The sequence below is a fragment of the Erythrolamprus reginae genome, chromosome 5, assembly GCF_031021105.1.
Source record: "Erythrolamprus reginae isolate rEryReg1 chromosome 5, rEryReg1.hap1, whole genome shotgun sequence".
Taxonomy (NCBI): Eukaryota; Metazoa; Chordata; class Lepidosauria; order Squamata; family Dipsadidae; genus Erythrolamprus; species Erythrolamprus reginae.
The window spans coordinates 64,100,159-64,244,337 of record NC_091954.1 but is presented as its reverse complement, the minus strand read 5'-3'; the positions used below and the strand labels follow the sequence as shown (position 1 = coordinate 64,244,337).

The following is a 144,179-nucleotide window of genomic DNA, read 5'->3' as shown; positions in this document are numbered from 1 at the left end:
TTGCATTTGTACCATTACTGTAAGCTAAGAAAAAAGAATGTAGTGCATCACTTTCTGGGTGACCCTCGTAAACAATATTGTTTGCATGCCCAATGATATATCTGAGGTAGTTGTTACTTATTAGCTTTCTATGTCAACTTTCATTTATGCTTCAAAGTGCCTTACGTAGGAGGCCCTCCTGCAGGTTAATCCTTACAAGAACCATACTTTGAAATAGGTTGGGATGAAATATAGAGAGTATATCCACATTGTCAGATTCCCCATTGCAAGTATGGGGCACTAACCATTTCTGGAGCATAGGATGCCACTTTCATTCTATTCTATTCACTTTTAGTCCACCATAAATGTGTTTTTCTGCTCTGACACAAGAGATGTGATGGCTGATAGTATTACTTTTAGCTTGCCTGCATTGTGACTACTTTGCAAAAGCAGGAAGGTACTCTAACTTGCCTAACATGTAAGATATCATGAAAGCTAGTAAAAATATTAATTAAAATAATTAAATTTATATTTTAAAATAATAAAAATGAAAGCTAGTAAAAATATTAATTTTCACTATGTTGGTTTTTTGTTTTAAATAAATTTATCTGTTGCTGTTTCATCATTTCCCAATTTTCAAGTTTCATTCTGTAAACCCCCTCCGCTTGACATCAATAAAACTTTAAAAAAAGAAAACCAGTACAAACATAAACAGATCAGTGGGGGGGGGGGGGAATTAAAAAAGAAAAAAAAATATTTATTTATTTATTCATTTATTTATTCATTCATTCATTCATTAAATTTGCATGCCGCCCCTCTCTGCAGACTCGGGACGGCTCAGAGCAACAGAAAACAATATATAAGACAAATTCAATAATTAAGAAGCTAAAAATCCATAATTTAAAAAACATGCACACAACATGCCATACATAAACAGTATAGGCCTGGGGAAGTTATCTCAGTTCCCCCATGCCTGACGACAGAGGTGGGTTTTAAGGAGTGACCTCTATCATGTTTCGTATCAGTGACATTTAACATGTCGGGTAATTACTATAATCATGAATTTCCAATAGCCACAGTGGGTCTTACAGAGCCAAACTGGGAAAATGCAACATAGCATGCTTTATTTGAAAACTGTTTGTTGTGCAAATGAAAATATTGGTAAAAAAAATCACAGAGAAACAGAAAAGGGAGCTTATGGAAAAATTAGATATTCAGAATACTAAAAAGTTAAGATATTTAGGAATACATTTAACAGCAAGATGTATAACAATTAAGGGAGATAATTACTATAAATTGAAAAGACAAATTGAAACAGATTTGGAGAGATGGAAGAATCTACAATTATAATTAATGAGAAGAATAGCAATAACTAAGATGAATATACTATTGAGATTTTTGTTTCTATTTCAAACAATACCCATTAAAATAGAGAAAAAATATTTTGAAAATCTTAATAAAATAATAGTAAAATTTATATGGCAAGGGAAAAAAGTGGGAATTAATATAAAAATGTTATAAGATGCAAGAATCGGGAGGATTTGGACTTCTAGCCTGGGAATTATACTATCAGGCAGCAATATTATCATGGAGGAAAGAATGGATTGTATTAAGAAATACAAGGTTATTGACATTAGCAAATGAAAAAGGACAAAATAAGCTGAGAGCATGATGCTGAACTGCACTGTTAAAAACGGCCTCATCAGCAAGTTACAAAATAATCCTAGGTTTTAGTCAGAGGTAGCACCATACTGGCCATACAGTAAGGTCAATTTCTTCCAGCAAGACTTGTTACAGAATACCACTACATATTGTATTGATATTTTTTTCCACCAAATAATAATAGGTAGATCTGAATGAAGATATATTTGTTCACATGATCATGGTGATGCTACAAAGATTGTAAATGCAAAAAATGACCATAAGTCATTTAGTTACAACAGTGGCTGTTGTAACTAAATGAACTATTGTAAGTCAAGGACAGTAGCCAATTGAATAGAAAGAACCCACCTCTGTCATCAAGCATGGGGGAACTGAGACATCTCCCCCTGCCTATGTAGTTTTAGTGCATGATATGACTGTATGTATGTCTTTTTTATATTGGGGTTCCTTGTTTTTAGATTTTTTAAATGTACAATGGCTATTTTAGATTTAAAATTATTAGATTTGTCAATACATATTGTTCTTTATCACTGTTGTGAGCCGCCCCGAGTCTGCGGAGAGGGGCGGCATACAAATCTAATAAACAATAATAATAATAATAATAATAATAATAATAATAATAATAATAATAACTGATATGACTACCTCTGTTGTGCATCTGAAAATAGCAGGTAACCTTAGAAAAAGAAATGCTAGTAGGTAAAACTAATGGATATGGTGTCTCTCTTCCAACGTTTTTCAAGCAAATTCCATTTCCGCCATCTGAGATAGCTTTACTGTAGCCCCAGCCTTGATGATAAGGTAGAGCTGCAATATAATCCTAAGAATTTCTGGTTGCATTATCTGATGTGAAATCTAATAATGGTCTTTGTTTAAATCCAAAGAGACTTGTTCTATTCATGGTAGATCACAGTCAACTTGATGACAAATATGAGGTTCAAGTACAAGGCATGACGTTGTTGAGTTCCCTGCCATTGCTCTTTTTGGTGAGTTTCAATTTTTGTATAGTAATATTACATTCCCTCGGGGGAGGGGGGGGAGTAAAGAATGGACCAAAAGAGTTAGCAAGAACTTCATGTGTGGGAGAAGAGGGGAAAAATACCATACAAAACTGAGGTGTCAATTTATGAAACTGGCTATGGAGTTATCAAGCTAAGAACATGAATCAGAAAAGATTGCAAATGTGGACTAGGCTGGGAAATAATAGCCAAAGGGCTGAGCAAGGCAGCAAGTAACAGCTTGCTGCTTTCGTGAGAAGTACTAACTAGACAGAGTTTCTGTTGCTCAGGATTCAGAGGCTCTGATTGCTTTCCTTTGAAACAGGAAGCCAGCGAAGAAGTCTCAAGAAGTAAAAAGTACTATCTATCTATCTATCTATCTATCTATCTATCTATCTATCTATCTATCTATCTATCTATCTATCAATCTATCTTTCTTTCTATCAATCAATCAATCAATCTTTCTTTCTATCTATCTATCTATCTATCTATCTATCTATCTATCTATCTATCTATCTATCTATCTATCTATCTATCTATTTGATTTGTATGCCACACCTCTCTGTAGACTCGGGGCGGCTAACAACAATGATAAAAACAGCATGTAATAATCCAATCCAATACTAAAATAACTAAAAAAAACCCTTATTATAAAAACCAAACATACACGCAGACATACCATGGGTAAATTGTAAAGGCCTAGGGGGAAAGAATATCTTAGTTCCCCCATACCTGACGGCAGAGGTGGGTTTTAAGAAGTTTACGGAAGGTGAGGAGGGTGGGGGCAATTCTAATCTCTGAGGGGAGTTGGTTCCAAAGGGCCGGGGCCACCACAGAGAAGGCTCTTCCCCTGGGTCCCGCCAAACGACATTGTTTGACGGGACCCGGAAAAGGCCCACTTTGTGGGACCTAACTGGTCGCTGGGATTCGTGCAGCAGAAGGCGGTCCCTGAGATATGATTGGGAATGATTCCTATATGTCTTAGGAAGGGTCTCCACTGAACTCAATAGGATTTATTTATTTATTTATTTATTTATTTAGATTTATTTCTGAGAAGAATCCATGGTCAATGTTAAGTCCAGAGAATCTTAATTTCTAGAATTAATTAGCTATTAATTTATTTATTTAGGTACAAATCAAAGGGCACAATTTAGGACATCACAGCATTTGAGCCGGGGTGGCACAGCAGGTAGAGTGCTGTACTGCAGGCCACTGAAGCTGACTTGTAGATCCGAAGGTCAGCAGTTCAAATCTCATCACCGGCTCAAGGTTGACTCAGCCTTCCATCCTTCTGAGGTGGGTAAAATGAGGACCCGGATTGTGGGGGCAATAGCCTAGCTCTGTTAAAAAAGTGCTATTGCTAACATGTTGTAAGCTGCCCTGAGTCTAAGGAGAAAGGCGGCATATAAATCGAATAAATAAATAAATAAATTTGAATGATCAATATATCAAGATGTAAATCAATTGAATATACATTATTGGATTTTGAAAAATAAAACATTAAAAAGTAAATAAAACATACCAAATTACCAGCATTACTTGTGAGACCGCCTGCTGCCACAGGAATTCTAGCGACCGGTTAGGTCCCACAGAGTTGGCCTTCTCCAGGTCCCCGTCAACTAGACAATGTTGTTTGGTGGGACCTGTGGGGGCCCCGGCCCTCTGGAATCAGCTCCCCCAGAGATTCGTACTGCCCCCCCCCCTCGTCACCTTTGATAAGAGTCTTAAGATTCATTTATGTCATCAGGTTTGGGCCGATTAGATCTTAGCCCCTGGCCAACGAATGATTGTATGATTGCTGTATGAATGGCTGGAAATGATTTTTAATACAATTAGGGATTTTAGATAACCATTAGTTTTAATTTAATTGGATTAATTTTATTGTAATTTACTGTTTTTCATAAGTTGTGAGCTGCCCCCAGTCTTTGGAGAGGGGCGTCATAGAAATCCAATAAATAAAATAATAAACTACCGTAGTTTCCTGAAGTGGCTGACTCAAACTGCTCAAAATGCTTATTTCTGCTGGGAAAATTGCTAGGTCTATTCCCAAGAAGCTACTTCTCATTAGAGTTTATATCTGGAAAAATATCGAGGCTGTGAAATGTTTGTAGACCAACCTGCCTTGCCTAAGAATATCTGCAACTATTATGCTCTCTGATGTGTTTCTTTCTATTGTACATAGATTCTGATGAGAAAAAGCACAGGCCTTTTTTGGGATATAGTCAAAGAGATGAAAATAAGAATCTCTCTTAATGTCTAGTTCCAAACGACATGTTTTTTCTCTCTACTGAGCTTCTTTTTATCATATACAATTTTCTAGAGAATGTCCAAGCATTAAAAAGAAAAAAGTATTTATGCTTAATTTGTATTCGTATTTGTATTTATTAGATTTGTATGCTGCCTCTCTCCGAAGACTCGGCACGGCTAACAACAATATAAAAAGACAATGTAAACAAATCTAATATTAAAAAACAATCTAAAAAACCCCAATTTAAAGAAACCACTCATACATACAAGCATACCATGTATAAATTCTATAAGCCTAGGGGGAAGGGAAATTTCAATTCCCCCATGCCTGACAACAGAGGTGGGTTTTAAGCAGCTTACGAAAGGTGAGGAGGGTGGGGGCAACTCTGATATCTGGGGGGAGCTGGTTCCAGAGGGTCGGGGCCGCCACAGAGAAAGCTCTTCTCCTGGGTCCTGCCAAACGACATTGCTTAGTAGTCGACGGGACCCGGAGAAGGCCAACTCTGTGGGACCTAACTGGTTGCTGGGATTCGTGCGGCAGAAGGGACTCCCGGAGATGAAGGGCTTTATAGGTCATAACCAACACTTTGAATTGTGACCGGAAATTGATCGGCAACCAATGCAGACTGTGGAGTGTTGGTGTAACATGGGCATACCTTGGGAGTCAATGAGTCAAAGAACTGGCAGTTTGCTTTGAAGGAGCAAGATGTGCATAATGTGTATACAAACTTAGAGACACAATGCAAAATAGTTGTTTTATGAGAAGAAGATTTTTAAAAAATCTTCACCTGTTGCTGTAAAGAAGTTACCCTTGGGTGAACACTGCACCAATGATTTCCCACCACTTGGAAGGGACAGATGGATCGTAAGCAAAAACAGTGAGGGCGAATCTTTTTGGTTCGCGTGCCAAAAGTGAGTGTGTGGCTGTGCTAGCATGCGCACATGTGCCCACACCCCTTCCCTCGCCCATGCATGCGCAACCCCCCATGACACAGCCCCCACTCATGTACCCTCTGTCCCCATGCAGGCGCACAGGCCTCACTGAAGCCTGGGACGTGAAAAAACAGCCAAACAGGTAAACTGGAAGTTCGGAAAAATGAACTTCCGGTTTGCCCATTGTGCTGTTTTTTGCACTCCGGGACTTCAGGAAGCTTCCCTGAACCCTCCGCAATGCAAAATAACTGCACAATGAACAAACCGGAAGTGTATTTTCGAACTTCCTGTTTGTCCGTTGGGTGGGGTTTTTGTACTCCGGGATTTCAGGGAAGGTTCCCTGAAGTGTCCAGAGGGCAAAATGTATTTATTTTATTTTTTATGTATTTGATTTTTTTTATGCTGCCCTTCTCCTTAGACTCAGGGGGCTTACAACATGTTAGCAATAGCACTTTTTAAAAAACAGAGCCAGCATATTGCGCCCACAATCCGGGTCCTCATTTGACCCACCTTGGAAGGATGGAAGGCTGAGTCTACCTTGAGCCGGTGATGAGATTTGAACTGCTGGCCTACAGATCTACAGTCAGCTTTAATGGCCTGCAGTTCTGCACTCTACTTGCTGCACCACATCAGCTCTTCAGTGGCCTTTCCCCAGGCCGAAAATCAGCTGGCCAGTGCACGCCTGCAAGCTGGAGAGGACATAGGGCAATGTCTCGCGTGCCCTCCGATATGGCATAGGTTCGCCATCACTAGGCATAGATCATTAAAATGAGATGGGAATAGAAAAACAAGTTAAGAACCTGATGAGATCAACAGTATTTGTTGTTCTTATATGAACATATGCAAACCTTCAGGATATATTAATCTATACCAGACTTGGGCAAAATGTCTATATGTGACCGGCCCGCGGAGGTCGGTCCAAGTTTTCTAGATAAGAACTAGGTGTTCAAGATTTAATATATAATTATATATATTATATATTATATAATATACTGTATAATATATAACATAACATAACACAATATATAATTGAAATGAATGAGACTCAGACAGGAGTACAAGATGGTTCCGTTTATTCAGCTCTCTCGAAAGTGACTTCAGCAAGGAACGCATCTGAGCTGTCAGTGTCAGAACAGCCCTTTTATACCTTTAAGGCTCGCGCCTAAAAGAAACGGCCGTGCGTCTTAGCCAATCAGACGCGGCCAAGGTTTATTCATAGTTTAAACAGTATTTACAAGGTCTTTTCTTTTACAGAGTTTTACATTGGTTATATACAGACTTAACACCCCTCCCTCATTAGTTCAGCCAAACTGTCAATCAGTGAGCCAAGTGACGTAGTCCTCCAATCGATTGGGCCGGCGTGACGTGCGCTCAGACCTGCGCAGATCATTACCGGCTGGTATGTCTATGGTGGAGGTTGGCTCGTCGTTGTCTCCTGTCCGCGGCTGGGCCCAAGTTGGGGCTCTGGCCTGCGGAGACAAGTATGCTGATGGCGCACCGTGCCCAGAAGAGGAGGAAGGCTCGGCGTCGCTGGAGGAAGCATCAGGCCGTGGTAAGTCCTTTTGTAATTCCAAAAGTTCGAGTTGCGAATTAATGTCTGCTTGGGGGGAAGAATTTCCGTTAGCGGCCGGCTCTTCATTTGGTGTTATGCGCCCCCTTAAATGATCGATGTGCCGCCTCCATGTGCGGCCATCCTCCAACTGTACCACATAAGATTTTGGGGCTGTTTGTTGCATTATTTTTCCTTTCAGCCAACTCAACCCCCCGTCAAAATTTCTAGCAAAAACAAGTTGCCCTAGGTACATATTTCTTTCAGGTGCTGTACATGTTTCATTATTTACATTTTGAGTACAATAACGAGGGTGCAACCTGTCCAGGGGGGACCTTATTTTTCGACCCATTAAAATTTCTGCTGGGCTTTTGTTTGTGATGGAATTTGGGGTGATATGCTGCATTAATAAAAATTGATCTAATTTGTGTTGTATTTCCCCTGGGCCTGCCCTGCGCAAGGCTTCTTTGGCCACACGTACATAACGTTCTGCAAGGCCATTAACCCATGGCGAGTAAGGGGATGTGAGTGCGTGTCTGACCCCTAAGTTGCTTAAAAAGCACTCAAATTGTCTGGCAGTTAATTGTGGCCCGTTATCTGAAACTAGGATGTCTGGGCACCCATGTGTGGCAAACAAATGGTATAATGCTTTAATGGTGGCACAAGTAGTAATGTTTTGCATAGCAATGATTTCCACCCATCTGGAGAACGCGTCTACCACAATTAAAAAGTTTTGGGTTCCAATAGGCCCTGCGAAGTCAATATGAATGCGGGACCATGGCCCAGTGGGTCTTTCCCATTCCAGAGGTGTTGTTTTCGGGGGATTGGGCCGTGACTCCTGGCAAGGGTCACAGTTTGCTACCCATTGCTCAATGTCCCTATCTAAACCTGGCCACCACAAATAGCCCCTGGCCAACCCTTTCATTCTGACAATGCCTGGGTGGCCTGCATGCAACATACTTAGTACCTTCTGTTTTAAGGTATTGGGAATGACCACCCTGTCACCCCATAACACGCATCCCTTCAAGTAGGATAATTCCAACCTTTTAGATTTAAATTCAGACAGCCCAGTTTCCTCAGAGTCTCCCAGCCATCCTTTTTGAATACAATTGATTAATTTTAACAATAGTAAATCCTTCTTAGTGTGCTCAGCCACCTCTTTGGCAGTGGTCAGGCAGTTTTCCTCAAGGTCAATTAGTAAGACATCCTCTGTGGGGGTTGGATCTGAGACTAACTCGGGCATGGGGCATCTACTTAACCCGTCAGCATGATTTATTGATTTCCCCCCCTTATGTGTTAGATGGTATTGGTATCCTGACAGGAAAAGGGCCCATCTTATTAATCTAGGGGACATGAAGGGAGGAGTTGGTTTATTGGCAGCTAGAAGACCAAGCAGGGGTTTGTGATCTGTTATTAGTTCAAAACTCCTCCCACAGAGATAATAATGGAATTTCTTAACGCTAGAGACTAGGGCCAATGCCTCTTTGTCTAATTGGCTGTAGTTTCTCTCTGCCATGGACAATGTTTTAGAAAAGAAGGCGATGGGGGCCTCTGTATTGTTTGGCATTATGTGAGCTAATACCCCGCCAACCCCATACGCCGAAGCATCGCACGTGAGCCTTATTGGCAAAGTTGAGCTATATTGAACCACTACGCTTTTAGAGGTCAATAACTGTTTTATTTTATGAAAAGCTTCGCGCTCCATTGTGCCCCAGGTCCAGGGAACTCCCTTCTGCAGCAGTCGGTGTAGTGGTTCTGCTGCCGTTGCCTTCTGTTTAAGGAAGACAGAATAAAAATTAAGGAGGCCCAGAAATGCTTGGAGTTCTGTCTTATTATTTGGCTCGGGTGCTTTGGTTATGGCCTCTAGTTTGTCTGCTGTGGGGTGTATTCCCTCACTGTCTATTCTATAGCCCAGAAATTCTATGCTACTTGCTCCCCACACACACTTGTCTGGTTTTACTTTTAACCCCTTAGCTTGCAGTCTAGCCAATACTTCTCTGATGCGCATGTTTAATTCTGCTTGGTTTTTTCCTGATATAAATATATCGTCAAAATATGGGGAGGTTCCTTTTATACCTGCCAATAATCGTTCCATGAAACTTTGGAAAATGCCTGGGGCGGTACTGACCCCGAATTGCAGGCGGGTGCACCTAAAAGCACCCCTATGGGTCACTATGGTCTGGGCCAGGGATGTGGCCTCATCGACCGGAAGCTGTTGGTATGCCTGTGCCAGGTCGATTTTCGAAAATACTCTCCCTTCCCCCAAAGAATGAAGCAATTGTTGGACCACTGGGATCGGGTATGGATGGTGTTGAAGGGCCTTATTGATAGTGGCTTTGTAGTCTGCACAGACCCTTAAGGAGCCATCAGGTTTAACTGGGGTGACAATGGGGGTTTCCCATGGCGCTTGTTCTACAGGGACTAAGATGCCCTGGGCAATCAATTTGTCCAATTGGATGTCTAGTTTAGGCAATAGTGGTAGGGGTACCCTGCGAGGCTTAAGTCTGACTGGGGGTACCTTGGGATCTAGAGAGAAGGAGATAGGGGCCCCATTATATGTGCCCAAAGTAGGGCTGAAAACCTCAGGAAATTCTTGGATAAAGTTAGGAATATCAGGTTCAGCATTTACATGACAAAGACCCAGTATTTCAATTCCCAAAGGAGACATCCATGTTAACCCCAGGAGGGAGTGTTTGGCTCCCTCAACCACAATCAGAGGAAGAAAATATTCACAATTTTTAAATTTCACAGGCACATCTACTTTCCCCAAAACAGGTATGACATTACCTTGAAAATCCCTTATTATTAAAGTTGAGTTAACAAAATCAGTTTTAAGAAAATTTGGCATATACATTTTGAATTTGTCCCAAGGCATAATAGAATGCTTAGAGCCTGTATCTAATTCTAGGTTACAAGGTTTGTTATTTAAAAGTAGTGAGATGATAATCTTGTTCCCTCCTTTAGCAGTTGCGCAATTTACGTAAGTTTGTGGTTTACCTCGTGCGTAGTCACGGTTAGCGGTAGAGTCGTTTCTGCGATTGAAGCCTCTGGAAAATTTGTTGTCTCGCGGTTGTTGTGCCTGGTTGTTGAAACGTTGTTGGCGGGGTGTAGAGAAGGACTCCTCTGGAAGGGGCGCTCTGCAAGCCTCGGCGATGTGCCCGCGTCGATTGCAGCGGCGGCAAATGGCGTCCCTGAAGGGGCAACGCTGTCGTGGGTGATTTCCTCGGCAACCGGGGCATGGGTTGGAGGGGCGTTGGTATCTGGGTTGTCTGGCTTGCTCGGAAGGCAGCAGGAGACAGGTGTCGTCGTCCGTGGCAGCTGGGCTGAGGTCATCTGTGGTTTCGGCGCGGGAAACAGCAACGGAGACTTTGGAGACGGTGTCTTTCTTTTCGTGCTCCTTGAGTTCTTTGGCGGCCGCGTCAGCTACTTCGGCTGTTTGAGCCAGCTTGATGACTGACTGAAGCGTTGGGTCGTCCTCTGTTAGGATTTTGTTCCGGACGGTCGCATTCTTCATCCCAAAGATCAGAGCGTCTGTGAGGCGAGCTTCTGGGCTGTCAAATTTGCACTTTGACAGCACCGTGCGAAGTCTCGTGGCGAATTGATTGATTGTCTCAGACTCACGCTGGGTCATCCTGGAAAATTGATGTCTGTAGACTACGGCAGGCTTCGTTGGTTTGAAGTGGTTTGCCAGTCTTGCTTGGAGGTCATCCCACGGAACGGATTTAGCTGGAAGCGGGTCGGTAAGCGTTTGGACGAGGTCAAAAATCTCAGTCCCGCAATAGTTCAAGAAGATCGCCCGCTTCCTGTCGTCTTCAGCTTCTCCCATTCCTGCCGCTTCTAGGAAGATTTCAAATTTCGCCATGTAGGCGTCCCAAGACGACTTCTCGGGGTCGAAGTAGTCGGGAGCCCGGCCGATCTGGAGGTGATTCATGCTTGACTCGTGGATTCTTCGTTCTCTCGTCGCCAGTGAAATGAATGAGACTCAGACAGGAGTACAAGATGGTTCCGTTTATTCAGCTCTCTCGAAAGTGACTTCAGCAAGGAACGCATCTGAGCTGTCAGTGTCAGAACAGCCCTTTTATACCTTTAAGGCTCGCGCCTAAAAGAAACGGCCGTGCGTCTTAGCCAATCAGACGCGGCCAAGGTTTATTCATAGTTTAAACAGTATTTACAAGGTCTTTTCTTTTACAGAGTTTTACATTGGTTATATACAGACTTAACAATAATAATATTTTATAATTTATAATTATAATATAATTAACTCGGTTCTACCCAATAATATACAGTATTGAGTAGAACTGAGTTAATTATATTAGTCTGGCCCTCTAAAACCATCCCAATTTCTCATGTGGCCCTATGGCAAAATTAATTGCCCACCCCTGATCTATACCATTGATTAAGAGCCATCATTAGAAAGTCAGAGTAACATTTTTTTAAAAAAATCCCCAATTTCTTGTTTTTCTAGAATTTTTTTTCTAGATGAATGGATATAGCAAACAGTTCTATTATTCCCAAATCTCTTTGTCCTTGAATCAACCTGTTACAATATTCTTCCATGTGCTTTTCTTCAATCCAAATCTATCTTATTTCTCCTCGAGCTCCTTTCAGTATTTCAATATCTATTGATTTTAATTGCTACTTTGTACTTTGCATTTCTACCATGATGGATCCTCTTTCCAAGCGTTAAGTTAAAATTTCTTAGTTGTAGCTGGGCGCCACATTATGTTTCCCCAAAACCCCCTCTTGTGTTGTAGCATCCCCAAATGAACCAAGGAAGTAAAATGAAGCCATGCTGATATTGATCAGAAAATGCTATACATTAAACATTGATGGTCTGGTTATTTATTTATTAGATTTATATGGCCACTCGTCTTGCAAATGCCACTCTATACAATACAAAGAAAACAGCAAATGCATATAAACTTACAATGGTCACTAAGATCAAATGCAACAAACCCTCAGCAGTAGCAATAACATCTCATGTTATCTAACCTTTCAGCTTCCGGGCCTTAAAGCACATCTATATCTCTGTTGTAAGGAAAGTCCATCTGGTTCAGTTCCAAGCTAGGAGAAAAATGCTAAAAACAACATGAAGGCTGATTGGAAAGAAAGTTTAATGATGCTTAATTATACAGGGGTCATAGCTGGCTCTATAGGCAAAAGAGGAAATGCAAATCCTAAGTATTTGAGCTAATATGGTCAACCCCTGGATTATTGTTTCTGTGACTTTGAGATTTAGACTGCTCTGGGGGGTTGTGTGTGTGTGGAATGAAAGGGCTTGTGTTCTGAAAGGGTGTCGAGCAATTCCTATTGTGGCTATTGGCTTTCATCCTGTGTTGGATCTTGGGTAAGGGTTGGATCTTGGGTAAGGATTTTGCTTTCTAATCCCGCAGAGCTTTGAAATATCCTGTCTTGGATGGATTACCAAATCTGCATTTCTAAACATTGGGTTCCTCAGTTTCTGCTTGGGGGCAGGGAGACTGGGGCTGATTTCTGTCTTTAAGAGCATGTTTCTCCATTTCTCCTTTAGGGAAGTATAATATTCCGTCCTTTTAGTATTTCCCAAAATATTTCATTCTTCTAGGAGTGGGGGGAGGCTTCCTATACCCCCGTACCTCTAGTGTGGCTGGGCTAGGACCAATTTAATCTTCTGGATCTCATTTAAAGCAGCTCCACATAGATTACATTACAGTAATCCACTTGGTGGGTAACTAAGATGTGAATATGAGCAGTGCCTCATATTCCACAAAGGAGTACAACTGGTGCACAAAACAAAGTTAGGCAAAAGCCCTCTTTACCACAATTACCATATGCTTTTCAAACAGAAGCTTTGAGTTCAGGGGAACCCCTGTATGGTGCACTGGTTCTTTTGGGGATAGTGCAAATTCATCCAAAATCAAAAGTAGGAAAACATTAAATCCAGTGAGCCCAAAACTTCTATTTTTTCTAGGGTTGAGCTAAAGTTTCTTCTTCCTCAACCAATCTCAAAACATTAAGACAGAACCTCCTTGGCATCATTTGGTTGATTCGGGAGATTTAAAGCTGTCTTATTACCAGTATATTGATGATGTCTTACCCTCGGCCAATGACTCCGTTAGATGTTAAATAGAAATTGAGAGAGTGTGTAGAATCCTTAAGTACTCCACAGAAAAGGGACTGTAGGTTGGGTCTCTTTTCCCAAGAGGAAGGAAAGCATCAGAAGACAGAGAAGAATCAACTCAGAACTCCACCTCCCATTCCTAGCAGCCAAAGCCAGTTCAGATGATTATTATGACTCACAGCATTAAAAATCAACGAAAGGTCAATGGGAGCCCATCCTTATTCACATGTATGACCAATGCCATTTTAGTCCTGGTCTGAAGCCCAACTAAACAGCTGTCCCCCCGAAATCTCTGAAACTTCAGTGGTTCTACTTTTTAAGTACAGTGTTCCCTCGATTTTCGCGGGTTCGAACTTCGCGAAAAGTCTATACCACGGTTTTTCAAAAATATTAATTAAAAAGTACTTCGCAGTTTTTTCCCCTATACCATGGTTTTTCCCACCTGATGACATCATGTCATCGCCAAACTTTTGTCCTCCTTTAATAAATATTTTTTTAAAATAAACTTTAATAAATAAACATGGTGATTAATAATCTAAATGGTTGCTAAGGAAATGGGAAATTGTAATTTAGGGGTTTAAAGTGTTAAGGGATGGCTTGTGATACTGTTCATAGCCAAAAATAATGTATTTACTTCCGCATCTCTACTTTGCGGAAATTCAACTTTCGCGGACGGTCTCGGAACGCATCCCCCACGAAAGTCGAGGGAACACTGTAATCCTCCTTTAAAAGGGAAGATTGGAGAAGAGACCAAAGTTATCCAAAGCAGACGGACCTAGCAATTTCTTCTTGAGGAGAGGATAACACTAATCTCCCTTATTATAATATCTTGTAAATGTTAGCCATCTAAGTTGTTATAGGCTTAACTTTACTTCTCATTTTTAACATAGCCAATGGGATAGATTACTTAAGCATGCTGTATTTCTAAACAAATTCTAGTACTACTGTTCGAAAATGAGAAGTTTCCTTGTTTTTGTAAGAGATATTTTGTGAAAAGCAAAAAAGAGGGTCAATGAGAAACCAGTAACAGGTAGAATCCACCATATAAAATTCTATAAATAACATAAAACAATTGCTGAATAAGGGATTAGTTGGAGAGCATTTCCCACTCTAAGAAATATAAGGTTTCCCCACCTATCCCGACTTTAAATAGTGCTGTTTACTAATCACGGCGTAAATTTTGCTATTTATATGATACTGCTGTATATTTAACTCTGTTTATTGCCTTAAAATATTATGCAGTTACAGCTCAGTTATGAATTTTACAACTTTTGCATGTGTACTATCATCCACATAATTGCTGAAAAGATTGAGTGCTATTCCAGTGATTTCAATAGAATGCCCTGAATCACCATCACCAAACTCATTTCATTTGTTATTGTCTTTTGTGTGCAGATTTTCATTCAACTGTCTGGCTTCTTTTGACTTCACCTTGAATTGTAGTTGCAAATAACCTGAAAATCAGGGCAGACAAATAGGCAGAGAATAGACTAAATGCAACCATATTTTGCATCAGCATAAATGTGATAGTTTTCTGACTGCCTGGTTCTTTTCTTAATTACAGTATCTAGATTTCTACATCCCTCCATTGTAGATAGGCTCTGAGAACTTCATAATGTAGATGAAGTTGTTGGATGTGGTCATAAGGCAGTTTGAGAGTGGATATCACTGACATGCTGATGGTACCAGTTCTTTTTTAATTTTTCAGTGTGATCTGGACCAATGTTCAAATGTGTTAATGTATTGAGTAAGGGATAATAAATTGGAAAAAAGAGAAAGAAAAAAGGACACACTAATGGATGGGGAGCTCACTGAATTGCGTAGCTCTCTGAACCCAGATGGGGTGACATTACCCAAAAAAGTAAGCGCCGTCTTAGTGTACTTTAGGATTCATTTCAGCCACCCAAGTGTAGAAAGATAGCACCCAACCCTCTCCTAGAATAACAAAATATTCTAGGAAATATTAAAAAGGCAGAATATTATATTTCCCCGGATGAAAAAAAGGAGAAACATGTTTTTAAAGACAACGCAGCTCGCTGCAGCTCCCTGGCTCCTCTTCAGCTCCAGGGTGATGGGATTAAGACATGGTCCTCAGGACATGATAAGATTAGCCCTTTACTTATCTAACAGCAGGGCTCACTGCATTGTGAAATCACCTAGGGACATTACATCAGCCTACAGTTCAACCAGACTTATCTCAAACGTCTAGGATTTGCACATGACACCTACAGCAACCAATAGGATACTTGCCCTTGCCACAGGAACAGGAAGCTCTTGTCTTCGGAGAGGGATGGCATACTAATTTAATAAATTACAGTAGTCCCTCGCTATATTGAGCTTCACCTACCGTGGCTTCACTTCATCGTGGGTTTTGAAGTCAGCGTTGGCACAGATACGGCGCTTAGAAGTTTGGAAGGGCAGGACAAGCGCTCAGCTCATGTTCAGAGAGAAGCTTCATTTGAATCATTTCACCACACAAACAAGCGCTAGAATAATTCCAGCGGGACTTCCGAATGATGAGCGGGGCGGGGACTGAGCTCCGGCGGAGGCCCGTCCCCTCGTTCAACCCACCTCGCCAGTGCCGAGAAGGCAGTCTTTGGAGGCGCGCTTAGTGGTTGGCGGTGGCGGCGGTGTGCTCGGGGTTTTAGAAAGACCTCCCGGCAGTGCGCGAACGAGCGAGCGCGAGCAAAGAAAGGAACGCAACGCGGCGGAAGAGGAAGTGCTGGGCGGGTGGAGGGGAAAAAGAAAAGAAAAGAGAGAGAGAGAAAAAAAGAACCAGCCGGGGCAGCTCACCAGGGACTTTCCAGACGGGGCAAGGCAAAAAAGACAACGTTTGGCCGAACTGCTGCAAAGAACAGCAGTGGGTCGGGAATGCTCGGGGGCCGTGATTCTTTTGCCCCCCTCCCCTTCTTTTCCTCAGGCGCAGAGTAAGTAGTAGTGGGGGGGAAAGGTTAGCCGTTGCTCGCCTCCAGGCATCTGGAGCTGGTGGGAAGGAGGATAAATTCCCCATCGCGGATTTCACCTATCACGGCCGGATCTGGAACGTAACACCCGCGATAGGTGAGAGCTTACTGTATTATTATTTATTATTATGGGTGCCACAGCCACCCTGAGTCTGTGGAGAGGGGCGGCATACAAATCTAATAAGTAAGTAAGTAAGTAAGTAAGTAAGTAAGTAAGTAAGTAAGTAAGTAAGTAAATAAACAAATGAACAAACAAACAAACAAACAAACAAACAAACAAACACAGAGCCCTATCTGAAGGCACGTGAGACTTTGCCCTATGTCAGCTCTAGCTTGTATATGCGTGCTGGCCAGCTGATTTTCAGTCTTCTGGAGGGTGGGGGGAAGAACGTTTTCATGCTCCACAAGCTTCAGAAAATTTCCGGATAGTGACAAATGGCCTAACAGGCCTACTGGAAGCCGGAGGCAGGCCAGGGGCGTTGTGCGTGCATGTGTAGGGCATTGCATTATGGGTGTGGGCACATGTGCATGCACTATTGCGCATGCACAAACCATTTTGGCACCTGAGCAAAAAAAAGGTTGGCCACCACTGGTCTAGGGCAAGGTCAAATCTCTCTCTCTTCTCTATGTGATCAGCTCCCCAGGGCTTCGAACCCACGTGGTTCGGTTCACCATTAAGCCATCCTTCCAAGCAGCATCCATGTTTCCAGTGTCTTTCTCCCACTTGGAACTAACCCCAGATGGGCGTTTCTTCCAACACAAGGTAGCCTGCAATGCACTGAACTATCACTGCCTTGTTTGGTAGCTGTAATTCTCCCTGATAAGACAAGGTCTGGCCAATACTGCAAAGCACTATTCTAGAAGGTTTCTCCTTTGGTTATGGATTTAGAAAATGTCTAGAAAGAGTGCAGGTTTGGAAAGTACATGTTGTCACCTGTATTTTAAGAAATGGTTTCCCCCTTTTCTTCTGACAGGTATAAATGGGTCTGAAAAGTGCTTTGCTGCAGCTTGATTCCTGAAATGCCATTACAATGAATTGAAGTTTCTGCAGGCCCACGTTTTGTTTACAATTTATTACCCATCATCAGCCCTTATTCCAGTCTACCGCCATTGTTAGAAGCACTAGAAAAAGGACCTGTTTACAAAATGGATACATGATAACCTACCACCTGATGAAGTGGACAAGGCCATTGGAGCTGTGAGTTCTGCCACCTGTTTACTGGATCCGTGTCCCTCCTGGTTGGTTTCGGCCAGCAGGGAGGTGACACGGAGCTGGGCCCAGGAGATTACCAACGCTTCCTTGGGGAGGGGAGTTTTTCCATCACTCTATAAAGAAGCGCTTGTGCGCCCCCTCCTCAAGAAGCCTTCCCTGGACCCAGCAGTACTTAACAACTATCGTCCAGTCTCCAACCTTCCCTTCATGGGGAAGGTTGTCGAGAAGGTGGTGGCACTCCAGCTCCAGCGGTCCTTGGAAGAAGCCGATTATCTTGGTCCCCGGCAGTCGGGCTTCAGGCCCGGTTACAGCACGGAAACCGCTTTGGTCGCGTTGATGGATGATCTCTGGCGGGCCCGGGACAGGGGTTTATCCTCTGTCCTGGTGCTCCTCGACCTCTCAGCGGCTTTCGATACCATCGACCATGGTATCCTTCTGCACCGGTTGGAGGGGTTGGGGGTGGGAGGCACTGTGCTTCAGTGGTTCTCCTCCTACCTCTCTGGCCGGTCGCAGTCGGTGTTAGTGGGGGGTCAGAGGTCGACTCCGAGGTCTCTCCCTTGTGGGGTGCCTCAGGGGTCGGTCCTCTCCCCCTTGCTATTTAACATCTACATGAAACCGCTGGGTGAGATCATCCAAGGACATGGGGTGAGGTATCATCAATATGCCGATGATACCCAGCTTTACATCTCCACCCCATGCCCAGTCAACGAAGCGGCGGAAGTGATGTGCCGGTGCCTGGAGGCTGTTGGGGCCTGGATGGGTGTCAACAGACTCAAACTCAACCCGGATAAGACGGAGTGGCTGTGGGTTTTGCCTCCCAAGGACAATCCCATCTGTCTGTCCATTACCCTGGGGGGGGAATCATTGACCCCCTCAGAGAGGGTCCGCAACTTGGGCGTCCTCCTCGATCCACAGCTGACATTAGAGAACCATCTTTCGGCTGTGGCGAGGGGGGCGTTTGCCCAGGTTCGCCTGGTGCACCAGTTGCGGCCCTATCTGGACCGGGACTCATTGCTCACAGTCACTCATGCCCTCATCACCTCGAGGTTCGACTACTGTAATGCTCTCTACATGGGGCTACCTTTGAAAAGTGTTCGGAAACTTCAGATCGTGCAGAATGCAGCTGCGAGAGCAGTCATGGGCTTACCCAGGTATGCCCATGTTTCACCATCACTCCGCAGTCTGCATTGGTTGCCGATCAGTTTCCGGTCACAATTCAAAGTGTTGGTTATGACCTTTAAAGCCCTTAATGGCACTGGACCAGAATATCTCCGAGACCGCCTTCTGCCGCACGAATCCCAGCGACCGATTAGGTCCCACAGAGTGGGCCTCCTCCGGGTCCCGTCAACTAAACAATGCCGGTTGGCGGGCCCCAGGGGGAGAGCCTTCTCTGTGGCGGCACCGGCCCTCTGGAACCAACTCCCCCCGGAGATCAGAACTGCCCCTACTCTTCCTGCCTTCCGTAAACTCCTTAAAACCCACCTTTGCCGTCGGGCATGGGGAAACTAAACATCTCCCCCTGGGCACGTTGAAGTTATATATGGTATGCCTGTATGTGTGTATGTTAGTATTGGGGATTTTCTTAAACTTATAATATTTTAATTAATTGGATTGTATTGGATTGTTTTTCACTTGTTGTGAGCCGCCCCGAGTCTTCGGAGAGGGGCGGCATACAAATCCAAATAATAAATAAATAATAAATAAAATCTTTACCACTCTGAATGAGATTTGTAATACAGACAGAATTATGGCTTGGCAGCAGAAAAGCTTCATCGTATTTCAGATGCTTAGATTTCTTTACAAAAGCCTAGATAAAAGTGTTCAATGTGTACAGAAAACATGGAACAGGAGCTAACAATATGTTTAATTTCTCTGTGTTGTGGAATGGAGGTGAAATAATGGAAACCTGCTTTCTATAGGCTTCTATTGGTCAGTTGGAGCAAGAGTTTTAGTTGAGTTATTCTGCTCAGCATTAGGGAGCTGGCAGACCTGAGATTACTATCTATCTATCTATCTATCTATCTATCTATCTATCTATCTATCTATCTATCTATCTATCTATCTATCATCTATCTATCTATGCCGCCCCTCTCCGTAGACTCGGGGTGGCTCACAGCAGTGATAGAAACAATGTACAATACAAATCTAACAATACGAAGTTAAAAACCCATAATTTAAAAAACATGCACACAACACACCATACATAAATTATATAGGCCTGAGTAAGATACTTCAATTCCCCATGCCTGACGGCAGAGGTGGGTTTTGAGAAGTTTACGAAAGACAAGGAGGGTGGAGGCAATTCTGATCTCTGGGGGGAGTTGGTTCCAGAGGGCCGGGGCCGCCACAGAGAAGGCTCTTCCCTTGGGTCCTGCCAAATGACATTGTTTAGTCAACGGGACCCGGAGAAGGCCAACTCTGTGGGACCTAACCGGTCGCTGGGATTCGTGCAGCAGAAGGCGGTCCCGGAGATATTCTGGTCCGATGCCATGAAGGGCTTTATAGGTCATAACCAACACTTTGAATTGTGACCGGAAACTGATCGGCAAGCAATGCAGACTGCGGAGTGTTGGTGAAACATGGACATACTTCGGAAAGCCCATGATTGCTCTCGCAGCAGCATTCTGCATGATCTGAAGTTTCCGAACACTTTTCAGAGGTAGCCCCATGTAGAAAGCGTTACAGAAGTTGAGCCTCAAGGTGATGAGGGCATGAGTGACTGTGAGCAGTGAGTCCCTTGACTTTTGCAGGGGATATGTTCCACAAAGTAGTGATGCTCCCTTCCTTCCTCCCCCTCACTCCTCCATTCCTGGTTTTACTTACCCCCAGAACCCACAGGGGCAACAGGGCGGCAAGCTGGGGGCTTTGCTGCACTCGCTGTTGGCATCTCCCATGGCGGCGGTGGCAGCACCAGTGCTCAGGGTTAGGGCAGGGGAAGCTCAGGGCAAGAGGGATCCAGGCCAGGACTCGAAGCCGGGATTCCAGGACGGTCAGCTGGGAGGTCGGATGCTACCACTAAGGGAGACGGCTTAGGTGGGTGGGGGGCAGCGGACGGCAGTAAGGCTTGGCTTCAAGTGGAGTGTACCAACGCTCTGAGAATTAAAGGGGAGGGATCGGGAGGCTGGGGCATAAGCGGAGCTTTTATTTAAAGAAGCAGGATGGCTGGGGTGGGGGGGAGGAGGAGAGTTAAAATTCACAGTACGGTACATTGGGCGGCTGTGGGAAAACTTTCAAATGTTCAAAAAAAAGTGGAGTATTTTTTTATTAATATTTTTTGAAACCCTGTGGTATAGCCTCTCCACGAAAATCGGACCCGCAAAAGTCAAGGGACCACTGTATTGACAGATCTTTATATTGCTTTGGAGGAATTAGGGGAAACAAAATGTGCCTTGTGGAAGAGTCCTCTGTTAATTGGTAATTAGGAAAAATTGGTTGATGCTGAAAATTATCAGTTTAGAATTAGGTTCTATGATTATTACTGAGCAGTGAAAATTGTGAGTGTTGTTAATCCAAGAAGCCTCTGCTATTATGCTGTTTAAAAGCTGCATACAATAAGCAGCTCTCCTGCCTTTGGTACAGGAAAAGTTGCATCCACAAGAACAAACAACTTGTCTGACATATGAATTTAAGTCTTGCTTGATGTTGTCAAGAAGTTAATACGTTTAGAACACATCTTAAAACAAGGAAGTGCAATATTCCTCAAACACCTTGTTATGGGTATAATTTTTCCCAGTAAAAAGAATCTAGATGGCTAGAAGAGTTTAGCATCGATTATATTATCTAGATTGGGTAATGAAACATCTGCAAAAAAGCACCATGCTTAAAGAACATCAAAGACACATTTCGACCTTAGCTACAAATATATTCCTTTATTGGACAATCTACCTTCATAAGGTTTATCTGAATTTCAGTGGTATCATCTTTGTCAATAGTGATGAAAATGTTTGAATATTTATTTTATATTACTGTTCAGAGAACCAGGATGTCATTTGGCAGAGAAAGAAACTTGGGGATTGGTATAAATTTAGATGGGATTCGTCTTCTAAATTCAAATATATGTGCAATTGTTTTTCCTCATTTTACATAACTACATATTTATTTATTTTATTTGTCAAGTACGTACTTGTAATATACAGTGATACCTCATTTTATGAACGCCTCTTCATATGAACTTTTTGTGATATGAACCGGGCATTCAGGATTTTTTGCCTCTTCTCTTGAACCATTTTGGTCTTACGAACCCTTGCTTCTCTCTTGGCTGCTGCGAGCAGCGGCCAAAACAAGTGATTTTAAGTTTGCAGGCTCTGATGATCCTAAGGGAACTGGGGCCAGGCTTTGCCGTGCGGAGTCTTCACTCCCCCCCATCCCTTCTCCTAGAAAATGGCATGTCCAAGGAGTTCTCCGCAGCTGCTCCAGGGTGGCGGGTGGATAAAGAAAGGGTAGCGAAGTCCTTGGAAGGCAGCGAAAGAGGGTGTGTGGGAGAAGCCAGGCTTACGGCGTCCTTTGAAGGCAATGGGGAGGGATGGGAGTCCTTCACAGTTGGTGTGGTGCGGAGCGTCTCATTGCAGCGTCTCCCATGCCAGAGACCTCCCAGAACAGGCCTCGATCCAAAAAAGAGCAATGCCCATGGAGTCCTTAGGCGGCTGTACCTCCAGAGCTGCTGCCTGCCCCCGGCGCCCCGCAGGTGGCTGCGCTGTTTCCCCCCCCTCCACCCGCCTCTGAACAAGGATCCGAATGCCGGCAGTAAAGAGGCAAAAGGGATGAGTTTTGGGATTGTACGCATTATTCGCTTTTACATTGATTCCTATGGGAAAGATTGTTTCATCTTACGAATATTTCGACTTCAACTTCATCATGGAATGAATTAAGTTCGTAATACGAGGTATCAATGTACATAGATATAACATTATATACATAAGAGGGAACAATTAGACAGGGATGGTGGGCACACTGATACGCTTATGCAGGCCTCTTACTGATCTCTTAGGAATCGGATGAGGTCAACAGTGGATAGTCTAAGGGTAAAGTTTTCGGTGTTTGGTGATGAAACCATAGTCAGGTAATGAGTTCCAGGCACTAACCACTCTGTTGCTAAAGTCGTATTTTCAACAGTCAGGTTTAGGGCAGTTCACTTTGAGTTTGTATCTGTTGTGTGCTCGTGTATTGTTGTGGTTGAAGCTGAAGTAGTCGTTGACAGGTAGGACGCTGTAGCAGATAATTTTATGAGCTATGCTTAGGTCATGCCGAAGGCGACATAGTTCTAAGCTTTCTAAGCCCAGGATTTCAAGTCTGGTTGTGTAAGGTATTCTGTTGCAAGTAGAGGAGTGGAGGGCTCTTCTTGTAAAGCATCTCTGGACATTTTCTAATGTATTTATGTCCAATATGCAGTGTGGGTTCCAGACCGATGAGCTGTATTCAAGGATTGGTCTGGCAAATGGTTAGTAGTATGATATTATGGAGAAGCTACGTAAGATTAGGTTAACAACTCTTGGAGCCTTTTTTGCAATGCTGTTGCAGTGGGCTTTGGCACTTAGATCATCTGATATGAGTATTCAAAGATCTTTGACATAATGTATTATGTTTGAACTTCAACTACTGGAACTCCTAAGATTGGCCATGCTTGCTAAGAATAATAGTAGTCATACACCCAATTCATCTTGACATCAATAAGCTGAGGATAATAAATCTATAAGCTATCAATGGTTATGCCGCTTGTAGTTGGTGTGGCAATTTGTTCCCGCTTACAGGCCTGGCCTATGAACCGGAACAGTGATTTTCAAACTTTTTTGAGCCATAGCATTTTTTACATTTACAAAATCCTGGGGCACACCACCAACCAAAATGACACAAAATGACATTCTAACACAGTACATATTATACATATAGTTAATAATATAGTTTCTAAATGTATTTATACTCACTCGCCGCGGCCATAGAATGACAAGTGCACAGCAGCCCGAGAGGGGACCTTCCTGGGTGTGGATGAGAGGCAGCCTGCTATTGGTTCATTGCTAGTGGTCAGGATGAATCCTAGAAGGTGATTGGTCAGTGAGCGTTCCCTGTGGCTCCACTCTTCCTGTTGCTGATAGCTGGAGGGATTGTGAGGGGAATGTTTATGTTCGGATGGAGGTGGCTGGCAGCGGGGCGGATAAATGGCCTCCGTGGGCCCTGGCACATAGTTTGGGGACCCATGTTTAATTTCCCCACGGCACACTTGACCATGTCTCACGGCACACTAGTGTGCCGCGGCACACTGGTTGAAAAACACTGAACTGGAAGGTCTACAAAGAGAGACTGTTCCTTTTCTTCGCTTTGCTTTGTCAAATATCACTTCATTTGCTGATTAACTTAAGTAGCATAAGGAAAAAACTGGTATATTTCATGCTAGAGGGAATTGTATGCAATTATCCAATTTGGCCATGGATGATGTCTAAGCTAGAATTCAGCACAATTGTCTCCACTGTGGCCCTATTTGCATTATATTTTAAATGAATCATTAGGGGATTACCCATCAATTTAGTCCAGAACATCTTGGATTGACTCCCAAACAGTTCTAGTCTTGGTAAGCACAAAACTGATTTCTCTAAATCAGCTTACTCATTGTTGGGAAAGATGCTTTCCTGAGAGTTAATTTTCTATTCTATTAATTTGCAAAAATAGCAAAAACTTTCTTCCCATATGTGGCTATTCTGATCATTTCTTTTTTCTACAGCCACAAGCAGGGAAAGAGCTAGGAGTAGACCAAAATAAATAAGGTCACCCAAAATCTGTCTACAGTAGTGCCATTCTTTGCTGTATAAATGAAGGGTTTTTCAAAAAAACAATCCTCACTCAAAGGGGAAAAAAGCATGGGCAAATGGGAGTGAAGCAACAGACTCTAAATTTCCATTGCAAAAATTAGGATGAAGAACATGGCTTCCATTTGACCATTGTCTGCTGCTAGCATAAGAAGGAGAGTGAGTTGATTAGAGGAGCAATCAATATGCCAGTTATGTTAGGCAAGCAGAATTATGATAAATAGAATAGAATAGAATGGAATTCTTTATTGGCCAATTGTGATTGGACACACAAGGAATTTGTCTTTGGTGCAGATGCTCTCAGTGTACATAAAAGAAAATATACATTTGTCAAGAATCATGTGTTACAACACAGTGTTTGCCATAGGGGTCAAATAAGCAATGAAGAAACAATCAATATTAATAAAAATCTTAGGATGCAAGCAACAGGTTACAGTCATACAGTCCTAAATGGGAGGAAAAGGATGATAGGAATGATGAGAAAAAACTAGTAGAAATATGTTGTGTTTAGCTCTGCCCCAGCTCCTGCCCCAAGGACTGTGGATGTGGGGGAGACATCCATATGCTGCAGGCCGGTTTTGCCCCCAGTGGAATCTGCTGATGTAGGCTCCTCTGACCAAGAAGACATGAGTGACAGGGAGGACGAGAGTAGGACAGACAGCTCAGAAGGAGATCAATTATCTAGCTCCTCCTTGGAGTCAGAACAAGGGTTAATGATACAGCCACGCATGCAGAGAGCGATGCATAGGCAGCAACAACTGAGAGATTATTATCAAAGAAAATGAGGCCACCTGTGGTTGGGTGGGGCTGTGGTCATTAGTGAGGCTGCTATAAATAGCAGCCTGTGGGTTTGGCCATTGTGGAGGATTATCTGATCATTGTGTTTCGTGACTGCTTTACTCACTTTGACTTTTTGTGTGCTGATTTTTCCCCGCTTTGAAACTAAACCAGGGCAAAGTGTGTTTCACTTTGTGAAAGAAGAAGGACTGTGAATTGCCTCAAAGCTGCAAGCTAAGTATCACAGAACTGATAAGGGACTTGTACAAATTACCAGTTTGTTTGGAGACCAGTGCTCTTTGCTATACCAAAAGAGGGCTTGGTTTAAGTGAATTTTCATTATAAAGAACATTGTTTTGAATTTTCAAACGTGTGTGTGTCTGAAATTTGTACCTGTGAATTTTTGGGAGGATTCTACCAGAGAGCACGACAGAACAAAATAGAAGTGCAGATAGTCTAAGTGTAAGTGATAGTGTAACTTTGTGTAAGTGCACACTTAACTGAACCAAACTCTTCAACTGTCTCTGAATTCCATCTCTAGTCCTTTTCTAATTCATATTGGCAAATGTAGTTATAATATGCAAAGAGAAGTTTTTCTTTTTTCTTTTCTCTTCTCACAAATGAAATGTGGGGAGATTCAGAACTAATGAAAGGAAGTACTTCTGAACATAATGCATAATTAAACCATACCTGCCAACATGTCAGAATTAGAAATAGATGTGTTGTGCAACGGGCCATGCATAATACATCACCCTATACTTTTGCTCCTCGGCTGTACACATTCCATCTCTTGTTCCCTAAAGGGATAGGCATGCCAAACGTTGCTCAGTGGGACTGAAACAGAATTTGGTATTTGGTAGGACAATCTTCCCTAAGCCCCTTCCAATGCAGTGGGCTGGATTACTGGCTTTGGGAGTCCACACATTTATTTATCAGAATTGTCATTCCACATCAAACAGAATATTCTTTTAAAATATATGCACATTCACACACACAATAATTACAAGTAGCTATAGTATTTTAAAAAGTTTGGGGAGGCCTGTTTCTGCAAGGAGTGGGAACTAATATTGTAGTACTGTAATGTATTAATCAGTATTCAGCAACCGGTGGGTGGGATAATATGTGTATATGCATTTTTTAAAAATTTTAATGCACTTCATTCATTCATTCATTCATTCATTCATTCATTCATTTATTGGATTTGTATGCCGCCCCTCTCCGTAGACTCGGGGCGGCTAACAACAATGATAAAAACAGCATGTACCAATCCCAATACTAAAACAACTAAAAACCCTTGTTATAAAACCAAACATACACACAAACATACCATGCATAAATTGTAATGGCCTAGGGGGAAGGAATATCTCAACTCCCCCATGCCTGGCGGTATAAGTGTGTCTTGAGTAGTTTACGAAAGACAGGGAGGGTGGGGGCAGTTCTAATCTCGGGGGGCAGTTGGGGGATTCGTGCGGTAGCAGGCGGTTCCGGAGGTAATCTGGTCCAATGCCATGTAGGGCTTTAAAGGTCATGACCAACACTTGTTTTGTGTTTTTTCTTCCTTTGTTTGTTTGTTTTAAAAATGAGTTTTGTATTTTTTAAATTAAAAAAAAAATAGAAGAAAAAATAACACACACATACCTGAAAAAGTAAATTTTAGGATCAAGAATCTATTAGCCCTTTAAATTCTTTTGCCTTTGCCACATTTATCCTAGAGCTAATGGTACCTTTCCCCTTCATGAATCACTGCCTTGTCATGGCAAATGGGCTTGCGTAGCTCAATGAAGATATTAGCTACGCTGTGCAGGACAAGTCATAGCAGAGAAAAGGTGACCCACTGGAGAAGGAAATGGCAACCCACTTCAGTATCTGTGCTATGAAAACCCCATGGATGGTACCAAAAGGAAAAAGATATGACACTGGAAGATAAGCCCCTCAGGTTGGGAGGTGTCCAATATGCTACTTTGGAAGAGTAGACAGCTAGTACTAGTAGTGCCAGAAAGAATGAAGTGGCTGGGTCAAAGCCAAAAGGACACTCAGCTGTGGATCTGGTGGTGAAAGGAAAGTCCGATGCTGTAAAGATCTATACTCATAGAAACATCGAATGTAAGATCCATGAATCAAGGCAAGCTGGACATTATCAAACAAGAGATGATAAGACTGAACATGGACATCTTAGGAATCAGCGAACTAAAATGGACAGGAATGGATGAACTGAATTCAGATGACCATCAGGTACACTACTGCAGGCAAGAATTTATTTATTTATTTATTTATGTTGTCCAATACACAATGAGGGTTTTAGTGGGTATATATCTATATACACATAGTAAAATACATGATGAAGGTTATAGAGGAGATACTCATAGTAAAATATATCTAAGAAAAAATAGAAAAGAAGATATAGTAATAGAACATATCAATGAAAGAATAGAAGAAGAGATATAGGAATAGAAGAAAGGTATAGGAGATATAGGAGAGCAATAGGACAGGGGACGGAAGGCACTCTAGTGCACTTGTACTCGCCCCTTACTGACCTCTTAGGAATCTGGATAGGTCAACCATAGATAATCTAAGGGTAAATTGTTTGGGGATGACACTATGGAGTCCGGCAATGAGTTCCACGCTTTGACAACTCAGAAAATCCCTCAGAAAAAAATGGAGTAGCCTTCATATCAATAAAAGACTAGGACCGCCTTCTGCCGCACAAATCCCAGCGACCAGTTAGGTCCCACAGAGTTGGCCTTCTCCGGGTCCCGTCAAGTAAACAATGTCGTTTGGCGGGACCCAGGGGAAGAGCCTTCTCTGTGGCAGCCCCAACCCTTTGGAACCAGCTCCCCCCAGAGATCAGAATTGCCCCCACTCTCCTCGCCTTTCGTAAGCTCCTTAAAACCCACCTCTGTCGTCAGGCATCGGGGAATTGAAATATTCCCATCCCTCTAGGCCTATACAATTTATGCATGGTATGTTTGTGTGTATGTTTGGTTTTTAAATAAGGGTCTTTTAATTATTTTAAATATTAGATTTGCAATATGTTGTTCATTATTGTTGTTAGCCGCCACGAGTCTACGGAGAGGAGCGGCATACAAATCAAATCAAATCAAATCAAATCATGAATGAATGAATGAATGAATAAATAAATAAATAAATAAATAAATAAATAAAAGCAGTACTGGGATACAATCCCCAAAATGACAGAATGATCTCAGCCTCAAGGCAAACCATTCAACATCACAGTAGTCCAAGTCTATGCCCCAACACTGGTGCTCAAGAGAATGAAGTTAACTTTCTAGAATTAACACAAGAAAATGATGCCCTTGTCATCAATGGGGGATTGGAATTCTAAAGTAGGAAGGCAAAAGATAACCGGAATAATAGGCATGTTTGGCCTTGGAGTACAAAGTGAAGCAGGGCACAGGCTGATAGAATTTTGTCAAAAGAATACAATGGTCATAGCAAACACTCTTGCCCAACAACTAGGAGCCCTGTCATTCCTAACACTGTGAAGATGTGCACCAAATGACTTGACATTTTGAATTTCCACATTCCCCCGGATGGAGGAATGTGGATAAAATAAAGGCTAGCAGTTCTGAAGGTTTTCCATGAGAACTGGGCAAATCTATAGCAAATATAGCCATCATTGGATATGCTTTAGATCAGTGTTTCCCAACCTTGGCCACTTGAAGATATCTGGACTTCAACTCCCAGAATTCTCCAGCCAGCATTCGCTGGCTGGGGAATTCTGGGAGTTGAAGTCCAGATATCTTCAAGTGGCCAAGGTTGGGAAACACTGCTTTAGATTAATATATGCAGTGGTATATAAGCATTTGTGCAACTTTCTGAATTTTCAATATTTCTACACAGACATATGACCCAAAAGACATGATCTGTTCTCCACACACCCCAAAAGTAGATAAAGGGAACCCAATTAAACAAATGCATCAAAAACATTGTTCATTTATTTATTGAGGAAAATGGCTTCATAAGCTTTTTGAGTACCACTGCATTACTTCCTCAATCACTGGCAGAACAATTTAAAAACCAGTTGCTAGGGAGCTTTTACTCTGGTGCTGCCTAAGAGTTTCCAGGATGACAGTTATAGTCTAGGCTCTCTTCTCGAGACTAAGCCACAAAGTCACAGTTGTATTTATTTCTAGGAAAGTATTACAAAGATACAAATAAGTCAGTCTTGCTGGTGCACCTTTTATTTATATAATTCCATCCCATTTATTTATTTATTTATTTTATTTATTAGATTTGCACGCCGCCCCTCTCCGTAGACTCGGGGCGGCTAACAACAGTAAAAAACAATATAAACAAATCTAATATTGAAAGTAGTTTAAAAACCCCAATTTAAGAAACCAATCATACATACAAACATACCATGTGTAAATTTTGTAAGCCTAGGGAGAAGGGAATATCTCAATTCTCCCATGCCTGACGACAAAGGTGGGTTTTAAGGAGCTTACGAAAGGCAAGGAGGGTGGGGGCAACTCTGATGTCTGGGGGGAGTTGGTTCCAGAGGGTCGGGGCCACCACAGAGAAGGCTCTTCCCCTGGGTCCCGCCAGACGACATTGTTTAGTCGACAGGACCCGGAGAAGGCCAACTCTGTGGGACCTAACCGGTCGCTGGGATTCATGCGGCAGAAGATGGTCCAGGAGATATTCTGGTCCGATGCCATGGAGGGCTTTATAGGTCATAACCAACACTTTGAATTGTGACCGGAAACCGATTGGCAACCAATGCAGACTGCGGAGTGTTGGTGTAACATGGGCATATTTAGGAAAGCCCATGATAATTCTCGCAGCTGCATTCTGCACGATCTGAAGTTTCCGAACACTTTCTCTCCTATTTCCACCTTCCCACCATTTCAGTAGAAGGATTTTCAACATGGTTCTTCACTCTCTTAAAACTGATTTCTTCATGGTTTGTGGAACCATAAATAAAATGTTATTTTTTCCATTTTAAGTTGACAAAGGCAATATAACCCTACTGCTGCCTATCTGCATTAAAAATTACCATATAATTTTCATATTATATTCAGAATCAGAACTGATCGTTTTTTCTCCTTTCAAAACTTTAATTAACTCTATAAGCTAAGGGATTTTTTTATGTCTCAGTAAGATAGGATCAAAAAAGATATGCTTTCAGATGGAAGTTATTTAACTCTGCCCTGTAGCTAGACAATCCCTAGATTTTGAAGAGTTTGCCTAGTTGCTTAGAAGTCAGTTCAGGATAATTTTGATACTTTCCTGAATGTGACTTAAACGGAACAAATCATCTTAAGTCCTAAGAAGTTTGAAGCCAGCAATATCTGTTTGTTAAATAAGATCATGCAATGAAACAATTTTACAATCTTAAAATAAAACAAAAATCCTACTACAGTGATACCTCGTCTTACAAACGCCTCGTCATACAAACTTTTCGAGATAGAAACCCGGGGTTTAAGATTTTTTTGCCTCTTCTTACAAATTATTTTCACCTTACAAACCCACCGCCGCCACTGGGATGCCCCGCCTCCGGACTTCCGTTGCCAGCGAAGCACCCGTTTTTTGTGCTGCTGGGATTCCCCTGAGGCTCCCCTCCATGGGGAACCCCATCTCCAGACTTACGTGTTTTTGTGATGCTGCAGGAGAATCCCAGTAGGGGAATCCCAGCAGCGCAAAAACAGGCGCTTCGCTGGCAACGGAAGTTCGGAGGTGGGGTTTCCCATGGAGGGGAGCCTCAGGGAAATCCCAGCAGCGCAGAAACGGGTGCTTCGGCTGGCAAAAGGGGTGAATTTTGGGCTTGCACGCATTAATCGCTTTTCCATTGATTCCTATGGGAAACATTGTTTCATCTTACAAACTTTTCACCTTAAGAACCTCATCCTGGAACCAATTAAGTTTGTAAGACAAGGTATCGCTGTACTGTACATGAAGTTCAAATAGCTTTACAAAGGACCATGTGCTTGCTCTCATATAGCAGGGCTTAGTGTGATCAGGAAAACTTAGTTAAATATTCTATAGCAATCATTACCCTAAATCTCTTGAATATGACATTGTGGCCACATCTAGAGTCTACTGATCACAAAAGCTGGTAAATGACACAGCATTAGAGAGCCGGTGTGATTAAGGTGTTAGACAAACACCAAGAAACTCAGATTGAAATCCACCTTCAGTCACAAAAGGTTGGTGGGTGACTGTAAGCCATTCAGTCTCTGTTAACCCAGCCTAAGTCACAGGGGTATAACATCATCTTGATATCCTGAATAAAAAGTGAGATACAAAGCTTATAAATTAAAGAGAGAAATAAAACATCAGGCTAATTTGAAAAGGGCATATTCAATTAAATGACTGGTCTGGATGACTATGACTATTGTAAGAAAGGGATGAATCATTTATAAAATAATTGGGACTTTCCAATTACATATACCCAGATCACTTTCTTCTCCAAACAGGTGCACTTCAGAAGTTCTGTAGCACTTTTTAGTATGTCATTTTGTGACGTCACAGCAATACTACCTGGACTGTCTTTGTGGCAATTTTTAGGTGGGAAACAGGTTTAGGCAGTCTGGGGCCTTGACAATATCAGCTGTCAGCATATCACCTGATCAAAAAGACAGTAAACTTCAATGGGTAATTACAGTTCTTTCATACAAGCACATTTTAATAACTCCGTTCACTTAGATAGAGCTTTAAAAAACAACAGGGTTTATATTTTCAAGACATTCCCAATCGGGATCATGACTCACATGAAGTACAGTGCCTGTGAATTAGTAACTTACTTTCCTCTAACACTGACACAGATAAATTAACTTCTTGCAGTAAATTAGTGCCTCAATTATTTCAGCTATGAATTTTGTGTATGGTTTTTTTAAATATGATTTTATTTTTCTTATATCATTGTATACTTTTTGATATTTTTATAGTTTTTTTAAATTTATTACAAGTTAGCCAGAGTCATGTTTTTGAGATGAGATGGGTAGGTGTATAAAGTGAAATAATTAACTGTAACGTAACACATCTTTGGAGGGTTTAGGTGTTCTTATTAGTAGCCCTGCAAGCATGCCAAATATTGAAATCATTCCTTAAACTCATTTCTTTAGCATGATGAACCTGAAGCTTGTTTATTTTGTTTAACTAATATTCTATTATGTAAAACCATATGAAAATGCAGGGGGGGAAATGAGATTTTGTATCTAATGAGGAAAATTGGAACATTCATCTTTCTAGTACTACCGGTATGTGTACAGGATACAGAATAATCCCAGCGACCAGTTAGGTCCCACAGAGTGGGCCTTCTCTGGGTCCCGTCAACTAAACAATGTCATTTGGCGGGAACCAAGGGAAGAGCCTTCTCTGTGGCGGCCCCGGCCCTTTGGAACCAACTCCCCCCAGAGATTAGAATTGCCCCCACCCCCCTCCTTGCCTTTTGTAAGCTTCTTAAAACCCACCTCTGCCATCAGGCATGGGGGAACTGAGATATTCTTTCCTCCTAGGCCTTACAATTTACGCATGGTATGTTTGTATGTATGTTTGGTTTTATAATAAGGGTTTTTTTAGTTGTTTAGTATTGGATTGTTACATGCTGTTTTTTATCACTGTTGTTAGCTGCCCTGAGTCTGCGGAGAGGGGCGGCATACAAATCCAATAAATAGATAGACAGACAGACAGACAGACAGACAGACAGACAGACATTTGTATATTTTTCTATAAACAGAAAAGCACTTTCATTCCATAGTGTCTTCACCTTCCTTGTGCTGAGATGATGTCCCAACAAATTAGATTTTGCTCTTTTTCTTAGTTATTTCATGGGCTAACCTTTTTACATCAATGCAAAGCCAAATCATGATGTGAAAGCTATTTTCTTTAATGATAAACTAGATCTAATAGCCAGTTACTGCAAAAACAGTGTGCACAAATTTCAGAAAAATTAGAAGGAACTTTACCAAATTGTGGTCTTATGCCCACTCCACTGCTACAGAATGTTTTCTCTCTGTTGTCTTCAACAGGCCTGACTTTCACACACTTTCCATGGCAGCATGGTCCCTTGACCTAGATTAGCATCTGTGCTAGAAGACTAGGACGCTATGTTGATTAATAGGGGAGGGCAGTTGCATGCCCAGCTGGTTACTGTTAGTGTTTTGTTTTGAATATATCAGAGACCGCCTCTGTTGTTCTTACCATCTTTACTTAACTCATTATTTCTAATACCATCTCTCTAATTCTCGATTGTCCTCTTGTACACTTTGGTTGTCTGTACCTCTTCCCTGTCTGCCGATCTCACCCACAGACTCTAGGTGCCTTACAATGAAAACAATATAAAAACAACCAAATTCTTTCCTCCAGGTGCCCAGCTACTTGTATTGTAAACAAGTCAGTTCCATACTTGTCTAATGTAGGGGCCTCCCTAATCTCAGAGATTATTCCAAAGAATCAAGATGGCTACAGAGAAAACAGGTCTCTAAGGCACTACCAGAGGGTAATATTTGAGGATGAGGACCTGGAGCATGCCCGCCCCATTTGACGTAGTGGAAGAGACTGTTCTGCAAGAAAGCTGGAGATGCATCATGCAGGGCTTCAAAGGTGATAACTGTTCTAGATCTGGACTGTAATCTGTCTGACTGCTCAAATAATACAAGCTTTATAACTTGAAATTTTCAAAACAATATTCCTTTTATTTTTTCCTTCCACGTTGGATCCCGTCATTTCAGCTCCAGCATGAAAAATATGCATTCCAATCTCACAGACTAAACTACGAAGTTATAATTATTTCTAAAATAACAGGCTGTCTACTTCAAAATATCTTCTTATCTCTGAGTCAGGTTCACGCTATTAAAAATTTGTTTGCAATACAGATTTATAAATGCAATACTACATACGCCACCATTTCTGTTTTCTAGCACTTTGAAGAAAGATCCATCTCTTCCGTTAAATTCTCGAAGTGATGTAATTAATTAATTAATTAATTTACACACTCTGAATAGCACTTCAAACTCCCCCCCCCCCCCAATTTCGTCTCTTCTTTTCTGTAACCTTTGGAACTTTGCATTTAACCAAGGACTCCTTTCTGTACTTCAGTTATCAGAAGAAATATGACTCTGCATGCTTTCATCGGACGACTGTTTTATTTCACTTTCATCCTCACTGTCTTGTTCCGCAGTTCTTAAATCAGGGTAATTAACAGCTTGTACATCATCTTTGTCTTCTGAATCTGACAATTCTAAAGGCTGATAGAGAACATTCACAACAACTAGCACCTTGAATTGCACCTGGACCCCAACTGGGAGACAGTGCAGCTCATGCAATAGTATGGGTGAACAAGGGACTGTCCAAAACTACAGGCACTGAAATCTGGAACAGTTACAGCTTCCAGATGGGCCTTCAAGGGCAGCATCATGTAGAGTGCATAGCAATGATCCAATGAGGTTAGGAATGGGTGCAATTGACCTACAAGATGGTGATGATTATTAGTATTACACTTGTCACCGTTTTTTTCCCAGCAGGAGAACCTCAAAGTGTCATATCTCCTGACCTCAGATTATTAAAAACCCACAACCATTCTGGCTTGCTGGAATTGAGTCATAGCCAATTTTTCTTCATCCAAGCCCTTACAGTCTACCAAGCAGGCACCTTGGTCGACTGTAAGGGCAACAGCATCAAATGCCTGGCATAGAGTAGAGATCATCAGCATATTAACAATGCTAACCCCCATGCAACTAACTGATCTTTAATCATTTAAACAATTTGCTACCTTCAGAGGAATATTGTTTGAAGTTCCAAATATAGCTAGTCCTTGATTTACAACATTTAGTGACTGCTCAAAGTTACAACAGCACTGAAAAAGAGTGACTTATGACTATTTTTCACACTTATAGCAATAAGACTTATAATACCACTTTTACATCCTTCTCTAAGCGGTTTAAAGAATCAGCATATTGCCCCCAACAATCTGGGTCCTCATTTTACCCACCTCAGAAGGGTGGAAGGCTGAATCAACCTTGAGCCAGTGGTGAGATCTGAACTGCTAAACTACAGCTAGCAGTTAGCGGAAGTAGCCTGCAGTGCTGGACTCTAACCACTGCGCCACCCCAGCTTTTATGACTGTTGTAGCCTCCCCACATGATCAAAATTTAGATGATCGACAAGTGGTTCATAATGATGACGGTGCAGTGTCCTGTGATCATGTAAATCAGTTTTTGCGACCTTCTGACAAACAAAAGTCAATGGGGAATCCAGATTGACTTAACAACCACGTTACTAACTTAACAAATGAAATGATTGACTTAACAATTGTGGCAAGAAAAGTCGTAAAATGTGACAAAAACAAGGGGTGGGCTGCTGCCTGGACGGACGAGGGAAATGCAGTGGGATAGCAAAAATAGAGCTCTATCCCAGAGCACCCAACGAAGAGGAGCAGCATGCAAATCTAATTAATAATAATAATAATAATAATAATAATAATAATAATAATAATAATTTGCACTGAAAGATGTTGAAAGAAAATGCAGGGCTTCCTGCATAAGCCATGCCCATAGTGTGATAGTAAAAATTTGGGTAGCCCTTCACTGGACAAAACTCACCTAATAAATGTTTCACTTAGGATTATAAATTTTGGGCTTGATTGTGGTCATAACTCAAGGACTACCTGTATTCAGACAAAATGGGGAAAATCTTTCAATTATAATTCGTGGGGAGGAAACACAGCAGTATACTTATACAGCATAAATGCTGTCAACCAATCTTGTCAATTCAGGAAAAAGGGAGTATAGAATATTCCTGGCAAGTGCTATGGCATACTATAGAACCCTCTATGCAATTTAAAAACCGCCCAGGGGTTCTATGGTACCTTGAGGATTAATTAACACATTTGTGGTTGCATAAGATTTCTGCAATTAAGCCCTTATTTCAGATATTTAATCTGAGCAACTGATGCATATTACATACATGTTTGTACAACATACAACGTAATAATGTTAAGCTTTCATATTGCACATTTAGAGTGCCTCACAAATAGCATCTCAGTAATTGTTAAAGTCTTCCTATGGGAAGTTTTCCCACAATCATTTACAGAATAGGGTACAAAGCACATATTAGTCCCAGAAAATATTTTTGCTATAACATGCCTCAAAGTATGCAGCAATACAAACAAAAGAGTTTATTCTGAATTTTCATTTGTCACAGATTTGTATTTATATATACAAATTAATCTATATATTTTTGTATTCTTTGTGTTTCCTGATCGTGAACCCCATATTATTTTAATTAGCAAAACCTTAACTTTTTCTTGGATTTCAGATAAGGCACTATTCTATTGTCTATTTAGTGGTGTGTGGAAACCAGATGGCAAATATGAATTAGTAACAATTTCTATCCTTAATGCATTTGAAAAATAGTAAGAATTTAGGAAAAACTTAAGCTCTTCTACCTTTCAGTGTCTGATGTATTGAAGATACATATTTTACTCATTCTAATTCACATTTACAACTAGACTGCTTAATTTTATTCTTTTAATTAAGAGCTTACTTAATCTTCATTATCATGTTTCTTGCTGGTATTATATACAGTATTATATATAATAATGCAATGCTATTCCATTCCTATTCCATTAACAGGAGAATTTTTAACATGTTTTCCATAATTTAAAAATTTGTTTATGCTTTAGAAAAATATTTTCCACCCTGCATATTTTCCAAGATTTAGATTCACCAGCTTTTTTCATTTGGTATGGAAAAGCTGCTGCAGACAATATTGGCAGGGTGGTTCTGATAACTGATTTATACTCTATTTACTTAAAGGAAAAACAACCCAGGTGAATTCACCCATCTTCAGATTGATAGAATAACAGTAGGTAACATTAAAAAAAAAATCTGTTGTGAATATTTTCTAACATTCAAAATAGAAAAGGTAGCTGTGATATTTTGTTTTTTATAGAACTGGATTAAAGATCTTAAGACCATAGCTTTTCAATATTAATTTTATTTTATATTTTCTCCCTGCAAGAACAGTTGGTAGCAAATGGATGGTAGCAGAAATCAGGTGGATTTCTAGTTAGCAAGTTAATAGGATATTATTCCCCTCAAATAATCCAAGCATTAATTACAACCAACTACTCCTGCAGAATTGTAAGATCACTAGGCATATTCTGTTTTCAGAAAAAGTTGTCCTAAAAGGATAACAATGTAGTCATTTAAAATATAATTGAATATTTGTAATAGCTCTGCAGTATTAATAGTATTTGCCTCTTTTTCCTTCTTCAATCCTTGCTTCACCTACCCTACATCCACACAGGTGGAACACTGCAATATTTAAGTATAAGTGAGCTGTAAATGCAGCTGCCACCAGTGAATGAGGCATACTTAGAATACTTCTGCATGTCATCCAGAAATTGTAACTGAGATCTGTGCCTCTTACAGTGAGGAAAATTCTACTCCTCCCTGTGGCCAAATGTAAATGCTCAATACACTCACAGAGGGAATACATGCAAGTGCAGACAAAATATGTCTATGTCTTCTTTTCTCATATAAAGTCAGGCATGCCATTACTTGGGAATATGCAGGCCTTTGCCTGAAACAGCAAAAGCCTCTTCTAATCCTGAAGTGTTATGAACTGTATTGGTTCTGAATGCATGCTGAAACAACTCTAAATAAAGTAATGCTGGAACATCCAATAGAAAATGTCACAGCACACAACAGCAGGGTTAACCAGTTAGAAGGAAAAAATGGCAAAAATCAGGCTTAGATCTTTCCTTCTACTTTTTTTTCTAGATCCGGAATAGCTAGATACAAGGAATCAAGTACAGTACTAGATATCACTTACGATATGAAAACATGCAAACAGACATATCAGATATGCATATCAGACAGGACAACACAGCTTATCAAGCAATGCGCTAGTATCAATCAGCAGTCAACTAAGCGCCAGCATATCAGTTTTAATAGTGTTTCCTACTGCTAGCTATCAGTGGCCATTGCTGAGGCCAGCAGAGAAAAGCAGCAGCACATCGTTGTGCTTAGATCCAGACTCATCACTCTGATAAACAAATAATTCCCTCAACATTGTTTACTAAGTCTGCACTACTACTATTAGTTTTTTCTCATTGTTATCACCCATATCCTCCCACTTATGACTGTAACTTGTTGCTTGTATCCTTAAGATTTTTATTAATATTGTTTCCTGATTGTTTATTTGATCCCTATGACAATCATTACGTGTTGTACCTCATGATTCTTGACAAATGTATATTTTCTTTTATGTACACTGAAAGCATATGCACCAAAGACAAATTCCTTGTGTGTCCAACCACACTTGGCCAATAAAGTATTCTATTCTATTTTGAATTAGTGCTTCCAAGACTTTTAGGTAAGAATCTAGAAGCTGTTTACATGTAGTTTGGTTAATTCTTCATTAATGCGATGTCTAAACTATGATTTGATTGTTTTGTAAAGTCAGGTTATTGCATCTTATTTAATAAATCATAGCTAAGGTAATTGTGACACAGTGTGTTGTGTAAGCCTGCATCTTCCTTTTAGGCCTACAGGAAGAAATGTTCTTATTTACAACTTTTACAAGCCATTTAGGGAGGTATGTCAGCCGGCGAGCAAAAAAACCAAATTGTGCTAAATTTAATAAAACATCTGTAACCTACTATGCTCTCCACTCAAATAAGTCTTAGCATTGGAAAAATATACTGCTCAAAAAAATAAAGGGAATATTCAAGTAACACATCCTATATCTGAATGAATGAAATATTCTCATTGAATACTTTGTTCTGTACAAAATTGAATAGCACAACAGTAAGTAGAATTGATGGTCAATCAGTGATGCTTCCTAAGTGGGCAGTTTGATTTCACAGAAGTTTGGTTTACTTGGAGTTATATTGTCTTGTTTAAGTGTTCCCTTTATTTTTTTGAGCAGTGTATTCCTTATCTTCACTCCCTTTATAAAAAAAAACCCCACAGAAACCAAATTACGGTAGCTTCCAAGGGGAACAACATGTCCTCAGATAAAGAATTGTTATAAGCTTTTCCTTTCAAACAGTCCCTTCACTATATAGCACATTCTTTTGATCCCTACTCAGTTTCAAATCTGTACTATGACAAGTGAACTCCAACCATAGAAATCCCGTGATTGATTTTTTTTTAACTTCCCCAATTAGATTTCTAGGATATCGTCGTACTGGCCGGGCCTGGCGCAATGATGGCAAATACACATCAAACTAAACGATGGAATCACATAATAAAAGATGATCTTCTATGAATCCGAGGCGACAGCACAGCAGCGTTGAATTTCAAATACTCTCCTCCAGACTGGGCATCATCAGCGGCAAGTTTTAACATGGGAGGTAAGCCGCCGTTTTTCTTTGTTCACCTGGTATTTTTTTTTAGCAGTAGTCATTCACCAACGGCGCACAAAACCGAGCTGTGCTTCGATCAGAAAAAAAGAAGCTTGTGTTGGCAAGCAGATATACGACCCCCTATTTCCTTTTCAAAGGCTGGGAAAGGCCACGGGCGGCAGGGGATAAAAACCCTCCCCGTTTGGCAAGCAAAGCCATCCCCGTTTCAACCCCCCTGGCATCGCTAACCGAGGCTCAAATGCCTCTGGGACCCCAGCGAGCTCTTCTTCCCTTTCATCTGCGGCCTCCGCTTAATTTTGCAACGGCCACCCCGGATGAGCCCAGCTGGGACGCCCCGCAGCCGGCCCCGGGAAGAAAGCAAAGCAAGCCTCCTGCGCCTCATTCAATTGGCAGCTTCCAGCCACGCTCTTCTTCCCCTCCCCTCGGAGAGGCTGGCGGGAGCAGCCCACTATGACTCAGTCATACCGTGACAGGCCAGCAAAGGCGAGCGGAGAGAGAGAGAAGGGGCAGCCTCAGCAATGGCTGGCTCTCCTCAGGCGCGGCAACGGCGGGCCTCCTAGCGGTTCCCCCCGCTCGCTTCAGGTAAGTACCGTAGCAAGGCTGGGATGAGGGGGAGGGAGAACGCAGGCCGAGAAGAGGCCTGCGAGGCCGACCTAAAAAGTCGGAGCCCGCGCCGTTGCCCCTTTAAGAGAGGCCGGACGCCTTGTGTTTAATGTATCAAATGTGTGGCGGTCACGTGAGGCCCCGGAGAAGGGGTTGTGGAGCAGCGCGGCGGCGGCAGGAGGAGCAGCAGTAGCAGCAGCCATCGTCGCCGTCGAAGGTCTACCGGAGCTGTGTGTGTGAGGGGGAAGCGAATGGCTGGCGCTGATTGCGGCTAGGGTGGGAGGCCAAGCCGGGCAAGGAAGGCGGGATCGAATCCAGGAGAAAGGCCCGAGCTAGGAGGAGGGCGGCTTTCTCCGGACCTGCGCGGCGATCCCTTCCCCTCCCCCTCCTCTCTTTTTGTCCTTGCGCTCTTCTGGATCCTCCACGCTCGTGATTCATCGGAGTCGGTCGATCGATCGATTGATCGATCGACAACCCGCGCGGTTAAAGGGGCTCTGGCGCTGGGTCGCTAAAGAAGCTGGGCTGGGATCGAGCTCCTGTTCCTTTAATTCAAGCCCGGGGAGAGGTGGGGGGGCGGGAGTGGGAATCCTGCGTTGCGCCCTTGATCTTTAGTCATCTTTCCGCCCTTGTGAGTTCCTTCAGTTCTTCCTGTCGATCCTTTGAGGCGCCTTCGCCATCCCGGGAGAAGCGGCGGCGGCATCATCTCTTGCCTGTTTCCGCCCCCCGCTCCCCTTTCCTTCTTCACCTTGATCTGGCGACCCTTTCGATCTGCTAGGCGTACTTCCATAGGGTTGATTTTATTGGGCCATCCGCTCCCTTACTTCGGACTCTGCTTTATATTGCAGATCTTAAGGGGGGGGGGGGGTTGTTAGATTTTAATTGGTATCTGTGACGGGGGGGAGATCTTTGCGAAGCAGGCAAGAGCTGCTTTAGTTAGCTTCGATCCCTCGCTCCTCTGCCTTGAATGGGGAGACGATTTTTAAAAACCCACGTAGGCTTTCTGTGCTGGATCTTAATCGATAAATGGACCTGCTTTTTAATTTATCAGCCTGTTTCCCTCTGCCGGAATTCCCAGATTCTGCCTTGCCTTCGTTGTGTGCGATAGTGTGGTGATAGTAGCCCCCCCCCCCCCAATTTAATTTTCCTTAAGGGCTGAAATCGTGGCTGGCTTTCCTGTTGTTTCTTTTCTTTTTAATGTGTCCCAGGTCCGATCCGTTGATCTGCTAGGGGGTTCTGTTGTGACTGGGGCAGAGAGGTGCTGAAGAGAGGTGGAGAGACGGATTTGTAAAATATATATAAAAAATAACATTTTATTTAAAAGGGGGACTGAAGAGACCCAAGATGGCTGGAGATGATTGCAAGGAGCGTGTAGGGGTTTCTTTGATCTGATAATAAAAACTCAAAGAGGCAGCAGCTGCAGCTATATAAACCCAATTTTAGAACACTCGGGCTTCTCCCCTTCTCCTTCCTGTATGCCTTTTCTCTCTCTTCCCCCCCCCCCCCCATCCTGAGTCACTTTGCAGGGTGGTGCCATTCACCAGCTCCCCTCCCTTGTCTTTGGCAGGTTTGTTTCTATTTCTCTGACCCCTAAATCCCACAAATTAAAAGAAATAAAATAAAAATAAAACCAGCTCAAAATGGCTGAGGACTGAGTTGGGTCCTCTTGGAATTGTACAATTCAGCAGTTCCCTTCTAGCTCTTGTCTGTCTTCCTCTCCTCCCACCCCCTTGCAGGCTGGTTCCAAAAGGAGAAATAGCTTTCATGTCAGAAGGGAAAACAGAGAAGCAAAGGGGAAGAGGCGGGGTCTGGGCTTTTCATTAGCAGTTGAGAAATTCCTTTTCAGTTTGATCAAGGCATACTTGTTTTCCTTCCAGCCAGAGCAAACCATCCCTCTCCAAAAGGCTGGGGATTTTGGAGTTGGGAGTACTGTTTTCACCTTAGTCTTATGAAAGGTTTGAAAACGGAATTCCACTGAGAATTAGACTAGGTTGTTCTTCCATTGAATTTGTCTCTGATTATTTGTGTCCTTCAGAGTAGACATTTTTTTAAAAGTGTTTTTCTTCTCCTCATTCCTATTTGTTAAAAGAGCAAAGAATGGGAGGGTCCTTTTGGCTCTAGGCTGGAATTTCATCTGAGTGATTGACTGTCTTCCTACTGTGATTGCACTGTCCCAAAGCCAAGGGGGGAAAAAATACCCTTTTGCACCATTCAGCTGCGTTAGAAAACTAGCTGCTCCTCCTGCCCTTTGCATATGGATTTATCGCCAACTTTTTAATGATTCAATTAAAGACTCAAATTCTAATTTCTTTACGGAGGAAAAATAATTGAAAAGGGAGGCTTGAATTTAGTCAGGAGGGATACAAATTCCTTTCAGATATTAAATGGTCAAAAAGTGGTAATTAGGAGTATGTAATATAGGAGGTTTATATGGAATGTGGACTTCCTTCTGGATTTTGTATGGAGTTTTTTCAATTCTCGGTAAGTTTTACTTTTGCTTTTCAGAATCAGAAGTAAAAACCTTATAAGAATTAAGAATGTTTGGCTTCAAACTTTAGAGGTATCTATTCTGCAATTTTAGTACTGATGGTTAATTATATTTAATGCAAATGGGCTTGTTGGGAATATATTACTTTAAATTTTAGGATATCCACATTAATTGCATTCTTAATTTTTTGGTTCATTAGCAACTTAGTGGCCTTTCTGTTGCAAAAGTGGAAACTTGTCGTCATCTGCTTTAGTAGACCAAAAACTGACTGTTTAAAGTGATTAAAAAGGAAGTTCTGATCTGGGTGAGACATGGCTGAAAACTGGAAGAACTGTTTTGAAGAGGAGCTTATATGTCCTATTTGTCTGCATGTCTTTGTGGAACCTGTCCAACTTCCTTGTAAGCACAATTTTTGTAGGGGATGCATAGGAGAGGCTTGGGCCAAAGACTCGGGGCTAGTGCGTTGTCCTGAGTGTAATCAGGCCTACAACCAGAAGCCCAACCTTGAAAAGAACTTAAAATTGACCAACATTGTGGAGAAATTCAACTCTCTTAATTTGGAAAAGACTCCCTCAGTCTTACATTGTGTCTTCTGCCGCCGTGGGCCACCTTTGCCTGCCCAGAAGATCTGTCTAAGGTGTGAAGCTCCATGCTGTCAATCCCACGTTCAGACACACCTGCAACAGCCCTCTACAGCACGTGGGCACCTCCTGGTGGAGGCGGATGACGTCAGGGCTTGGAGTTGCCCCCAGCACAATGCTTACCGACTGTACCATTGCGAAGCTGAACAGGTTGCTGTTTGCCAGTTCTGTTGCTACTACAGCGGTGCACACCAAGGGCACTCAGTATGTGACGTGGAGATCCGACGCAATGAGATCAGGGTAAGTAGGAACATTGCTTCATACTTAAATGCAGCTTTCTTCTTGACTGCAAAATACAACTGGTGCAACCTCATTATTAGTCAACCAGTTTTCTCAGGTGGCGGGTGGGAATTGCTGAGGAGGGGTCCTGAAGCAGCCCCCACCCTTTCCTTTCTGCTGTGGTACATTATTGTGGGCAGCCTAGAATTCAACCTGCGGCCTGTCTAGATAGTGCAATGCTTTCAGTTGAAGTGGTAGATGTTGACACATAATGTTCAGTTTAAGTGGAACAGAGGTTATTTGAATTTTTTTAAAAGCGAAATAAAAATGTTTCCTTAAATTACTAAGCTTTCTTTTGCCCTGGCAGCAAAATATCTTTGGCTGGTTCAGTGCTTGGTGCTGTACCAAAGAGCATCAAGGAATTAGTATACTTCAGGTAAAGGCCAGTTTATTAACTGTCTAGTCTTCCCCAGTTCTTTGTTTACCATTAGCTATGGTTTACTTTTTCCCTGTTTTGATCTGAGGCCAAAGAGGAACCATTTGACATCAAATAATAAATAGTAATTGAACGTGCAGCAAGAATTTTTTCCCTTCTTTTCTTAATTGCTCATCAGCAGGATCACTATTCTTTTAGTAGCTTTGCTCCTTAATTCTGCTAAGAACAGTTTTACCTTCAATAAGAAATGTGACCCCCTTTGCTCAAATGTACATTTTTGCAATAATAAAAACGATCCATTCTACCCAAAGGTGACCTTTCTTTATAAATAAATAAAGGCGAAGCTAAAAGCGGTTGTTTAGTTTTGGTATTTTTGCCTTTTGCCTTTTTTTTTTTTGCAAGGCCTGCAGAATATGCTCTTTCATTGTTGCTAACTAGATTTACTGCAGGTTGCTCTATATATTTATCCTGGTACTGCTCCCATATCTTCAATGTGAAAACGAAGAAGTAAACAAAAGCTGACATCTTTTCAGGCCTCCTTAGAAATCTGTCAAAGAAAACAGGCCTCTACTGCACAGGATGTTGGAGGAGGGGAAGGGAGGGATAAAGCAATGGGAATGTGTGTGGGGGAGGTGTCTTTCAATGTAACTAGTAACTCAGACAATAAGGTATGAAATGGGTGGCAGTGGTGTATCTTTTCTTTCCTGTAAAAAAAACCCCAGTTATTTAAATCTGAGATTCTGCAAATCTCAGAATAGCAGAATAGCAATCTATAGTTGTGAATCATTATATATAATTAAAAATAGGTATAGGAATATTAGCAGATATAAAATTCTATATAGGATAGATTCTTCTCAGAGGTATAGCAAGTGAAGCTGTAGAATTTTCAGCAATTTCGCTTACTTTCAAAATAAAATGCCCATTGCAGTACTCTTTGGTTCACTCTAGGAACCATTTCCTCAGATGCAATTGCTCTTATTCAGAAATTGGTTGCACAAAAAACCCAATGGACCTAAAGGTTGAAAGTACAGTACTGAAATCTGGTTTTAAGCAGCTTTGTTTCCTGTAGTTGAAAGCAAAGACTTTATTACATTGCAGCCCTCTTATTTTGTAAGACTTGTTGTCAAATCACCATTCTTCTTCCCTTCCTCCTTTCTGGCCAACTTCCTAGAAAGGAATACTGTACCATATGAACTCAAATTTCTGTCACCTACACTGACGTCATGCTATGAAGGTAGATATGATATGGGCTCTTCACATTCATCCAAAAGGAACAAAATACTGTATATTAATAAGTCATAATTTAGTGGTTCAGCAAGGGAAAGTAACTGGAAAAGCACAAACAGTTTCAAATTAATATTTTGTACCTTAACAATACAGTAAAGGTGGGATAGTCAATCTGGTATTCTGTATTCTTCAGATGTTTTTGTTTGAATTCCTTTAAATTCCAGCCAGTCTGGCCATGAAAATAGTTTGGACTGTAGTTGCTTTAATTTCTCAGTGGTTTCTGATAAGATGAAATTTAAGGGGTCTTTGGAGTTCTAAACATGGAAGTTGTTTAAAAGATTAAAATATCATGGAGAGCATGAACATTTATTGGACTGCAGTCGTAAGATCACCTTAAAGTAGTTTAGCTAGCTTTTGGCAACATTAAAAATGGCTATGATCAACTTTCTCTGTGTCATCATTTCCCTTCATGCATCTATGAAATGAAGTTGTAATCTACTGGTGATCATGAGGCTGAAACACCAGGGAGTGGTGTTTACTCTGGATTAATACTGAGTTTGAGGGTGTGATCTTGAGTATGTGGCAAAAGTCAGACTGAGGAATAGCTGTGTGACAACACCTGCATGTAAAGACAGGCTGACTGGGCTCTGTCTTCTCTTTTTGATCTGATCCAGTTACTTCAAAATCTGCACAAACAGGTCCACAGATTCCTTTCAAGCATCATTGTGTAGGATAAATATTTAACAATAAATGAACAGCAGTGACTATAAAACAGACAACTTGTGTATATTCCAGTGTTGCCAAAATGACTCATCATTTAGCTGCTAAAATGGGGGAGTGAATAAGTCATTAATAAACTTGCTATTCTATTATTTTCCAGTTGGAGATTTAATCTTGTGGTTGTGATGAGGGTAGTACAGTATTCTGAGTAGAAAGGGTGAGTTTGAACAGTCTCCCCCTCTACTTTTTGCGGATTTGAGTGGGAGTAGAGAAGAGAAGCCAAATTCATCTGTTAATGGCTCTGCACACCTACTGTATATAGGGAGAAGGGAAGATCTGGCAGAACTACTGAAAAACTCATAGGATTGGCTGCTACCCTCCTCTATTTTTATTTATAAATAGGAAGTAATGTTGGATCAAATAGAAACTATCTTCTTCCTTAAATCTAGGAAAGGTTTGGCAATTGAGACTGGTAAATCTCATTAACTCAATTCAGAGCTTGCTTTTTGATAATCAGTCAGTTTTCTGGAATTTTTAGTTATGCCCACACTCAACTTTTTCTAGAAACTTACCTTGTTTCCTTCATTACCTTCCATCATATAATGTGGTAACTATGTTTATTTTGGATCTTTCTGGTGATAGCCAAGCTACATATCTAGTGAATTAGTAAAAAGTCATCCCAGGTTATCTGTAAGTTTTTTCCTGAATAAACAGACATTGTCTGGAAATCAGCTGAACTCTGTGTCCTTGTTTGGGCTGGGCAATTCTTGGTTTTGACTTCAGTGTATAGTAATGAACAAAACCACTGCATGTTGAGTTTAGTTTATTGTTGGGAAAAAGTTTTTGCTTCTCTTAGCCCTGCTCAACTTAATACTTTTCATGAGAGAATATTTTGAAAGCTAACATGATTTATCATTAGTCTTTTTAAATATAGGCAACCCTATCTAGCCTATCAGAACCATTTCTCATTCAAAGTTCTGAGGATGTGTTTAACTGAAGTTAACTTTATAGTTTTATTTACATGTAAGTTTTCCAAGGATGTGAGCTGCTCAGTAAACTCCTGCTAGCAAGATAAGTGGTCATCCATTTGTCTTTTTATACTGTTTTATTTATATCAATTGAATCAAGTATGTGTAAATACAGCACTTATATTTTGTCCTTTTGATGAGTGCATATCTTGCTCCATTTTATCTCCTGCAATGCTAAATTTTAAACTATAAGAAAAAGGCTACTTTTAGAGATTTTGTGGTTATACCATCCATATTTTGGTGGCATATTCAATCAATATCCATCAGTAACAGATGTAGTCTACATCTCTTCCTATCTCTGAATAAGTTTCTTTCCAGTGTTCTTTATTAAAGAATACCAGTCTTCCCATGGTATCCTTCATGTGTCTCCTTCACTAATATTCTTGAATATTCTTCATCTCAGACGTTGTCTTACTTCCTTCTCTAACGATTTTAAATGCTGTCCATATATACAGTCATGGATATCACTTTGTCTTTCGTACATTCACACAGATTGCACAGTTTTCTTAATGCCTATGTACTAGGGTTTTAAAAAAACATTTTTTTCATTGCAGTAAAGAAAATGAATTAAACAGTCATATGGAGATATTATGGAGTGAAATGCAGACATTCTAAGAATAATGGGAAAAGTTTTGGAAAAACTGAAGTCTACAATAATAAAATTAAGACCTGTCTTTTACAATTGAATGGGGGAGGGGGGTGTTGGAATGAATTGAGTATGTTGGGTTTGTTTCTACAATGGGCATGCTTGCATATTTTAAAATAACCCATAAGTAGTTTTGATTATAGAAATTTTTCCAGTCCTGTAGTAGATAAGGCAAGAAAGAGATGTAAGATTTTAAGCATTATTACAATTAAGACATTTGGTTTTTAGAAATGATATTTTTAATTTGATTAGGAGTATATGCTATGTTCATGAGCACTCTGAGAAATATATAAAATTGAAAAAAGAAAACTTTTATTTTAAAAATGTATTGGATAAAAACATAATTGTATCTCTTACATGGGTCTGTCCAAATATACCTGGGCAATCACATGTTCCATTCTGATTTATTAAAACTAAATATATGAAGTTGGTGCAACAAGATTGTGATATCAAGTATGGACTAATTTCTAGTTTTTCCCTTTATTAGTGACTTTGGAGCATTAAAATTAGTGATGAGTAAAATAAATAAATGTGTGATTAATTTAAGAACTCTTTAGTTTAAAAAAATGCAGTAAATTAGCCTGCTTGGAACTAGCAGATACAGTCATTTCATGTGTTTGCATGAGGAGCAAATTTTATATTTTTTAGTACCAGAATACAAAAGCAAATTGTATTGTTTTATATTTTCTTAAGTTCTGGAAGTTTACAGAAGTTGTGAATTCTTAATTTGCAGAAGAGCTAAATATTTGCAGATAGCTCGGTTTTTCCTCTTAAATTAAAAAAAAAATCTTCAGAAACTTCAACAGAGGAAAGAAATTTAAACACACATCCTTTTATGCTTGTTATCTTGTATTGTAATGTTTTAGATTTTTGTTGCTAAAAGGTTTCATTAGGTTTCTTCTATTTTTAATTTAAAAATCTGTTTTTGAGACCTACAATAAATCAGCTCTTAGCTTTTATATATTTATTATTTCCTTATTGATTTGATGTCTATGATTATCCATCTTGCCATAGCAAAACCTGAAAAAAAACTCTTAAAAATAAATAAAATAAACACATTGAAATTATCCCTTATTCTGCATATATATATATATAGACTATTATAACTTGCTTTAAGATGAGAGGCATTGAAGAGTGCTGTGTCAGTCATGTTGATGTCTTTTCTAACTTAGTCCTTAGCCCATAGTTTAAATTTTTGTTTAAAAATGCAATTCCCCATCAACTTGGTTTTTTAATGTGACATATCAAAGATTTATATCACTGTGAACGTAGATTTTCTTGCAGAAAGGATACTCCTTTTTGCCTACCAAATATGAAAGAAAGACTCTTCAGACTTTGAAACATCCTGAATTGCATCTGATGTATCCCATATCTGCACTAAATGAAAAAGTGGTGTTACTTATATTCATTTAAAATGAACAGAGTTTGTCCAAAACGAATAGATTTTTATAAGGGATAGTCAGAGCATCTTCAGGATTGAATTCTAACGATAACATAGCAAATGGACAAAGGAGACAGGAGGAGAGATTGCCTGAGCCCTCAAAATGGCCTAGTCTGGCTTGCTTTGCCTGTTGGAGGCAAGGATCAGTTAGTTTATGTTCTGCAAATTGGCTTTTCGTTCTCTCATCAAAAGCTTCTCCCATTTGGCTGCATTGCCAGTAGCAGTGTGTGTGTGTGTGTGTGTGTGTGTGTGTGTGTGTGTGTGTGTGTGTCACAGAAGATGGCCTTTGTGCCAGAGTACATTCTGACAGGAATTTCGTTACCTGGCCCCAAAGAGGCCTAATGCTTGCGTGTGTGTGTGTGTGTGTGTGTGTGTGTGTGTGTGTGTGTTGAAAAAGGCAGTTACAACAGCTCCACCCAAACCGCATGCCAGGAACCAGCATGTGAGAGAGAAAACAAAATGGTTAAAGAGTGTCGCTCTGAAGCCTTCTTTCCTCAGGAGCTGTGCTGAAGTGTCCTTTAAGAATCATTCAGCATAAAGGGTATTAGGGCCTGAGCATGATTTAACAAAGTCGGCCTTTCTTCCCCTCTTCCCCAGCCGCCTTCTGTCTTCATCTTTCTTTTTGTGGGTGAAAATGCTTATAAGGTCACAGTTATAATTTTGCACAGGCAAGCTGTCTCTGGGTGGCCTGTAAAACATGTTGATGTCTGTTTTTCCAGCTCCATTTTCTGCTCTGCCTATCACTTTAAATGTGATGTGAGGCTGCAGGCCGCCTTCTTCTCCTCCACAGCAGCCCCCTCCCCCTCCCTTTTTTCTTCCCTGAAACTGGCAAGGCCTGCTGAGGTCTTCTAATCCCTTGGCTTTCTGCATCCTGAATTTTCTCCTACTTCCATAGTTCACCATTCCCTATTCTGTGCAGCCATTTCTATTTCCCTCTACTTTGGCCATGCTTCCCCCTTATGCTCTTTAATGACTTGCAATAGCCATTTTGCTCCTTCTCATCTCTCTTGCTGATTTTCTGACTGGGCTGGGCAGCCTCTGCATTTATTTTTTTTGAGCTGGAGTTCCGTTTTGATGGGAATTAGCAGTGAGAAAATTAAATGTGTAAGATAGAATGAAGGACTGTTTCACAGAAATTTTGGAGGTTAAGATCTAATTATCCAATTGCCTCTTGGATGTTGGCCGGGAGTAAAGGTCTGACCTAAAGAAATGTAACACTAACTTCTCTTGGGAATTCTTACAGGAGTGTTTTGTATGTTCATAAAGTAGAATTATTTTTCTTCCCATTTCTCCCCAGACAACTTTTGTAGTAAGATCTATGGGATTGCCAAACCTCTCCATGTGCTTTATTCTGGGTCATCATGCAAATAGCCAAGATGAAACGCATGCTGTGAAGGGAAGCTGTAGATGAGGATCAAGCACATGGAGTTTCAGAAACAGGCAGACCACACTAAGTGTGGGTGTAAGGCATGCAATGGGGCAGTTGTCACAAAGACTTTTTTTTAATAAAAACTTTTAATAAAAGGTTTTAAAAAGTTTAAAACTAAATACCAAGTAATATAAAGAAAATAAGAAAAAAAATCAAAGAGGAAGCTAAAAAGTACAAGAAACGAAAACAAAAAAGAAAAAATATTAAAAGAAGTGGTTTCTGATTTTTTTTTCTACAGCAGTTATAAGTACAATTATAAATTTATCTCTTTTTCTAAAGTTACATGTCTATAATCTATCCTGTTTAATCAAAAAACCCACAACTCAGGCTTTTTGTCTGTTTTCTGCAAAAAAAATCCATCAGCAATAAATGTAGCTATTTTTTCTTTTCAAGTTGCCACCTCAGCAAGCTCCATAATCTTTACCTCGTTGAAGCTTTCTCTTTTGTGCATACAATAATATTATTGTAGCTATCCTATACAAAAACAAGGTTCTGTGACTATGTCCATCAATACTAGTGATGGGCGAACCGAACTCACACAATTCGGGTCTTTAACAATGTTTATTTTTACGTGAAAGGACCGCCCTTTGCTTGCAGCAGCGCTGCAGTGTCCTTTTTCGTAAAAATAACAATGTTTATTTTTACGTGAAGACCTCCCTTTGAAGGAGCTGGGGAATCCCTCCCATGAAAAGATTCTGGGGGTGGAGCTTTGACGTTACCTGCAGGTTGCTAAGGACGCCAAAGTGATCACTTCCTGGATTCTGATCACCTTGGTGTCCTGAGCAACCTGCCGGTGATGTCAAACCTCCACCCCTGGAATCTCTTCGTGGGAGGGATTCCCCATTTGGGTTCGGTTCGGGTTCGGCCGAATTTTGCGTAAAGTTGGTCCGAACTTGCCGAACCCCATTGGGTTTGCCCATCACTAATCAATACCAAAAGGCTGACTTTTGGTCTTAACTATACATTAATCTTTAAACTATTTAAATCAGGTATAAATTTGAATTCAGTATTTTCTAGATTTTTTACATATGCACCAAACAAAAAATCCATCTTCTTCTGCACATTTCCAATATGAATTTGAAGTGTTCTTATATTGTACATTCTAGACACTTTTCCCTGCTGACACATACTATATCAATGGCACATCTTTTTATATAAATTGTCTTTAAGATTATAACATAATGCAGATTCCAACCCTTTCAAACATATATATTTCCTGTTGTTCCATATGTATATTATAACCTAAAATTTTATCCTCCTTTAGACAATCAAGGAAGCTGTAATTCTTAACAATTGTGTGTGCCACTTAACAATCATATAATTCACTAATTGACCATGGTAAAAATATTGTAAAATGAAGTCCAATCATGTAACAACTCATTTAAATAGTATAGAACAGTACATATTATATATGTACTGTTATATAGTATTATATACTGTATAGTATTATTACACTATTCTATATAATAACTTACTCATTGTATGTGATAATTCCAATGACTACTGGATTACCTTTGCATTTTTTTTATTTGTTCAACTTCTGATTCATAATTCAATAAAATTTTATATGTTTCAGCAATTACATATTCATAATTTGTACAAAATTCCATTTCAAACTCAGTTCTGCATTGTCTACTTTAAATCTTTTCAATAATTTAAATAAGGCCATTGGCAATTGTGTCCCTCTGCCACCAGTTCTTCCCTAGATTTTATTCTGTACCCCTCTTCATAATATTCTAGTATCTCATAATAAGTTAGCCATTTGGCCTTTTATTTCTAGTTTGTCAAATGTTTCTTGTTCTTAGAGCTACAAAAGTGTTATTGATACAGTATGGATTTGTATTTATTTCATAGTCAGACACGGAATACTGTACTGTCTTTTATAAGTGAAAGAAATACAAATATTCCCTGCAAAGAAGACCTACGTGTTATATCAATCTTGAAGAAATATATCTGTTAATTTTGGTTTGCTTCCCCTTTTAACATCTGACAAAAAGAAAGCATATGAGAATAAAAGTAAGTACCCTCAGTGACCTTGTGGTTAGATGGGAGAATGGAGATCAAACTCTGTGGCTTTCATTGATGCCCATCCTCATTAAGTCATGCTTGAATGAAGAGCAAAGCACAGAGTAGTTGGTTACTGCCACCATGAACCTTGATTGAAGGGCAAAAATTTACTATATCCTATTTCATAAGACGATCATTTGGTCTTCTCTCTGAAATAACTGGTGCCAATTCCCTGTCCAGACTTCTATAGCTATGCAGTTTTGGTAGACTGGGGACATTCCTTTGGCAATGGTAAATTTTGGTGCAGTACTTAGTGCAAAGGGATGGTAAGCCATTCTTTTTTCCTGTATCAATCCTATTGAAAAAAAAAGACCTAAAGCACCTTCATTTAAAAGTCTAATTTTCTCCTGAAAAGAGAAACTCAATGGCAAAGCTTGACATTCCCACTGACCTCCCACTAATTAAAAGGGCAGAAGATGTGCTTTTTAGCATTGTCTACATTGTTCCGAAGGCTCTTTCTCATTCATCTCCTGTGTCCAAGGCTTTGTTTTGCTTAGAATCCCCCCTCCCTCCCTCTCTCCCCCTCTCTTGCTTAGAATCCTGTTTTCTTCTGTGTATGTGTGTTTTAAATATCCTGATTTTCTCTCCCTGCTCATATGAGTATGATGCTCATCGGAACCATTTGCTAAACAAAGTGCTATTTGTTTTCTGGCATTGAGATATGACAGAGAGGAAGAAGAGGTGGAAGATGGGAAGGAAGGAGAAAGCAATTATGATTGGATATAAAGAAAAATAAAAGCTGCCAGCTTCCCGAGGGCCTTGTGTTCCTAGCTCTCCTGCCCTCCCCTACCACCTACTTTACATGTTTGAAATAGGCTACTGCCTGATGTGTGGGAAACCAAGGGCCTTTCTCCGTACTGAAGGAGCGGGTCCAGCAGTCACATGGGGTTGCTCATGTCCAATCCGGTGGAACTGAGCCTAGTGTTAAAAAAGCTTGCCGGATCCGCCCCTTCCCCAGAATTCGCTCAGTTCGCATATCCTGCGGTTGTATTGTGATAGCTCGTTCAACATTCTAACACCTTCCCTTCGATCTTTTCCTTCAAAAGTAGTAAGAATTGTTTTATCCTTATTATTTACTTGCACTAATAGCGCCAGCCGTTTGTGGCTCGGCTTTTTTCCTTGGAGAAGTTGCGGTTTCGTTTTCCCCCGGCGGTTTTGCCGGTTACGATTCCCGCTGCCGCTTGTGGATTCTTTTAATCCTTTGGCCTGGAGGTCTTGGTGCAAGTATTGATTTATTGATTTATTGATTCATTATTGTATAATATTAAAGGGCTTAAGAAATACCTCCTGCGGAGTGAGACGTCTTTCTAGTCTCCTGGACTTAGTCGATCGCTTTCCCTTTAAGAATATTACGGAGCGATTTTTCGGCGCGAAGGCCTTCGCGCCCTTTTTAAATTTAGGCCTCTCGTGTTGGCCCCCTGCCAGCCGCGTAGGCCTCAGTCCACCGCGTGGATCCCGGAGCGGGTCTTGGGACGCCCAGGCTTAATTCTCCACCGGCTAAGCCTCCAACCAGAGTGCCTTGGTTTACTTAATTAAAAAGTTTAGGGAGGCTGGCCCCGCTGGATTTGGGGACACGAACTCTGGGTTTGCCCAGATTGCCCTCAAGTCTCAGCAGCTTCGAGGCCTCGAAGCAGGATCCATTCCTCTTGGGAAGTCCTTGAAATTCTTCTCCTTAATTATTCAGTTATTGGCTCAGCCTTGTCTTCTGTTAATTGTCAGACTATGGCTACTTTTCCCAAGAGAGGCACAACTAAAGGTCCCAGAGAGGCCAGGCCTACAGGCGATGAGATTACTAGTATCCCCCAGGCCTCTTCCTCCTCTTCTCTAGGGGCCCGCCCCTCGACCAAGGTCACCAGGGCCGAGAAGAGAAGGGACCTAGCCCTACAAAGAATCCATGACAAATCAGCAAAACGTTTGAAAGTACAGGCCCAAGTACTCAGTAGTCAAGACCCCCCAGAGGCTTCTAATCTACCTCCTTCTGGGGTCCCTGTGTTATCTCTGGATGAGCCTAACCTAGACAGACCCCAACCTAACCTATGGGGCATAGGTCCAGAGGAACCAGATATTATTGAAGATTCCCCCCAGCCAGGATCCTCCCAGGCCTTTAGGGATTCTTCTGCCTTTCCTGCTGATATTTCTAGTTTACCTCCTGAGTTCCAATCTATTTTTGCTGTGTTGTCCAAGGCCATTGATGCCAAACTCTCCACCATCAATGAGCTTCCCTTACCTCCTCCTCCTCCTCGTCCCTCCCGCCCCTTGGGTTCTTCCCCAGCGGTTAGAGCTCCTATTCAGGATGATTCAGATTCCTCTCAGGACGAATATGAGGATATGGAGGATGATGAGGACCCCTTTCAAGGCCTCTCAGATGATGAGGAATCCCAAATAAAGGTTCCTTCTCCTATTACTATTTTTCCTTCTCAATTATTCAAATCTCTCCTCCTCAAAGCTAGAATTTCTACGGGATTAGCGGCCCAGGAGAAACAAGCCTCCACTGCCACTGATCCCCCGGAGGAGAATTTACCTTACTTCACAGAGGAACAGGAGGATAACGAGGTAATTCCTATGCCTAAATTGTTTAAAGATGCTTTACTCAAACAGTGGGATTTCCCAGCCTCTGGCCTTAATCCCTCCACCAAGGACAGAAAGTTGTACAAACTTTCCTCTTCCTATGAAGAGCTTCTATCCTTTCCCAAACCGGATGAACCTGTCAAGATCCTTCACTCGGCAGCGGCTGTGCCAGGCGAAGCGGAGGAAGTCCTCCGCCCAGAGGACAAGCGGATTGAACAAATGCTCAAAAGAGGATTCACCGCAGATTCCTGGGCCATTAAAAGTTCTGCAGCAGCTTCCTTTTTCTCCAGAGCCATGCTTCTGTGGCTTCGCCAACTTCAACAGCATATTCCTCCCGATGACTTGAGAGGTCAACAAGACTTCAACAAGGTCTTTGCAGCTGCCCAGTACGTGGCTGATGCCACCTTGCAATCTACTAGATTTTCTGCTAAGTCTATTGCAGCTTCTACAACGGCAAGAAGACTCCTATGGATTCGCCCTTGGCAAGCGGGAGTACGCCAGAAGTGGCAGTTATCCCAGGGACCCTTAAAGCGCGACCTTCTTTTCGGTGATCTTCTGGATCCACTCCTCACGGAAACCACGGACAAGAAGAAAGTTTTGGGTCCAACTACAAAAAAGGCTACCAAAACGCAGTCCTTTCGTCGCCCAGGGCGCCAGCAAGATCAAGCGGCGTCCTATCAGAGATCTCCAGGTCAGTATTCCCCCCGCTTTCGTTCCCAAGGTAGGAACTCCAGGGGCAGAGGTTTTCGCTTCCAAAGGGGAGCGTCCTCTAACAGGGCTTCAAAAAAACCTAGATGGTAATCTTTCCTCAATTCCCATAGGGGGTCGCCTAGCCCATTTCGCCTCTAATTGGCGTCTCACCTCCAAGGACCCCTGGGTCATTGACACTGTTCAAACAGGTCTTCTTTTAGAATTTATTTCTCCTCCCCCGAAACGTTTTATTTCCTGCCCTTCTCCCAGGTCCTCCTCAGATTGTAACCGTATGGAGGAGGCCATTTCTCATTTATTGTCCATCAGAGCCATTCAACCGGTTCCTTCCGGTCAGAAGGGCCTAGGTTTTTACTCCATCCTATTTATGGTTCCAAAGTCCTCCGGAGGTTGGAGAGCTATTTTGGATTTAAAGAAGCTAAACCTATTCATCAAATATAGGAAGTTTAAGATGCACTCCTTATCTTCTATTTTGGCCGCCATCCACACGGGAGATTTCATGGTCTCCTTAGACCTCACTGAGGCCTACCTCCACATTCCTATAGCCAAATGCCACAGAAAATTTTTACGTTTTTCCTTTCAAGGCAGGCATTTCCAATATAGGGCGATGCCATTTGGCCTTTCCTCGGCCCCTCGGGTCTTTACAAAGCTCTTGGGGTCCCTGGCGGCCTATATCCGGGCGTCTCCCATCCACATTTTATGTTATCTTGATGATATTTTGATTCATGGGAACTCCCTAGAGAAAGTGAAAACAGACCTTTCTGTCACCATGTCAGTCCTTCAGGACCATGGATTTTCCATCAACTTTGATAAAAGTCACCTCCAACCTTCCACATCCATCTTACACCTGGGATCCATTATTAATTCAGAATCCTCCCAGGTTTTTCTCTCTCCCGAGAGAAAACTCAGTATAGGGGAGTTAATTTCTAACATCTTATCTAATTCTTCAGTATCCATAGTAACTCTGTCATCCCTTTTGGGGAAGATGGTGTCATGCATAGGCATCATTCCCTGGGCTCGCCTTCATGCTAGGGAACTCCAGTGGCTCCTATTACCCTTTCAGAGATCGGGGCACAGCAACTCAAATCGTCGCATTGTCATCCCACCAAGTGTTCGCAGATCCTTCAAGTGGTGGAAGTCTCCGGCCATGGACAAAGGATCCCCGTTCAGGTGCCCGGATCAATTTGTCATCACCACAGATGCCAGTCTATCGGGATGGGGCGCCCACGCCCAGGGGATGATAGCCCAGGGCACGTGGTCCCCGGAGGAAGCTTCCAGGCCAATCAATTGGCTAGAGTTAAGAGCCGTTTCCCTGGCTCTGAAGCATTTCTCTCCTCGCATTCCCAACCGGCACGTTCTCATTCTCACCGACAACATTGCCACAAAAAGCCATATCTGCAGACAGGGGGGCACGAGATCCAAGGCCCTCATGAGGGAGGCCCTCAAGTTAGGCCTTTGGGCGGAAAAACATCTTCGGTCGCTCCTAGCAGACCACATCTCGGGGAGCCTCAACGTCCAGGCGGATTGGCTATCTCGAGCAACGATAGACCCAGGAGAGTGGAATCTCCATCAAGACCTGTTCCATCAAATCAGCCTCAGATTCGGCCTACCAATCCTGGATCTCTTCGCGACCAATGCGAACGCCCAACTCCCTCGCTTCTTTTCCAGATTTCCATCCCCGGGAGCGGAAGCAATCAATGCCCTCCGGAGTCCATGGCCTCCAGGCCTACTCTACGCATTTCCTCCAATTCCAATTCTCCCGGACGTGATTCACAAGGTCCTCACCGAGAGGGCCCGAGTAATCTTAATCGCCCCTCATTGGCCCCGCCGGCCCTGGTTCGCGGATCTCCAACAGCTGTCCGTCCAGGACCCTTGGCGACTCCCCGTTTCGGGGGATATGCTGCGGCAGGGGGCTTCATTTCATCCAGACCCGGAGTGGTTCCACCTCACCGCCTGGCTGTTATCAGGAGAGACTTAGAACTGCGTGGTCATGACCCCGATTCAGTGGAGGTCATTTTAAAGGCCAGAAGGGGTTCGACCAATCGAATCTACGACCACACGTGGTCCAAGTTTCACCAGTGGTGTCTACAGGAAGGTCTCTCCCCTCTGTGCATCCCCATACACAGAATCATTTCCTTCCTTATGCAAGGCTTCCATAAAGGACTTTCCACCAGCACCCTCCGGCATCATCTGGCAGCCATTTCGTCTGTCCTAGGGGGTCCCCGCAGACAGCCTCTCCGATCCTTCCCTGAAGTTCAGGAATTCCTCAAGGGCATAGCCAACCTCAGACCTTCCAAGGTCCACAGGTACCCATCCTGGGATTTGCCACGGGTTCTCCATTCCCTCACGCAGGCACCATACGAACCCTTAAAATCGGCGTCCCTCAGGTACCTATCCTTTAAGGTAGCATTCCTGGTGGCTATTACCTCTGCACGACGCATTTCGGAGTTGGCTGCCCTCTCGATCAGGCAGGACCTTTGTCAATTTCATCAGGACAAGGTAGTCTTGCGACTGGACCCCACCTTCTTACCCAAGGTCAGTTCCATGTTCCACAGAACTCAGGATATTGTCCTACCATCCTTCTGCCTCCAACGAGATCATCCCTTGGCAATTAGATGGCACACCCTGGATCTTATTAGAGCGCTGAGAATCTATATCCAACGCACTGGACCCTTTCGGAGGTCAGAAGCACTGTTTATAGCCTATCACCCCAGAGTCATGGGTACCAAAGTGTCTTCAACAGTAATAGGCCGTTGGATCAGAGGGACTATATCTAAGGCCTATGAATCGGCCTCCCTCTCAGTCCCAAGGAACATCACAGCGCATTCCACCAGGAGCGCAGCCACCTCGGCCGCTTGGGCGACTCAAGCCCCGTTGGAGGAGGTCTGCAAAGCAGCCACTTGGGCCTCGCCAAATTCCTTCATCAGGCACTACAAGATTGATGCTTACGCTTCAGCGGACGCTGCCTTCGGCAGAAGGGTACTCCAATCCGTTATCTCACACGATAGCAATCTAATCCCTCCCTAGGGACCATCTCTTGGGTATGTCCCATGTGACTGCTGGACCCGCTCCTTCAGTACGGAGAATAGGCGTTGATTGCTTACCTGAACGCCTCTTCTCGTACGGTGAGCGGGTACAGCAGTCACTTCCCGCCCTTGTATGTGTCTTCTTTACCTTCTATAATCCTTTTTCCTCTAACAATAAGAGTTGAACACTACAGAGCTTCACAGCTGAGCCTAGTCTATGGATTCGCGAATTCTGGGGAAGGGGCGGATCCGGCAAGCTTTTTTAACACTAGGCTCAGTTCCACCGGATTGGACATGAGCAACCCCATGTGACTGCTGTACCCGCTCACCGTACGAGAAGAGGCGTTCAGGTAAGCAATCAACGCCTATTCTCTGTTGATCCAGATTGGTATTTCCTAACTTATTCTTCCTGCTTGATAATATAACATCCATCAGGATTCTCTATATATGTAAATGCATTTAGGTCTGGAGATAGGTTTTCAGATTTGTGGTTTTCAGATTTGTGCAGAATTCTGTACTACTAAAATGATATATAGTATATAATGTTCACCCTCCTTATGTAAATAAAGTCAGTTTCAATCCAAGAAACATATCAGCTCTGCCCATCTATCCTATATACCGTAAGTGCAGGTTCTGTAAAATGATTATATAAAAGATTGTATAAAATATTTCTTGTGTGTGATAAACTTTAATTCTGAGGAGACCCTATTTGTTATCTATGTAGAGGAGGAAGTGTTTTGATTGATGTATCAATCTATTCTCCAAAGATCCTGAAGGCAGATTAGAAGCAATGGATGAAAATTAATCAAGGAGAGGCTAGCCTAGAACTAAGCAAAAAATTTTGACAGAACAATTAATCAGTGGAACTACTTGCCTCCAGAGGTTGTGGATGCTCCAACAATGGAGGTGTTTTAAGAAGACATTGGACGACCATCTGTCTGAAATGGTATTTTCCTGCTTGAGCAGAGAGTTGGATTAGAAGACCTCCAAGGTCACTTCCAATTCAGTTATTTTGTTAATTAAAAATATATTTCCAAACAGATGTGTTCCAGAGTTCTATGCTACCTTGGAATATATAGTATTCATATCATGTGTCTTCTACATTATTCTGTATGGGATATCTGTCAGATCTGATTTTGAGTTGTGGGGTGAAGTATTCCAACAAAAGAGACTTGATTTTATTTTCTTTAAATGCATTTCAAATCCTCTTAGCTGCATAGTACTTTTTGTTTTGCAAGTGCCTCTAATTTCATTTAAAAACATGTTTTGGTTTAACAGAAAGAAAGATAATTTATTTCTTCAGGGCACAAAATGCAACTAGGAGGAGTAGTGATTTCAGAATAAAAAAAGTAGGGATTTAGTAATGGAAGGCCTCCCAAAAACATGCATGAGAGAGCATTGCTGAAGATTCTTCTGTGGTTTTCCAGAAAGGCTAGTCTAGTCAGCTGAGTAATTTCTATGCTGAATAGCATTCCACAGCATTGAGTGAGGAAGAATGCTTTGAATTAAAAACCCAAGTGTATTTGTATATGGACCGGGATAAAAACAGAGAAATAAAACATATGCATTTATGAACATCTTGGTACATCTCTACTTTTGCTATGGTTTCAAATAACAAACATGGTCCAGGGAGATTTTGTTGTGGGTTTAATGACTGGAGTGTTGCTGCTTTCTGAGCAGGGAATGGAAAGACTGATGGATAAGACAGGCCTTTGGGGAATCACATGGTTTAGGAAGAAAATCCTCACATGCTTTATTTATATTTTTTAACAAAGATTGAATAGTTTCTAGAATTAAAATAGGAAGACCATCTATCTTTCATCTTGTAGAAGCCACCCTTGTGCTTATAAAATACAAGTGGTCCTCAACTTACGACCACAATTGAAACCAAAATTTATATTGCTCAATGAGAAATTTGTTGAGTTTTGCTCCATTCTGTGACTTTTTTTGCCACCTTTGTTAAGTGAATAACCAGTTGTTAAATTAATAACACTGTTGTTGAGTGACTCTGATTTCCCCATTAACTTTGCTTATAAGAAGGCCACAAAGCACATTATCCTGGGATACTGCAACCTGATGATGGATATTGGCTGCAATCTAGCTTTTTGAAAAGAGCCTTAGTTGGCCAAACAATGGTGCAAACCCTGTGAAGCCAGAGCATTATTATTATTATTATTATTATTATTATTATTATTATTTTTATTTATTGGATTTGTATGCCGCCCTTCTCCGCAGACTCGGGGCGGCTAACAACAGCATATATATTATCTTCCAGGTTTTATTGGAGGAAAGGGTCTAGACACTTTTGAATATATTACTATGTTTATTTTAATTTATTAAACACCTAAACCTACTTTAAAGCGCACACATTTTCTGTATTTTCCATATAAATGATGGTAAAGTAAACTTAAATGTTCAGAATGACAGTTGAAAGAAAAACGTTTAAGAGGCCATAATTTTTAATTGTAAGGTATTTTTTTAATATGCAATATAGAAATGTTTTAAAAATATTCCAAATATTTGCCTATATAGAGCAACATATTTTTCCTAATGACATCCACTTTCTTTTTGTTCTCACTGTTATGGGAGTGGCAGTACAATGGTCTAGCTGTGCTTTCTGCAGAGCTGGGAGTTTTAGTCCCAATTGTTATGGAGGTCACTAGGTTGGAGAACGTAAATGTTCTTGGCTTCCCAAAATAATCCAACTAAGTTTAAAGACAGTGACCACCATATTTTTAAGGAGTACTTTTTACAATAAATGTTCAAGTATTTTTCTAACCTAGAGAAAATATATGGAGCATATACTATGTCAGTCCCTCGAGGTAGATTCCACAAGGATTAGAACTCCCCTTTATTATTGCAAAGTAGAATAATTGTATGTTGAAAGTTTTTCAGACAATTCCCCCTTCCCCCCAATATGAAGAAACTTAAGAAATGGGGCAATATTGAGATTTGGAGAGGGGTGGCATAGAAATCCAATAAATAAATAAATAAAATCCCCTGTTCCTTCCAGGACTAACTAAACTGTTCTTGACAAAATTGCTGTTGAGTATCTTTTTCCAGAGTCATTTTTACACTCTTTTGTATATCCCTTCAAATGCAGCAATGCTGTGCTAGCAGTCCAAAACAGTATGGTTAATAGTAAGATTGCTGGGGGTTGGATAGAGGTACTGAATCACAGATTATTTACAACTGATTTGAAGGAAAATTATAATTATCACAGATACAAAAAGATATATGGTTACAAAAATATTTCACAGAGGTGTAATAGAAGCTAAGAGAATATGGTTTGAAGCAGGAAGTCATTATACAAATTTCTGCCTAGCAATAAACTCAGTAGATGGTGTAAAATAGCACTACATCTCAACCTTTCTTCAGAAGTTTCAAAATAATTGTACTGACCTACCTTAGAAACAAGGTATAAAGATTACTGGAAAGGTGTGGGCAGTACTTTGAACACTAATCTGTTTTTAAATGCTTAGTCTTCCAATGCAATTATATAAAAATACTCCTAAACCATCTGATCTTGGCATGTGCCAATCATATATCTAGATTTTCAGATATGTTTTGCTATTGCCTTCTTTCGGCCTAGTGTATATCTTTCTCCGTGACTTGTTTGATTACAAGCCTATCTTATTGCAGTATTAATTTTCTGAAACAAGGAGATTGCAGCAGAGTGAGAAACCTATTTTGGAATTTGAGCTATTCTATTTCTAACCTGCAATTTGTGCCTGCAGTTGTTTGCCTCAATTTAGGTTTGATCTATAAGGGCCATTACTTTGCTGTTCTCTATTTGTTTAGAAACAGATAGGTATTGATCAAATATATGGTTTTCATAGAAGAGTCCATAATTCAAGGAAAATGAACAATTCCAAAATGGTGTTTTAAAAAAAGCCATTTATACTGTTGGAATTTTTCCTTAAATCACATTTTACAAAATGCATGGTATGTTCAAACATGTACGAAGCAGATTAGATAACAAAACTAGACTGGATGCTGCCTGCAGAAACAGTACGCAGTACACCCCTTTTTATAGCTTCTCAGATCTTTTGCAACTGAAACAATCATTCAGGTAAGTAAGACACGTACATTTCATTATTTCAAGCTAGTGGTAATTTTCCCTTGACCTTGATCGATCTTCTCTTCTGTTTCCAATCTGTTTCCCACTGGAGCATGGGAATCCAATCTTAGTCTATCAAAATAAAATTCTGCAGGCCTAGTTTATACCTAAATTCAACATGATAATTGTATTCTTAGATTTCTTGCTAAGTCATGGGGTAAGGAAGAGATTCTCCTGGAACAAGCACTAGCTATCTTCAGTAGACTAAATGTTATCATTATCTCCAGAGAGCTAAGTAGGAGCATGAGGAGGCTTCATCAAGGATAGATGAGTCAAGGCTCTCATCTTCACATGTGTTAATGGTTACATAAAACCATGGGTATGTTCGTTAAAGCAGGGGTCTCCAACCTTGACAACTATAAGACTTGTGGACTTCAATTCCCAGAATTCCTCAACTAGCTTTGCTGAGAAAAAAGTGGCTGCTGAATTAAATACAATGTTGACAGAAGGGGAAAATAATAAAATACCTGAAGAGCAATCTTAATAATTGCATCACAGTTCCTCTGTGTTTCCTTAAGATTAAGACAAAGTCCTGCTAGTGATTATACTGTATCTTGCTAAATCGAAGAAGCACGTGGTTGATATCTGCATTTGATAATCTTCAAAAAAGATGCATAGTTTAACCTAACTCTACACTGGAAAATGCCAATAAATACCTGAAACTCAGATTCATTTCCATAAAGACCATACTTCTGTAGTAGATATGAAAGACTGGGCAGGATAAATATGGAGAATGCTTAATTTAGCATTCTGCAAGAACTTTTTTGGTTTTATTTTAGTATCATTATGTATCTTTGATTTTCTGCCTCACAATTTAATATCAAATATTAAAGCTATGACTCTCCTATCTCTGTAATCTTTCGTCTAATTAAAAGATAGCCGAATCTGCATGCATTGTTATAACTGGCTTATATGGCTGGCTATGTTCATCTACGAGTCAATGATCAGAATCTATGATCATGGTTATTATGTATCATGAAAAAGTTTAGATTATGAACATATGGATTCTTATCAATATATAATTCATGTGTAAGGTTCTCTGGTTTACTTATTGGAGTCACACGTCGAGTCACATGGCATTTCTTGGAAACAGAAACCATGAAGTCTGATTCTGTATTATTGCAAGAGTAAAACAAATATTTTGTCAAATCAAGTAAACCAATCATTACCAATAAGGATAATCTAGGATTTGATTGTCTAGGATCTAATATACCTTTTTGAATAAGAATCAAGTGTTAAAACAAACATGGATCCAGATAAGCATTTAGTTACCATGTATAGAAAATAACCTTGTGCTCCATCATGTCATAAATAACTGTATACAGATTTACAGTAAACCTTAATGAGTGGGTATTTTTGTATTACACAACTAACAGTATTTAATATAATTAAAAAAAACTTTTTCAAAAATATATGCAGTATTTTATTTCAAATGTTTGAAATGCTTTAATCCATCCATAAGATAACAGTAACAAAACTAGAGTGAAAAGGTTTACATATTTTCTTTTCATTTTGGATCTCACGTTCACATAGCCCAAAATGTGAAATAGCGTATTTTTTGCACTATAACACACACTCCCCCCCCCAAAGTAGGTGGAAATGTCTGTGTGTCTTATAAGCGAATATCGTGGTGGGGGGGAGAGGTGATGGTGAGGCAGTGGTATTTGCCATTGCCGGAGAACACTGGAACCTTCGCTGCTGAGCAGCTGATTGGCAGTTGGATCACCCTCCTGGAATACCACTGATCAGCTGTTGTAGGTGGCGGGAAACGCTGCCGCCTATTCGCCGGCACCTATTGCCGCCGATTGGCGGTGGCAAACAGGCGGTGGCAAACAGGTGGTGATGGCAATCCCCGCCACCTAGAACAGCTGATTGGTGGTATTCCAGGAGGCTGATCCCACCGCCAGTCAGCTCCTTGGCACCAAAGGCTCCAGCTTTTCCCAGTAGAAGCAGCATACACAGAGAAGGCAGGCTGTTTGCTACATGGATGCTAGCCAGATGAATACTGAATGGATTCTAGGATGCAGAGGCAATTTTTTTTCTTTTCCTCCACTTAACCTAATGTGCATCTTATAGTCCAGAGTGTCTTATAGTGCAAAAAATATGGCATATCTTTTTTAAAAATTTCCTTGCCTTGTATCTGGCCTCAAGTTGAATTTGCATTTCATGCTAAATAATAATACGGTTCGGTTGATTTTAACCAACTGCTTTGTAAATCCAACCATTGAGGTTTGTAAACTAGGTTTCCTAGCTTCACACTTTGTGTAAAGCCAATAATTGTGAAATTTTTCTTAATGGTGATAATGATTTAGCCAGGCACACGTTCACGTACATGCACACATGTGACATTACTAGAGGAATGTATGTTGTCCTATACATAAAAGTACACCATACATTAAAGATTCACTTTAAAAAATCTCTGCCTGCAAGGGGGAAGACATTGTTCTAAGCTACCAAAATGATACATTTTTGCCTGCCTTGTTTAAAAATAGGATATTGTGTACATTACAAATGCTCCATCAAAAAAATGGTGGCTCCACTCCAAAGAATTGGTGGCTTGAATAATCAGTGTCTTGGCTTTGGTTCTGTACTGTATGTAGAATCTTCTGTTTGCTTGGCTTTCTCCCTCACACCCACATAAATGCTCATATGCATATGCAGTAAAGAGCTTTTTGTAATACCCTCTACAGACACTGAGGCTAAACTGAAAACACAGCAGTTGTAGATAGATCCAGATGAAACAGTTGGCAGAAAGTAAAGGTTTGGATGACTGTCTTCTTTCTCTCTCTTTTTGAAGTAGGACTAAATACTGGCAAGCCAATCTGCTTGGGCAGTCTGTTGCTTTTAAGGAGAGATATGATTTGTAATTATCTCAGCCCCTCATCTCAAAACAGGGTACCATTAGTCCATTTTTTGAAGAAACCAGGGTGTTTGAGACTATTTTCAAAATTCTCAATTTGAATAGCTTCCTTGGTGCTTCCATTTTGGGAACTGATTTTTAAATCTCTTTCTGGAGACACATTTTTAATTTGCTCTACTTAGGTTCTTCCACTCCCTTGCTATGTGTTTCTTTTTGCTGACCTTGCAAACAAGCATGAGGTCAGATGCTCTTTTGCACACACAAGATTATTGATTATGTTTTACTGGGAAGTAGTATTTCTTTTGCCTCTATAAGGAGCTAGTGTAATGAATGAGAACAAAAAAGCAAAATTAAGTTTTCCAGGAATTTCACTGTAGTTTCAGAGTGGATGGCCTGATCAGCAAAAACTGCATTTCTGCATCTCACTGGAAGCCAGGAAGGGATGGCCTTTCCCAGACAAAGGAGAGTGTGTGTGTATGTGTGTGTGTGTGTCCCCGCGTGCATGCGCACCAGCCTGCCTGTCCCTTTGTTCTCTTGTTCTGGTCTACCATACGCTGACATAGAAAGCTGCTTTCCTGTGGCTTGGGATGGGGGAGTAAACAGGGATAGGTTGATTGAATTGCAGGCCGTGTAGAGTAAGAGACATAAGATCTCTGGCTCCATTATGACCCCAGAAATGTTGGAAAAACCACAGGACTGTTTATGAATATCTCCCAACCAGCTTCTTCATCATTACTATAATTAAACACAGTATTGCATATTAGAGAAAAGAAATCCCCCCTTTTTAGGTGAAAAGCAACTTCAGAATGCTGTTGTGAAATAAATGTTTGTTATGGAAGGACAAATCTCTAGAGAGGTTAATGCAAGCTTAAACATGGGACCAATCATGATTAAAGGAACGGATATGGACTAGGAGACCAATTGTATGTCTAGTCTATTTGATAATCATCTATACCAGAAGTATTTCCTTTTATTTCATTTTCTGGGTCACTAGCTTGTGAATATTATTACTGAAGGACCTCTTCAATCGTTTGCCAAATGAACATGTACATGATTCTGCATATCAACCAACCTTTTTCAAGAAAAATATAATTGGCAAAGCCTGATGCTACTTTATTTCCCACCTCTTTTTATTACTGATTTTGAATTTTCTTCCTTATCAAGTATGTGATTGCTTACATAGAAAATAAATTATTTTGAAGTTTCACATTGTGCATATATATGCTGGGCAATCAATACAATGGAAATATTTCCAAGGAAATATTCATTGAATCCTCCTGTCTAAATGTTAATCGTTAACATGCCTTTATTTTTTTATCCTAATTTTTATATTTACAAATACTTCAGTAAAATAATAGCCAAATAAAGCTTTTCTTTAAATATAATTGCATCTCGCAGAGTATTTCCCAAAGTATTCAGAAATGCTAAAGTATTTTTAATTTGATTTTTAAAGCTACTTTACAAATGAAATAAAATGAAAAATTAATATTTTTCTGAATCAAAGCCCACTTGGGCCCTTAGTAAATCAATTATCAAGAATAATTGTTGCTCTGGATGACTAAAAGTAAAAATACAGCACAACTGACGGATTTAAAACTTAGTTTTGTCAAATCATGTAAGGGTACACGGGAATGTGCACGTTATTCAGCAAGAATTCTGGCAATCGGTTTTCTGCTATCTTCAAAGACAAAAGAAAAAAGCATCCTAACTTTTTTGGTACCTCTACAATAATAACAAAGATTCTGGAAATAAGTAGATTGTACAAAGAATTGAATTATCTCATAGGGGTTGTTTTTGGACATTAATTTTACATTGCTTTCACTATTTTTCTATAATTGTCATGGAAATTAGATAAAGTTACATATTACTATTATTTGTTAACAAAATAGAAACCACTAAAATGTAAAAGTAAACTGGAGAAATGGACGAAATCAAAGAGAAGTATCCCAGTTTGGAAGTGACGATAAAGAAAACCTTTTGTGTATGCTGGATAAAAATGGTTCTGAGCAGAAGTTTCTTTAGAACGGTCTTTTGCATAATATGAAAGTAAATGCTTAATTAGTTTCTTCTATCCCCTGCTTTATTTTCCTTAAAAATGTTTTAAAAACCAATATTTCAAATTGAGTTAAAAATGCAGTTAGCATATGGAGATGGTGGCAGATTAAAAGTAAAAGCCATAGAGATTGAAGCTATTAACCGAATTACCAGATTTATAGTAAGAATAATTTATTTAAGATAGCTATGTAATTCTGTGCTTGAATTTGAAGAACTGTAGAATACAAACTTTTCCTTTTTTAGTTTAAGGTAGAAATCTTAAACTGACAACTCCCTATTCCTGGTCCCAAAGGTGCTTTTTCAGGAAGCAACTGGATTTTCTTGGTTTTTTTAATTATCTTTTAAGACATTTCGCTTCTCATCCAAAAAGCTTCCTCAGCTCTGATAGGATAGTGGGGAATGGAAGGATTTATATTCCTTGCAGACAGCTGGTCATTTTCATCCTTTGAGAGTGTCCTTGAAGCATTTGGAGGTTCATCTGTGTCCTCAGGGTCACCCAAGTAGTGCTCCTGTTTCTTGTAGAGTGCAATTTTTCCTCTGGAAATTCATTCCTACTATCACACCATAAAATGTCTTCAAAGAAAAAACAAGAAAGTCCAGTTGCCTCCTTAAAAAGCAACTTTGGAACAACCATGACCTGGATGACTGAGAATCTCTACAAACTTCCTTATTTCTGGGTTTTTCCTAATCTAATATCCTATTGTTTACTATACAACTATACAATCTTAAATAGTTGATTTTAATTGTGGAATGTGATGCATCTGGGCATCTTGACAGCAACCCTAACCTGTGGACAAGGAGGAATAAGGCTTGTGTCTGTGTTTAGTAATATGTACAGAACCTACTTCAAGTAGAATGAAGTTGAAGGCTTTTTGAGGTTCAATGTGGTTGCATTGCAGAAGCAAGGCTGTTCTGAACCAGAACCTTATCTCAGTTAAGAGACATGTCATTCTGTGCTCTCTTTGTGGACCTGACAAAATAGATAATGAAAATGAAACAAAAAGCAGTGGGAAGTGACTCAGCAGACGAACCTCCATCTTTTAAGGCAAACGCCTAAAAGAAAGATGATTGTTTTTGTGTTTTAAGATCAGTGATGTCAATTTAATGATAAATCAGTGATTGAAAATCAAGAATTGAGAATTCAGGGTTAATACAAAAAAAGTTACACAAATGTTTATGTCAGCAATCCCAAAATGAAAAAGGATCTGTTGAACAAAGTTTGCAGTTTGTTCATAATATGATTAGGTAATCTAATTACACATTGCTATATGAAGAATTAATTTTAGCTATGGAACTCATAGAAATAATACAATATCCTTGAACGTTTAGAAATAAGTTACAATTTTTATTAGTATGAGAAGACAAGAATGTAGGGGACATTTCTGTTAAAGAGACAGTAAGAGAAAATATACTGGTTACTTAAGAGGTAAAGGTTACCCTACGCGTACATGCTAGTCGTTTTCTGGATGTATGGGCGGCTCTCATCTCTACTTCTAAGCTGAAGAGCCAGTGCTGTCCGAAGACATGTCCTTGGTCATGTCGATGGCATGACTAAATGCCGAATGCGCACAGAGTGCTGCTACCTTCCCAACAAAGTGGTCTGTATTTTTTGTACTTGCATTTTTTACGTGCTTAAGAACTGCTGGGTTGGCAGAAGCTGGGACAAGAAATGGGAGCTCACTGTGTTACACAACGCTAGGGATTTGAACTGCTGAATTGCCAACCTTCTGATCGACAAGCTCAGCATCTAAGCCACTGAGCCACCGTATCCCCTTAAACCTACTTACAAGGACATACCACAGTAAAAAAAATGCTATCTCTTGAAATGTTATGCAGTGTAATTCTATATACAAAAAGTCAGTCTCAGTAAATTCAAAGAATCATAGCCTCTGAAAAGTGCACTTACAGTCATAAACATAATGTTATAATATATGGTTATGACATCAAAAGAGTAAGCCACAGGAGGTAGATTGCTATTCTTTTTTCTGTTTCACATCTTTTAGCTAATTGTGAGATTAATGTTTAGTAACAAGGGATTGAATAATGGATTTTTGGTCCATTATATTTTAGATGCTTTCCAGGAAATCTTTTCATAAAATGGGTGGAAATTACACATTTTAAACCAGAGGTAAGTTGCAGATGTTGTTCAGTCAAAGTGCCTAGCAGCCTTCATTAGCTTAGACATTGGTAAGGAGTGTTGAGCGATACGATTCAACAACATCTGGAAACTGACATGTTGCATTATCTCTGACATAGTCTTGATGTTGCAAATTCCAGGCTAAAAACTGCTGTTGCTTTTTGTAATTGGAACCATGTTGATTTTCATCAAACCAAATAACACAGTATCTACCCAATGTTGAAATAATTTTAAGCTAAGTTTATACCTGTAAACTGAGTTCTCTAGAGGCCTGTTTACATGTCTGCCAGTAAGATCTATTATGATAGAGGTTTTAGGAATTCTTTGGAGTACATGATTGAGAATAATTTTCCAAAATTAATATATGTTGTTTTTCTAGTATTTACCCCTGATATAATAGTCATTAATCAAAATTTGTTTCATAAAGGAAGTTTTCTAAATCCTATGAACTGTCGTGTTGAAAGATGCAGTAAAATTCAAACAATTTATTTGACCTATTTTTTAAATAACTTGTATTCTTTTTTTGGTCGATGGAGGATAAGATAGAAATCTATCATTCGAGATTTGTATTTGGATGGTCTTACCATGTGTTTATTTCTTTCAACCAAGATGAATTGGACAGTTTCTTGCTCCTTGCTCCAGATGAGAAGAAAAAAACAGAGGGAAGCAAGACAAAAATTCAAGAATTTTGGCTTGTGGAGTGTGGAAAGAAAACAATTAGCATGTCAAGCACTTAGCTGTTTGACAATATTGCCTATTGCCTTTTTGGGTGTATAGTATCTAATCAAGAAGAGTCTTCTCTCTAAATCTTTATTAAAAAATAATAAAATGAAATCCATTTTCTAAATTAGCCTTCTCCAACCTGATATACTCATTAACAGTAATTCAATACAGCTGGAACTAGTTAGGAATGCCATTGAAAAAAATGGACTAGTTTTCCTTGTGACTTATCAATATAAGCTAGTTACACCTCCATTTTAGTCTGTTATGAGCAATGCAAATAAGTGTCCCAATAGGTTCTAAGGGATTGATTATAAAGTCCTTCCTTTCTTTCTTGCCATTACTACAGCTCTCCTGTTGAATTAATAGAAAACATTTCTCATTTAAAGGGAATTGGCTAAATAGGTTATATGAGATTTTATAGAGAAAGACCATGTCAGTAAATCCCCAACAAATTTAGCTGCTTAGTCAAAAATGTATATAAGTGTTTTGGTTATTACTATAAAGCCCTACATTTTTAGGACCACATTACTTACGGGGCCGTCTCCTACCTCACGTATCCCAGCAGCTGGTCAAACCCCACAGAGTCGGCCTTTTCCAGGTCTTGTCAGCCAAGCAATGTCGCCTGGTGGGGCCTAGGGGGAAGGGCCTTCTCTGTGGTGGCTCTCGTCCTTTGGAATCAACTCCCCCCAGAGATTTGCACCGGCCCCACCCTCCTGGCCTTTCGAAATACACCTTTGAGCACTGACATTCTGCTCCGGCTGATAGTATGACTGCGATTGGATGAATTTGATTGAATGGTTTTAACTGTTTGGGGTTTTAGACTTTGGTTTGATGTTTGGGTTTCATAAACTTGTATTTTGTATCCAATTTTATCTTATAAGCCACCCTGATTCCGCTGGAGAAAGGTGGCCTAGAAATCCAAATAAATAAATAAAATAATCCATGATGTATACCAAAATGTTCTTTTTTATTTCTTTGGGGAAAAGGCTTCACTGGTGAATTATGTCAACAGGCAAAAGAAAGTCATAATAAATAAACTCAGCATATAATCATCAGTTAAACCATTTAGAGAATAGGGGACTTTTAAGGGAATTAGTGTACTGTACTGAATAAATATATTCTAAGTTTTTATTATTGTTCCTTCCAGCTTCATTTTCTTACAAGAAAACAAGAAATATTGAATATTCTATATTCTGGTTTAGAGAAGCAAAAACTGAACAACAGAATCAACTGCAATATAATGAGTTATACCTTCAGACTAGATTTAATATAATATTTCTGAGGATAAAAGTAGTCTAATGCTAAGTTGAATATGTCTGTACTTCCAAAATACAACTATGCCCTACTATTCCCTCCCCATTGCTCATTATTGCAATACAAAAGCATGTATAAACTTAGTTTACGTTGTTGCAAGCATCCTTAAAAACTACATCCTCATGTTCTGAGTTGAGTTTCAGTGGGATTGCAAAGATAGCGTTTCAGGCGAATCCTTTCTATACTCCATGAAAAATAAAAGCAAAGGTGTTGCCTAATGATAATTTTTATAGAGAAAACAAATCTGTTCATGGTTTTGGTTTTCTCATTGTTTCTATGTAATGAAATCTGCAAACAATCCGTCTGAAAGACCATTAAGGACCACTTAGATATCACTTGCAGATTTTTTGTATTTTCTTAAATATAGGCAACTCTATACTGTTGGGGAGGAGTACAAAATCTACTCTCTAGTTGTGTCACATGGAAAGCAATGGGAAAGGATGTCTAGTCATTGCTGCCTCTGATTGTGTTAAATATTGTATAGCTGTTCTTTTATCTACTTTTAATTTTTCTTATCCTTGGAGATCCAGCTTGGATACATACAATAGATACCGGTAATATATATTAAGGGTGTCCAGCAAACCTGGAAAACAGGGAAATCCGGGAATTATGCTTATGGTTGTAATGAATGATTTTAATGTTTAGCATTAGAAACATAGAAGACTGACGGCAGAAAAAGACCTCATGGTCCATCTAGTCTGCAGGATCTACAGTGATCCCTCGAGTTTCGCGATCTCGATCTTCGCGAAACGCTATATCGTGATTTTTAAAAAAATATTAATTAAAAAAAAACCACTTCCGGGTTTGGCTTCGGGAGTCAGCTGGGAAGCGGCGCGGCTGTTTTAAAAGGTCGCAGCCGGCCTGGGGGGCTTCCCAGCGCCCCCCCAAACCCCCAACCCGGGTTCGGGGGGTGCTGGGAAGCCCCCCAGGCCGGCTGCGACCTTTTAAAACAGCCGTGCCGCTTCCCAGCTGAGTCCTGAAGCCAAACGCCAAAGGCGAACTTCCGCATTTGGCTTCAGGACTCAGCTGGGAAGCGGCGCGGCTGTTTTAAAAGGTCGCAGCCGGCCTGGGGGGCTTCCCAGCACCCCCCGAACCCCCAACCTGGGTCTTTCCGGCCGCCCACGCAAAGGGGAAACCCCGGCTCCTCGCTGATGCCCGCCACTCGCCCGCCCGCCAGCAAGAGAGGGAAGACCCAGGGAAGGTTCCTTCGGCCGCCCAGCAGCTGATCTTCTCGGTAGCACAGCAGCAGCGAGGAGCCGAATCGGGGTTTCCCCTTTGCATGGGCGGCGGGGAACGCAAACTCCACCATCTACGCATGCGCGGCCATAGAAAAAAGGGCACGCATGCGCATATGGTGTTTTTACTTCTGTAACCCTACATCGCGAAAAATCGATTATCGCGAGGGGTCTTGGAACGGAACCCTCGCGATAATAGAGGGATCACTGTACTACTCTTTGAGTAAAATAATATTTTCTCATGTTGCTTTTGATCTTTCCCCCAACTAACTTCAGATTGTGTCCCCTTGTTCTTGTGTTCACTTTCCTATTAAAAACTGCGGAGAGGGGCGGCAAAGAAATCTGATTAATAAATAAAATAATAAATAAAATAAATAAAAACACTTCCCTCCTGAACCTTATTTAACCCTTTAACATATTTAAATGTTTCGATCATGTCCCCCCTTTTCCTTCTGTCCTCCAGACTATACAGATTGAGTTCATTAAGTCTTTCCTGATACGTTTTATGCTTAAGACCTTCCACCATTCTTGTAGCCCGTCTTTGGACCCATTCAATTTTGTCAATATCTTTTTGTAGGTGAGGTCTCCAGAACTGAACACATTACTCCAAATGTGGTCTCACCAGCGCTCTATATAAGGGGATCACAATCTCCCTCTTCCTGCTTGTTATACCTCTAGCTATGCAGCCAAGCATCCTACTTGCTTTTCCTACCGCCCGACCACACTGCTCACCCATTTTGAGACTGTCAGAAATCACTACCCCTAAATCCTTCTCTTCTGAAGTTTTTGCTAACACAGAACTGCCATTGCAATACTCAAATTGAGGATTCCTTTTCTCCAAGTGCATTATTTTACATCTGGAAAAATTTGGAAGCATTTTTATAATGTTTTAATTAACTGTTTATAGTAATTGGATCTAGCTGTATTATTTTATACTGTTTGGTCATTGATGAGTTTTGAGCCACCCCGAGTCCACTGAGAGGGGCAGCATACAAGTCCAATTAATACTAAATTAATAATAATTATCAGGGAAATCGGTGGTTTGGGAAATATCAGGGAATTATCTGGGAATTTGTGAAAAAAACCTGAATAAATCGGGGGAAAACAAACTCTATTAAAATATTTAAAAATCAGGGGAAAATCATGTTAAAACAAAACCAGATCGCACTGCCTGGCAGAGTCAAGCAAAAATGAGCATAATTGTGGCAACCACTTGCTTCCTCAGCTACCAATATTTCTCCACGGCTTAGCCATTTGGTATGACATCATCTACAACCACGCCTTAACTAGATGGCAAGTTACAGGGAAATGTCAGGGAATTTCAGAATGCTTTCCCCCTGGACACCCTGTATATTCCAAAATACTTGATTTTAAAAAGTTACTATAAAAATAAGGAGTAGCGCTTTAAATCTGTTGAGTCTAATCTAGTACGGAGAAAAAACTTGCTGTTTGTTTTCTTTGGCTTGTGTGGACAGGCCTTCAAAAAAGGAGTATCCCACTCTCATCAACAACCCAGGTTTTGCTCTGCCCTTGAGGAGGGGACCAGAGAGGGGGGGAAAAGGTAGATCCCTTTCAAGATTCTCTCTACCTCTGCCAACCCCTAGATAAGAAACAACCCTCACCACTTTGTACGATGTTATAAATCCTGGCAGTGTGCTTGTTTAAAGTATATCATTTTGCTTTTTAGAAGTAACAATAACAAAAAAACCCTGTGCTGCAAGCTGTAGCCAGCTGCTGGTTGGCAGCTTTGCTTGAACATCTGGTGTTCCTGGGCTGTTCTAACGATAGGATTCATAAAAGATTATAATTCAGGCCTTTAGAATTCTGAACCACCACCCCCTCAGAAAAAGTAAAATCCAAGCTGATTTTACTGCATTTTTTTTAAAGGAGACAGCTGGAGGGTGTGTTAGCAAAATAGTCAGGATGCTTCAGCAGCTTTGTAATTAGCACTGCTATACGGAGGTTGAATGGGAAATCGGCCCTGATGGGAAACTTTTTTTTTCTTAAAAAGTAAAAATAAATTTAAGAATCACTGTACATCATGGTTACAATTTTTATTAGTTCACGTCTCAAAGATTCTCTCTCAGAAAGAAGTGATTGGCTTCTGTTTGATGGAGAGGATCAAATATATGTTATAACATAGAATTGAGATGCTGAGGTCAAAGAATCCCAGATTCTTTTATGCATTGGCAGCAAAATTATATAACAGCAGTTTTATTTGGAAGTGCAGTTTCATCATGCAATCAGCACATCATATATTCCAGTCCTTTCCCTCGCCCTTTACTTTGTTAGGAATTAATTGAAGCTTGAAAACAAAAAAAGTTGAACATACTTTTCCTTGAATCCCGTCCAAACTATAGACTGGGAAGGAAGAAGATAAGATACAATGATTTCATCAAAAATCTAGATGACAGTTGGAGCAACTTTTAAAATCCACAAAAAACAAAAAGTACAATTGAAGTGAATAATAGTGTCTATTTTGACCTGCATTTTTAAAAATATGTTCTGAGGGTTGAACATAGGAATTTTAAAAAAGCTAATACTGAATACTTTCTTGAATTCTGATGCAAATTTTGAAGCACCCTAGGCAGTCAAGGATCTGTGAATTTTCTATCCAGCTTTATTTATTTATTATTTAGATTTGTATGCCGCCCCTCTCCACAGACTCGGGGCGGCTCACAACAAGACACAACAATTCATAACAAATCCAAATAACTTTAAAATATTTTAAAAAGAACCCCATTTTTCTAACAAACACACACAAACAAACATACCATGCATAAATTGTACATGCCCGGGGGAGGTGTTTCAGTTCCCCCATGCCTGACGACAAAGGTGGGTTTTAAAGAGTTTACGGAAGGCAGGGAGAGTAGGGGCAGTTCTAATCTCTGGGGGGAGTTGGTTCCAGAGAGTTGGGGCCGCCACAGAGAAGGCTCTTCCCCTGGGGCCCGCCAACCAACATTGTTTAGTTGACGGGACCCGGAGAAGGCCCACTCTGTGGGACCTAATCGGTCGCTGGGATTCGTGCGGCAGAAGGCGGTCTCGGAGATATCCCGGTCCAGTGCCATGAAGGGCTTTAAAGGTCATAACCAACACTTTGAATTGTGACCGGAAATTGATCGGCAGCCAATGCAGACTGCGGAGTGATGGTGAAACATGGGCATACCTAGGTAAGCCCATGACCGCTCTCGCAGCTGCATTCTGCACGATCTGAAGATTCCGAACACTTTTCAAAGGTAGCCCCATGTAGAGAGCATTACAGTAGTCGAACCTCAAGGTGATGAGGGCATGAGTGACTGTGAGCAATGAGTCCCGGTCCAGATAGGGCCGCAACTGGTGCACCAGGCGAACCTGGGCAAACGCCCCCCTCGCCACAGCTGAAAGATGGTTCTCTAATGTGAGCTGTGGATCGAGGAGGACGCCCAAGTTGCGGACCCCCTCCGAGGGGGTCAATGATTCCCCCCCCAGGGTAATGGATGGACAGATGGGATTGTCCTTGGGAGGCAAAACCCACAGCCACTCCGTCTTATCCGGGTTGAGTTTGAGTCTGTTGACACCCATCCAGGCCCCAACAGCCTCCAGACACCGGCACATCACTTCCACTGCTTTGTTGACTCCACCATTCCAAATCCTATGACAGATTAGTTGTACGCTTTAGGTTCATACGTACTTATTTTAAAAACAGATATATAAATTCAGTCACAAAGCTGAAATGCAGGGCCCAGGAAATAGCATTTGAGCTCTCAATATGACTAAAGCTAAGTAGATGTGAACTTGATTTGCTAGGAGAGAGCTCTGGGATCACTTGGAAAAGGTCAAATTACAAAGTTTTAATTTTTTTAATTTTTTTTAATTTTGTCAAACAATTATAGGGTAATAATTTGTACAAATTAAACATTAGATAAGTAATGATAAAAAGTAACAAAAGAAGACAATAGGACAGGGACGGTAGGCACAGTGGTGCGCTTATGCACGTACAGTGGAACCCCGACATAAGAGCTGCTCTACTTAAGAGCAACTCGAGATAAGAGCTGGGAGGGGAGAGATATTTTTGTTCTACTTACAAGCCCAAATTCGAGATACAAGCGCCAAGGAGCTGTCTCCTGAAGCCAAACGCTAACTTCCGCGTTCGGCTTCAGGAGACAGCTGCGAAGCGGCGCGCATGTTTTAAAAGGTTGCAGCCGGCCTGGGGGGCTCGGGGGGGTGCTTGCAGCTTTCTTTCTTGCTCTTTTTCTTTCTCTCTTTTACCTTCCCTTCCTCTATTTCTTCTTTTCTTTCTCCTTCCCACCTTCTTCCCTCCCTCCCTCCCTTCACTCATTCCTCTCTTACTCTCCCCTTTCATAAGTTTCCTTGCTTCCTTCCTCTGTTCCTGTCCCTTCCCCCTTTCTTTCTTTCTTTCTTTCTTTCTTTCTCTTTCTTGCTCTTTTTCTTTCTCTCTTTTACCTTCCCTTCCTCTATTTCTTCTTTTCTTTCTCCTTCCCACCTTCTTCCCTCCCTCCCTCCCTTCACTCATTCCTCTCTTACTCTCCCCTTTCATAAGTTTCCTTGCTTCCTTCCTCTGTTCCTGTCCCTTCCCTCTTTCCTTCCTTCCTTCCCACCCTCCGTCCATTCATTCACCCATTCCTCTCTTGATCGCTTAAAGCCGGTCCCTGGTGCAAAAAGGGTTGGGGACCTCTGTCCTACAGGATTGGGTGGCAGAGAAGTTGAACATATGTAAATTTAAAAGTTTAAGAAAGTTTACAAGTTAAGTGAAAGAAACTTCATTATTCATTTATATGTACATGTACATTTCTTCATTAAAAACATGTCTTTCTGCATAATTTAGACTAACTTTGTGAGTTTTTTGAGGGCTGGAACCAATTAAAATTATTTACATTAATTCCTATGGGGAAAAGTCGTTCGAGATAAGAGCTGCTCGACTTAAGAGCCCAGGTCTGGAACGAATTAAACTCGTATCTCGAGGTACCACTGTACTTATTAGGTACCTGAGATCATTAAAATAATTCTCGTGGATTTTGGAGTCATAAGTGGATTATTGCAATTGAAGTGTTGTAGTAACGCAAGAACATAACTTATTGAGAAATTTTGTAGGTGGCTGTTGTGCAAAAGGCTTCCCAGAAATACAAAACCTATACGAATGGATCTTGAAAGCAGTGATTTCTAGAGCATTTGCTCTGCTTCTCTTTGTGCATCTTTTTAGCAGTTTCAATGCCTTTCTGTGCTAATTTGTTGGACAAGGTTTGTAGTCTTCATTAACAAAATGAAGACTTAGCACACACCTATGTACTTATTGTTTACTTATTTGTTAATCAGACTGATTGCCACTTGGTATGTATTCTATTGAAGGTTCCCAGAACAAATTCGGTGAAATTTAGAGGTTGTGTGAAACTTTGAAAGATGTATACACACGGAGGTATAGAGTTAAGCTAATGAGGAAGGGACATAGAACAAAAACATGGAATTGTATTATCAACAGATGCCGGATGTCTGATAGGGGGCCTGGCCTGCTTGCAGCTGCTCTGATCCTGAAAGTTCCAGGAGGTAGATTGGAGAGACAGGAACTTTTAAGAGGCAGGAAACTGGAACCCATGCATGTACATAATTGTAATTCAGTTAACATTTTATTTCATGCAGCATCATAAACACTATCAAAAATATTTATTTGCATTGGTTTTGTTTCCTAGAAACTGCCAAGACAGAGTTGCTTATGTCATTTTCAAAACAGAAGCCAGATTATTCCATAACACAATTGCAAAAAACATTTTGCCATTTGAATGTCCACAAACACAGTATTATTCAAGATAATCCTTTGCCTTAATTGCTTGATTGACATTCTAGAAATGGAGACCTTTCTTTTTCTATCCCTCAATCCCTTGAATCAATAATCAGTCAAGAAACACTGCTTACATTCCAAAGGAGGAGAAATTAAGAATAGTTTGACATCTTGGTTTGGTAAACGTTAATTTTAAAAACATTTCCTATATTTTTTCTATGGAGCCATGAATAACATACGTTAGATGTGTTTTTGAAGCTATTATTTAATGTAAAACAGTGCAGCTTCTATGTATAGATACAACATAGGACAAATTCTGCTTATTTGAAGAGTAAATCCAATTAGAAGAAACTGAAAATGCAAGGATCCAAATCATTTTAAATGAGGACTGTAAAAAAAATAAACACAGCAAAAGCAAAAAAAATAATTGTGATATGAAAATAATATGTAGGAAATACAGAAAGCCAAAACATTACAATTTTTAGTTTTGTGATTCTGAATAGGAATAAAAAGAAAGAACTTGACTTTCGGGGCTTCAGTCTATAGGAAGCATAACGAATGTTCATTGTTGCAAAACGTACTTTATGTTCACCAGAACCAACAGTTGGCTATATGTTCTTGAATGTTGGATATGAAAAGGGGCATTTTTGTTTGGAAATAATTTGAGGAGCAAAAATGGGTGCTTTGCTGCTTAACCAGCTATCAAATAAAGCTCTCATTAAAAAAAATTGCATGCTATTACGTTCACCAACTCTGCTAACATCACTCTGACCACGTCTTCTGGATGGCCCTAAGGCTTGGCAGAAATGTGATATCCAGACCAAAAATAGTTGCTAAACCAGAAATAAGAAACATATTTTTCCCTATTGATAATATGTTCTATGTAAAACTGAACAGCATCCAAAGATAGGAAGTCAACTGTTCAGTCTTAGGTATTATTATAGCATGTGATACTAATATGTTCATATAGATTGCTCCAGAGATGTTTGGTTTTGGCTTTCTAAATCAAGACAGTGTTGTATTTTACTGTTACTTCTGAACTCTAATAGGCGTAAACCTCAAATTCTTAACATATTGCTGTGCAGGTGTCTTTAAATGACAGGTGGTAAATTGCTTACTTTAATGTATGAATAGTTTGAGATGCAAGACTTTACAGATCTTGGAGAAGTCCATTTTGAATGTAGAGACCAGATTAGAACTAATGACTGCCACCCCTTTTTAGGTGATTGTGTCTGAATTTTCATCCACAAATTACTAACTTATATAGCAGTTTTGGCTTTTTGACTTTATTGTCTTTATTTGCATAACATTTTACCTGCACGCACCATTTGACACAAGGTATCCAAAATTATGCCGGAAATAACACTATTGTATGTATTATAAGCATGGAACTCATTACCTGACTCCATAGTGTCATCCCCAAACCCCCAACAATTTACCCTTAGATTATCTATGGTTGACCTATCCAGATTCCTAAGAGGTCAGTAAGGGGCGAGTACAAGTGCACTAGAGTGCCTTCCCTCCCCTGTCCTATTGCTCTCCTATATCTCCTATACCTTTCTTCTATTCCTAGATCTCTTCTTCTATTCTTTCATTGATATGTTGTATTCCTATATCTTCTTTTCTATTCTTTCTTAGATATATTTTACTATGAGTATCTTTTCGATAACCATCATCATGTATTTTACTATGTGTATATAGATATACCCACTAAAACCCTCATTGTGTATTGGACAAGATAAATAAAATAAATAAATATATAAATCAAATAAATAAATTATATCAAGATGGCAAAAATGTGGATGACCATAGATGACAACGAAGAATTAAGGATATCTGTATCTCTTTGCTGCCAATTACTGTACTGGGTTTTTTTCTGATCTTTGCTAGGTGATCACACTTCTCTCTCTGCTCTTTTTTATGATTGTGCTTAAAACATTTTTAAAAAAAAGAATTTGCAGGCATTATTTGACAGTTCTAGCCAAATAGTCCCTATTAATTTTAATAGGGAGTTCCTTTGAGGTAAGTGTGTTGTGTATTTCCTGATACTTGGCACATTTACTAAAGTCTGATGGCCCTTAATCCTTGGTGAGCGTAGCTAAGAGTGCAACCTCATTTACCCTATACTCCTGATCAACAGGCAACAAAGTACAGTGTGGCCTTGATGTAGGTTACACTAATTCTTAAATTCAGGGGTAGGGATGGTCAGTGCCATCTGGGAAAGGTGAGTGGAATCTCCTCCATGCCGCTTCCTCATTGTTGGTCCTAGCTCTTGGTCCTGTTTCAGCAAGTAAGTCAGGAGTAACTGGCCGAGTTATTATTCTCTTCCCCCTCCCCTATTCCAATTTTCCCTGAGCTGCTTTTCAATAGGGCATATTCTTCTCCTTACTTAGCAGAGGATAAGGTCTGCTCTTTTAGCCACTTATCTGCTCACTTGGCCACCAGCCTAATGTTACTGTGATTGACGAGGCCATACAGTACTGCTGACCTCATTCCCCTTAGACCCCTACCGAGCCAATGCACGTGGTGACGTCTCCCTGTTGCCTTGGCAACTGGGCCAGAGAGCACCGCCTTCCCACATAGCCTTAGGATAGATGGATTGCAGTTTGATGCAGGCCTTTGCATTGGGCGTTTAGGGCTGGCAACATTCCACTCATTTTGCTGCACGAGGGAGCGTAATCTAATTAGAATCTGAGTAGACAAGTTCCTCGGTGGTCAGTATCGTTTTTCTTTCCCCCCCCCCCCCAAGAGCAGGAGAGGAAGCTATAACTATTGTGCAGAACTGCAGCAAAACACAACAGAGCAGGGAAGGGAAGAAAGGGATGGGTGTAAAGTTGTGCACGTGTTGTAGTTGGTCACCCCCGTTTTTCTCACTTGTAACCATATTCTTTCTGAGCATCAGCAGGGTTTGACCCAAATGTGCATCGAAGTTGCATGACAATCTAGAGTGCCCCACTTCAGATTACATGCTTGTGGGCTGCATTTTTAGCAGTCTGCCATTCAAGGACATCCGGGGGAACAAAGAGGCTGCTCTTTGTGTGGAACGGCATTCAAAATATAACTTGGCCCTCGATCTGGCTTGGCGTAGTTATGCATGTGCCCTGAGGTTGTGCAGTTTTACTGCCCCTATAGGTTAGTTGTAAATTTTGTTGGGTTATTTGTGTTATAAACACGGATGGGCTAATATTTACGGGTTTCTTGTGTCAGGTGACTACACAATGGTAAGAATCAAGGAATTTTTAGAAAATAAACCATGCACGTGTTTATATATTTGTGCAATAATTTTTAAACTGCCCACTTAAGCAGAGGACTCAAGATAGTTTCAATCATACAAAAGTATCCAATTAAAATTTATTCTAACTCAGGGGTCGACAAAGTTGTTCAGAATCTAGGAGCCAGCCAAAAAATTTAGGAGCCAGAATTTTTTTTAAGCAAACTTGGTTTTTAATTTAACAAAAAAAACATTACAAACGTTATAAACAACATTTTACTTTTAAAGATAATAAATATTATATTTTGATATTTTAGATTTTAGGCAACATTCTAGTGTTTTTCACTTTGCGTTTTGTGGCCATGAACATGCCTTGTGATTTTAGAGCTGAAGTACCAGTGGTCCACAGCCTTGGCAGGATCAAACGCCTTCACAGATGGCCCATTCATGGTGATCATAAACAAGTCACTTAAACTTTCTTCTTGCATCCTTGATCTGAATTTATTTTTGACCATGTTCATCAAACTAAATCCTCTTTCACAACATGAGGTTGAGACAGGGAGCACCGCTACAATCGACAACAGGTTTCCCAGAACTGGAAATCTCTCGGTGTTGGAGAGTGCCAAATCCAGAAGCTCACACAGTTTCTTTCCTTTTCCAAGGACCTTAAACTCATACCACTCATTGAGGAGTGAGTGAATGCATTGGTCATCACTTTCAGGTGGAGATAGCTGTTTACGAAAATGATGAGCCAATGCAGTAATCTCAACCACACCGTAGTCCGGTGTGGTTGAGATTACTGGCCCGAAGGGAAGGAGCGGTTCGGGTTCCCCGCGCGGCGGAAGGAGAGGCGCCAGAAGACTGACGGGTTTCCCGGCAGGCCAGTCCGGCCGGCCACCCATGCGAGCGCTTTTCGGCGACTGTTCCGGCCCGGGAGGTCCCACAGGACGCACGCCTTCGCCGGGGTTCAGTTGCATCAGGGGGGGAGGCTTGGGCAGCGAGAAGGGCAACGGCTGAGGGGAGGCCGCGGCAGCTGCCGAGTCTCCACCTGACATCGCTTTCACCCCCTCCCCCCCGGCGCAGGCCTGGCTCCACCGAGCCGGCTCTGCTGTACTCCCGTCGGGATCCGAGGGGAGACCGTTAGTCAGAAACCGAAACAGAGAAGAAGGAAAGGGAGACCGGGCCGGGGACGCGGGGGAGGGGGGGGAGGGGGGAGGAGGGGTTACTGGTCAGAAGTCACCGCGCACGCGGCCGGAGGAGGAATGAACAAAACCTCACGCCGGGAGGGGAGGGGTTTCCGCTTCTCTCCGAAGGCGGGTGAGCGGCCAAGATCGGAGCGTCTGTGTGCGGTGGGGGGGAGTGAAGGGGTTCGAGTAGGAGGCGGAATGGAGGCAAGGGGGGGAGGGAGAGACGCACGCAAGCGCAGGGGACGCTGGGAAAGCAGCTCGCTCCGAGGTTGATGGGCGGAGCTACGGAAGCCAAGATGTACCATTTCTGGGCGTAAACACAAGGCGGGAAAAATATACTGTATACCAGTGATTTTCAACCTTTTTTGAGCCGCGGCACATTTTTTACATTTACAAAATCCTGGGGCACACCACCAACCAAAATGACACAAATCTAATAAATAAATAAATAATAAATAAATACATACATACATACATACATACATACATACATACATACATACATACATACATAAATAACCCCCTCATATATACAATCCCATGTAACATCCCCTTATAAATACAGTCAATCATCAATCATCCCTCCTGAAATTTATACCACTGTCTCATTTCTGGGTACTTCTCCTGTCTTTCCCCCTTTTCTCTCTCATGTTTCTCATTTCTCTCTCTTCCTCCCTTTTTCCCTCATTCCTTCTCCCTCTCACTTCTCCTCTTTTTCCATCCCTGTCTCTCTCCCCCCCTTATGTGTGTGTATGTATACACACTCCAACCATTTCCAAAACCAGTTGAGGGCTGGGTTTTTTTTTCTCTTTTATCCTTTTCAAAAACAGGTGTGGGCTGGGGGGGGTGTTTCTTATTATTTGGATGCTTTTTACCATATGCTTCAAGAATCACCTCTCTCTCTCTTTTGTTTCACTCTCCTCTCATTCTCTGCCTCAATCATTTTCTCATTTCTCCTTTTTTCTCCCCTTTTTGTTCTCATTTCTCTCACTCTCCTTTCCTCTCCCTATCTGTCTTGCTTTCTCTCTCTCTTGCTATCTTTTTCTCTCTCTTGTTCTCTTATTTTCTCTCTCTCTCTCTTGTTCTTTCTCTCTCTCATGCTTTCTCTCTCTTGTTCTTTCTCTCTCTGTTGCTCTCTCTCTCTTATTTTCTCTCTCTCTCTTTCCTTTCTCTCATTCCCTCTTTCTCTCTATCCTTTCTATCTCTCACTCTTTCCTTCTGTCCCTCCCTTTCTCTCTCTTTCCATTCCCTCTTTCTCTCTATCCTTTCTATCTCTCACTCTTTCCTTCTCCCCCTCTCTTTCTCTCTCTTTCCTTTCTCTCATTCCCTTTCTCTCTCTCCTTTCTATCTCTCACTTTTTCTTTCTCTCCCTCCCTTTCTCTCTCTTTCCTTTCTCTCATTCCATCTTTGTCTCCTGGGGCTGACTGCGCCTGCCCTGCACCCCCCACCGCGGAGGGAAAGCACTTGGCATCGGCACCGCCAACCCCCCCCCTCCACAAGCAGCAAAAGCCTCTGCGACTGAGCCGGAAGGCAAACGGCGCACCCCGCCGCTTAGGCTTTTGCTGCTCCTGGGGGGGGGAGGATTTTCTCCTCCCCGCGCCCCCCCCCCCCGGCAGCCAAACGTCGCTGGTGCAGGAAAGCAGCGTGTTAAAAGGCGCGCTGCTTTCACGGAAAACAAACCCGGCTTTCCTGGCAACGGAGGATGACAAGCAGGACGAAGCGGGGTGGAGCAACGCGAGGCTCAAGCAGGCAGCTTCCGCGCGTTTCTTTCAGCGGAAGAGGAGGAGAGGGAGCGGATCGGGCGGGCGGGGGCAGCGCCTTCTACTGCCGGCGCCTCCCCGCCCCCCCCCCCCCAGGCAGGCAGGGGAATGGGGACTGCGCGCCCATGGAAAAGGGCACGCAGGGGGGGTATTTTGGGGTGCGCGAGTAGCGGCGGCGGCGGCGGGCAATAGCCGGGGGGCGGCTTCTGCAAGTGGGAGCTCCAGGGCTGAAGCCTCAGCCCTGGAGCTCCCACTTGCAGGAGCCACCTCGCGGCACCGGTTGAAAAACACTGCTGTATACATACAGTACAGCAGGCAACATTTTCTAGGCGCCAGACAACATTTTCTAGGCGCCACTGGCGACCAGGCGCCTGGGTTTGTCGATCCCAGTTCTAACTCATCTGAGTAGCCCTTCTAGTATTAGCACCCATATGCTCTGTAGAAGAATTACATTTTTAAAAGCTTAAAAGATGGGAGGTTTGGACATTTCTAATATTGAGTGGGAGGACATTTTTCAAACATGGCAACTCTTTAAGATATGTGGATTTCAACTCCCAAAATTCTGACTGAAAAATTCAGGGAGTTAAAGGCCACTTATTTTAAAATTGACATTTGAAAAATATTGTTCTAAAGTAGCGGTCATCCACTGGTTGTCTGTGAGAAAATTTTGGTGGTCCACAGAAAAATTACTTGCATTTTTTATATTGCACTAAATCAGGGGTCCTCAAACTACGGCCCCGGGCCAGGTGTAATTAGCGTTTCTGTTGCTGCAGAGAGTCTCTCCCTTTGGGGTCTTTTTGTGCTGGTCGGATAAATTCCAACTTGGGGTCTGCTTCAGCTTCCTGGTGCAGGGCTTTGGGTGAAGGTTGGAGGGAAGTACGACTGGTGATGAAGAGCCTGAGGGCCTAGTCCCTGTGGGACTGCACCATGACCTGGAACTGGCTGACCATCTCAGCCTGCTGAGCCTCCAGGCACTGGAGGGGGCCTTGCCCTCCCACACAGGTTTTCCTTCTGCTTGGAAAGCCTATGCTCATAGTCCTCAATGAGGTGCTTCTGCTGAACATCCTTCTTGGTCAGATCCAATTTGAACTGAATCAACTGTTTCGTAAACTCTTTCTCAGGGTGGGTGCTTAGCTCCAACAACTGCTTCCAGTTCGGGCCCTAAGGCGGGTAGGAAAGGAGTGGCTGGGAGGCAGCGGTGGGTTGCTCCTGGTTTGGGCCAGTTCTAAGAACCGGTAGCGTCAGCAGCAGAAGGCTCCACCCACTTTGGATGCTTCTGGGCATGCTCAGAAGCATGTGAATGAACCGGTAATAAAGGGTTTTAAAACCCACTACTGCTGGGAGGGGAGAGGCGAGTAGAGATCAGCAAAGCACCCCTCGAAGTGACATCAAGTTGGCCGTGCCCGCCCAGTCACATGACCACGTAGCCACGCCCACCCAGCCAGTCATTAGGCAGATCATAATAGTGGTCCACGGGAATTAAAACTATGAATTTAGTGGTCCCTGAGGTCCAACTTGGGCGTCCTCCTCGATCTACTGCTCACATTAGAGAAACATCTTTCAGCTGTGGCGAAGGGGGCATTTGCCCAGGTTCGCCTGGTGCACCAGTTGCGGCCCTATTTGGACCGGGAGTCACTGCTCACAGTCACTCATGCCCTCATCACCTCGAGGCTCGACTACTGTAATGCTCTCTACATGGGGCTACCTTTGAAAAGTGTTCGGAAACTTCAGATCGTGCAGAATGCAGCTGCGAGAGCAATCATGGGCTTTCCCAAAAATGCCCATGTAACACCAACACTCCGCAGTCTGCATTGGTTGCCGATCAGTTTCCGGTCACAATTCAAAGTGTTGGTCATCACCTATAAAGCCCTTCATGGCACCGGACCAGGGTATCTAGGAGACCGCCTTCTGCCGCACGAATCCCAGCGACCGGTTAGGTCCCACAGAGTGGGCCTCCTCCGGGTCGCGTCAACAAAACAATGTTGTTTGGTGGGGCCCAGGGGAAAAGCCTTCTCTGTGGCGGCCCCGGCCCTCTGGAACCAACTCCCCCCAGAGATTAGAATTGCCCCCACCCTCCTTGCCTTTCGTAAGCTCCTTAAAACCCACCTCTGCCGTCAGGCATGGGGGAACTGAGATATTTTTCCCCCTAGGCCTTTACAATTTATGTATGGTATGTTTGCATGTATGGATGTTTGGTTTTACAATAAGGGTTTTTTAGTTGTTTTAGTACTGGATTTACATGCTGTTTTTTTGTTACTGTTGTTAGCCGCCCCGAGTCTACGGAAAGGGGCGGCATACAAATCAAATCAAATCAAATCAAATCAAATCAAAAAATAAATAAATAAATAAATAAATAAAAAAGATAGGTGACCCCTGTTCTAAAGAATGGAAGCTGCTTCATTGGATGCTATCTCCTCACCATTTGCAGGATAGATACCCCCAGCATACTTTCTTTCAGTGATTGTAAGGATTAAGCTGACTCTATGTAGAAAGAGGAATCCAAGTGTTAATTTTCCTTTAAAACCTGGCCTGTCATCGCTCTCTGCCCTATTTTTGCACTCATCCAATGAGATCTGGGTCACATTACTACCACAAACAGAAGAAACAGTTCAGAGCAAACGTTCCATCTGGCGCACAGGCAAGTAAGCAAAGCCATAAGGTATCCCTTTCCTGCATGTGAAACAAGCAGCATAATGTGGAGATGAATAGTGGGAACTAACAATGGAATATTGATGGCAGGGATAAGCAAACCAGGAGTGATCGAGGCCTAAGGAAGTTATAGTCCACAAATACCTAGATTGGGCCACCTACTCATTCTTGAGGTTGAAGCGTGGGCCGGCCTCTGTTCTGGGTCTAGTTTTAATTCATTGTTTCAAAGGGAAGGGACATGGAATAGAATTCCCTCGCCTCCTCCCCTCCCACAAATGTTCTGTTCTTGAAGGCATTCACATGTTGACCTGCCCTTGTACTGGATCTTTTGAATGTGTCCTTGGAAGCACCTCACTCTCTGCTGCACTCATCATTAGTATTCAAGGTACTACTTTTGAAATAATCCTGCTGGTGCCAAAAGAATGTGTCAATTGCAAATAGAAAAATCAACCTGCTGGAAAAGAAATGCAGATCTCTTCCATGGCAACGTACAAAAATATCAAATCTTCCAGGGTCTCAGTGGGCTGATACCACTTTCTTCTGCATTATTTCAAACTGAGATATGACGGCAACTGGGCTGCAGCCTCTGCAGATAATGCTAATTATTTTTTCTGCTATGTCCTTGAAAACGAATCCGAATAAGATCAACCTGGCACTCAAGTAGCAGAGATGGCAGTCAGGTTTTAGAAGCCAAAGATCACTCCCCACGCCCCGCTGCTCTGAATCCCATTCATTCTACCCTATCTTGCTGTGAATAAATTATTATTAACCAATAAACTGCTCTTGTAGGTTTTGGGATAATTGTTGTGTGCAGCCATCCTTCCCCAATCTTGAGAATCCCCTGTATGTATTACAGTATTTCATTTCATTTTATTGGATTTGTATGCCGCCCCTCTCCGTAGACTCGGGGCGGCTAACAACAGTAATAAAAACAACGTGCGACAATCCAATACTAAAGAAGCTAAAAACCCTTATTTTAAAAACCAATCATACATACAAACGTACCATACATAAATTGTGGAAGCCTAGGGGGAAAGAATATCTTAATTCCCCCATGCCTGACGACAAAGGTGGGTTTTAAGAAGCTTGCGAAAGGCAAGAAGGGTGGGGACTATTCTAATCTCTGGGGGGAGTTGGTTCCAGAAGGCCGGGGCCGCCACAGAGAAGGCTCTTCCCCTGGGTCCCGCCAAACGACATTGTTTAGTTGACGGGACCCGGAGAAGGCCAACTCTGTGGGACCTAATTGGTCGCTGGGATTCGTGCAGCAGAAGGCGGTCCCGGAGATAACCTGATCCGGTGCCATGAAGGGCTTTATAGGTCATAACCAACACTGTATTAGCCTCTTTTCCCATAATAAATTTGACCACTGCTAAGAATTCTGGCATTTGGAAGTCTGTTTGTCTGGAGAGACCCAGGTCGAGGGATATATCATGGCCAGGAAGCATCTTATTAGTGATAACAATAATGAGTGGAGTTTTCTATGATATGTTAATCTTAAAATCAGGCGTACTTCGTTTCAGAGAGATGCCCTAGATTTCTATTACTATCCTTGGGGAATCCTCTGGAAATTTTACATATGCTAGTTTTCTGTCAAGAATTCTTTGCCTTATAATTTATTTCTATATTTTGACATTTCCCTTTATAAACAAAATAATCTTCTGACTCTGTAACAGAAATATACTTGGAAGAGGAGGGGGCTTTGTGGAGATCTAAAAATAGGCCGAAGCTGCAACTTAGAAGAAAAACAAGGATGGGATAAAGTCTGAATTGCAGGGCGATTTCTGTGGTAGCTTTCCTAAATCTCTTTGTGGTATTCATGCTTCTTTAGTATTCGTAATTCTTGAGTTCCAGCTTTTGGGAACAAAAGCAAGAAAGTTGTCAATTGATTTTTTTTTCTCTTCCATTCAATTTTATTTGTTGTTTGGAGACTGGCTGGACAAATCCATGCAGTTTTCTTGGCTAGATTTAAACATAGAAACATAGAAGACTGACGGCAGAAAAAGACCTCATGGTCCATCTAGTCTGCCCTTATACTATCTCCTGTATTTTATCTTAGGATGGATATATGTTTATCCCAGGCATGTTTAAATTCAGTTACTGTGGATTTACCAACCACGTCTGCTGGAAGTTTGTTCCAAGGATCTACTACTCTTTCAGTAAAATAATACTTTCTCATGTTGCTTTTGATCTTTCCCCCAACTAACTTCAGATTGTGTCCCCTTGTTCTTGTGTTCACTTTCCTATTAAAAACACTTCCCTCCTGGACCTTATTTAACCCTTTAATATATTTAAATGTTTCGATCATGTCCCCCCTTTTCCTTCTGTCCTCCAGACTATACAGATTGAGTTCATTAAGTCTTTCCTGGTACGTTTTATGCTTAAGACCTTCCACCATTCCTGTAGCCCGTCTTTGGACCCGTTCAATTTTGTCAATATCTTTTTGTAGGTGAGGTCTCCAGAACTGAACACAGTACTCCAAATGTGGTTTCACCAGCGCTCTATATAAGGGGATCACAATCTCCCTCTTCCTGCTTGTTATACCTCTAGCTATGCAGCCAAGCATCCTACTTGCTTTTCCTACCGCTCGACCACACTGCTCACCCATTTTGAGATTGTCAGAAATCACTACCCCTAAATCCTTCTCTTCTGAAGTATTTGCTAACACAGAACTGCCAATGCAACACTCAGATTGAGGATTCCTTTTCCCCAAGTGCATTATTTTACATTTGGAAACATTAAACTGCGGTTTCCATTGCTTTGACCATTTATCTAGTAAAGCTAAATCATTTACCATATTACAGACCCCTCCAGGAATATCAACCCTATTGCACACTTTAGAGTCATCGGCAAATAGGCAAACCTTCCCGACCAGACCTTCCCCTATGTGCTTTTGGGAACAAAAGCAAGAAAGTTGTCAATGGATTTTTTCCCTCTTCCATTCAATTTTGTTTTTTGGAGACTGGCTGGACAAATCCATGCAGTTTTCTTGGCTAGATTTGTTAGAAGTGTTTTGTTATTGACTCCTTCCTAGGGCTGAGAAAAAGTGACTAACCCAAGATCACCCAGCTGTGGCTAAGGCCAGGCTAGAACTCATGTCTCCCAGTTTCTAGCCTAATGCTTTACCTACCACACCAAACTGGTTCTTGTCAATGGTTTAATTTTTGGCAAAAGGGGATGGAAAAAATGAAACGAACAAGCTTTCACATAATCTCTATTCTAATTTGTTTTGTGATAGTTTCTATTTAAAATCAGATGGGATTCGTCCATAGGAAAATGACAAGTCCACTGCAGCTGTTGAGTTTTGTCTGTACCTGACCAGGCCAAATTTTTGAGAAGAATTATACAGTTGACTGGGTGATGCAACATACAATGTGAAGATCTGGGAACGCCTTTCTGACCTTGGATTTCTAAAGCATGAAATTTAATTATCCTGGTCTTACCATGCATGACTTAAAGTTATGGCCCATTAAATTATGTAGTCAGCACATTTGACTCCATTACTCCTCAAGGGTGTCATCTCATTTGGATTGGCTTTGTGCCATAAGACTAAAGAAAGGAAGTTTCCTGAATTGCCCCAGCCAAGTTCAGCTCTTCCTGCTTGGTTGCCATGAGGTTAGCCTACATTTCATGAACTCTTCAACAGAAAGTTATTGGTAGAGTTCCTGCATATGAAAAGATATGGAATTTTAGCCAGCTGCAATAGATTTCTATTTTATGTAGTTGGCTTAAATTGTGTAATGTTTACAAACAAGGCAAATATTGACCTATCGTTCTAAGACTTTACTTCTCAATTGGATTCTAATTCATGGCTTATATAATGCATAGGATTCTAATCAGCCATCTCTGGGTGGGCTGGGAACTTCAAGAAGATAATAGCTCTTACACATGGCTGTTTAAATTCCTAGGTGGAAATATTTGTTTATTTAGAGAATTTATATGGTCTCCCAACTCATACTAAATGATTCTGGACAGCTTACAAAAATAAAGTTATTTTATGTTAAATGCTTGTACATATTTGAAAATAATTAAAATAAAATTATAAATGATACTGAATTGGGAGATTTTTTTTTACTTTTACAATCACTTCCCGAAATCTATTCTTGATGCAATCAGAAAGACTTGTACCATGCTGCCCAAAAGCAGGGTTAATAGTCAGTTCCAATTGCCATACAGAAACATTTTGTACTATTGCAGTTGCCTCTAATCCTAACCCTCATATTTGCACTCCAGTGAATGCAGGCAGGAAGACTTTGTGCTTAAAAGTCCGCCATAGAAATTAAAGCCAAACTTGCTTAAGTTTCTACTGAAAACAACTTTCCAATGAGCACTGCAGTCACAGTCTTTCCGCAGTCACTTTGAGAAATGAGCAGCATATAAATTTGGTAAATATATATATATATTATTTGATAATTCAAAATGGTAATTTATTATTTAAAATATTTCTTATATCGCTTCTCCATCAGTGAAGTCTTATGGCAGTGTATAGTATGTATGTGAATCTAAAAAGTTCTTAACTAAGATTTTTTTAACGAAAAAGATTCACTTAAAGTAGAACATGTAAAAAGCTGGAATAAGCTTTAAAAAGCTGGAACAACAACTCTTTCACAGTGATAGCAAACCTATGGCACCGGGGCCACAGGTGGCACTCTGAGCCATATCTGCTGGCACATGAGTTGTTGCCCTAGTTCAGCTCCAACGTGCATGCGTGTGCTGGCCAGCTGATTTTTGGCTCACACAGAGGCTCTGGGAGGATGTTTTTCCTTCCAGAGAGCCTCTGGGGGGGGGGGGGGGTTGTTACCCTCTTTCAGCTCCAGGGAACCCTTTGGAGCCTGGGAAGGGCAAAACAGGAGCCTACTGGGCCTACCAGAAGTTGGGAAACAGGCCGATTCCGGCCTCTGGGGGCATGGGGAGCTGTTTTTGCATTGAATTATGGGTGTGGGCACTTGCGCATGTGTGGTAGCACTCGCACATGCTCTTTCGGCACCCAAGGAAAAAAATGTTTACCATCACTGGTCTATCAGATTGTCTATGTAGTACAGTGTTCCCTCGATTTTCGCGGGTTCGAACTTCGCGAATAGCCTATACCACGGTTTTTCCAAAAAAAAATTATTAAGAAATACTTTGCGGGTTTTTTTCTATACCACGGTTTTTCCTCCCCAATGACATCATACGTCATCGCCAAACTAATAATTTTTGCAAATAAATAACAAAAAAATAATAATTATTGTTAATAAATAATTATGTTTATAAATATCAGGATCACTAAGGGTCTTATTCAACGGTGAGTACCAGTAATAATGATGAGTAAATGGTTGTTAAGAGAATGGGAAATGGTAATTTAGGGGTTTAAAGTGTTAAGGGAAGGCTTGTGATACTGTCCATAGCCAAAAAGGGTGTATTTACTTCCGCATCTGTACTTCGCGGAAATTCGACTTTCGCGGGCGGTCTCGGAACGCATCCCCTGCGAAAATCAAGGGAACACTGTATTCAAAACTATTACTGTTGGTAATGAAATTATTGAAAATAATTGTAGTTAAAAACAGGATGGCAGGGAAAGAGATGAAGTTAGGTTGTTCAAGCACAGGGTACTCTCATATTACTGATCTATGGAACTTATCAATAACAACAACAACAAGAGTTGGGAGGGACCTTTGAGGTCTTCTAGTCCAACCCCCTGCTTAGGCAGGAAACCCTACACTATTTCAAAACCTTGGTATTTATACACTATTTCACTATTTCATTTGAATGAGTCTTGTCTCTAAATCAATATCAGTGTTACTGGGATCTCCAATAGCTAAAGCAGCTCTAAGGAAATAGAATACTACTTCCTTTCATTTAGTAGTCTATTGTTTTCAGATAGCAGAATTGTGTCTGCACTCCTCCTGTCTACCATTGTGTCAACGGTTGCTAGGGAACCAGCTATAGTAACTTAAGGGAGATTTTACTAAATGCAGCAAAGTATAGTATTCTGTTGCATTTAATAAGCTTGCCTTGTGTAGGGTGGGGATGTAAAACTCAAAACAGTTTTGCAGAGGTTGAACCAAGGATTGCTTGTTAGCTTGTTTGGAGTTTCAACTTTTACTTTTGAATATAAATGTAGTGTGTCTTTCAGTTGATATGACTTTGCTGAGGGTTAAAGCAGATTTGTCATTTGTGATCTATAAGGAAGTAGTCATCAGATGAACCCTGTTGTTGAACAAGATGCTGTAATTGTTCTTAATCTCTCCTTCACTCGCCCATTGCCCATTGTGTTAAATTTGAGCTCACTGCATACCTGTCAGCATTGGCTGGCAGTAAATTGGGATGGTAAGAGTTGCAATCCAACATATCTAGAGGATTCCATGTGTAGAAAGCCTGTTGTGGTCTAACTGAAACATTATACTAAGCATTTACATTGCTCCATTTTTGAAACTTGCATTTTGCCACAGGAACAGGCAGATAAATAAATATACGGTAAGTTTCTGATCGCATTGTTTCTAGTTATAACTAGCTCTCACATGAGAGTCTAATATTGCTTCCATTTTTTCTAGTTTTTTTTCTTTCCTCTTCTAATTTTCTTTTCTTTCCTTATCTTTCCCGTATCAGAAATCTTTCCCTTCTGTTTTTCTGACTTTTTACTCTCTGTGTATCAATCATCTCTTAGCTGTACAGTGATACCTTGTCTTACAAACTTAATTGGTTCCGGGACGAGGTTCTTAAGGTGAAAAGTTTGTAAGATGAAACAATGTTTCCCGTAGGAATCAGTGGAAAAGCAATTAATGCGTGCAAGCCCAAAATTCACCTCTTTTGCCAGCCGAAGCGCCCGTTTTTGCACTGCTGGGATTTCCCTGAGGCTCCCCTCCATGGGAAACCCCACCTCCGGACTTCCCTGTTTTTGCGATGTTGTAGGGGAATCCCAGCATCACAAAAACGAGTGTTTCGCTGGCAACGGAAGTCCGGAGGTGGGGTTTCCCAACAAAGGGAGCATCAGTGAAATCGCAGCATTGCAAAAACACCGAAGTCCTCGAAACCCCACCTCCGGACCTCTGTGTTTTTGCGATGCTGCGATTTCACTGAGGCTCCCCTCGCTGGGAAACCCCACCTCCGGACTTCCGTTGCCAGCGAAGCACCCGTTTTTGCACTGCTGGGATTCCCCTGCTGGGATTCCCTTGCACTATCTCAAAAACACGGACGCCCGGAGGTGGGGTTCCCATGCACTGCTTTTTTACAAAAGTCTTACTGTCCTAGAGTATACTTTCCATATCTTTATTTCTACTAGGTATCGTTTTTGCCACAATTTCACATTTTTATCCAACAAAAAGCAAAAATCAAGAACCACACCCTCTCTTTTGCCCCCAAAATGGCATTAAATCAGAAACTCTCTTCTTTGTTTTGTGCTCTCAATTCGTTGTTTTACATTTATAAATCTAATATGATAGTCAGTTTATATTAAGTCAAAAACAACTCCAATTCAAATATCAGTGTTTTTCCTCTTTACAATAGGGTACTCAAATGCCCATCTTCTTTAAATCTTCCAAAGAATCCCCCTTTCCAACTTCCGACCCACATACAGTTTTAACATGTTTGACCGGCTGCTAATCCTTAGCTTCCTTATTTTCCCCCCTCGTGTTTTCCCCCCCATGGGGATTGTTTTCAAAAACAAAATCTTTTTTGTCCCAGATCACAAGTTATTCACTTTTCCTCCTGTTCAAATATTTTGATTCTGGTCCTCCTTTGGCTTTGTGGCAGCCATGTTTACTCCTGAAGCTTCTCACCATTGGCTAGAGGCTTGTAGCTTGGGGAGGGGAGATGTAGTTCCCTCTACCTCCTGGTGGTCCCCCTTTGCTTCATCCCCTCTACGGGGTGGGCTTAGATCCAAATTCAGAACCTCAGGTGTGACATGTCTAGAGCCAGATGCAGAGGTCAGGGTCCCAGTTTCCGATCTCACTGAAGGTGGAACCGGAAGTCTCACATGGGAGTTAACAGTTTTAAAATGAATTATGAATATATGAGTACTGTGCTTATAAGCACTTGGTTAATTACAATGACAAGAAACTTAAGTTTATTTTTTGCAATATGTGCTTTTTAAAGACCCACCTGTTGCAGTTTTACATTGTGAAATATTTTTTGCTTTTAATAACACATGTTGTGGAAGAAATCTCTTTTTTTCTTAAATGAATCGGAATTTGGAAGAAATTTAAAATATGTAAGACGAAATACAAGGACAATCTTAAATAATAATTTTCTGTGTGTTCCCTTCATTTTTTTGATATATGGTCATCTTCCTTATAAGAGGCAACTATCACTATCTTACAATAAATTGTTCATATTGAAACAAAAAAAGTGGAATGTCATAGACATTTTAAAAAAACAGTTTTATGTGGCTAAGTAAATGAGAGCAGATACTATCTAGGGAATTAAAAGGTGAAATAAGTTTTCTTACCCTTTCTCTGAATTACAGTTGATCCTGAATTCAGATTTCTTAAAGAGGTTCTGATAAACTAAAAATGTCAGGATGGAAAACAAATACCTAAATAATGAATCAATGTCACATGGTTTTCTTTTGTCTTTGATTTGTTGATAAATTTTCCAGGGTTTCTAACTTATCACTAGATACTTACTTACCACTTTATATAAATGGAACTGGATGAGTCATTCAGCATGATTTATGTCATCGGACATAAGAAGAAAAATCCTATCTCAGCATATATTGGAACTGATCCTCTCAGGTCTTTGACTCCTTTTTGGTTTTTAAAATCAGTGACATAGATCATGCTTTCCTATCAGTGGGTTAAGGACAGACAGGAGATGCTTCATTTTTCAAGACAGCATCTCTTATAAATTCACCTCTGAATGGTTGTGATTGATTGCAGCAGCCTAGCATTAGACATTTTGGATAATATTTTATTTTAATTTAAAATATTTTTATTCTACCCACCCTGAACTCATATCATTGACACATACACTGAACTTCCAATGATTACACTAAAATAGAAAATTAATTCCAATAAGTAACATCAAAAGTATTGTATAGGACTTCTGGTTTCTCCTTCGGCGCAATTGGAAGCTGGGACTGCGATCTCTGCGGCCAACTCTGAACACTCCGCGTCTGAGGATCCAAATTTGGACCTAAGTTTCCCCATAGAAAGGGCGAAGTGAAGGGAGACCATTAGGAAGGTAGAAGGGAGCTGTATCTCTCTTCCCCAAACTGGTGAACCTCTAGCCGATGGTGTGGAACCAAGACAGCAAGTATGGCTGCCACAAGCCAAAGTGAGTTATTTACAATTCAAGATAAAAAAGACTGTAGTGTTTTTTCATAAATATTCCCAAACTTACAAGGGGGTGGAATAAGGAAGCTGAAGAATAGCAGTGGATTAAGCATGCTAAAATAGTAAAAGAAAATATTTAATTAGGAAGAAAAAAGTTTTTTCCCAGGAAAAGTGGCTTTGGAACTATTATTATTTTAAAGAAAGAAAAACTTTGATATTTGAACTGGAAGTTGTCCCTGCCTTACTATAAATTGACTGTTTATTCATTGGATTGATAAACTTAAAAGGGTGAATTGAGCAAGAATAACAAAGACATTTTTTTTATTTGAAACCCAAGTGCCACTTTGAGAAAAAGAGAGGGTGTAACTCTCAGACCTTTTCCCCTTTGTTGGACATATAATGTAGATTGTAAATTAAAATGACATAATTTGGAAACAAAGAAATGGAAAGCACACACCAGGATATTAAGATCTTTGAAAAATAGCATAGAGGAATGAAAAGAATACTTCAAATTATTGATCGTATAGATCTAAAACTGGAAAATATAATGGAAAAAATAACATGCCATTCAAACAAATGAGGAAAATATGGAGAACTTTGGAAGACTGAAAGTAAATAGAGGAACTAAGAAACAGGCAACAAGAAAGAAAATGCAATAAAGGGATTATTGAAACACAGAGGAAGCAAAAGGTAGTAAAGTAGAAGGGAATAATCTTTGATAAGAGAAAGATGAACAAAGAAAAGAAAGCTAAAAGTTGAAAGAAAGACAAGGCTAGAAAAGAGGGAAAATATTTGACAACAAGAAAGGAAAAAGTGGAGAGAAACACAGATTTTAATTTAAAAAGGAAGTTAAAAGACAGAAATGAGAGAGCTAAAAGAGGGAGGTAACCAAAAAAGAAAGGAAAAAGAAGATTAAAACATTGGAGTAGTGTAAAAGAGAAAGGATAAAATAAAAATATGTGTGTATAATTAGTAGCAAGATGTTTGAGCATAACTTTGATAATAGAAAATATGAAGATTGAATTTTAAATACATTTTATCTGAGGGGGGAAAGGGGGAAGGTAATATCTGTGAATGTAAGCTTGATGATAGAAAATATGTAGAAATGAATGGGATATGAATAATTTGTTCACTATGATAAGGATAAAATATACATATGAATATTATGTAGAAATGAAGTTATAAAATAACACAAGAAAAATGAATTGAAAAATGTAAGAAAATAGAAAGATTGAATGTAAGTTTGATGATACAAAAGATGAAAACATATACCAATACAGTATTATAAACTGAGAAATGACCACATTTTGGATGTTGGAACTAAATTAGTGATAAAATGGGAGGGAGAAATGATTAAAAATAGATATTAAGAAGAAAAGAAATCTGAGAGATGTATTGAAAATGAAATGATAATAGATATGTAATTATTTGAAAAACAAAAATATTGTTAAGAATATTATATGGATGTATTAAAGCAAATGCTCATGACATGAGAGGGGACGGGGGAAGGGAGGATTTTAAATTTGGAATGTACCAATAAACAAACACATGAAGATAAAAGAAATGGATTAAAGGACTATATATGAAATAAAATATAAAAAATGTAAGATTGATTAAAATAAGTCAAGGTTGCTGGAATACCATCCCAGAAAAATGAAGAAAATACAGCAAAGGAAAGAGGAGGGGAAGAGAGGAGTAAGAAGAAGACAGAAAGAGGAGGAGGAAAGAGAGAAGAAGCGAGATGAGAGTTAAGAGAGAGGACAGGAGGATAAGATGGGAAGAAGAGAAGGAGAGAGAGAAGGGAAGTAGGTGTAGAAAGAGGAATAGGAAGAGAAAATAAGAAGAGGAGGAAGGGCTGTATGAGTGCTAGGAAGGTAGGATGATAAAAAAAGCAACCTTCAACTAATAAAACAATGATAAATATAGAAAATATGTGTAAAGATTTTCTAAAAGAATGAAATGAGAAATATGTAAAAATATCAGTATGGGAATAAAAATAAACTTTTTAGATAGATGGATGGATGGATGGATGGATGGATGGATGGATGGATGGATGGATAGATAGAGCATAGTAGCAAAACAATAAAAACTCTATGACAGAAAATTTTGCATTCTTTCTGGAAAGAAATGAGACAAAAGGTGTTTAGGACATTATATTGCCCAACTGTTTGTGGCATTGCATTAATATTAAATTTGATTCTGCTTACTATTACGATATATAAGGATATATCAAATAGTGATCAATATCAAATATTTTCAATTCCACTTAGTTTTTGAAATATTCTATGGGCTGTTTAAAAAAATAAAGATTTTTAATACTAGACACTAGATTTCCTAAAAACTGCAAAATTCTACACTGAACCTCTTATTCAAAATTAGTGAATGTCTCAGAATTGTTATAATTGTTTGCTAGATCTAAGCAAAAGATTTGCCCTGTTTTTTTTATTTATTTATTTATTATTTGGATTTGTATGCCGCCCCTCTCCGAAGACTCGGGGCGGCTCACAACAAGTGAAAAACAATCCAATACAATCCAATTAATTAAAATATTATAAATTTAAGAAAATCCCCTATACTAACATACACACATACAGGCATACCATATATAACTTCAACGTGCCCAGGGGGAGATGTTTAGTTTCCCCATGCCTGACGGCAAAGGTGGGTTTTGAGGAGTTTACGGAAGGCAGGAAGAGTAGGGGCAGTTCTGATCTCCGGGGGGAGTTGGTTCCAGAGGGCCGGTGCCGCCACAGAGAAGGCTCTCCCCCTGGGGCCCGCCAACCGGCATTGTTTAGTTGACGGGACCCGGAGGAGGCCCACTCTGTGGGACCGAATCGGTCGCTGGGATTCGTGCGGCAGAAGGCGGTCTTGGAGATATTCTGGTCCAGTGCCATGAAGGGCTTTAAAGGTCATAACCAACACTTTGAATTGTGACCGGAAACTGATCGGCAGCCAATGCAGACTGCGGAGTGATGGTGAAACATGGGCATACCTGGGTAAGCCCATGACTGCTCTCGCAGCTGCATTCTGCACGATCTGAAGTTTCCGAACACTTTTCAAAGGTAGCCCCATGTAGAGAGCATTACAGTAGTCGAACCTCGAGGTGATGAGGGCATGAGTGACTGTGAGTAATGAGTCCCGGTCCAGATAGGGCCGCAACTGGTGCACCAGGCGAACCTGGGCAAACGCCCCCCTCGCCACAGCTGAAAGGTGGTTCTCTAATGTGAGCTGTGGATCGAGGAGGACGCCCAAGTTGCGGACCCTCTCTGAGGGGGTCAATGATTCCCCCCCCAGGGTAATGGACGGACAGATGGGATTGTCCTTGGGAGGCAAAACCCACAGCCACTCCGTCTTATCCGGGTTGAGCTTGAGTCTGTTGACACCCATCCAGGCCCCAACAGCCTCCAGGCACCGGCACATCACTTCCACCGCTTCGTTGACTGGGCATGGGGTGGAGATGTAAAGCTGGGTATCATCGGCATATTGATGATACCTCACCCCATGTCCTTGGATGATCTCACCCAGCGGTTTCATGTAGATGTTAAATAGCAAGGGGGAGAGGACCGACCCCTGGGGTACTCCACAAGGGAGAGACCTCGGAGTCGACCTCTGACCCCCCACTAACACCGACTGCGACCGGCCAGAGAGGTAGGAAGAGAACCACTGAAGCACAGTGCCTCCCACCCCCAACCCCTCCAACCGGTGCAGAAGGATACCATGGTCGATGGTATCGAAAGCCGCTGAGAGATCGAGGAGCACCAGGACAGAGGATAAACCCCTGTCCCGGGCCTGCCAGAGATCATCCATCAACGCGACCAAAGCGGTTTCCGTGCTGTAACCGGGCCTGAAACCCGACTGCTGGGGACCTAGATAATCGGCTTCTTCCAAGGACCGCTGGAGCTGGAGTGCCACCACCTTCTCGACAACCTTCCCCATGAAGGGAAGGTTGGAGACTGGACGATAGTTGTTAAGTACTGCTGGGTCCAGGGAAGGCTTCTTGAGGAGGGGGTGCACAAGCGCTTCTTTATAGAGTGATGGAAAAACTCCCCTCCCCAAGGAAGCGTTGGTAATCTCCTGGGCCCAGCTCCGTGTCACCTCCCTGCTGGCCGAGACCAACCAGGAGGGACACGGATCCAGTAAACAGGTGGCGGAACTCACAGCTCCAATGGCCTTGTCCACTTCATCAGGTGTCACCAGATCAAACTCTTCCCAGACAGGTGGACAAGTACGTGCCCCAGTCACCTCGACTGACTCGTCAGTCGACTCTGTTTTACAATTGGAGTCGAGGTCGGCCCGGATCTGAGCGACTTTATCAGCGAAAAACGTGTTAAACTCCTCGGCACTACTCTGCAAGGGCTCCCCAACTCCCCCCTGATTAAGAAGGGAGCGGGTCACCCTAAACAGAGCGGCCGGGCGGGATTCCGCTGATGCAATCAAGGCGGCATGGTACGCGCATCTTGCCGCCTTGAGCGCCACTTTGTAAGTCTTAATAAAAGCTCTTTCTTACAAGTGTTCGATCAGATTCAGACCTACTCTTCCTCCATCGCTTCTCTAGACGTCTCTTCTGGCGTTTCAACTCCCGGAGCTCCTCGTTGAACCATGGGGCTCTACGGGGTGTAGCGCCACGGAGAGGTCGCAAAGGAAATCTATGAAATCTATGTTCATCTAGAAACATTGGAATATTTACATTGTACTTTAGCTGCACCTCAAAATCAAAGATGATTGTACTTGTACAATGGCAATCCAGTGTGATTGCCACTGGTATCTATAAATATTCCAGTTACTGATTATTCAACAGGAGGCATAGCAAATATTGGAATTACTTTGTATAAAATACATATTCAATTTGCTCCTTCATTCATTTAAGGGATGGAATTTTTATCATATTGTCTTCAGATGTTTGCATCCTATCTCTCCTCGGTGCCAAACCCAAAAGTAGACATGTAGAGGTTCAGATGTCAGCACTGGGAGAAACAGAAAGGATTTAATTTGTTCCTGAAAAAATAAGTAGGCCCATTGCACTTGCTTTTGCTGTCAGTAGAACAGCCTTTAGCCAAAGCTCCTCTATTCTATTAACTCTGTTGGATGAAATACAATCACAGCAGTAGTGATATTCAAAATTCAGGAAGTCTCAATTACTGGTAAGTTAAATATCAAGAGCCTTCAACACCCACACTCACACCCACTCCTGGGTCTATTATAGCTTTCTTCTGCCTAGTTTCTAGGTGTTTAGACTACAACTCTTAGCCTCACAAGCTGCCATGGATCAGCGGTGGCTTGCTCCTGGTTCAGACTGGTTCTTAGAACTGGTAGCGCTAGTGGCGGGAGGCTCCACCCATGACAAACGTCGCACCCACTCACACATGTAAACAAGTAGTAAAGGACTTTAGAACACACTATTGCCATGGATGGTTATGCGCTCACTGGGAATTATGAAGTAAGAAACACTAGGAATTATAGAGCTTCAGTATATATTGTAACTGTGAAGGAATTATAGTTCTTTCCAGAAAAGGAACCAAGTTGGGAGAAAGTAATCTCTGATATTCAGCAGTTAATGGTTGAAAACTGATATGCATATTGGTGCCTTCCACGTTTGTTATCCTGTTTTAAATCTTACATTTTCTACTTAATAGCTTTACTCATGAATACTGCGAGTATTGTTCGTCCTACTTGAACATATCGGTTGTTTCAATTCAATTTGTGGGATGTCCCCATTCCTTAATGAGGATAGCTAAGAGGAATGCAAAAAGACTCAGCTTTTAACTTGTACTGACAGGAAAGTGAATAGAATTAGGGCAGAAACTGATAGCATTTGCAGCCTATCCAGCTCACATTTCTAAATGGATGCTGAAAGATCCCCCCCCCCCCCCCAAATCTGTTTAGATACACAGATATTATCCAAGTCATGCCCGAGCCTTTCACAGAGTTTAGTTTAGTTTTTCTTAATAAACTAGCAAAGTAGCTGAGTTTTTACAAACAGTTCTAGTTCTACTTTGTCTAGAGCAGTGTTTCCCAACTTTGGCAACTTGAAGATATTTGGACTTCAACTCCCAGAATTCCCCAGCCAGCGAATGCTGGCTGGGGAATTCTGGGAGTTGAAGTCCAAATATCTTCAAGTTGCCAAGGTTGGGAAACACTGCTCTAGACAGAATGCAGCTCATTTTAAAAAGACTAAGGATTTCTTGGTGAAACCTGTGTTATCACTTTTGGACAATCTTTTAAAGAATCTTTTAGAGCTAACTAAATAGGCAAAACAAAATGAATTATTTGCTCCTTGATGCATGGTTTTGCAAGCAGTTTTATTTGTTGTGTTGCAGCCTCTATTGTGTTGCAGCCTCCCAACCTTTGTCGATAACAGGGCTCAAGGTACCTGAGACTGCAGGAAACATCATGAAAACAAGGAAAGAAAGAATTTTTGCTTTATGGGTAGAGATGATAGTGGCCTTCTTTGCACTTATATTGATTTACTCTTCTCTCTACTTGAGACAAGAATCAAGTACAGTAATCCCTTGCTACTTCACGGTTCATCTTTTGCGGATTCGCTATTTCATGGGTTTTTAAAGGGGGCTTAAATCCATTATATCCACTAAAAATTTTAAATTCATAAAATTATTCTACAGTACTACTGTACTCTATTAAAGAAACTGGTAGGATATCACATGTAGTTCCAGCTGAGAAACATTATAGAATGACTGTTTAATAACGCAAACGGTGGGTTTTAAAAGTACAAATACTTGTTAAACACATAAAAAATGTCTTTCCTCTACTTCACGGAAAATTCGTTTTTCATGGGTGGTCTTGGAATTCATCCCCGGAGAAAAATGAGGGATCACTTGATTATAAACTTCAATTGGCTATTTATGATAGCAATAATCCCTTCCGAACTGGTTTTCCTATTGCTTCTCTGCCTATTTTTACCATTTCACATTCCTTCTTGATCTTCCTTACCCTTATTTGCTTCATTGGGGGTGTAGTAAAAAAAAGTTAGGTAGATTCTCCCCTCTTCCCCTCCCTCTCTCTCACACCAACTATTTGGAAACTGGTAAATTAGATTAGATTGTTTTCCATTTTCACCACTTTTATTGAAATGGTAAGTGTATATTTTTTAAAAGTTTTGATAATGAAAAATATGCTGTCACCTGCGATTTTCTTCCCCAAAGGTCAGAAATGTGAATGCATCGTGTTACATTAAAATATTTCGCTGTCTCCTTTCCAGTTCCTGGAGATTTTGTTATCAATTACTAACATAGTTTGAGTAGAAAACAAAACTATTTTGCATAGCGTTTTGAAAAAAACAGATTATTTTAAAGATAAATATTTAAAATAGCTTTTCCAAATGTGTTGTTCATCAGAGCTGTTAGAATACAAGTTACATCATCTCCATTTAGCCTGGACAGCTGTTCAGAAAGGCTGACTATGGAAGTTTATTTTAGGAGATTTACCCTATATTTCTTACCCCCACAAAAGAATGAATCTTCTAGTATTCTGTTACATCTAAATGCACTGTCTATATTATTTATAAATTATATAGATATTTATAATTATTTTTGATGCTTATTCTCTGCAGTTTATATAAATTGAAATACAGTGTTCCCTTGATTTTTGCGGGTTCAAAATTCACGAAAAGTCTATACCACGGTTTTTCAAAAATATTAATTAAAAAATACTTCATGGGTTTTTTCCCTATACCATGGTTTTTCCCACCCAATGATGTCATATGTCATTGCCAAACTTTTGTTTGCCTTTAATAAATATTTTTTTTAATAAACTTTAATAAATAAACAGGATGAGTAATAATCTAAATGGTTGCTAAGGGAATGGGAAATTGCAATTTAGTGGTTTAAAATGCTAAGGGAAGGCTTGTGATACTGTTCATAGCCAAAAATAGTGTATTTACTTCCGCATCTCTACTTCGCGGAAATTCGACTTTCGCAGGCGGTCTGAGAACGCATCCCCTGCAAAAATCGAGGGAACACTGTAGTTAGAATTAAATAACATGCAGACTATTTTAATTACACACAAGCCTTGGTTTGCATTGTTTTTTAAATGCATGTTTTCCATTTAAGTTTTATCACTAGCATTTGAGAATGGGCAGCATACAAATAAGATAACTAAATGATCTATTACTGTGCCCATCAGGCCCATGCTTTAAGACAGCCCTGCGACCACCCAACTCACTCATGGTGACTCTGGGTAGCTTACAGAAATAAAACCCCAAATGCAAAACAAAGTAACCGTCCAAATTTCTCTCCCCTTCCCAATAACAGTCAAAAACTTTGGAGTGCAAAGCTGAACACCTTTGATCTAACCTTAACTTTTACAGGATCTTTCTAGCCAGATTCACATATAAACCAATCAGACCACAATGAATGAATATGGTACTTACACTACACATACATGTGCTTGTTGCAGACAAATATTAAACGTGAAGGTCATTTCTCCATAGATGTCCAGAGTTACGTTACTTGTGAGTCACATTCTTGCACACAGATTCAGTATGTCAAAATGCATTATTTTACGCAATAATAGATTATTTAGCTATCGTATTAGTATGCTGCCTGTTTCCAAATGCTGTTGATGAAACTTAAATGGAAAAATTTGCATTTAAAAATAATACAAACCAAGACTCGTGTAATTAAAACAGTGTTAATCCTCTACTACTACTTATGACAAATTTTAGGATGTAGCATTGATTTTTTTCATGTATGGCATCAGCACCAGCATATTTATTTGAGCTATGTAGCCGTCTGTGTTTCTAAACGTTTTCTAGCTTAATATTTATTGCCAGCTGGATGAGATACCATTTTATCTAGTGAGTAATGACAATAGGTTGATGAGAATTCTTCCCCAGTGCTATGTAAGGATTTACTGCAGGGCTTTTGAACTAGGATGACTTGAATCTGCTGTGACACGAATCTGCCTGGGTGGCCTTGGGCATGTCAGTGTCTTTCAGCCTAGTCATCTTCAGAACAATGCAAGAAATAAAGCAACTTCATTTCCAACGAAGGAGGGCTGAGAAGTAATCTGCAGTTACTTAAATCAGTGTTTCCCAACCTTGGCAACTTGAAGATATCTGGACTTCAACTCCCAGAAGTCCCCAGCCAGCGAATGAGGAAAGATATTTAACAAGTATTTGTACTTTTAAAACCCGCCCTTTGCATTAAACAGTCATTCTATAATGTTTCTCAGCTGGAACTACAGGTAATATCTTACCAGTTTCTTTAATAGAGTACAGTAGTACTGTAGAAGAATTTTATGAATTTAAAATTTTTAATGGATATAATGGATTTAAGCCCCCTTTAAAAACCCATGAAATAGCGAATCCGTGAAAGATGAACCGTGAAGTAGCGAGGGATTACTGTACTTGATTCTTGTCTGAAGTAGAGAGAAGAGTAAATCAATATAAGTGCAAAGAAGGCCACTATCATCTCTACCCATAAAGCAAAAATTCCTTCTTTCCTTGTTTTCATGATGTTTCCTGCAGTCTCAGATACCTTGAGCCCTGTTATCGACAGAAGTTGGGATAAAACAATAGAGGCTGCAACACAACAAATAAAAACTGCTTGCAAAACCATGCATCAAGGAGCAACTAATTCATTTTGTTTTGCCTATTTAGTTAGCTCTCTCTAAAAGATTCTTTAAAAGATTGCCCAAAAGTGATAACACAGGTTTCACCAAGGAATCCTCAGTCTTTTAAAAACGAGCTGCATTCTGTCTAGACCAGTGTTTCCCAACTTTGGCAACTTGAAGATATTTGGACTTCAACTCCCAGAAGTCCCCAGCCAGCATTCGCTGGCTGGGGAATTCTGGGAGTTGAAGTCCAAATATCTTCAAGTTGCCAAGGTTGGGAAACACTGACCTAAATGGTCAAAGGTAGACAGTTCATACAACAGTTGAAATTATCTTAGTCATATAAAAATAAGTTTCATATCTGGGTAATATTATCTGAAACCAAAGTGCATTTCTATTGGTATGTAGAAGCTGCTTATTGAAGCAAAGGGGAGAAATTCTACAAGACTGGTTTATCTGGCTCTTCGTGATCACAGAAAACTCATTTGTTTCAAATTACAGTAACGTTCTTTGTAACATCCAACAAGGAAGCGTAGTTATCTGAAGACCTGTTTGCCTAAAGTGATTCCATAAGTCCCATGTCTTCTGAATCAGTGGGGAATCTCTTTGTCTCCTTTCCTTCTCCTAGCCAAACAGCTTTTTAAGTAGGGAGTATCTTATCTGAAGTTAGTGCATACTAAGTGGGCAAATATTATGGGGTAATGTAAAATGTTATCAAATATTTATGTTTATTTTGAAGTTTCCTAAAAACATGCTTTACTTTAGACCAGTGTTTCCCAACCTTGGCAACTTGAAGGTATTTGGACTTCAACTCCCAGAATTCCCCAGCCAGTGAATGCTGGCTGGGGAATTCTGGGAGTTGAAGTCCAGATATCTTCCAAGTTGCTAAAGCTGGGAAACACTGCTTTAGACACCTGAAGTACAAACTCTCTAGTTTACCCAATACTTTATAGCATTTCAGAAGTAATTTCCTCAGAATTGGAAGAACTTTGAAAGTGAAAAATAAGCTCATAATAATAGCAAAAATAAAATAAATACAAAGGAAATTATCTAAGGATGATTTTGCATAGTGTAGTATTCATTATTTTAATTTCTTGTTATCGTAGCTGTATTTATAGAGCTAGCCTGCACTTCAACTTGAAAAAAATATTTTCGGTGGTAATTCTATATTTAATCTCTTAAAGTTTAAGAAACAAAGATACAGTTTGTTAAGATGGTTCATAGAAAACATTTGAAGGATGTAAAAGTCCATCTAAGAAAAAGAAGCATCCCTATATAATCTTTTCCTGATTGGCAAAATAGTTGTGTGTTTGTGTGTGTGAGAGAGAGAGAGTGTGTGTGTGTGTGTGTTAGTGGGTGGGTCTTCTTCCACCCCTTGCACATACCTGTTGCTTACAAAACAAAAAATAAATGATTTGAATAAGGTCTTATGTAACACAGTGGATTTACCTTTTCTGAGGCACGTGAATCTTTAATAACTTCTGCATGGCATTCAAGAATTTGAAAAAGAAATTGTGTTTGTGGGGCCACAACCTTGCTCCTTTTTCAAATAGCCTAGGTTTTTCATCAGTCTCTGAGTCATATGATTTTCAACCCAACTTTTTTGATCTATGTTTTTGATGATATGTTGTTTTCTCAAGGTGGTCCTTAGCAGTCCTACTGATCTTAATTGTTTTCACTTCATTATTTCACTCTTTTTTGTTCGTTTTAAAATTCTAATATTATTTATATTTTGTAAGTCACTCAGAGTTGTGATTGCAGTTGAGGTGGCCTATAAGTTGATTGAATTAAACAAATAAGAATCACATTTGTAATATTCTAGTTCATAATATATTACTATGGAAGCAGTGGTGGTGAGTGGGAGAACAAATCATTTATCTTTTTTTTCTAATTAATTGAACGCTTTTCAGATTAGCTACTGAAATACAAATCTAGGCTTGCCACGGTCATTCTGTTACTTTTTACAGAAAGAACAGTGCAACGCAATGAACTAGTCTTGAGCATTTCCAGCATTCCTTCTAATTATTATATACGTTTTCAGTTCCCCCCCCCCTCTCCTTTAAAGCATCTTAATAGCCTTTTTTTATGCTTCTTCCTTGCAGAAAATGCTGGTGAAGCAGCAGGACCGTCTGGAAGAGCGTGAACAAGACATTGAGGAGCAGCTGTACAAGTTGGAATCTGACAAGCGCCTGGTTGAAGTAATTCTAATTTACTTAAAGCTACAACCAAGAAGCATTCTGTTCTTGATAGGGGAATTTCCAGTGAAATTTGAATCCCTACAAATGGCATAGTCATATATTATTGTTCTTCCATTCATGGAACAATCAGAGAATCCCCACCAAAGACATCATTCACTACAACTCTCCAATGTTAATTATATCATTTCAATATGTCTTATTATGATATGCATGAACATTGGAAACCACTAATCTGCAGGTATTTTTCATTGCTTAAACCAGATGTGTCAAACTCACGACTCGCGGGCCAGATGCATTATGCGCCACACCCTCCCCCAGTTTAGCAAGGGGGGGAAATGTTGCGATAGGTCACATGACAACAATGTGTCATCGTGAGTTTGACACTCATCCTTTAGAGCAGTGTTTCCCAACCTTGGCAACTTGAAGATATTTGGACTTCAACTCCCAGAATTCTCCAGCCAGTGAATACTGGCTGGGGAATTCTGGGAGTTGAAGTCCAAATATCTTCAAGTTGCCAAGGTTGGGAAACACTGCTTTAGAGCCTTTTTCTTAAGGCCTGTCTTCCAGTGCAGCTTCTTCTCTCCGGGCACAAATAATCGTTTGAATATGAGATATAAAATAATTTTATTTTACTTTAACCTCATACTTCAGCAGATTGTTAAATGGGGACATTGTACTTCTAGCATATTTGTCTGGTGTAGTAGAAGAGGTGGGGCGAAAGGGATGCATTGATATGCAACACTGTGTCTGTGAAAAACCTCTATTCACTGCTGGAATGCAGTCTTTGGCATCTTGATCTAGGATTAATTTGGCTTGATCTTGATCAAGGACAAAAGCAAAAATTATTTTCTTATAGATGATGCTTCACAGCTACTATGTGCCATTTGTTAAGATGTGCACCCTCATCACTCTGTTGAATTCAGATGTTCGAGTAACCATGATATACAGTGTTCCCTTGATTTTCGCGGGTTCGAACTTCGCGAATAGCCTATACCACTGTTTTTCAAAAAATATTAATTAAAAAATACTTTGCGGTTTTTTTTTCTATACCACGGTTTTTCCCACCTGGTGACATCATACGTCATTGCCAAATTAATAATTTTTGCAAATAAATACAAAAAATTATTGTTAATAAATAATTATGTTTATAAATATCAGGATCACTAAGTGTCTTATTCAATGGTGAGTACCAGTAATAATGGTGAGTAAAGGGTTGTTAAGGGAATGGGAAATGGTAATTTAGGGGTTTAAAGTGTTAAGGGATGGCTTGTGATACTGTCCATAGCCAAAAATGATTTATTTACTTCCGCATCTCTACTTCGCAGAAATTCGACTTTCGCGGGTAGTCTCGGAACGCATCCCCCGTGAAAATCGAGGGAACACTGTAGGCCAATAGAGCAAAGCAAATGAACCTGTGTAAAAAATAAGAGTGAAAAATGCCTAGAATAAATGTTCTGAATCCAATATTACCACCACTATCTGTTATGAGTGATGTAATAAGTTAATAGGAGAGGACACTGATTCTGGACACTCTTCTTTGTCTGCACCAATAGGAGAAGGTAAGCCAGCTAAAGGATGAGGTGCGCCTACAGTATGAGAAGATGCATCAGATACTTGATGAGGACCTGCGCAAAACCATGGAGATCCTTGACAAGGCCCAAGCCAAATTCTGCAATGAGAATGCTGCCCAGGTGCTGCATTTGAGCGAACGCATGCAGGAGGCCAAGAAACTGCTAAGCTCTGTTCAGGTCATGTATGACAAGACAGAAGACATCAACTTCATGAAGGTAAAAAGTGGGATATGTTTGGAGAAGAAGATATCTGAGTTGAGCGCTTACAATAAAAGAAGGGTTCCGAGCTTTTAAACAGCACTTCAAGTCCGTACTGAGTGCATTAAGCTCACGGTTGTAACTTCATTTCTAATCTTTCTCCCATTCTTGGCAATATAAATTTCTTCTTTTCTCCTTTCATGATAACCTTTTCAGTGTGCATATGCCATCTCCCATCTCTTTGCATTTGTTTTTCTCAGAGTTACCCTGATGAATCCTCCCATATTTACTTGGCAAAACTATATTGCTTTAGATTTGATTAACTTTTTGTAGTTTTACTGACATTTGTTTTATTGTTTATGGCTCCTCTCTTTAATAATTTGTAATACTTTTCTGCAGCAACACACAAAAATATTGTGCAGAGAGAGAATGAAAGAATATATGTTCCTCTAGAAAAGAGTATTCAATTATTATTCCATTTCCCTGTTTGATATAGAAATGCTGTGACTGTTTCTGCATGTTTAAATGCTACTTTGTCCACAAAGGATGAGAATGTCCAAAAAAAAAGGTTTATAGTAGTAAAAAGAGAAGTAGAACAAAGTTTGATAGAAAAATTGTGGACTACAGTAGCTCTTGGCTCTCATGGATGGATTTAAACATTCAGCATACCAAACTAATGCTAAGACCCATACAGTTTCTGCATATTAGCAGTATCAAAATTAACAGTGGGAATTAAAGTTATTAAGAGGTGAACATTAGCACATGTAGAAAATTATTTTATCTTTCATTTTACCATATAGCATAGCATGGGAACATCCAAATATGTGGTTAAACTTGCCTCTTGGCCAGGAGATAGAATTGATAAAAGGACTTAATCGGTGATAAATGTTAAACTTGGATAGTTTGGTAGCATAATTTTTTTAAAGTCCTTTCTTATCTATGAACACTATATATGTTCTAAGTGGCTCAGTGGCTAATCAATTGTCGATCAGAAAGGTTGACAGTTCATCGGTTCAAATCCCTAGTACAGGTCTCCTGTGTAAGCAAAGGGGGGTATACTAGATGATTTCCAAGGTCCCTTCCAACTGTGTTACTGTTTCCTGACTTAAATTGGACAAGTACTAAACTATTTTATTTATGATATTCTCAGCCAAAATTATGTTGAACATACAGCAGAAAAGATCATAATATACCTAAAAGATCATAAAATTATACATAATATATTTTTTATTATTTTGAACTGGTCATCCTCTCTTGATCTAATCTACTTCATATTATTATTTAGTAAAATGTTCTCCTAAGTTACAGTGTCCCAAGCTGCCCAAAAGAACTAGTGACCAAGGAAATATGAATGTCAGCAATATTACCTGTATACTTGAATACATATACCACAACAACCTTGTTGAACCTCTGGTTGCTCTGAGCCCATTTATGGCCCCACAGTTTCTCCTTCCTAAATGGATAAGATTTAAATTTTACTCAGTTACAGCAACAATGGGTACATTGTGGAAGCTCATTAAATTCACACAAAATTCAATCCTGCCTATTCAAATGATATTGCAGCATCAGCTATCACACCGTGCAGCTCTTACACAGGATAGAAAGTTCCAGTTCAGACAGAGATGGATTTAGATGGCTATTTCAAATAACATTAGTTTAAAATTGGTTAGGGTTTCTGTTGATTGTTTTTAAAAATAGTTGCACATCTGGTGCCCAACAGATGTGTTTGGCTAGAAGTCCCACCTGTGGCAAATTCTGGGAGTTTTAGCACCATGTCTCAAAGGATATCAAGTTAAGTCTACAGAGAGGGGCGGCATACAAATCTAATAAACAAACAAACAAACAAACAAACAAATAAATAAATAAATTTAAAACTAAATAAATAAATAAATAAATATTGCCTTAAGGATTGACGTAAAGATAACTATATTATTACCCACTGTAAAAGAAAGTGTAGATGAAATAAAATACAACTATTATAATTTTGATTGTGGCCCAAAGACAGAATCCAATCAACATCTTTTAGGCTTATGTATTTGGATATAAGATTCAAATGTTTTAATTGGCTTATTGGGTTTGAGATTCCTAGTCAATTATTGATTTTCTAAATGTAGCCTTCTTAAGTTATACAACAGATGAATGAGTAAAAAGATTACTTCCGACCTTACTTCAGATAAGATTCCACTCAGCATTCTTGTCTAAAAATGGCCTAATACTCAGTTTAGGAAGTTTCTTCACCTAATGTTTCTATTAAAAAGATGTTTCCTTGTAAATCTCAATAATTGATTGGCAAAGTATTTACATTCTACTAGAATATCTCATTAAATGGGTTGATACATAATATTATGCTTAATTGTGCTTCAGCAAGAGACCACTAAAAGAATGGCAGAACGAGTTAAAAAAAATTAATGTGGCAGAATGTGAAGTATTAATAACATTCAGTAGTTGCATGAAGTCAAGGGAGTGTAGTGGAATTACAGCAATAATGGTAATCTTGTGATCTAAAATCCTGGGTCTATCTGCCATATGCTACAGCTAAAATGATAAAAACTGGAATCATTATAGAGCAGTAGATAAAGTTATTGGGTTTACCTAACTCAAAATATTTGCTTAGTAACTTCTGCTATTTGTTTCAGCGCTAAGATTATTTGTAAAGTCAATTAAATGTGTAAGATTAATTCAGAAAGCTCTTATTTTGCTTTCTTAATTAATCTTACACATTGTTGTAGTCCAGAAGATCATAGTAAATCTACCTAAAGCCAAGAAACCTTGTGTAAACTAGTATTTTTTTGCAATTAACTAAGGTACACCACTTATTGAACTTGAATAGCTGATTCCATACTGATCCCATGCATTTCAATTACAACAGAGAAATGAAGAGTTATTGATAGAAACATAATATAATGTGATATACCACAGTGGGGAAAAAGTGGTAACATAGTACTTTAGAATGCTGTATATTTATTCTCATGAACTTTACAGCAACTCTGAAAACAAATCCAGATTATTTTAAATGAGAAGAAAAATTTGCCATCTGCCTTGACAGTATTCATTATGATTGATGGCCATTAGATTCCAGAATTTCAGCCAGAAGCCATTCTTGTAAACTGAAAAACTTTGAAAAATGCAGAGAATGAATCTGATAATATGCAAAATACATGCTCTATGAGCTGTGATCATCATCAGGTAGGTTGGTTATAGAGTACTCACGGGTTGTTGGAGATGAATTTAATAAGTTTATTTAATCAACGAGAACACCCTGCAGAATTGGGAAAACTATAGTTTATGTGCCATCAGAGGTTTATATGATTGACAACCGCTAATTGTGTTTCTTTATTCTTTTCTAGAATACAAAGTCGGTGAAGATCTTGATGGATAGGTAAGAAATCTATTGGCAGCAATTTGGGGGATTGCATAATAGAGGGTGGTTTGAAATGCAGGAAACCCAGATAAGCATCTCTAGTGGCTGTAAAGATAACATTAACAAAGCTGATTTCTTTGCTCAGCTGCCATTATTATAGCCATGGGTTATTGTTGCACTGTAATGGAGCTCTGTTGTGTAGTTTACTCAGAGAGAGAGTTCAAGAATATGACAATTATATTTCTCAAACATGAGAAATACAAGTTCTGCTTCTGCATTGATGGGACTAAGTTATGATTTGGGGGGATTTGTGCTTTAGTTTCTGCTATACATTTGTGTTACAAATCAGAGCAAAAAAAAAAAGATTTGAATTATGCCCTGTATCTGCAAAACCAGAGAAAACCCATAAAAAATCTGTTCTCTGTTAGTAGTGACAGAAACATGTAATTTAAATGGTGTTTGGCAGTTGAGAACACCGTTTTCTTAAAATGACATGGGAAATTTTAAATTTGCAGAATTGCTTTGCAAGAAGAAAGAAGGATTTATAAAGGGAAGTTCTTCTTAGGGATATAAGGAAAAAAGTTTGCCAGAATCCACTCGGAAATAAAATTTCGAACAATTGAGCTGTAAGAAAAAAAAATCAGATAGCCTAATTAAGAGGTACTGTGGATATTTTTCCAGTGGCTTTCATTAAAAAAAAAGTTGTAATAAATTGTAATGCACATTTTAAGGACTCAGAACTGCACGGGAGGCAGTCTGCCCCCTCCCAAGATTGGTCACCTCAATTCCAAGCTCTTCCTGAATGAGATTGCCAAGAAGGAAAAACAGTTGCGGAAGCTCCTGGAAGGTGAGTGATAATTTCCCATGACATTTCATTGTTTGAATACTCACTACTGAATTTCCATTGGCATAAATCGGGGACAGAGTATCTTTCAGCTCCTTTTTCTTAACAATTCTTTTTGAAAATCGGAAACCACAGAAAACAGGGTAACTACTTGTTCTGTCGTGTTCTCTGGTAGAATCCTCCCAAAAATTCACAGGTACAAATTTCAGACACACACACGTTTGAAAATTCAAAACAATGTTCTTTATAATGAAAATTCACTTAAACCAAGCCCTCTTTTGGTATAGCAAAGAGCACTCATCTCCAAACAAACTGGTAATTTGTACAAGTCCCTTATCAGTTCTGTGATACTTAGCTTGCAGCTGTGAGGTAATTCACAGTCCTTCTTCTTTCACAAAGTGAAACACACTTTGCCCTGGTTTAGTTTCAAAGCGGGGAAAAATCAGCACACAAAAAGTCAGTCAGTAAAGCAGTCACGAAACACAGTGATCAGATATCCTCCACAATGGCCAAACCCACAGGCTGCTATTTATAGCAGCCTCACTAATTACCACAGCCCCACCCAACCACAGGTGGCCTCATTTTCTTTGATAATAATCTCTCAGTTGTTGTTGCCTATGCATCGCTCTCCGCATGCGTGGCTGTATCATTAACTCTTGTTCTGAATCCAAGGAGGAGCTAGATAATTGATCTCCTTCTGAGCTGTCTGCCCCACTCTCCTCCTCCCAGTCACTCATGTCTTCTTGGTCAGAGGAGCCTTCATCAGCAGATTCCACAGGGGGCAAAACAGGCCTGCAGCATGTGGATGTCTCCCCCACATCCACAGTCCTTGGGGCAGGAGCAGGGCCAGAGCTAACCACAACACTACTATACTGCTGATGCCCCTGAGTAATTCTGTAGCAACCAATATGTTTTTATTATTTTTTTCTCAGATACCAGGGGATGAGGAGTGTAGATTATTATGCAAAACATTTGGAGACTATTTTCACCAGCTGTAAATTGGCTGCATTCAGTTGCACTTGGAATAGCTGTTAATGGGTTAAAATTTATGCGATAAGGATGAAAAGGGGTTATAAATATGTTGCCCCTTGGCTCTAGACTTTTGAGGACATTTCTAAATGGTGTTTCTATATTCTCCAAAATGATAAATCATCAGGATTTTAAGATTTCAAATCTAGTCTACGGAGTCTAGAGTCAAGTCTACGGAGAGGGGCGACATACAAATCTAATAAATTGAATTGAATTGAATTGAATTTCAGTATTCTGATTATATTTCAACTAATTATATCAATCAGTGATTTCTGCATCACTGCATGAGAGCACGCTATGGTGATGGAAAAGCTTACCAATTCCTGATTTATAATATTTGTGAATAATTATTTTAATGTTTATGCTCTCTGCTTATATGGGAATATTTGTATATCAGAAGAATGCTTCTATGAGATGATATTAAATAGAAACATAGAAGACTGACGGCAGAAAAAGACCTCATGGTCCATCTAGTCTGCCCTTATACTATTTCCTGTATTTTATCTTACAATGGATATATGTTTATCCCAGGCATGTTTAAATTCAGTTACTGTGGATTTACCAACCACGTCTGCTGGAAGTTTGTTCCAAGGATCTACTACTCTTTCAGTAAAATAATATTTTCTCATGTTGCCTTTGATCATTCCCCCAACTAACTTCAGATTGTGTAAATGGGTAAATGTTCCAAGTATAATATGAAATGCTGTACAGTCTCTTTGAATATACTGTATATTCATAGAAATAATTCATTAGAAAATGACCTCCAAAAATCTTTCTAAACCACTCAAACTATTAATATTAAATAATAACACATCTTGCCACAATTGCAGACTTCTTGATTATTTATGCACATTATTATTATTTATGCACATTATTATGTACACTATTATATGCAGGTGTAATAATAATATGGCCCTTTATTTGAACGAACTGAAGAGTTGAGAACTGCATATGTGAATCTGATTGAAGTCAGTTGGAGGGGTCACATTGAAATAACAATTTCCAGTTTCTTTTATTCTATTTTTTTTTACATTTCTCCACATCATAAAATACAAAAAGCAATATACCTTCTCTTTTGTTACAATAAAATAGTTTTGGATTAGTAAATCTTATATAATCAAATTATACATTCTTAAATCCCATCTCTGTAATTTCAGTTATCATCACAAACCCCTTATTCCCTTTCTAATTTCATCATCTAGATAAATCTCCATTAATGTCTAATTAAGTCCATCATTAATATTCCTTAAACTATTGGTAAAATCAATATCTTTCACATCTTATAATCTCAATAGCAAAGCCATAGTGCCTTCTTCCCTCTTAGGGAAAATCTCAAAACAGACTAAAAACCCTTATATCTAATTTTATCAGTATAAAAATTACATACTTATACTGTATCAATTTAAAAAACAAATACAAACATTTAAATTCATTACTTATTATTATGCCATTATTATATTTCATCAAACCCCTCTTGATAAATTAAAATTAAGCAATAAAAACAAATACTTTGATTTTTCAAATCTGTAAACCACATTTAACACACTAGTCCAAATTGAATAAACCTTAGAAGTCTAAATTAAACCTTAAGTCGTCTTAATGTATTTCATTTACTTATTTACTTCATTTATTTATAAATTTTATCAAAATCCATAAATCTATTGTTAAATGAATAAAAAAATAACTACTAAAATCAAAAAATCTATTAAGAAGTATTCTAAAATATTCTAAAATATTCTAAATATAATCAACCATTCTATTTTTAATATATGGACTTACTATTACTTCCACTATTTTAGTTAGTTTAGTTAGTTAGTTAGTTAGTTAGTTAGTTAGTTAGTTAGTTAGTTAGTTAGTTAGTTAGTTAGTTAGTTTTTATGTTGCCCTTCTCCTTAGACTCAGGGCGGCTTACAACATGTTAGCAATAGCACTTTTTTAACAGAGCTAGGCTATTGCCCCCACAATCTGGGTCCTCATTTTACCCACCTCGGAAGGATGGAAGGGTTGAGTCAACCTTGAGCCGGTGATGAGATTTGAACCGCTGACCTTCAGATCTACAAGTCAGCTTCAGTGGCCTGCAGTACAGTACTGTACCTGCTGCGCCACCCCGGCTCATTTTATAGTTCGTATTCTGCTATAACCTAATGGTTAATGTTACTATCACAAATGTACTTTTTCAAGAGCACCAACTGTCTTTTCTCTGAAGGGGTTTTGCTTCTCATTCAAGAAGCTTTTTCAGCTCTGACTGGATGGTGGGGAATGAAAAGATCCAGGCAGAGTTGAAAAAGCTTATTCGATAAAAAACGAAACATCTTCAAAGAAAAAACAGAAAGTCCAGTTGCCTCGTGAAAAAGCACCTTTGGGACAACCATGACCTGGATGCTGAGAATCTCCATAAAACTGTTACTAGGCACTAAGTGTCAGAGTTATTTTATGTTAGCTTAATATTGTTCTGAAATTATAACTGTGTTGAAAAGAGATAACTTCTTTAATTACTGACTTTGCCCAATCTATTGGTTATATAATAATAGAATGTTCTACAAATTTTAAATAAGACCATATTGTCAAAGATTTCCATTGAGGCCAAAGTTGTGTGTGTGTGTGTGTGTGTGTGGGAGGGAGGGAGGGAGGGGGGGGGGTATCATGTATGTATCCAAAGCTATATTTTACCGTTACTTGTAAATGATTCATGCTCAAATGATTATAGGCTACCAAATCAAGTGCAATGTAAGTTACCCATAAAGGACCATTTCCAGGCACTTGGGGCATTTTGAGGTTTTTCATAAAATGTTCGCTTCCATTTTTATGTACAATTGGATAATATTTGAAGATGAAAATGGCCAGCAACCTAATCTTCAGAAAATGAAAATGTACTCAAAGTGCCTTTTCACCGAGTTTCCTGGTCTTGTGTTTCTTGTTGGAATAATATAAATAGTGTTTGCTTGCTAATGTGTACATGTCCCAGATTACACATTTCTGGTAAATGCACAGTACAGTGATACCTTGTCTTATAAACTTAATTGGTTCCGGGACGAAGTTCTTAAGATGAAAAGTTTGTAAGACGAAACAATGTTTCCCATAGGAATCAATGGAAAAGCGATTAATGCGTGCAAGCCCAAAATTCACCCCTTTTGCCAGCCGAAGCCCCCAAGTTTGGAGACTCCTGCCCTAGACATTACTTTTATGGAAAGCATATAAGAGTTAGCTGGAATAATCGGGGGTTCTTTTCCTAGTTTCTGTTAATTTTGAGATCATGTCCGTCTTTGGCATTATCTGCCAGAGTTGGTGATAGTTCTAGCAAACAAATGGATTTGTGCTGTTGCATTAATCATTCAGCTGAAAAGGCAGAGTGACATTTATTGGAGATATCACCTACTTCCTCTCTTTCTTTTCAGGTCCCTTCAGTACCCCTGTGCCATTCCTGCAGAGCATCCCTATGTACCCCTGCAGCGTCAGTAACTCAGGAGCCGAGAAACGCAAGCACTCCACAGCTTTCCCAGAAGCCAGCTTCTTGGAGCCATCCTCGGGACCCGTTGCCAACCAGTACGTCAGCCAGGGGGCTTCTGCTGGTGAAGGCCAGTCTGCACAACCCATGGTGCCTTGTAGCTCCACGCAGCACATAGTAGGACTCTCCAGTGGCCCCCAACCAGTTCACTCCAGCTCCATGTTCAACCCTTCTCACTATCCCAACAGCACATCATCTCAGCAGTCTGTGCTGTCCCAATATGGTGGGCGCAAAATTCTTGTCTGCTCAGTGGACAACTGCTACTGTTCCTCAGTATCCAATCACAGTGGGCATCAGCCCTATCCACGATCCGGCCACTTTCCCTGGACAGTGTCATCACAGGAATATTCCCACCCACTCCCACCTGCTCCATCTGTACCTCAGTCGCTTCCAGGATTGGCAGTGAGAGAATGGATTGACGCATCTCAGCAACACGGACGCCAGGATTTCTATAGAGTTTATGGTCAGCCTTCCACCAAACACTATGTCACCAGTTAACCATCTGGTTTGGGTAGAATCCTGTTGGTTTTTGAGATTTTTTTAATCTAGTTGTTATTGTTTTAAATCAAATCCATTTCCGTCTATCTCTTCCATATGCCAGATTCAGATTTGGGCATTGTTGTCATCTGTTATTTCTAATTTAATTCTTTAAAATTCCTTTCTTTCTATCAGGTTGGGGATGGGAAACTATGGGGGGGGAAATAACAAGAATTTCAATCAAGTATTTGCTTTGGATCATGTGACATTGCTACTTTCCTGTGGGGAAAACTTAAGGGACAGATGATCCTTTTTATTTCAAAGTCTGGGCTCTTTGGTTTTCCTTTTAATTATTTTTTTCCTTCCCATTTTAAAAACAAATTTCTATCATTGATTCATTAAGAAATGACAATTGTAGAGGGTTTTTTTTAAGACTGATTTTTTTTGTGTGTTAAAAGGCCACGTATCGTACATATTGGCATTTTTTTCTTCTTTCAGAGATTTGTAAATACACAATGGCAGGAAATGAAATGCACAAAAAAGGGAAAAGAAACTTTAAAAAAAAATAAAAAAATCTGTTTTAGTTTCCAGGAGGGAAGTGTGTGCCTAAGTACACACATGGCTTCCTGTGTTTTGTTGATGCAACTTCCTCTAACAAGCACTTTGTATTAAAAAAAAATGGACTTCCTGTTATAAGATGCAGGTATTTATTCTGTAACCAATTTTAGAACACACACACAAAATATTCAAATAAATGTGATCACTTAGTGCAATGCCTTGTTCTGGTTTGCCTGTGTGGGCATTACTTTACCCAACTGTGTCTGGGAATAAGGATATGTTGCTCAGAAAGGAATGCGATAGCCTTTAAAAAAAATAGATCACACTCTTCTTTGTCTATGCATGCCCTTAGGAATAACCCTAAATCAGGGGTGTCAAACTTGATTTCATTGAGGTCCCCATCAGGGTTGTGTTTGACCTTGGGCGGCTGGGAGGGCCTGGCCAGGATGGACGTGGCCAGCTCAATGTCACTCATGTCAGGGGCACGTCTGGTGGCCTGGATGGGGCTGGGAAGGGATCCTCCTGCAACCCTCTGCCAGTGAAAATGAAGCTTTGTTTTCTCTGGCAGGGGGTTGCGGGAGGGTGCTGCGGCTGAAAACAAAGCTCTCTTCACTGGCAGAGGAAGTATAGGCCAGACCATTGCTATTTCTAGGGTGGTCCTGCGGGCCAGGTCTAAGCACCCCATGGGCCAGATTTGGGCTGTGGGCCTTGAGTTTGACACCCCTGCTCTAAATAGATATTTAATAATGGGGTAAATATTGAAAAAAATGGGTTGAAATATCTGACAATACCCTGTTCCTTACTCTATGAAATAAGAATGTCATTTCTGTTTGGATGTACTGAAAACACACGGACCAAACATGAATCAGAACAGTAGTTCAGAGTAAAAGTATATGGGTGTTTTAATTAAGAATGATATGAACATTCCATAATGCTCAGATTTTGCTTCTTATTTGCTAAAACTTGGTTAAAATGTTAAAATTTTGAGATTTGCAAATTAAGACAGATATGGTCATAATAACCTGATTATTAATAACAGATTATTAATATAGTACCATATTTTGCTCTCTGGGATATAGCTCCTTTATTTAAAACAAAAATATCACATTCTAAGCTCTCTTGGAATTATACCAGAGGTTCTGCTTATAAACTAATTGTGATTGTACATATGTTTCTGTTATAACACATTTATGCAACAAACCTATGCACACTCAATGGAATACACTTCTACATAGACTTCTATAGAGGATTGTACAGCTTTAAAAAAAAATCTATGGCTTAGAGCTCCTTTCTTGTGGCCATTTTTTGAACCAATCTTTTCAATCTCAGAATCCCCAACCATTGAAAATGCTGAATGGAAATTTCAGTGGGCTTATACTCCTTGAGGGCCAAGTAAAAAAAAAGATTCCTTTTTGCTCTTGCCACAACTGTTATATAGGAGCTATCTTGATGGAGTTAAGAAAAGATTTTGTAATACCAGAGCCTAACTTCCAATTCTCTGGCATTCTTTTTTTAAAGGCACATAATTTATTTTTATAAAGGGAGGGACGCTAGTACCAACATCAACTATTTGGATTTATTTATTTATTTATTTACTAGAACTTAGATGTTGGTCCAATTTAAACAGGGCTCAGTGGCACATACATTCTTCAAAAGAAAATTAAAATAATCAGTATAATAAAAAGCAAACAAGCTCAGCACCCAAAAAGCAATAACAGCAAACAAGAGGCTCTCTCTGTAACAAATCTGTTCCAAACTTATTTGGAAATAGCCTTATTTAATGTCTCCAGCGTTTGCCCTTCACTATCTATTCTATCAAAATATGTGGGAGTTAATACATTATAATATGATGCAAGCAGAAAACGAATCCTTTTATTATCAACAAAAAAATAACTATAATCAGGTTTCAGGATTGGCAGTACCATTAACTTCTAGATTTGTTTAAGTTTGTCTTCTATTTGATTTACTATATGAAAAAGACAAAATGTTTGTTGGAAACTAATAGACTAGTGTGTGGTTTCTCCTGGTGAAAAGCTTAGCAAATAGTGTCTCCCATTGATAGTTAATTAGCATTTAATTTCACTATTTAAAGAAAAGCCACTATTTAGCTTTTAATATAAAATCATCTTGTTCATCTGTTCTGTTTACCAATTTTGATTGCATATCAACTTTTGATCAAATGTTACTTCAAAGAAAGTTTTGTAATATTCAGTGGTGGCTTAATAAGGGAGTAGATAATCACCCCAGAGTTATTTTAATTTTAGATTTGCAAGATGATTAAAAGGTCAGATTTGGTAGCTTTTAAAAGCAAATTACATCTGTCATAGGCCTGTCATTTTTTTACATGCAGAGGAGCATTAATTCACAAAGCGTGGGCAGCGTATATGCAATGCAGATTTCACTTTAAAACAGGATTCTGGTGTTATTTACTCTGGAGGTCCAAAAAAGAAAGCACATATGGATGAAACATTTTGAAACATCCCTTGCCCTCATGCACAAATATCTTTTCATTCTTAAAACTTGGTCCTATTATGTGGACCTTCAATACAGACATGGATCTGCTGCCATGGATTATACCAGTGTTTCCCAACCTTGGCAACTTGAAGATATTTGGACTTCAACTCCCAGAATTCCCCAGCCAGCATTCGCTGGCTGGGGAATTCTGGGAGTTGAAGTCCAAATATCTTCAAGTTGCCAAGGTTGGGAAACACTGGACTATACGACCCTCAAATTCATCTATAAGATTTTATGAAGCCTAGGAAACTCCTTAAAGTCCTGTTATTGATACTGTGTTGTAAAATGACAATGAGCAGGCCATAAACCCACCGAAGACATCCAATCATTTTCTTCACACAATGTTTACATGTGTGTGTGTGTTTTGGTGGAAAGTAACATTTCCTCCTAGGAACCGGTACTCAACTGTTCAGAGTTGAAGCAGGAACGGCTCTTTTCAAAGAAACCAGTTTCAATCCTCACTCAATTTGATGAAAAAGACCAGATGTATTCCCAGGATCCGGTGCTTTTGTGAAAAAGCACAAAACAGCATTATACTTTTGCAAAACAAGCTTCATCTCTTTCAAAGGTCACCTGCAGACCCTATCACAATGCATTAAAAAGGAAGTGAGGAGCTTATGTCTCTCCGAAACAATGCATTTTCTTCCTCTTGGTTTCTTTATGGACACTTCTGGAAGAAGCATTATTTCTAGACTTGGTATTATATTTAGGGTTGCCCTACATTTGACACAGAATAGATTATTTCATCTGGAGTTTCCTGGAGTCTACTATGATGCAGTGAACGGTAACCATGGATTAATTCCAACACACTTTTCAGGCAGACTACTTTATCAAAAGGCATTGAAGACTGCCATCATTCTAAACAACCCCTTTCGTGCCCATCTGAGCACGCTAGATAAAACTCAGCAATTTTGGATTTATTATTATTATTATTATTATTATTATTATTATTATTATTATTATTAATTAGATTTGTATGCCGCCCCTTTCCGTAGACTCGGGGCGGCTCACAACACAATAAAAACAGTTTATAACAAATCTAATAATTTACAATTTAAAATATTAAAAAAAACCCATTATTAAACAGACATACACACAAGCATACCATACATAAATTGTATAGGCCCAGGAGAGATCAGTTCCCCCATGCCTGACGACAAAGGTGGGTTTTAAGGAGTTTGCGAAAGGCGAGGGTAGGGGCAGTTCTAATCTCTGGGGGGAGCTGGTTCCAGAGAGTCGGGGCCGCCACAGAGAAGGCTCTTCCCCTGGGGCCCGCCAAACGACATTGTTTAGTTGATGGGACCCGGAGAAGGCCCACTCTGTGGGACCTGATCGGTCGCTGGGATTCGTGCGGCAGAAGGCGGTCTTGGAGATATTCTGGTCCGATGCCATGAAGGGCTTTAAAGGTCATAACCAACACATTTCCATTTCTATCTGGACAATCTTGAAAAAACTATTGGTTTTCATTGATATTATTCTAAAGGCCACTGTTTAGTAAAAAAAAAAAAACCCCACCAATTGTTTATGCAGGATGTGTATAAAGTAAATTGCAGAGGAAGTAATAATATACATTACGACACTATACAAAAGAGTTACTTATTATATTTTTTTCTAGAAGTACTGCTTTTCTGCTTCCTGCTCAGAAGGGCACTTCTAACTTTCATATTTATTTATTTATTTATTTATTCATTCATTCATTCAATTTTTATGCCGCCCTTCTCCTTAGACTCAGGGCGGCTTACAACATGTTAGCAATAGCACTTTTTAACAGAGCCAGCCTATTGCCCCCACAATCCGGGTCCTCATTTTACCCACCTCGGAAGGATGGAAGGCTGAGTCAACCTTGAGCCGGTGATGAGATTTGAACCGCTGACCTTCAGATCTACAAGTCAGCTTCAGTGGCCTGCAGTACAGCACTCTACCTGCTGCGCCACCCAGGCATTAAACAGTGACAACTGTGTGTATGTCTCTCGGTCACATTTGGGAGAATGCACAAATCATAATGCCGTTATAGTTTTCTGCATCTTTATTACCATAGGGATAACATTTTATTAGTTGCCTATTTCTGAGGACAAAACTAAGGATGGTGCCTTGGCTATACCCTAACAAAGCTCTGAGGTGTAAGGGAATCATCAGTGCTACCTTGTTTACAAAGCCACCTGGGGAAAAAAGTCATATACTTGCTAGAATTGTGATGGCTAGTGAGTATAACTTAGTAGGGCAACGTTGGGCAACCAGGAGCCCTTTTTAATAGTTTACAGCAATGATGGCGAACCTTTTTCCCCTCAGGTGCTGAAAGCACATACGTTATCACGCATGTGTGAGTGCCCACACCCAGAATTCAATGTCTGAGGAAGGTAAAAATGGTCTCATCTCCCCCACAGAGGCCCTCTGGAAGCCGGAAACAGCTCGTTTCCTGACTTCCGGTGGGCCAGGTAGCCTGTTTTTTGCCCTCCCCAGACACCAGAGGCTTCTCCGCCCCCCTCCAGGCCCTTTGGAAACCTAAAATGCCCTCCCAGAGCCTCCGATCGAGCTGAAAATCAGCTGACTGGCACACACATGCACAATGGAGCTGAGCTAGGACAATGGTTTGTGCGCCAACAAATATGGCTCCGCGTGCCACCTGTGGCACGTGTGCCATAGGTTCGCCGTCACTGGTATACAGAATTTCATTTTATATCTGAGTGGTATAGTTTCTTGCCATTTGGTGATGAGTGATTCAGAAACATCCATGTAAGAACTGGCGCCACCATTTGTTTCTTTGATTTATATGCCAGTGTTTCCCAACCTTGGCAACTTGAAGATATCTGGACTTCAACTCCCAGAATTCCCCAGCCAGCATTCGCTGGCTGGGGAATTCTGGGAGTTGAAGTCCAGATATCTTCAAGTTGCCAAGGTTGGGAAACACTGTTATATGCCACCCCTCTCCAAGGACTCGGGGCGGCTCACAGCACATAAAAAACAAACAGTACAAACCTCTTCATCCAATTAATATATAATTAATTAGTCTAAAACCCAATAATATTAAAAACCAGTCATTCCCATACCCACAACACATACATTGCGTTTCGTCAGCCAGGGGGCTAGAGTCTAATGGCCCCAAGCCTGGCAGCATAATTGAGTCTTTAGACTCTTGCAAAAGGCGAGGAGGGTGGGGCAGTACGAGTCTCCGGGAGGAGCTGATTCCAGAGGTCCAGAGCCACCACAGAGAAGACTCTTCCCCTAGGCCCCGCTATTTGACATTGTCTAGTTGACGGAGAAGGCCGACTGTGGGACCTAACGTCCCTGGGATTCATGCGGCAGGAGGCACTCCCGCAAGTAATCTGATCCGATGCCATGTAGGGCTTTATAGGTCATAACCATGCCTATGCCTAGGATATAGTGTCATTGGCTGTTCCACTGCAGCTCTCGGCTTTCCCATAAATATTTTATATAGTACCAATATTTTATATAACGCTTGGCGGAAAAATCAAAAGCAACATGAGAAAATATTATTTTACTGAAAGAGTAGTAGATCATTGGAACAAACTTTCAGCAGACGTGGTTGGTAAATCCACAGTCACTGAATTTAAACATGCCTGGGATAAACATATATCCATTGTAAGATAAAATACAGGAAATAGTATAAGGGCAGACTAGATGGACCATGAGGTCTTTTTCTGCCGTCAGTCTTCTATGTTTCTATGTTTCAAAGGCCAAGTTTCCTTATCTGTACATTACAGGAACTATGGAACGAGGAGGATTTCCGAAAGAAATGGATAGGAAAAAAAGACTAGCTTCAGTAGGGAGGAGAAAAGTGCTTAATAATGTTCAATCGCAGTATAAGAAAGTAGGATGTAAAATGCCAAAGTCTTTCTATAACCTACAGCTGATGACCTTCCTAGAATTCGGTGGGTTTTTTTCAGCCACACTCTTAGTTCTTGATTGAGTGAATGCATTAGTCTTATTTCTTTTTAAGAGCCTAATCAGTTCACAGCAAGGGGCTGCAGGGGCAGAATGACATTTTTGCTAAATATGCATGCTGTTTTTGTTGTCAGAAGAAAGACGATAACTTTCCTAAGAGATCTTGCAGCCCTGAGCCTCATGGAGCTGAGTATAAATGATTTGAACAACCTTGTCCTATTCAAATGCTTTAGGAATATTAAAAATGAAATCAAATAGATGGCAAAAATACCAAAAGAGTTAGCCCTTTCATTATCCAAGTAAGAACTCTACTTTCACTGGGATATATTCAGCAATTCTTTTCTCTTTATAGTATCTTGCAGCAATAACATACAATACAGTAATGTAAAAATATTTTAAATAACCATGAGTTATTTTGCTTAAGGTGCAAGCAACTGAAATGAAATGCTCTTTTTTTTTTTACCTTTTACTCCCAGGTCAGTTTGCAAAATAGTTTTTTAGGGTGTTTCCTAGATCAAATAAATGTAGGGGGGGAAATGACAATATTTTTCATTGGCTATAGTTTAAATGCTACAGTTTAAAAGCGTAGTGGAACAATCATTTTCTACCTCCTGTGAAGATTTCTTCCATGGGACTATTTGAGGGTGGATTAATCAAACTGAATTTTTTTAAAAAAGATGCCTTTCAAGATGAAGCAAATGCATGTTGCAGAATTTGTGCAGCAAAGCTCATGTAAGAATAATAGCAGCAGACATAACAACAGAATTAGTGATCAACTTGGTCTTGATCAAAAAATGGTAATTTTATTCTTCCTGGATAGCTAACAGTAAAGATACGTTTTATTGCCTATTATGGTGCTTCGAAGGTAGGGAAATTGTTCAGCCAAAGGATTTATGTAAAACACCCAGGAATCCCTTCCATATTTTCATCTTTTGCTGTTGTTTTGCATGCTGGCCTATGGCAAAAGTGTTAATAAAAAATAAGTTATAATACTGGAAGATATTTAAACTTCTTTGCTTCACTCCAGAAGCCAATACCAACCCAAAAAGAGAAGCCAGACACACCGGTATAAGGCAAAGGCAGCTTATAAAATTCAAGAAAAACACAGGTAACAGAAAATGTCCTTACAAACAGGAAAATGCTGTATCTTCAGATATATCCACGAAGGGAAAAGTCCATGCAGCAATACAGAATTCTTGCTGCCAAGACGAGGCTGTAGATAGCAGACCTACACCTTCCACGGGTCTTCCAAAGCTGCTGGGCCACAAGCCAGGAACAGAGACGCCGAAAACAAAGCAGGACACCGTAGCTCCAACTGATAACACTGCACATGGCTTCAAGGGCTTGCCTGCCTTTTAACACCTGCTAAGGAGGACCACACCCAAGCCCAGCTGTTCCTAATTCAGTGCTGATAATACTTCTTTAATTGCTCCTTTCTCTGATCGTCTCTGTTGCATGTCAATGACGGCTTGTGCTTCATCACCTAATGACTCCAAGCTACTGGCTGGGGAGAGCCCCACCCCCGGGCTCTCATGCTGTTCTCCTTCATCCCATTTCTGACTTTCCTCTCCCCCATCCGACTGTTCAGCCCCCTCCTCTTCGCTGTCATCCTCCTCCGGGCATGGAGCCAGCAGAGACACAGCCGGTCCCTGAGCAGCTTCAGGCTGAACCACAACACCCAAGAGGTAAGATACAGGTTGAAAAAAAGTTTTCTTTTTATATAAAAAAACACCTGTTAAACAGACCATAGAAGGTCAGCGTCTCCAGAAAGCTTCCTGATTCTGATCTAGCAGTGGAATTTGCATTATTTAAGCCAACTACATTAGAACTGTATGCTTGCGGCTCTAATGTATATCTGACAGAAAGAGCTGCCTAACTAGCCTTCAAAAGGTAATAAAAACCCTAGCTCATCATTCTACTGCCTTCTAAATCATTTATAGACTAAAGCATGTGATAAATCTGTGGAAAAGGGAAAAAGGGTGGCCTGATTAGAAAAAGATTGATTTATTAGGACTGAAATGGTGATGTTATCCAACTTCTTATTATGAGAAAAGATGGGAAAGAGATTGGAAGACCTCCATATGCTTTATGAAGTCCCACCCACCGAGTTCATTTCTCACCACAGCAGGTCTGCTTTGCTGCCATATTTTTAAGCAAATAGAACAGAGGCAACATAACAAGTACAACCAACACAAGGATGGACAATGTTGAAAACAATTCTCACCTGACCCTGCATCTCCAGAGCTAAAGAGATTTCAGCAGCTGCAGCCTGGCATTATACATGCAAAAACACCACTCTATACCTGAAGAGAAACTGAGGCCAATTCAGAATAAAGTCCATGAGAGGCGCTTCATCAGATCTATCCTTTTTTATCACATAGAATTTTTTTTGGCTAAAATAATGTTGGAATTGAGAGATAAAACTTCTTGTTCAACAGAATATTTCACCATTCAGGGATCCAAGGAACTCTGCAGGTAGTGGGATAGTATAATTTCACAATTGTCAGGGGACACAATCTGAAGTTAGTTGGGGGAAAGATCAAAAGCAACATGAGAAAATATTATTTTACTGAAAGAGTAGTAGATCCTTGGAACAAATTTCCAGCAGACGTGGTAGATAAATCTACAGTAACTGAATTTAAACATGCCTGGGATAACCATATATCCATCCTAAGATAAAATACAGAAAATAGTATAAGGGCAGACTAGATGGACCATGAGGTCTTTTTCTGCCGTCAGACTTCTATGTTTCTATGCCACAAATTCAAATCTGTATGCATTGATCCATAGATTATGCGCTGTTAGAGATGGCAATGTGTGTGTATCCGAAACGTTTTGTTTCTTTCCTCCCCCCACAGCGGTCCAAAATATTAATGAGGGAATGAGACCCCTTCAAATAACCAGAGGGAATATCTGTTCAGGGGAAACACATGACAAATGATTCAAGTACATCCATAAAAATGAACTTGTGCAGTGTTTACACGTGATACATGTAAAAAGTACACATAATTGTCAGAGAGCTGTTAAAGTTACCGTCTTCGACTTATTGAGATAGCACAAAATAAAATACTGTATTTCCCTGTCCAGTATACGTCAATCATTCATTCGATCAAAGAAATTGCAAAATTTCTTCAAATGCTCTCTTACCTCTTTAAAAGAAGGAATACAGTAATCCCTCACTACTTCGGGGTTCATCTTTTGCAGATTCGCTACTTCATGAGTTTTCAAAGGTGGCTTAAATCCATTAAATCTATTAAAAAATTTAAATTCATTAAAAATTCATAAAATTCTTCTACAGTACTATCACACTTGCTTAAAGAAACTGATAGGATACCACATGTAGTTCCAACTGAGAAACATTATAGAATGACTGTTTAATGCAAAGGGTGGGTTTTAAAAGTCCAAATACTCATTAAATACATTAAAAATATCTTTCCTCTACTTCATGGAAATTCATTTTTCACGGGTGGTCTTGGAACGCATCCCCCGTGAAAAATGAGGGATTACTGTACTATATAGAATATTGCTTGCGTCATTCGTTCTTACGAACAAGTGAAAGGAATGTTACATGGATTAATATACTGCTCAAAAAAATAAAGGGAACACTTAAACAACAGAATATAACTCCAAGTATTCAGTGAGAATATTTCATTCATTCAGATCTAGGATGTGTTATTTGAGTCTTCCCTTTATTCTTTTGAGCAGTATATATACAGATAGTAAGAATCCATATGTGAATAAATACATGAATGATTTATTTATTTATTTATTTGTTTATTTATTTATTTGTTTGTTTGTTTGTTTAATTGGATTTGTATGCCGCCCCTCTCCAAGGACTCGAGGCGGCTCACAGCATATATAAAAACAAAACAATAATGTAAATCCAATTAACACTACAATTTAAAAACAATTTAAAAGAAAAACTTATCAACCAAACATTCAGCAATCATACTTAAGGCATTCAGTGGTCAGGGGGAAGATCTAAAAGTCCCAAGCTTGGCGGGAAAGATGAGTTTTTAATCTCTTTCGGAAGGCAAGGAGGGTGGGGGCAGTGCGAATCTCTTTAACATGATAGTATAACATGATGTAACATGAACATGATTATTTTTGAGATGCTGCTGCTGCACACTTTTTGACAAACATTTTGAATACCAATTCTAATCATCTTCATTATTGACCAAGCTACCTGGACCGTATAGGAAGTCTAGTCCCAAATTGTATATTCCCAGAGCAATGGCATTCAACACCCTGAAATTTATTTATTTATTTATTTATTTATTACTTAGATTTGTATGCTGCCCCTCTCCGAAGACTCGGGGCGGCTCACAACACGTGGAAACAAATCATAAATAAGAGTATAAGCAAATCACAGGTTCCTAGGCAATCACCGAGACAAGCTAGGAGGTCACAGTTTATTCTGGAAATCTGCTATTACTGAAAAGAAATGTAATCACTCCTTTCAACATCTGCGTTAAGACAGTACTTTTCAGTTACACAAACCAAGAAGTGCAGTTCAATTTTTTGTAGCGGTTTTGGTTGCTTCCTTTCTCCTGCAACAAAGCAGCATGCATGTTACTTCAGTGAGGAACTTGCAATAGTTCTCCCTGTTGCAAACAAAGAAAAAAGGGAACGTTGAACTTCACTGAGAGTTTATTGAATACATGGACAATTATACAGTTTAGTATAAAGTGAGTGACATAGGGGAAGGTTTGGTAGGGAAGGTTTGCCTATTTGCCGATGACTCTAAAGTGTGCAATAGGGTTGATATTCCTGGAGGGGTCTGTAATATGGTAAATGATTTAGCTTTACTAGATAAATGGTCAAAGCAATGGAAACTGCAGTTTAATGTTTCCAAATGTAAAATAATGCACTTGGGGAAAAGGAATCCTCAATGTATTGCATTGGCAGTTCTGTGTTAGCAAAAACTTCAGAAAAGGATTTAGGGGTAGTGATTTCTGACAGTGGGTGAGCAGTGTGGTCGGGCAGTAGGAAAAGCAAGTAGGATGCTTGGCTGCATAGCTAGAGGAATAACAAGCAGGAAGAGGGAGATTGTGATCCCCTTATATAGAGCGCTGGTGAGACCACATTTGGAATACTGTGTTCAGTTCTGGAGACCTCACCTACAAAAAGATATTGACAAAATTGAATGGATCCAAGAATGGTGGAAGGTCTTAAGCATAAAACGTATCAGGAAAGACTTAATGAAGTCAATCTGTATAGTCTGGAGGACAGAAGGAAAAGGGGGGACATGATCGAAACATTTAAATATGTTAAAGGGTTAAATAAGGTTCAGGAGGGAAGTGTTTTTAATAGGAAAGTGAACACAAGAACAAGGGGACACAATCTGAAGTTAGTTGGGGGGGAAATCAAAAGCAACATCTGAAAATATTATTTTACTGAAAGAGTAGTAGATTCTTGGAACAAACCTCCAGCAGACATGGTTGATAAATCCACAGTAACTGAATTGAAACATGCCTGGGATAAACATATATCCATCCTAAGATAAAATACAGGAAATAGTATAAGGGCAGACTAGATGGACCATGAGGTCTTTTTCTGCCGTCAGTCTTCTATGTTTCTATGTTTAGCCTTGCCAATGTTAGGAATTTCCTGTTTGCTAGTGAATTGCCCAATGACCCTTACATTTGTACTAATCCGGCACAAACCTTCTTAGCTACTAAGTCCAAACCAGGTTGCCAGGTACTCAGACAAGTGTACCCCTTTATACTAAGGACAAGTTGTCACTGGTTTCCCCTGATCTGGCAACTAAACAGTTACTACTAGCTCTAGATTGGGAGGGGGGAGAGGGGTGTTGGTAAAGAAAGCCATTCCTTCCTTGTGAATTGAATTTGGATGTCTGTGGGAAGCGGATGTTATTAAAAAAAAAAAAAGGCTGGGCTTAGTAATAGCAATGTTTTAATCAAATACCATAAAAGGGTGGAGCCCCTGTTATTCACTAGAGAACAGTATCTCTTCTATCAACAGACAATCCTAGTGTGCCAGGCCAGATAGCGAAGAGGCCAATGAATTCAGTGCCCTGGAATGACTCCATGCAAGAAATAGTTAAGCCCCCAAGACGTTTAATGCAAAGCCTGCCTTCCCTGGAGAGGAGTGCGGGGGTTGCTGCTTGTTTTTCTCAGGAGGTGCAGATGTGCCAGAACATACAGCTGTGTATATTGAGGATTCAGAATGGAGAATGAGAGGCTTTGTATTTCCTCTGTATTCTTTTGCAGTCTTTGTGATGCAGCAACGGCTTCTCGCTTCCTCCGGTTCCCCCAGTCGCAGATCCAGCCAGAATCTCTGCTTTCGGTGGCCAAAGGAATCTCTGCCCAAATTCAGTGTTTCCCGCTGTTTGAGAAATGAGGCTCCCCCAAGGGGAAAAACCTAGACTGATTCCCTATTTTTTAAAAAAGTTGTGTATTTACACATGCATATATACATGTTCACATACAGGCAGGCAAATTTTTCTAAGGAAATTGTCTTACAATTGTGCTCTAAAATGTACTGTCTTTTACTAGTTGTTGTTCGACCATCACGTTCAAAGAGGACCTTGACATCTAATGGGTTGTGGGCTGTATGCGATGTGTCTGCAGGTAGATGGTAAGGCCTATACAGGCATGAAATGTTCTGCCACATGTTGGGCCGACTTGTGTGAGCACCATTTTATTTGTTTGTTTGTTTGTTTGTTTGTTTGTTTGTTTGTTTGTTTGTTTAGTTAGTTAGTTAGTTAGTTAGTTAGTTAGTTAGTTAGTTAGTTAGTTAGTTAGTTAGTTAGTTAGTTAGTTAGTTAGTTAGTATGCCGCCCCTCTCCGTAGACTCGGGGAGGCTCACAGCAGTGATAGAAACAATACAAATCTAATAATACAAAGTTAAAAACCCATAATTTAAAAAACATGCACACAACACACCATACATAAATTATATAGGCCCGGGGAATATATTTCAATTCCCCCATGCCTAATGGCAGAGGTGGGTTTTGAGAAGTTTACGAAAGGCAAGGAGGGTGGGGGCAATTCTGATCTCTGGGGAGAGTTGGTTCCAGAGGGCCGGGGCTGCCACAGAGAAGGCTCTTCCCCTGGGTCCCGCCAGCCGACATTGTTTAGTCGACGGGACCTGGAGAAGGCGAACTCTGTGGGACCTAACCGGTCGCTGGGATTCGTGCGGCAGAAGGCGGTCCCAGAGATATTCTGGTCCGATGCCATGAAGGGCTTTATAGGTCATAACCAACACTTTGAATTGTGTCCGGAAACAGATTGGTAGCCAATGCAGTAATGATCTCCTACAGGTATCGTCAGGTACGCAGAACAGGTAGAAAAATTTTGAATTTTTTCCCCCCTTCTGGGCATGTTTTTCCTATTGCAGTAAATGAGACTGAATGTGTATAATTTTAGAAGAGCTATGTGTGCGTGTGTGTATGTGTACATACACATAGAGTTTATATAGTAGATAATGTATATTTATGTGTGCCTATGTGTAATATGTATGTATACATATGGAATATATACATATAATTAAATAATATATTTTGATGTTCAGTAATAGTAAATAGATAGGGAAATTGTATCTCTTTAAGGCGAGGAGAGGCCAGGCACCCTAACTCTAATCGAAACCCTTGATGTGAGTGACATCAAGTTGGCCACTTTTAAGCCAATCACATGATTATCAAGCCATTCTCACCTGGTCACATGGCTGGCAAGCCACACCCACAAAATAAGCCACTCCCACACTGCGGTAGTAAAAAAATTTCCAGCCCTTCACCGTGTAGCATGAATTAAACTGCTATTAGTATCTTCACTTCAAGATGCATACTTTAACTTTCTATGACTTGTTTCATCAGAGGTGATAACTTACAACCTCTGGGTAATTGCTGAACAGCTACAGTAATACACAAATGGGTTATGAATCTCAGCTGTTCCCAGCTTCTCTAGCTTCTGCAGTGCTTTGAATGTCCATTTCCATAATTCCCAGCCAATATCATCTTTCCATTCATCATCTCTGGAGGGTACCAAGATGGTGGAGCCTGATAGTTTATACACGCAGGAACATTAGGAATTCTTGCTGATGTAGTAGCATCATCAGCCTGTGCACAGAAAAGCTGGTTTTGATTTCTTACTAGGTCTGCTAGCCATCTTTAAGATCTACCAGCATGATCCAAGAACAGCTGCTGAGCATCTGCATAACAGTCCCATAAAATGTGGCCATAAAACACCTCCCAACATGACTGACTTCAGCCCAGATATACCCAAGAGTTTTACAACGTACGTTTTTAGTCCCTCAGGGTACAATAGACTTCTGTCATATTCTATTGAATATAATAGTATTAATGATACCCAGGTGTTCTGTCGAGCTCTCTGGTAGAATCCTCCCAAAAATGCACAGATACAATTTCAGACACACACACGTTTGAAAATTCAAAACAATGTTCTTTATAATGAAAATTCACATAAACTAAGCCCTCTTTTGGTATAGCAAAGAACACTCGTCTCCAAACAAACTGGTAATTTGTACAAGTCCCTTATCAGTTCTGTGATCAGTACTTAGCTTGCAGCTGTGAGGCAATTCACAGTCCTTCTTCTTTCACAAAGTGAAACACACTTTGCTCTGGTTTAGTTTCAAAGCGGGGAAAAAATCAGCACACAAAGATCAAAGTCAGCAAAGCAGGCATGAAACACCACGGTCAGATAATCCTCCACAATGGCCAAACCCACAGGCTGCTCTTTATAGCAGCCTCACTAATTACCACAGCCCCACCCAACCACAGGTGGCCTCCTTTTCTTTGATAATAATCTCTCAGTTGTTGTTGCCTATGCATCGCTCTCCGCATGCGTGGCTGTATCATTAACTCTTGTTCTGAATCCAAGGAGGAGTTAGATAATTGATCTCCTTCTGAGCTGTCTCCCCACTCTCCTCCTCCCTGTCATTCATGTCTTCTTGGTCAGAGGAGCCTTCATCAGCAGATTCCACCGGGGGGGGGGCAAAACAGGCCTGCAGCATCTGGATGTCTCCCCCACATCCACAGTTCTTGGGGCAGGAGCTGGGCCAGAGCTAACCACAACACCCAGGAGAGAATTTAAGAGAAAAGGACCCAACATTATTCAGAACCTGGCAAAAAAACCAAAATTCAGCCTGGGATGGAAGGTGTAGGAAAAACTGGGCCACCATACAGAGAGGGAAATGGACCTAAAGAAGGACTGTGAATGAATCATAGGCCTGCCAGCGTGGGAACAGGGCTGGCCCAAGATACTTTGATGCCTGAGTCAGAGCTGCAAATAGTTCCTGCCCATGACTATTCCCCATTCAATTCAGAATGGCTATAAGACATCCATGTGAGTTTGGGCCCGTAATGGGGAAAAAAATTATTGACACCCTTCTCTCTATTGGGGAAATGTAATTACACATGAAATAACATAATTTGTTGATTTTGACATTATATACTACCTTATGTCTATTGCATAATGCAGTTGCTTGTTTGCTTAGCAGAAGCTCCAGTTTTATAAGGTAGCAAGGGGAAATTACTATTCACATTTCTTGGAAGATATATGTGATGGCGAACATCTAGGAGAGTGATGGCGAACCTGTGGCACAGGTGGCACACAGAGCCATATCTGCTGGCATGCAAGCTCTTAGAAACATAGAAACATAGAAGACTGATGGCAGAAAAAGACCTCATGGTCCATCTAGTCTGCCCTTATACTATTTTCTGTATTTTATCTTAGGATGGATATATGTTTATCCCAGGCATGTTTAAATTCAGTTACTGTGGATTTATCAACCACGTCTGCTGGAAGTTTATTCCAAGGATCTACTACTCTTTCAGTAAAATAATATTTTCTCATGTTGCTTTTGATCTTTCCCCCAACTAACTTCAGATTGTGTCCCCTTGTTCTTGTGTTCACTTTCCTATTAAAAACACTTCCCTCCTGAACCTTATTTAACCCTTTAACATATTTAAATGTTTCAATCGTGTCCCTCCCTTTTCCTTCTGTCCTCCAGACTATACAAATTGAGTTAATTAAGTCTTTCCCGATACGTTTTATGCTTAAGACCTTCCACCATTCTTGTAGCCCGTCTTTGGACCCATTCAATTTTGTCAATATCTTTTTGTAGGTGAGGTCTCCAGAACTGAACACAGTACGTATTCCAATTGTGGTCTCACCAGCACTCTATATAGCAGGATCATAATTTCCCTCTTCCTGCTTGTTATACCTCTAGCTATGCAGCCAAGCATCCTATTTGCTTTCCCTACCACCTGACTGCACTGTCCACCCATTTGTCAGAAATCACTACCCTAAATCCTTCTCTTCTGAAGTTTTGGCTAACACAGAACTGCCAATACAATACTCAGATTGAGGATTCCTTTTCCCCAAGTGCATTATTTTACATTTGGAAACATAATTCCATAATTCTTGCCCTAGCTCAGCTCCAACATGCATGTTTGTGCTGGCCAGTTGATTTTTGGCCCACACAGAGGCTCTGGGAGTGTGTTTTTGGCTTCCAGAGAGCCTCCGGGGGGATGGGAGAGGGCGTTGTTACCCTCCCCCGGCTCCAGGGAAGACTTTGGAGCCTGGGAAGGGCAAAACATGAGCCTACTGGGCCCACCAGAAGTTGGGAAATAGGCTGTTTCTGGCCTCCAAAGGGCCTCTGGGGCGTAGGGGAAGATGTTTTCACCCTCCCTAGGCATTGAATTATGAACGTGGGCACTCACGCATACGCGATAGCACGTGCCCACGCTTTCGGCACCCAAGGAAAAAAAGGTTCTCCACCACTCATATAGGATAACTTGATTTTTAAAAAATGTAGTTTATTTATCAAACGAATATCCACCCAACTTACATGCAGTGACTCTGGGCAGCATGCAACATTAAAAGTCCATCGTTAAAAATTCATAATTTAATCTACCATTATTTAATATTCTAAGACCTAATCATACGTCAGGTGAAGTCTTGAATTTGCCCAATTTATGTTCATTTCCTGTCAAAGTGACACTATTGGTAAAGGTTTGGGATATATTTTTAACAGTTCGGAGCCAGAAAATCTAAAGGAATGTCAGCTGTCCAATACGTACCACATGCTTTCATCAATTTTGCAATTCTCTTCCTTAACCTTCTCAGTTTGGGAATTTGCTCATGGACACCAATCCCAATAAGACTTGCTTGGTGCCTTGTTGTGTGTTTCCTTTTTTCCTCCAGGAATCTTAAATATTAGATTGTTTCTTTTGTCTTGATTTCTTGATAATATGTTATGGTAGCGTGTTTTTAAAAAGTTTTATTTATTTGCTCTCATACTATGTATAGTTTTATTTATGATTTCATTGCTTTATCTTCTTATAATAACCCTTTAAATCCTAATATCGGTTGGGTTAAATCTATGTTCAATCAATACATTTAAAAAGAGCCTTTTCAGGCTAAAGAGATTTGTGTAAAGATTTGTGAAGAGGAAGGAAGTAATCAAAAATGGGTTCACAAGATAAAATGAAGGGGCTGTGCCGGAAGGAGCTGGACTTCCACCAGTAATGAATTTCACTTTCTTTTGCTACCAGTTTGGAGATGTGAGTGTGCCACTTCTGCACATGTGCAGAAACTTCTATGCATGTCTGCGTGGGTGGGCGGAGCCTCCTGCCGCTGCTGCTACCGGTTCATCCAAACTGGGATGAACAGGTACCAACTCACCACTGACTTTCATGAAGAGCAATAACAAGAAGCAGATTTGATAACTGTATAAGAAACTGTTTTGGGGCCACCAATTATGAAGGTGTTCTGTCGAGCTCTCTGATAGAATCCTCCCAAAAATGCAGATACAATTTCAGACACACACACGTTTGAAAATTCAAAACAATGTTCTTTATACCGAAAATGCAAATAAACAGAGCACTCTTTTGGTATAGCAAAGAGCACTTGTCTCCAAACAAATTGGTAATTTGTACAAGTCCCTTATCAGTTCTGTGATACTTAGCTTGCAGCTGTGAGGTAATTCACAGTCCTTCTTCTTTCACAAAGTGAAGCACACTTTGCTCTGGGTTAGTTTCAAAGCGGGGAAAAATCAGCACACAAAGATCAAAGTCAGCAAAGCAGTCACGAAACACAACGATCAGATAATCCTCCACAATGGCCAAACCCACAGGCTGCTATTTATAGCAGCCTCACTAATTACCACAGCCCCACCCAACCACAGGTGGCCTCATTTTCTTTTATAATAATCTCTCAGTTGTTGTTGCCTATGCATCGCTCTCCGCATGTGTGGCTGTATCATTAACTCTTGTTCTGAATCCAAGGAGGAGCTAGATAATTGATCTCCTTCTGAGCTGTGTGCCACACTCTCCTCCTCCCTGTCACTCATGTCTTCTTGGTTAGAGGAGCCTTCATCAGCAGATTCCACCGGCCGGGGCAAAACAGGCCTGCAGCATGTGGATGTCTCCCCCACATCCACAGTCCTTGGGGCAGGAGCTGGGCCAGAGCTAACCACAACAGAAGGGGAGGGAATACTCAAAATCTTCCCTCCCACTTTTAGGCCACACATAAATATTCCTCAATGTGAATTGCATTTCAGAGTATTATACAATTTAATATCTAGCTTCAGCAAAAGCTTACAAAACGTGATATCTTTTCCTTAAAAAAAAAAAGAAGATAACTTTATTAGATGAAAAAGATGAAAATTTAAAAACCCTAATACTTTAGATAGGAGTTTAATCAAAACCACAAAACGTGTAGAAAGAGTACAACACAATGAAATCATTTCTGGCTTTCTTTTACAATAGGTGAATTTAAATCAATTTCTTATTCTTAGGCTTCAATATAACTTTCATAGTTTCTATTATCTGCTCAAAATGCATTGCTTTTTCCCCTGATCACTTTCAAATATACTTATGGTATATAAGTTTCGAATCGTTTTGTGAAACTAGCTGACCCGATTGGCCTCTCCCAGCCGAAAGCAGAAATGGCTTTGTTCTTTCCAAACTGAACAGCAGTGTTCATTGTGGCTTGTGAAATGGGAAGGCATTAAGATGCAAATACAGCTGAGAGATAACGGCTGATTTCCTTTTGCTTTTTCTCCTGTCACTCCTGTCCAATCCTGCTCTTCCTTATTATTCCCACATTTGCCTTTTGAAGTCCCAGGTGAATTACCATAGATTGTCCTTTCACTTGCTCACACCTACATTTGTGCATGAACGCAGACCTCAGAATGAAAGCCTGGAAAATCGATTCCAGCTAAATCTTGGGTTGTCACAAAGCAGAAATGGAAACGCTGATAGCTTTGCCATTTAGTTATAGCCTTCAAAGACTTGATGTAGGAGAAATTAACTCATGTGACTTATTTACAGCATCAGGATCACAGAAGAGAAATTGCAGAAATGGGTTTCTTTGTTGGAATAAATAAAAAAATGTATGACTTTAAGAAAGATATTTCGTCAATGTTTTTCAAACAGTGGGCCACATCATCTTCTTGATAAGTTATCACAGCCCATCATTCAATGACTTCTGCAGGCAGTTCTGTATTCAGCATAAGTTCATACTGCAAGAGAAGTGTGATTAGGCTGTGTACACCAAGTGTTAGTGTAGTGGTTGCCTTATGCAGCTGATTTTAATTATTATTTCTTTACTATGATGCTCTTGCAAGCAGGGATGGAGGAAGAACTTGAAGTCTTAGTTCAGGAAGATCAAAATGATTGTTTGGGTATTCCTGAATCATAATGGGACAAAATGGAATTCAAGGAGCGACGATACAACTTTCTCAAGAAAGGAAGGAGGAGCAGCATTTAATGTGTAGGAGATATGCATCGTACTGTTCGATGCATATCTACTTCACCCTGGTTTATTGGTGTGTACAATTCAAAGTGTTGGTTATGACCTATAAAGCCCTTCATGGCATCGGACCAGAATATCTCCGAGACCGCCTTCTGCCGCACAAATCCCAGCAACCGATTAGGTCCCACAGAGTGGGCCTTCTCTGGGTCCCGTCAACTAAACAATGTCGGTTGGCGGGCCCCAGGGGAAAAGCCTTTTCTGTGGCGGCCCCAACTCTCTGGAACCAGCTTCCCCCCAGAGATTAGAACTGCCTCTACCCTCCTTGCCTTTTGTAAACTCCTCAAAACCCACCTTTGTCATCAGGCATGGGAGAATTGAGATTTCATTTCATTTCATTTCATTTATTGGATTTATATGCCGCCCCTCTCCGAAAACTCGGGGCGGCTAACAACAATCATGAACAATGTACAGTAAAAAATCCAATACTAAAAGACTAACTTAAGACCCCTTAAATGTATAAAACCAACATAATATATAATTTATGTATGGTATGTTTGTAGGTATGTCTGCTTAAAAATGGTTTTTTTAAACTATTTTAAATTTTAAATTGTATATTATTAGATTTGTCATGAATTGTTTTACTGTGTTGTGAGCCACCCCGAGTCCACGGAAAGGGGCGGCATACATACATACATACATACAAACAAACAAACAAACAAACAAACAAACAAGGCCAAAATAAGGCCGAAATAGATCTATCCTAGTCTCCCTTAATTTTCAAATTCATCAAAAACATGTGAGACATACAGAATATAGTTTGTCGGCTATGAATAAATTAACTGTCTTGGAAATGGCCATGGGTTGGACCGAGAGGCAAAAAAGGAGCTGTGATGTTTCTTCAATATACCAGGGTGATTCGACACAAAAAACATGTAACCCTTCCCTGGTACAGAGCTGAAGGGATTGGATACTGTAGCCTAGAGGTTAATTCTCTGCCTTATAAGACAAAGGTTGCAAGTTCAAGTCCCAGTGAGGGTATGGCTAGCTGATGAGGCCGTAATAAGGCCAAAATAGATCTATCCTAGTCTCCCTTAATTTTCAAATTCAGCAAAAACATGTGACATATATATATGTCTTCCCTCTATAAATACTGGTGGGTGGGTGTGGTGTGCTGGCTCAGCAGCTGTAAGCTGTGTTGAAACTTCCTGGTGAGTCAGTGGGGTAACAACAGGGGTCATTGATGTAATTGATGTATGCATGATGTATGCAGTTTATGCCTGTGGATTGGGGGGTGATATCCTGAGTAGTGGGAGCTTGCAGGCTACTTAGCTGTTTTGTAATGTGTGTCTGGGGTGTAACAATTTTTGTTTGGCTGCGAGTTTGTGGTCTGGTCATGTGTTTATGGTGTTTGTCGGTTTGCTTTGTGTACGTGTCAGAGGGGGCTGCAACAGTTGGGGGCACTGCTGTAGTTTGGCTTCTGGGTGGTGGTTGTATTTGGTCTGTAAGGTAGGTGTGGGTTTGGGTCTGGTGGAGGTGATTGGAGGTAGTGTCCTGGGTTGTTCTGGGTCTGGTTTCAGTTTGCATGGCTGGGATACGTTTGTTAATGAGGGCTGGTTTCCAGATGTCTGGTAGGCGGGAAGTATCATCACGCTTGTTCATATTGTGGGGGTGTTTTTCTATCTCAATGGCTTCCATGATTATTCTTTTGTTGTGGTGTTCTGGTTTGAAAATTAATTTTGGTAGCCCATCACTGGTCAGAAACCATACTTAACATTGTTTGGATAGTTGAAGACTGCAAAGTGGGTGAGGCTACATGGCAGTGCTTTGGATGACAACTGAGATATTATTTGGGGGAGGTTTTTTGTTTTCATCAAGATAAAACTTTTTAGAGCTTACGTTGCAATTTCTTCAAAGACGAAACTTCAAAGTGAGAGGAAGCATATATCATGGGTGTGTGTGTAAATTGTAGGAGGGCAATGAAAAAGGACTTGGGGCCATAGGTGGCACTAATAATCAGATTGCCCATCCCTGTCGTGTAAAGTACACTGCTCAAAAAAATAAAGGGAACACTTAAACAACACAATATAACTCCAAGTAAATCAAACTATTGTGAAATCAAACTGCCCACTTAGGAAGCAACACTGATTGATAATCAATTTCACATGCTGTTGTGCACATTCGACTTTGTACAGAACAACGTACAGTATTCAATGAGAATATTTCATTCATTCAGATCTAGGATGTGTTATTTGAGTGTTCCCTTTATTTTTTTGAGCAGTATATATATATCAGTGCAGAATTGCAAGTCTCTTAGTTTTCCTGCAGGATGAGAGGAAGGTACCAGAGGAATAAGCAAATTTGTGATATTTCTATGGAAAATATTGAAGTTTATAAGGAATCCCTCCAATTCATGGAAAAATAAGAACAATAAGAAAAATAAGAACAAAACGTAAATTGCAAAGAGAAGAGTTAAATAATTTGGCCATGAACTGTAAGCTCCATCTGTCTAGCACTGGCTGCTCAACCAATGTTCCTTACCTGGCTGAGCTCGTTACAAATTGGTTACATAAAACAAGCTGATAAAAAGGAGATCTGGAGTCGCAGACAGCTGTGAAAGTTGTGACAACATCCATATGGTGTTTGTACTGAATTTTTATGTCATATTGCCTTTTAGAGATAAGTATTCTCTGATCTATCTTGTGATGATAATGGAAAACGTAAGAAAGTCTTACGTCAACCCATATTAGAACACCTCTGAAAATCTCAGAAATCCTTCCAATCTACTGTATTGGGGCCTCAACTTTGTATAACTCGTGTATTTCTAGAAGAACTTGACCTTGTCGTTCAGAACTTATAGCGGAGGGAAAGCAAGATTACATATATGTTTAGTGCAGTTTGTGTTTGTGTGTGTGCCTGCGCACACGCCATTATCATGTAATATCTACAAACTGTATGAGTTTTAACAACTATTTTTTGTCTCTATAGTTATTTTCCATGTAAATTACAAAATAAACTTTATACTGTACTTGAAAATGTCCAAAGATACTTCACCAGAAGAGCCCTTCACTCCTCCACTCGAAACAGAATACCCTATGAGACTAGACTTTCAATCCTGGGCCTAGAAAGCCTAGAACTAAGACGCCTTAAACATGATCTAAGTATTGCCCACAAGATCATATGCTGCAACGTCCTGCCTGTCGGCGACTACTTCAGCTTCAACCACAACAACACAAGAGCACACAACAGATTTAAACTTAATATTAACCGCTCCAAACTTGACTGTAAAAAATATGACTTCAGTAATCGAGTTGCCGAAGCATGGAACTCATTACCGGACTCCATAGTGTCATCCCCAAACCTCCAACACTTTACCCTTGGATTATCTATGGTTAACCTATCAGATTCCTAAGAGGTCAGTAAGGGACGAGTACAAGTGCATTAGAGTGCGTTCCGTCCCCTGTCCTATTGCTCTCCTATATCTCCTATTCCTTTCTTCTATTCCTATATCTCTTCTTCTATTCTTTCATTGATATGTTCTATTCCTATATCTTCTTTTCTATGAATATCTCCTCTATAACTTTCATCATGTATTTTACTATGTGTGTATATATATATATATATATATGTTTTCGTAGATTTT

The 144,179-nt window shown here is 40.3% G+C and overlaps 1 protein-coding gene across 6 annotated transcripts; it reads left to right on the top strand.

Annotated features, from left to right (window-relative positions):
- The first annotated feature begins 39,360 nt into the window (after positions 1-39,360).
- On the top strand, positions 39,361-120,595 carry TRIM8 (tripartite motif containing 8). 6 transcript variants are annotated; one of them, XM_070752831.1, is made up of 8 exons: positions 39,987-40,135; positions 42,659-42,713; positions 42,841-43,522; positions 108,742-108,837; positions 110,391-110,624; positions 113,954-113,985; positions 114,699-114,814; positions 119,236-120,595. In XM_070752831.1, the coding sequence occupies exons 3-8, from the start codon at positions 42,953-42,955 to the stop codon at positions 119,841-119,843; spliced, it is 1,656 nt and encodes a 551-aa protein (XP_070608932.1). In that variant the 5' UTR covers positions 39,987-40,135; positions 42,659-42,713; positions 42,841-42,952; the 3' UTR covers positions 119,844-120,595. The 6 variants fall into 6 exon arrangements, with proteins under 6 accessions (XP_070608933.1, XP_070608930.1, XP_070608932.1 ...); XM_070752834.1 differs by lacking the exon at positions 39,987-40,135 and adding an exon at positions 40,319-40,373; XM_070752833.1 differs by lacking the exon at positions 39,987-40,135 and adding an exon at positions 40,342-40,388.
- The last annotated feature ends 23,584 nt before the right edge of the window (positions 120,596-144,179 follow it).

Coding starts and splice junctions, on each gene's coding strand:
- TRIM8 (XM_070752832.1), top strand. CDS start 42,953: ATGGCTGAAAACTGGAAGAACTGTTTTGAAGAGGAGCTTATATGTCCT. Junction 108,838..110,390: donor CTGACAAGCGCCTGGTTGAA/GTAATTCTAATT, acceptor CTGCACCAATAG/GAGAAGGTAAGCCAGCTAAA. Junction 113,986..114,698: donor GTGAAGATCTTGATGGATAG/GTAAGAAATCTA, acceptor GCACATTTTAAG/GACTCAGAACTGCACGGGAG.